Source organism: Dendrobates tinctorius, unplaced genomic scaffold (genome assembly GCF_039654945.1).
Source record: "Dendrobates tinctorius isolate UK_male_01 unplaced genomic scaffold, ASM3965494v1 ptg000168l, whole genome shotgun sequence".
NCBI lineage: Eukaryota > Metazoa > Chordata > Amphibia > Anura > Dendrobatidae > Dendrobates > Dendrobates tinctorius.
Window position 1 is genome coordinate 3,775,148 of NW_027361835.1, and position 144,179 is coordinate 3,919,326.

The window sequence follows — 144,179 nt, forward strand, 5'->3', positions numbered from 1 at the left end:
TGCGAAATCCGGAGTCTCCTGACAAACAATTTCTTTTGTACAGGACTCGCATAGTTTTTTTCTCCCTTGATACCGGTAGGGGTTAAGTGCAAGTGGGACATTCCCTGTTCTTTTTAGCCTTCTTCTTTCCCTAATAAGGGAGAGGGATTGCATTACAAGGGTGACATTCACGAAGATCACTTACCCCAAAAAAAGGCGCGTGGCTGCAGGTACCGGTTCGGGAGACGGAGTCAGGTCCTGTATAGGCTGAGCTCCTGGTGGCGTTTTGCTCCTCGCTGCTGACGTGCTACGCCGCGTGGAGTGACTGCTGGAACGGCACTCTGTGTTTCGTTCCTTTTGTCGGTGGTGGTGTTGGTGGTGCTGCTGCTGTTTCAGCTGCTGCCTCTGCTCCTGTTGCTGGTCGCTATCCTCCATTATTAGGATCGCTTCCAGCCAGGAGTTTTTGCACCTCACCTTTTTTAAACTTAGCGCCGCGTGACGTCACCGCTCCCCCTGCACGCGCTGGTCAGGAAGCGCGCTCCTGCGCATGCGCCCGGTTCCGGGACCCGGAAGTCGCTGGTCTACTTCCGGGGCAGCGGCCATCTTGGTACTCTCCGTACCATGGCGCTGCCCATGCTCCACCGGGTCCCGCTGAGCCCCAATCTCCTTTCCGGAGCGGCGACTCCGGCGTCTCTCCCCCCCGCTCACCCGGCAGCCCGCATCGGCCCCGGCGGTGGCGGCTTCGGGCACCGCACCTGCCGCGACAGGGGCCTCCCCGCTGCCGATAGCCGGACAGGACGGCCCCGGATGCACAGGTACCATCCTGTGGGTCCCTCCGTCAGGGACAGGAACCCAAATGAAGGCGGAGGAGAGGTACCGCCCTTTTTCTGTAGGTTCCTGTCCCTGAAGGGCGGATCCCCTCTCTCTGTGGTGCTGTCATGGGTGAGAGAGAAATACGCCTGGTGCAAGTGACCCCATAGAGAATCATTTGTCCGTGTCTAATGCGTGCTTTTAGCGCCTCTCACTCAGCAGTATTCCTCACCAGTGTGACCCTGGCCTAACACTAATCTCAGCCCTAACCCTAATGGGAAAATGGAAATAAATACTTTTTTTTATTTTATTAGTTTTCCCTAACTAAGGGGGTGATAACGGGGGGTTTGATTTACTATTTATGGCGGTTTTTATGTTTGGCGGCTGTCATACGCTAAAAGACGCTTTTTATTGTAAAAATAGTTTTTGCATCACCACATATTGTGAGCTATAATTTTTCCGTATTTTGACCCACCGAGTCATGTGAGGTCTTATTCTTTGCGGGACGAGTTGACGTTTTTATTGGTACCATTTTCGGGCACGTGACATTTTTTGATCGCTTTTTATTCTGATTTTTGGGACGCAGAATGAACAAAAACCAGCATTTCAAGAATTTCTTTTGGGGGGTGCGTTTACACCGTTCCGCCTGCGGTAAAATTGATAAAGCGGTTTTATTCTTCGGGTCAGTACGGTTACAGCGATACCTCATTTAGGTCTTTTTTTTACGTTTTGTCGTTTTTTTGCAATGAAAACAATTTTATATAAAAAATAATTATTTTTGCATCGCTTTATTCTGCGAGCTATAACTTTTTTATTTTTTTGCAAATGATGCTGTATGGCGGCTCGTTTTTTGCGGGACAAGATGACGTTTTCAGCGGTACCATGGATATTTATATGCATCTTTTTGATCGCGCGTTATTGCACTTTTTGTTCGGTGGTATGATAAATTATTTTTTGCTTCGATTTTTATTTTTTAAGGGGTTCGCTAAAGGGGTTAACTAATGGAACAGTTTTATAGGGCGGGTCGCTACGGACGCGGCGATACCAAATATGTGTACTTTTATTGTTTTTTTTATTTTCAAACAGTGAATTTATTGGGGAATATTTTTGGGTTTTTTTTACTAATTTATTTAGCGATTTTTTAAAAAATTATTTTTACACTTTTTTTTTTTTTTTAGTTGGTCCCAGGTGGGACATCACTGTCCTGTGACAGATCGCTGATCTGTCACATCACAGATTACGGTGACAGGTCAGCGATCTGTCACAGGCAGTTCTGCAGACTTCCTCATTGCAGGCAGCGAGGAAGTCAGCTCCCTACAGGCCACCGTCGCCATCTTGGATCCGGGGGCCTGTAGGGAAGGAGTCCTCCGCAGCAGCACTGCACATTGCGCTGCTGTGGGGGGCTCAGGGAAGCACGGAGGGAGCCCCCTCCCTGCCGATGCTTCCCTTTAACCCCCGGTACACCGCGATCGTGTTTGATCGCGGTGTACAAGGGGTTAACGTGTCGGGCACATTGTGCCGGGTGTCAGCTGTGATAATCAACTGACACCCGGCCGCGATCAGCGGCGCTCACCACGTGGGCGCCGTTGATCTCATTAGACGTACTATCCCGTCCTTGGGAATTAAGTCCCAGGGCACATGGACGGGATAGTACGTCTAATGGCAGGAAGGGGTTAAGCCGATTAACAATGGAGAGGTGTCAATAAGACACCGATCCATTATTAACCCTATACTAAGAAAGGGTTAAAAACAACACACAGACATTAAAAAGTCATTTAATTAAATAAATACACCAAGTTTTTGTCAAATTTTTATTAGTCTGGTAATCCCAAAAAAGACATGACCTGAAAAAAAAAAAACCCCCCATAAAAACTCACCAATATCCTTACCTCTCTGCCGTTCAGTCATGTCCCACACTGCAATCCATCAGAAGGGGTTAAATAGTTTACAATGAGGACCGGTGCTAATGCGACCAGCCTCACTGTAAACTGCTACTAAATGAATTGATTCAGCTCTGCGCAGTCTCAATGGCTGCCTGTAGATGATCTAATTACCGTGGGAAAGTTTATGACTTTTTTCCCACGGTCATTAGTTCATTCACAGATCAGCCGGGGACTCCCCGCAGTCTCAGTGATGTCAGCAGGAGTCCCCCGGCTGATCTGTGAATGAACTAATGACCTTGGGAGCCCACGCATTTTTTTACAACGAATTTACCCCTTAAATTAACACCTACACCTCCCAAATTTTGCACACAAACCCTCATCTAATTATTAGTCAGGGACATATAAAAAAACATGAAATGAAATGGTTTACTGAATGTGACCATGTGTCATTTCATGTCGGGGAATGATTTCATAGAAGCTGGCAGTTTAATTAGCGGCTATTCTGCTATGAAGAACTCTGAGAAATATAAATATATATGTTTGTCACAATGACATGTATGTGTATATATGTGTGTGTATTCTATGTGTCTATATCTATTCTTTTGTTTCTTTATTAAACCTGTCAGTGTGAGTTTACTGTATAGCGCACTGAATTGCCGGCTTTTCTAAGACACCGGGTGCGTATTTCTCGCAGGTCACATGTGTGGTCCGTGTGTAATCCGTATTTTTAGCGCACCCATAGACTTGCATTGGCGTATTACGGGCACGGACCGTAGAATACGCCCGAGAAATATACGGCTGTTGGGAGCTGCCCCATAGAGAATCATTGGTCCGTGTGTAAAGCGTGCTTTTTACGCCTCTCACTCAGCCGTATTCCTCTCTAGAGTGACCCCGGCCTTACGGTCCCTGTCAGGACAGCGGTCACAGTGCTGGAGCCACAGGTCGGTGTGGGTCACTCACTTTCCGAATGCTGCCGGGACCCTTTCTTCAAGTCTTTAGGATAAAGTGTATGTTGGTGACTAGAGCTGGAGTCTCGGCCTCACCTGCTTGTTCAGTGTCTGCAGACGTTATGGAAAGTGTCATCTCCGGCGCAGAAGAATCATCTGATCTAATAGAAAGTGAGTGTCTCCGTGAGTGGTTTCTACTAATATCTGAACAGCTAACATAAGAAAAAAATTCAAAAAAACTTACATATGACAGGTAGACTCACCAAACCCTGACTGAGGCACTAGCAGGATGCAGCAGGCCTCCACTGATAAAGGCTGGGGCCGCACAGGTGCAACCCACTGATGAAGACCGCCAGTAACCCAACAAAGAAGGGGCCGGCTGACTAGTGGGAAAAAGCACACAGATGAGGCTTGTGTAGGACATCAGACACACAGTGCGGTGCAAAGTGTCTGAGCAGCCTATGATGCGGGCGTGCATCATTTTTGCAGGATGCAGCTGGGCCTCTTTATGTTGGCTTGGTTTTTTCTGTGTGATGCATGTATATAGTGCAGAGCAGCCCGCCTGCTAATACTATGGGTGTGATCAATAAGCTGCTCAGACACTTTGCACCGCACTGTGTGACTGATGTCCTACACAAGCCTTATCTGCGTGCATTTTTCCCACTAGGCAGCCGGCTCCTCTTTTTCCTTTGGATACTGGCGGTCTTCATCAGTGGGTTGCACCTGTGCGGCCCCAGCCTTTATCAGTGGAGGCCTGCTGCATCCTGCTAGTGCATTACTCAGGGTTTGGCGAGTCTACCTTTCATATATAAGTTTTTTTTCTACTAATATCCTTCAGAAATACAAGTGCAGCTCTGAATCAATCGCACAATTCCAATGTGAATGCAAAACTAGCAAAATTTTATTAGGACAGTGAGAAATGTTAGATTTGGCCAATACATAGAAACGGTGAATAAAACAGCACTGTTGTCCGGCAGAGGAGAAAGGACGCTGAGGACAGACAATAAATACAATGTACAGTCTATACACAATGGTGGTCACACAGAGCCACGCGCCAATCCCAGGAGCACCGCGGCAGGGGGCCGACGCGCCAATCCCAGGAGCACCGCGGCAGGGGGCCGACGCGCCAATCCCAGGAGCACCGCGTCAGGGGGCCGCCGCGCCAATCCCAGGAACACTGCAGCAGGGGGCCGACGCGCCAATCCCAGGAGGATTGCAGCAGGGGGCCAACGCGCCAATCCCAGGAGCACCGCGTCAATCCCAGGAGCACCGCGGCAGGGGGCCGACGCGCCAATCCCAGGAGCACCGCGGCAGGGGGCCGATGCGCCATCTCAGTGCGCCACACACTATTTCAGATGAATCTCTTGTTCAGATATTGCGCTGTCTACAGAAAAATTCTGCTAATCTGGAGTCGTCCAGACATTCAGGGCTTAAAACCGCAAGACAATCTGTAATCACCGAGGATCAGACAGCGCCAAACGTAAAAGGATGAGAAATCCAGAATCTGTAGCTATGATCAGGTGCTCTGACACACTGCTCCAAATCCCCTGCACAGAGGAAGGCAGGAGAGGTGAGTGTCTGGGGGCCACGTCAGGTGCTATGGGATAGAAGACGTTCACATCTGTGCGGAGGACATGCAGCTACATACAACCAGAGACATCGGTCTGCCGGTGTTGGACGAGACCCCTGCAGAACGCCTCCTACGGCCTCCTACCCTGCAGCCTCCCACCTCCCGCGGCCTCCTACCCTGCAGCCTCCCACCCCCCGCGGCCTCCTACCCTGCAGCCTCCCACCCCCCGCGGCCTCCTACCCTGCAGCCTCCCACCTCCAGCGGCCTCCTACCCTGCAGCCTCCCACCTCCAGCGGCCTCCTACCCTGCAGCCTCCCACCTCCAGCGGCCTCCTACCCTGCAGCCTCCCACCTCCAGCGGCCTCCTACCCTGCAGCCTCCCACCTCCAGCGGCCTCCTACCTGCAGCCTGGTGCGACACGCACAATGTCCTAAAATAGGCCTCATTCTGCAGGTCTCAGGTCGAGGGACCACGGACCGGGGTCTTCCAGATATTCACTTAAGACATTCATGAACTAACAGCTTCCACACTCATACTGTACATACAACGGGGGAGGACACAAACTGTACATACGGCGGGGTGATGGCGCTCCCCTGCTTTGGACACTCACACTGTACATACGGCGGGGGGGGGGGTGGTGACAGCGCTTCCCTGCGTAGGACACTCGTACTGTACATACGGCGGAGGGTGACGGCGCTCCCCTGCGTAGGACACTCGTACTGTACATACGGCGGGGGGTGACGGCACTCCCCTGCGTAGGACACTCGTACTATACATACGGCGTGGGATGACACTCGTACATACGGCGGGGGGTGACGGCGCTCCCCTGCGTAGGACACTCGTACTGTACATACGGCGGGGGGTGACGGCACTCCCCTGCGTAGGACACTCGTACTATACATACGGCGTGGGATGACACTCGTACATACGGCGGGGGGTGACGGCGCTCCCCTGCGTAGGACACTCGTACTGTACATACGGCGGGGGGTGACGGCACTCCCCTGCGTAGGACACTCGTACTATACATACGGCGTGGGATGACACTCGTACATACGGCGGGGGGTGACGGCGCTCCCCTGCGTAGGACACTCGTACTGTACATACGGCGGGGGGTGATGGCGCTCCCCTGAGTAGGACACTTGTACTGTACATACGGCGGGGGGTGACGGCGCTCCCCTGCGTAGGACACTCATACTGTACATATGGCGGGGGGTGACGGCGCTCCCCTGCGTAGGACACTCGTACTATACATACGGCGTGGGATGACACTCGTACATACGGCGGGGGGTGACGGCGCTCCCCTGGGTAGGACACTCGTACTGTACATACGGCGTGGGATGACACTCGTACTGTACATACGGTGGGGGATGATGGCGCTCCCCTGCGTAGGACACTTGTACATACGGCGGGGGACGACGTCGCTCCCCTGCGTAGGACACTCGTACTATACATACGGCGTGGGATGACACTCGTACATACGGCGGGGGGTGACGGCGCTCCCCTGGGTAGGACACTCGTACTGTACATACGGCGGGGAATGACGGCGCTCTCCTGCGTAGGACACTCGTACGGCGGGGGATGATGGCGCTCCGCTGCGTAGGACACTCATATTGTACATACGGCGGGGATGACACTCGCACTGTACATACGGCTAGGGGTGACGGCGCTCCCCTGCTTAGGACACTCGTATTGTCCATACGGCGGGGTGTGACGGCGCTCCCATGGATAGGACACTCGTACTATACATACGGCGGGGGATGACACTCGCACTGTACATACGGCTAGGGGTGACGGCGCTCCCCTGTGCAGGACAATGGGTGAGGGCTGACCAGAAGACACGCAGTCGTAATAAAATAGACATCTCTGTAGAAGGAAAACTTTGGAAAAATCTAGAACTTTGGTTGAACGATCTCAGGGCTGCTGGGAACTTGTGCTCATTGGATAAGGATTGGTATAAATCTCGTGCTCGTTTTGTGCAGCTGGAGCAGTTCTCACATTAACCCTTCAGCAGCAGTCTGACATCAGCGCGAGACGTCCCTCCGGTGCAGCCACATAGCGGGGATAAGGCAGGATCTGCTCACTAGGTGGCGCTCATACGGCGCTCGTGGCTGGCGAGTGGTCGTGGAATGTAGAAGTGGTGCGGTTAGTGGATTACGGCGGGCCCGGCGCTGCTGCCGCTCAGTAATAGTGGTCATGGCAGCTTCCAGGCAGTGCATTCTGTGAAATGTTCATGAAGAAGTCTTGGTCCGATGCCGGCTCAGCAGTAAGGCACCTCGGTCAGCTTGTACCAACTCACCGTCTCCTGCTTCAAGTTGAAGTCTTTTAGCGCAAGCGTCAGGCCCCCAAGGAAGAAGTTCTCCCGCAAAGACTCGGCGCTGAGGACACTGAGCTGGAGGTCTCTCTGCCGCAACGTCTCCTTACTGTACCCGCTGTACACCAGCTGTGGAGGCAACAACAGCAATCAGATATCAGCTCTGAGCTCACACACAGCTGCAGTGTAAAGCATGGAGGTGCCACATGCAGGGAAGGCTGGCAGCTCCTGCCTGAGGCACAACACAAGGGAATATAGAAATCTAGACAAATACAACAATAAGTGTGTGCACTCACGGCCAAAATTACCGCAATCACAGAATGACGTCCCCACAACCAGCAGCCAGAGACGCGGGCGGCAGGGTCAGAGACGCGGGCGGCAGGGTCAGAGACGCGGGCGGCAGGGTCAGAGACGCGGGCGGCAGGGTCAGAGACACTCACCATCTCATTGAAGGTCGGGTTGCAGGTTTTCCGGGCAGTTTTGGTTTTGCGTTTGGATGTTTTGTGGGGATCTGGCAGCAGATAGGTTTTCACATACGGATTTGGGTCGGTGCTGTCCTCCGTCACCTGCAATGAGAAGCGATCTATAGTGATCAGTTATCTGGAGGGCGACAGCCATCGCACGCTAGTTCAGCGCTCACCAGGTCCTTTATGTGCATCACCATAATGAAGAGGGTCCCATTTCGGTAAGAGATTGATAGTTTCACTTCTCCCTCAATCCTTCCAGTTCCCGGACTGAGGGGGGGTTCACCTGGGGAGAGAGAAGGTCGGATTGTTATAAAGTGCATGCGACACACGAGGGCGTCAGACATGGGACCATCGTACCAGCGTCCTTCAAGGCCACATCACAGCCATCGATCTTCTCATCACGAGGCAGCGGGTGGAAGAACGTATACACCAGGTCACACTGAGAAATCAACAAGAACAAGTCAGAAGAGACGAGACAGAGACCCCAAAATCTCAGGACTTCTTACAAGGAGCAGAAACATCAGGATCCCTGCAGAAGGCAAAGATGCTGGCGCGGTGTGCCCACCAGAGGACGTGCAAAAGGACAGGGTTGAGTGCCACTGCTTTCTGCCCCACTGAGTATAGGGTACAATACACCCCCCAAACAATACACAGTGTACTAAACCCACCCCATCCCAAACAGCTCAGGGTAAAACAACTCAACCCCCAGACGGCACAGGGTAAAATCCCCCCCCAGACAGCACGGGATACAATCCCCCCCATGCGGCACGGAATACAATACGGACCTCGGACACATCAGCGGCGCTGTTCAGCAGGCTCTGCACGTAGCTGTGTAACTCCACTTTCCTCTTCGCGGCGACGTCTTTTATGTGAGTTCTTCCCAGGACGACTTTACTTGGAAAACTAGGAGGAAAGGAAATAACTGGGGATTCCTGGGGAAAGACGCCGACTATCACACCCATCATCAGCTCCGCACACAGCACTGTCCTCACTCACCCCGGTAACTTCCAGAGAGGAAACAAGATGCTGAGCTTATTGTGCAGCTCCTGGAACTCATCGAAGGTGCGGAAGATGAAGGACGAGTCCTCCTGCGTCTCACGCGTCACTCTCACCACGTAGATCTGCGGAGACAGTCAGTGAGAGGCGGGCGGCGAGAGCGCGGGGAAAGGGCGGCGAGAGCGGGGGGAAAGGGCGGGGGGAAAGGGCGGCGAGAGCGGGGGGAAAGGGCGGCGAGAGCGGGGGGAAAGGGCGGCGAGAGCGGGGGGAAAGGGCGGCGAGAGCGGGGGAAACGGGCGGCGAGAGCGGGGGAAACGGGCGGCGAGAGCGGGGGAAACGGGCGGCGAGAGCGGGGGAAACGGGCGGCGAGAGCGGGGGAAACGGGCGGCGAGAAACGGGCGGCGAGAGCGGGGGAAACGGGCGGCGAGAGCGGGGGAAACGGGCGGCGAGAGCGGGGGAAACGGGTGGCGAGAGCGTGGGGAAAAGGGCAGGGAGAGAGGGGAAAGGGCAGAGAACGTGGGGGAAAAGGGCGGCGAGAGCGGGGGAAAAGGGCGGCGAGAGCGGGGGAAAAGGGCGGCGAGAGCGGGGGAAAAGGGCGGCGAGAGCGGGGGAAAAGGGCGGCGAGAGCGGGGGAAAAGGACGGCGAGAGCGGGGGAAAAGGACGGCGAGAGCGGGGGAAAAGGACGGCGAGAGCGGGGGAAAAGGACGGCGAGAGCGGGGGAAAAGGACGGCGAGAGCGGGGGAAAAGGACGGCGAGAGCTGGGGAAAAGGACGGCGAGAGCTGGGGAAAAGGGCGGCGAGAGCGGGGGGAAAAGGGCGGCGAGAGCGGGGGAAAAGGGCAGAGAGCATGGGGAAAGGGCGGAGAGAGCGGGGGAAAAGGCGGCGAGAGCAGGGTCGCTAATGACAAACCCACGTAATACTTATCCGGATTGTACCGCTTGTGGTACGTGAAGATCGAGGCTTCTCTGATGCGACCATCTTGTTTTTGAGAGTACGTCTTCGGGGAGAAGGACAGAAGCGCCTCGTCGTTTGCTGGGAGCCCAGAAAATCGTTGTGCCAGATTGTGGATGAAGAAATTGAACTTTGTAGCAACGCTGCCCAGACTGGACTCAATTAACCTGGAGAAAGCAGCGGCGGCACCATGAGGATGAGGAGCAGCCGCTACGTCACCTCGAGGACAGAGGAAGGCTGCTCACCTGGTGAAGAAGATGGTGGCCTCGGCGTCCGTGGCCTGTGGCTGCAGAGCATCCTGCACGTATTTCACATCATGAAGGCCCGTGAGTTCCGGCAGCCCGGAAGGAATCATCTGATCATGGAAGACACGGCATTAGCTGCAGCAGACGATCACAGGATCGCAGATTATTTTACCTATTAACTACTTACTGCCTGTAGTATACAAGGGCGTGTCAAAAATTACCCACACTGTCATTTCAGAACCAAACGTCACTTTCCACAATCTCCCGGCTTTTACAAACACTTTCACCATCAAGCTTTCATACTCCCTCATTAAAATATCTTCAGTTGAGCTGAGAGTCATGAATGCTCCGCTGCCTACCTACACCTCACCGGATCTGCTGGATTCACCGCCACAGCTACGCTGCCTACACCCCAACCGGTTCTGCTGGATTCACCGACACGGCTCCGCTGCCTACACCCCTCACCGGTTCTGCTGGATTCACCGCCACAGCTACGCTGCCTACACCTCACCGGCTCTGCTGGATTCACCGTCACGGCTCCGCTGCCTACACCCCAACCGGTTCTGCAGGATTCACCGCCAAGGCTCCGCTGCCTATACCCCTCACCGATTCTGCTGGATTCACCGCCACAGCTACGCTGCACACACCTCACCGGCTCTGCTGGATTCACCGCCACGGCTCCGCTGCCTACACCCCTCACCGGTTCTGCTGGATTCACCGCCACAGCTACGCTGCCTACACCTCACCGGTTCTGCTGGATTCACCGCCACAGCTTCGCTGCCTACACCTCACCGGATCTGCTGGATTCACAGCCCCGGCTCCGCTGCCTACACCCATCACCGGTTCTGCTGGATTCACCGCCACAGCTACGCTGCCTACACCTCACCGGCTCTGCTGGATTCACCGCAACGGCTCCGCTGCTTACACCCCAACCGGTTCTGCTGGATTCACCGCCACGGTTCCGCTGCCTACATCTCACCAGCTCTGCTGGATTCATTGCAACGGCTCCTCTGCCTACACCTCACCGGCTCTGCTGGATTCCCCGCCATGGCTCCGCTGCCTACCTACACCTCACCGGCTCTGCTGGATTCACCGCCACAGCTCTACCTCTTTGTCACTGGTGGAGTTTTGCTTAAGGCCATGGCTAATTTGCCAAGATCTGCCTTCACTGGCCTGTCCAGAAGCAGAGCACGTGCAGCTCCAGCTCACGCCCATCAGGAAGCAGAGCACGTGCAGCTCCAGCCTGTCCAGAAGCAGAGCACGTGCAGCACCAGCCTGTCCAGAAGCAGAGCACGTGCAGCTCCAGCCTGTCCAGAAGCAGAGCACGTGCAGCTCCAGCCTGTCCAGAAGCAGAGCACGTGCAGCTCCAGCCTGTCCAGAAGCAGAGCATGTGAAGCTCCAGCCTGTCCAGAAGCAGAGCACGTGCAGCTCCAGCCTGTCCAGAAGCAGAGCACGTGCAGCTCCAGCCTGTCCAGAAGCAGAGCACGTGCAGCTCCAGCCTGTCCAGAAGCAGAGCACGTGCAGCTCCAGCTCACGCCTGTCCAGAAGCAGAGCACGTGCAGCTCCAGCTCACGCCTGTCCAGTAGCAGAGCACGTACACCTCCAGCTCACGTCTCTCCAGAAGCAGAGCACGTACACCTCCAGCTCACGCCTCTCCAGAAGCAGAGCACGTGCACCTCCAGCTCACGCTTCTCCAGAAGCAGAGCACGTGCACCTCCAGCTCACGCCTGTCCAGAAGCAGAGCACGTGCACCTCCAGCTCACGCTTCTCCAGAAGCAGAGCACGTGCACCTCCAGCTCACGCCTGTCCAGAAGCAGAGCACGTGCACCTCCAGCTCACGTCTGTCCTCGTGCAGCTCCAGCTCACGTCTGTCCAGAAGCAGAGCACGTGCACCTCAAGCTCACGTCTGTCCAGAAGCAGAGCACATGCACCTCCAGCTGAAGCCTGTCCAGAAGCAGAGCACTTGCCCCTCCAGCTCACGTCTGTCCAGAAGCAGAGCACGTGCAGCTCCAGCTCACGTCTGTCCAGATGCAGAGCACGTGCAGCTCCAGCTCACGTCTGTCCAGAAGCAGAGCACGTGCAGCTCCAGCTCACGTCTGTCCAGAAGCAGAGCACGTGCAGCTCCAGCTCACATCTGTCCAGAAGCAGAGCACGTGCAGCTCCAGCTCACGTCTGTCCAGAAGCAGAGCACGTGCAGCTCCAGCTCACGTCTGTCCAGAAGCAGAGCACGTGCAGCTCCAGCTCACGTCTGTCCAGAAGCAGAGCACGTGCAGCTCCAGCTCACGTCTGTCCAGAAGCAGAGCACGTGCAGCTCCAGCTCACGCCTGTCCAGAAGCAGAGCACGTGCAGCTCCAGCTCACGCCTGTCCAGAAGCAGAGCACGTGCAGCTCCAGCCTGTCCAGAAGCAGAGCACGTGCAGCTCCAGCCTGTCCAGAAGCAGAGCATGTGCAGCTCCAGCCTGTCCACAAGCAGAGCATGTGCAGCTCCAGCCTGTCCAGAAGCAGAGCACGTGCAGCTCCAGCCTGTCCAGAAGCAGAGCACGTGCAGCTCCAGCCTGTCCAGAAGCAGAGCACGTGCAGCTCCAGCCTGTCCAGAAGCAGAGCACGTGCAGCTCCAGCCTGTCCAGAAGCAGAGCACGTGCAGCTCCAGCCTGTCCAGAAGCAGAGCACGTGCAGCTCCAGCTCACGCCTGTCCAGAAGCAGAGCACGTGCAGCTCCAGCTCACGCCTCTCCAGTAGCAGAGCACGTACACCTCCAGCTCACGTCTCTCCAGAAGCAGAGCACGTACACCTCCAGCTCACGCCTCTCCAGAAGCAGAGCACGTGCACCTCCAGCTCACGCTTCTCCAGAAGCAGAGCACGTGCACCTCCAGCTCACGCCTGTCCAGAAGCAGAGCACGTGCAGCTCCAGCCTGTCCAGAAGCAGAGCACGTGCAGCTCCAGCCTGTCCAGAAGCAGAGCATGTGCAGCTCCAGCCTGTCCAGAAGCAGAGCATGTGCAGCTCCAGCCTGTCCAGAAGCAGAGCACGTGCAGCTCCAGCTCACGCCTCTCCAGTAGCAGAGCACGTACACCTCCAGCTCACGTCTCTCCAGAAGCAGAGCACGTACACCTCCAGCTCACGCCTCTCCAGAAGCAGAGCACGTGCACCTCCAGCTCACGCTTCTCCAGAAGCAGAGCACGTGCACCTCCAGCTCACGCCTGTCCAGAAGCAGAGCACGTGCAGCTCCAGCCTGTCCAGAAGCAGAGCACGTGCAGCTCCAGCCTGTCCAGAAGCAGAGCATGTGCAGCTCCAGCCTGTCCAGAAGCAGAGCATGTGCAGCTCCAGCCTGTCCAGAAGCAGAGCACGTGCAGCTCCAGCCTGTCCAGAAGCAGAGCACGTGCAGCTCCAGCCTGTCCAGAAGCAGAGCACGTGCAGCTCCAGCCTGTCCAGAAGCAGAGCACGTGCAGCTCCAGCTCACGCCTGTCCAGAAGCAGAGCACGTGCAGCTCCAGCTCACGCCTGTCCAGTAGCAGAGCACGTACACCTCCAGCTCACGTCTCTCCAGAAGCAGAGCACGTACACCTCCAGCTCACGCCTCTCCAGAAGCAGAGCACGTGCACCTCCAGCTCACGCTTCTCCAGAAGCAGAGCACGTGCACCTCCAGCTCACGCCTGTCCAGAAGCAGAGCACGTGCACCTCCAGCTCACGCTTCTCCAGAAGCAGAGCACGTGCACCTCCAGCTCACGCCTGTCCAGAAGCAGAGCACGTGCACCTCCAGCTCACGTCTGTCCTCGTGCAGCTCCAGCTCACGTCTGTCCAGAAGCAGAGCACGTGCACCTCAAGCTCACGTCTGTCCAGAAGCAGAGCACATGCACCTCCAGCTGAAGCCTGTCCAGAAGCAGAGCACTTGCCCCTCCAGCTCACGTCTGTCCAGAAGCAGAGCACGTGCAGCTCCAGCTCACGTCTGTCCAGAAGCAGAGCACGTGCAGCTCCAGCTCACGTCTGTCCAGAAGCAGAGCACGTGCAGCTCCAGCTCACGTCTGTCCAGAAGCAGAGCACGTGCAGCTCCAGCTCACATCTGTCCAGAAGCAGAGCACGTGCAGCTCCAGCTCACGTCTGTCCAGAAGCAGAGCACGTGCAGCTCCAGCTCACGTCTGTCCAGAAGCAGAGCACGTGCAGCTCCAGCTCACGTCTGTCCAGAAGCAGAGCACGTGCAGCTCCAGCTCACGTCTGTCCAGAAGCAGAGCACGTGCAGCTCCAGCTCACGTCTGTCCAGAAGCAGAGCACGTGCAGCTCCAGCTCACGCCTGTCCAGAAGCAGAGCACGTGCAGCTCCAGCCTGTCCAGAAGCAGAGCACGTGCAGCTCCAGCCTGTCCAGAAGCAGAGCATGTGCAGCTCCAGCCTGTCCAGAAGCAGAGCACGTGCAGCTCCAGCTCACGCCTGTCCAGAAGCAGAGCACGTGCAGCTCCAGCCTGTCCAGAAGCAGAGCACGTGCAGCTCCAGCCTGTCCAGAAGCAGAGCATGTGCAGCTCCAGCCTGTCCAGAAGCAGAGCATGTGCAGCTCCAGCCTGTCCAGAAGCAGAGCACGTGCAGCTCCAGCCTGTCCAGAAGCAGAGCACGTGCAGCTCCAGCCTGTCCAGAAGCAGAGCACGTGCAGCTCCAGCCTGTCCAGAAGCAGAGCACGTGCAGCTCCAGCTCACGCCTGTCCAGAAGCAGAGCACGTGCACCTCCAGCTCACGCCTGTCCAGTAGCAGAGCACGTACACCTCCAGCTCACGCCTCTCCAGAAGCAGAGCACGTGCACCTCCAGCTCACGCCTCTCCAGAAGCAGAGCACGTGCACCTCCAGCTCACGCCTGCCCAGAAGCAGAGCACGTGCAGCTCCAGCTCACGCCTGCCCAGAAGCAGAGCACGTGCACCTCCAGCTCACGTCTGTCCAGAAGCAGAGCACGTGCACCTCCAGCTCACGCCTGTCCAGTAGCAGAGCACGTACACCTCCAGCTCACGCCTCTCCAGAAGCAGAGCACATGCACCTCCAGCTCACGCCTCTCCAGAAGCAGAGCACGTGCACCTCCAGCTCATGCCTGCCCAGAAGCAGAGCACGTGCAGCTCCAGCTCACGCCTGCCCAGAAACAGAGCACGTGCAGCTCCAGCTCACGTCTGTCCAGAAGCAGAGCACGTGCAGCTCCAGCTCACGTCTGTCCAGAAGCAGAGCACGTGCACCTCCAGCTCACGTCTGTCCAGAAGCAGAGCACGTGCACCTCCAGCTCACGTCAGTCCAGAAGCAGAGCACGTGTAGCTCCAGCTCACGTCTGTCCAGAAGCAGAGCACGTGCAGCTCCAGCTCACGTCTGTCCAGAAGCAGAGCACGTGCAGCTCCAGCTCACGTCTGTTCAGAAGCAGAGCACGTGCACCTCCAGCTCACGTCTGTCCAGAAGCAGAGCACTTGCCCGACAGCTCACGCCTGTCCAGAAGCAGAGCACGTGCTGCTCCAGCTCACGCCTGTCCAGAAGCAGAGCACGTCTGTCCAGAAGCCGAGCAAGTGCACCTCCAGCTCACGTCTGTCCAGAAGCAGAGAGCACGTGCACCTCCAGCTCACGTCTGTCCAGAAGCAGAGAGCACGTGCACCTCCAGCTCACGTCTGTCCAGAAGCAGAGCAATTGCCCCTCCAGCTCACGTCTGTCCAGAAGCAGAGCACGTGCAGCTCCAGCTCACATCTGTCCAGAAGGGCACGTGCAGCTCCAGCTCACGTCTGTCCAGAAGCAGGGCACGTGCAGCTCCAGCTCACGTCTGTCCAGAAGCAGGGCAAGTGCAGCTCCAGCTCACGTCTGTCCAGAAGCAGGGCAAGTGCAGCTCCAGCTCACGTCTGTCCAGAAGCAGGGCAAGTGCAGCTCCAGCTCACGTCTGTCCAGAAGCAGGGCACGTGCAGCTCCAGCTCTCGTCTGTCCAGAAGCAGGGCACGTGCAGCTCCAGCTCACGTCTGTCCAGAAGCAGAGCACGTGCAGCTCCAGCTCACGTCTGTCCAGAAGCAGAGCACGTGCACCTAAAGCTCACGTCTGTCCAGAAGCAAACCACGTGCACCTCCAGCTCACATCTGTCCAGAAGCAGAGCACTTGCCCCTCCAGCTTACGTCTGTCCAGAAGCAGAGCATGTGCAGCTCCAGCTCACGTCTGTCTAGAAGCGGAGCACGTGCACCTCCAGCTCACACCTGTCCAGAAGCGAAGCACGTGCACCTCACATCTGTCCAGAAGCAGAGCACATGCACCTCCAGCTCATGTCTATCCAGAAGCAGAGCACGTGCACCTCCAGCTCACGTCTGTGCAGAAGCAGAGCACGTGCACCTCCAGCTCACGTCTGTGCAGAAGAGCACGTGCACCTCCAGCTCACGTCTGTGCAGAAGAGCACGTGCACCTCCAGCTCACGTCTGTGCAGAAGCAGAGCACGTGGAGCTCCAGCTCACGTCTGTGCAGAAGCAGAGCACGTGCACTTCCAGCTCACGTCTGTCCAGAAGCAGAGCACGCGCAGCTTCAGCTCACGTCTGTCCAGAAGTAGAGCAAGTGCAGCTCCAGCTCACGCGTCCAGAAGCAGAGCACATGCAACTCCAGCTCACGTCTGTCAAGAAGCAGAGCACGTGCAGCTCCAGCTCACGTCTGTCCAGAAGCAGAGCACGTGCAGCTCCAGCTCACGTCTGTTCAGAAGCAGAGCACGTGCACCTCCAGCTCACGTCTGTCCAGAAGCAGAGCACTTGCCCGACAGCTCACGCCTGTCCAGAAGCAGAGCACATGCTGCTCCAGCTCATCTCTGTCCAGAAGCAGAGCACGTCTGTCCAGAAGCCGAGCAAGTGCACCTCCAGCTCACGTCTGTCCAGAAGCAGAGCACGTGCACCTCCAGCTCACGTCTGTCCAGAAGCAGAGCAAGTGCCCCTCCAGCTCACGTCTGTCCAGAAGCAGAGCAATTGCCCCTCCAGCTCACGTCTGTCCAGAAGCAGGGCACGTGCAGCTCCAGCTCACGTCTATCCAGAAGAAGAGCACGTGCACCTAAAGCTCACGTCTGTCCAGAAGCAAAGCACGTGCACCTCCAGCTCACATCTGTCCAGAAGCAGAGCACTTGCCCCTCCAGCTTACGTCTGTCCAGAAGCAGAGCATGTGCAGCTCCAGCTCACGTCTGTCTAGAAGCGGAGCACGTGCACCTCCAGCTCACACCTGTCCAGAAGCAAAGCACGTGCACCTCACATCTGTCCAGAAGCAGAGCACATGCACCTCCAGCTCACGTCTATCCAGAAGCAGAGCACGTGAACCTCCAGCTCACGTCTGTGCAGAAGCAGAGCACGTGCAGCTCCAGCTCACGTTTGTGCAGAAGAGCACGTGCACCTCCAGCTCACGTCTGTGCAGAAGCAGAGCACGTGCACTTCCAGCTCACGTCTATGCAGAAGCAGAGCACGTGCAGCTCCAGCTCACGTCTGTGCAGAAGCAGAGCACGTGCACCTCCAGCTCACGTCTGTCCAGAAGCAGAGCACGTGCACCTCCAGCTCACGTCTGTCCAGAAGCAGAGCACTTGCCCATCCAGCTCACGCCTGTCCAGAAGCAGAGCACGGTGCACCTCGAGCTCACGTCTCTCCTGAAGTAGAGCACGTGCACTTCCAGCTCACGTCTGTCCAGAAGCAGAGCACGTGCACCTCCAGCTCACGTCTGTCCAGAAGCAGAGCACGTGCAGCTCCAGCTCACGTCTGTCCAGAAGCAGAGCACGTGCACCTCCAGCTCACGTCTGTCCAGAAGCAGAGCACGTGCTGCTCCAGCTCATGTCTGTCCAGAAGCAGAGCACGTCTGTCCAGAAGCCGAGCAAGTGCACCTCCAGCTCACGTCTGTCCAGAAGCAGAGCACGTGCACCTCCAGCTCACGTCTGTCCAGAAGCAGGGCAATTGCCCCTCCAGCTCACGTCTGTCCAGAAGCAGGGCACGTGCAGCTCCAGCTCACGTCTGTCCAGAAGCAGAGCACGTGCACCTAAAGCTCACGTCTGTCCAGAAGCAAAGCACGTGCACCTCCAGCTCACATCTGTCCAGAAGCAGAGCATGTGCAGTTCCAGCTTACGTCTGTCTAGAAGCAGAGCACGTGCAGCTCCAACTCATCCGTCAGTTTCATCATGGCTGACCCATCTGTCTGGGAGACGTGGAAATGGATGGAGAGAGGACGCAGCCTCAGCGCACTGTGCAATGTCTGGAGAAACATAGCCCAAGGAATCGCTGCTCTGTGAGAGGAGTGGGGCCATGGCGGCATCTGGCTCCACAGTCACAGCCGCAGGGAGACCACCACCGTGCAGCCACAAGTCATCCTACTACAACCAAAACGTGGAAAATGTTTGACTCAGCCTCGAAGAATAAGTGTAATGAAGACAACACATTGATGGCATACGGAGGCCTAGATCTAATAGACAGTGATTATCCCATAATGATGGGGAAGCTCAGGAGGAAACTCGCTGAGAGACCTCTGCCCCATCACCGTTAGGGGCCGGGTGAGACCCTCACCAGTGACAGCAGGTTCAGGAACAGGTTGGTGCGTTTCCGGAGTAGATTGTACGCCTGGCAGCACAGGTCCACAAAGAGCTGGAAGCGGCTGGTGGGCTTCTCCCCTCCATTAATGACATACGCCATGTCTGATGTCAGCACAAAGGGGGCTCGGTCCCTGCAAGAAGACAAGCTGGTGAATGCTTCATGGGTAACATTCGTACCCCCCATGTTCAGCCTCATTCACATTGCTGATAATGATGGAGCAGACCCCGCGGTCGCCAGCTACAGATTCGACACTTATGCATCCATCCACAATACCTCTTAAAGGTCCCGAACATCTGAGCGTGTCCCAGAAACTTCCCGAAGTCGATGTGAAACATGTGTCCGCTGCTGCGCAGCATGATGTTGTCGTTGTGTCGGTCACAGATCCCCAGGACGTAGGTGGCCACACAGCAGCCGGCGCAAGAGTAGATGAAGTTCTCCGAGGCCTGAAAGAGACGCAATGTTACAAGAGGCCGTCCTCCGCATCCACGCGAGCAGGTGTACCTCCTGTCCGCCATTACTTTCTCATACTCCTCCTCCGAGGGGTTATATTTCCGCAGCCACTCAGCTAAAGGCTTGTCCTTAAAGGACCCTGTCAGACCATACTCCACTTGGATCTTCCGCAACGTCTCAGACGACAAGACCAACTCCACCAAACCTGGAGAAGAAAGGGCAGACAGAGAAGTGAGAGACAAGGGATCACGTCCCAATGACATACAGCGGGGTATAATCCCCCCGTCACAGGATATAATCCCCCGCCACATACAGTGCAGGGTATAATCCACCCCGTCACAGGGTATAATCCCCCCGTCACACACAGCGCAGGGTATAATCCACCCCGTCACAGGGTATAATCCCCCCGTCACACACAGCACAGGGTATAACCCCCCCCGGTCACATACAGCGCAGGTTATAATCGCCCCGTCACACACGGCACAGGGTATAATCCCCCCCGTCACATACAGCGCAGGGTATAATCGCCCCGTCACACACAGCACAGGGTATAATCCCCCCCCGCCACATACAGCGCAGGGTATAATCGCCCCGTCACACAAGGCACAGGGTATAATCCCCCCGTCACACACAGCACAGGGTATAATCCCCCCCGCCACATACAGCGCAGGGTATAATCGCCCCGTCACACACGGCACAGGGTATAATCCCCCCGTCACAGGGTATAATCCCCCATCACAAGATATAATCCCCTTGTCACATACAGCACAGGGTATAATCCCCCCGTCACAGGGTATAATCCCCCATCACAGGATATAATCCCCGTCACATACAGCGCAGGGTATAATCCCCCCGTCACAGGGTATAATCCGTCACACACGGCACAGGGTATAATCCCCCTCATCACATACAACCCAGGGTGTAATCCCCACGTCACAGGGTATAATCCCCCCGTCACACACGGCACAGGGTATAATCCCCCCGTCACATGCAGCGCAGGGTATAATCCCCCCCCCCCGTCACATACAGCGCAGGGTATAATCCCCCCCGTCACATACAGCGCAGGGTATAATCCCCCCGTCAAATACAGCGCAGGGTATAATCCCCCCCAGTCACATACAGCGCAGGGTATAATCCCCCCGTCACAGGGTATAATCCCCCCCGTCATACACGGCACAGGGTATAACCCCCCCCCCCCGTCACACACAGCGCAGGGTATAATCCCCCCGTCACAGGGTATAATCCCCCCGCCACACACGGCGCAGGGTATAATCCCCCCCGTCACATACAGCGCAGGGTATAATCCCCCCCGTCAGAGGGTATAATCCCCCCGTCCCACACAGCACAGGATATAATCCCCCCGTCCCACACGGCACAGGGTATAATCCTCCCGTCACACACGGCACAGGGTATAATCTCCCCGTCACACACGGCACAGGGTATAATCCCCCGTCACATACAGCGCAGGGTGCAACCCCCCGTCACAGGGTATAATCTCCCGTCACACATGGCACAGGGTATAATCCCCCCATCACACACGGCACAGGGTATAATCCCCCCGCCACACACAGTACAGGATATAATCTCCTCCGTCACAGGGCATAATCCCCCCCCGTCCCAGGGTATAATCCTCCCGTCACACACGGCACAGGGTATAATCCCCCGATCACACACGGCACAGGGTATAATCCCCCCGTCACATACAGCGCAGGGTGCAATCCCCCAGTCACAGGGTATAATCCCCCGTCACACATGGCACAGGGTATAATTCCCCCCGTCACACACGGAACAGGGTATAATCCCACCGTCACATGCAGCGCAGGGTATAATCCCCCCCTCTGTCACATACAGCGCAGGGTATAATCCCCCCCCCCTGTCACATACAGCGCAGGGTATAATCCCCCCCCCTGTCACATACAGCGCAGGGTATAATCCCCCTGTCATATACAGTGTAGGGTATAATCCCCCCGTCACATACAGCGCAGGGTATAATCCCCCCGTCACAGGGTATAATCCCCCCGTCACATACAGTTGTGGCCAAAAGTATTGACACCCCTGCAATTCTGTCAGATAATACTCAGTTATTCCTGAAAATGATTGCAAACACAAATTCTTTGGTATTATTATCTTCATTTAATTTGTCTTAAATGAAAAAACACAAAAGAGAATGAAGCAAAAAGCAAAACATTGATCATTTCACACAAAACTCCAAAAATGGGCCAGACAAAAGTATTGCCCCCCTCAGCCTAACACTTGGTTGCACAACCTTTAGCCAAAATAACTGCGACCCACCGCTTCCGGTAACCATCAATGAGTTTCTTACAATGCTCTGCTGGAATTTTAGACCATTCTTCTTTGGCAAACTGCTCCAGGCCCCTGATATTTGAAGGGTGCCTTCTCCAAACTGCCATTTTTAGATCTCTCCACAGGTGTTCTATGGGATTCAGGTCTGGACTCATTGCTGGCCACCTTAGAAGTCTCCAGTGCTTTCTCTCAAACCATTTTCTATTGCTTTTTGAAGTGTGTTTTGGGTCATTGTCCTGCTGGAAGACCCATGACCTCTGAGGGAGACCCAGCTTTCTCACACTGGGCCCTACATTATGCTGCAAAATTTGTTGGTAGTCTTCAGACTTCATAATGCCATGCACACGGTCAAGCAGTCCAGTGCCAGAGGCAGCAAAGCAACCCCAAAACATCAGGGAACCTCCGCCATGTTTGACTGTAGGGACCGTGTTCTTTTCTTTGAATGCCTCATTTTTTCTCCTGTAAACTCTATGTTGATGCCTTTGCCCAAAAAGCTCTACTTTTGTCTCATCTGACCAGAGAACATTCTTCCAAAACGTTTTAGGCTTTTTCAGGTAAGTTTTGGCAAACTCCAGCCTGGCTTTTTTATGTCTCGGGGTAAGAAGTGGAGTCTTCCTGGGTCTCCTACCATACAGTCCCTTTTCATTCAGACGCCGACGGATAGTACGGGTTGACACTGTTGTACCCTCGGACTGCAGGGCAGCTTGAACTTGTTTGGATGTTAGTCGAGGTTTTTTATCCAACATCCGCACAATCTTGCGTTGAAATCTCTTGTCAATTTTTCTTTTCCGTCCACATCTAGGGAGGTTAGCCACAGTGCCATGGGCTTTACACTTCTTGATGACACTGCGCACGGTAGACACAGAACATTCAGGTCTTTGGAGATGGACTTGGAGCCTTGAGATTGCTCATGCTTCCTCACAATTTGGTTTCTCAAGTCCTCAGACAGTTCTTTGGTCTTCTTTCTTTTCTCCATGCTCAATGTGGTGCACACAAGGACACAGGACAGAGGTTGAGTCAACTTTAATCCATGTCAGCTGGCTGCAAGTGTGATTTAGTTATTGCCAACACCTGATAGGTGCCACAGGTAAGTTACAGGTGCTGATAATTACACAAATTAGAGAAGCATCACATGATTTTTCCAACAGTGCCAATACTTTTGTCCACCCTCTTTATGTTTGGTGTGGAATTATATCCAATTTGGCTTTAGGACAATTCTTTTTGTGTTTTTTCAATTAAGACAAATTAAATGAAAATAATAATACCAAAGAATTTGTGTTTGTAATCATTTTCAGGAAGAAACTGAGTATTATCTGACAGAATTGCTGGGGTGTCAATACTTTTGGCCACAACTGAAAAGCGCAGGGTGCAATCCCCCCGTCACAGGGTATAATCCCCCCATCACACATGCAGCGCAGGGTATAATCCCCCGTCATATACTGCACAGGGTATAATCCCCCCCCCCCAACACATACAGCGCAGGGTATAATCCCCCCCGACACATACAGCGCCGGGTATAATCCCCCCCGTCACAGGGTATAATCCACTCGTCACACACAGCACAGGGTGTAACCCCCCCGTCACACATGGCACAGGGTATAATCGCCCCGTCACATACAGCGCAGGGTGCAATCCCCCCGTCACACACGGCACAGGGTATAATCCCTCCACCACACACGGCACAGGGTATAACCCCTCCCCCGTCACATACAGCGCAGGGTATAATCCCGTCACATACTGCGCAGGGTATAATCCCCCCCGTCACAGGGTATAATCCCCCCGTCACACACGGCACAGAGTATAACCCCCCCGTCACAGACAGCGCAGGGTATAATCCCCCCGTCACAGACAGCGCAGGGTATAATCCCCCCGTCACAGACAGCGCAGGGTATAATCCCCCCATCACAGGGTATAATTCCCCCATCACACACGGCACAGGGTATAATCCCCCCCGTCACATACAGCGTAGGGTATAATCCCCCATCACATACGGCGCAGGGTATAATCCCCCCGTCACATACAGCACAGGGTATAATCCCCCCATTACACACGGCACAGGGTACAATTCCCCCGTCACATACAGGGCAGGGTGTGCATATATTACCTCTGTCAGTGCCAGTGGACAGACACTTGAAGATGACCATTCTCATGTCCAGGCCGTCCTGCAGCCACAGCTTGTCCATAATCTTGATCATCTGCAGAGCGAGCATGTCCTGACGCAGGTCCTCGCCCACCTGAGATACAGGATACAGCAAGAATTCGGCCCCGAAGAAGAGTGATCTACACATATGTATGAGACGTTACCTTAAACATGGAGTGGATCTCTTCTCCAATGGGATCCGCATTCACCATCACCACTTTAAGGGGAACAGCGTTAGAATTGAAGAAAGAGCAAATCTGCAGAGGACGAGTACGAACGGGTCACATACAGGCGGCATGATGGAGTACAAAGAGGTTAGCCTGCTGATCCTCCTCATATATAAACAGGACAGCCTGCTGATCCTCCTCATATATAAACAGGACAGCCTGCTGCTCCTCCTCATATATAAACAGGACAGCCTGCTGCTCCTCCTCATATATACACACAGGACAGCCTGCTGATCCTCCTCATATATAAACAGGACAGCCTGCTGATCCTCCTCATATATAAACAGGACAGCCTGCCGCTCCTCCTCATGTATACACACAGGTCAGCCTGCCGCTCCTCCTCATATATACACACAGGACAGCCTGCTGATCCTCCTCATATATAAACAGGACAGCCTGCTGATCCTCCTCATATATAAACAGGACAGCCTGCCGATCCTCCTCATATATACACACAGGTCAGCCTGCTGCTCCTCCTCATATATACACACAGGTCAGCCTGCCGCTCCTCCTCATATATACACACAGGACAGCCTGCTGCTCCTCCTCATATATACACACAGGACAGCCTGCTGCTCCTCCTCATATATACACACAGGACAGCCTGCTGCTCCTCCTCATATATACACACAGGACAGCCTGCCGCTCCTCCTCATATATACACACAGGACAGCCTGCTGTTCCTCCTCATATATACACACAGGACAGCCTGCTGTTCCTCCTCATATATACACACAGGACAGCCTGCTGCTCCTCCTCATATATACACACAGGTCAGCCTGCTGCTCCTCCTCATATATACACACAGGTCAGCCTGCTGCTCCTCCTCATATATACACACAGGACAGCCTGCTGCTCCTCCTCATATATACACACAGGACAGCCTGCTGCTCCTCCTCATATATACACACAGGACAGCCTGCTCCTCCTCATATATACACACAGGTCAGCCTGCTGCTCCTCCTCATATATACACACAGGTCAGCCTGCTGCTCCTCCTCATATACACACACAGGACAGCCTGCTGCTCCTCCTCATATATACACACAGGTCAGCCTGCTGCTCCTCCTCATATATACACACAGGACAGCCTGCTGCTCCTCCTCATATATACACACAGGACAGCCTGCTGCTCCTCCTCATATATACACACAGGACAGCCTGCTGCTCCTCCTCATATATACACAGGACAGCCTGCTGCTCCTCCTCATATATACACACAGGTCAGCCTGCTGCTCCTCCTCATATACACACACAGGACAGCCTGCTGCTCCTCCTCATATATACACACAGGTCAGCCTGCTGCTCCTCCTCATATATACACACAGGACAGCCTGCTGCTCCTCCTCATATATACACACAGGACAGCCTGCTGCTCCTCCTCATATATACACACAGGACAGCCTGCTGCTCCTCCTCATATATACACAGGACAGCCTGCTGCTCCTCCTCATATATACACACAGGACAGCCTGCTGCTCCTCCTCATATATACACACAGGTCAGCCTGCTGCTCCTCCTCATATATACACACAGGACAGCCTGCTGCTCCTCCTCATATATACACACAGGACAGCCTGCTGCTCCTCCTCATATATACACACAGGTCAGCCTGCTGCTCCTCCTCATATATACACACAGGACAGCCTGCTGCTCCTCCTCATATATACACAGGACAGCCTGCTGCTCCTCCTCATATATACACACAGGTCAGCCTGCTGCTCCTCCTCATATATACACACAGGACAGCCTGCTGCTCCTCCTCATATATACACACAGGTCAGCCTGCTGCTCCTCCTCATATATACACACAGGACAGCCTGCTGCTCCTCCTCATATATACACACAGGACAGCCTGCTGCTCCTCCTCATATATACACACAGGTCAGCCTGCTGCTCCTCCTCATATATACACACAGGACAGCCTGCTGCTCCTCCTCATATATACACAGGACAGCCTGCTGCTCCTCCTCATATATACACACAGGTCAGCCTGCTGCTCCTCCTCATATATACACACAGGACAGCCTGCTGCTCCTCCTCATATATACACACAGGTCAGCCTGCTGCTCCTCCTCATATATACACACAGGACAGCCTGCTGCTCCTCCTCATACAGCTCTGGCAAACATTATGAGCCCACTGCGGTGTTTTATATGAATCCGCTTCTCTCCATGTCTGACAGCCATTCCATTCCAGTGTCAGCTGAATTCCAACCAGAGTCCACCTCATTCCACTTATTGTGCTTCTGATTAGGTGATCACCTGAACAAAATCTTATCTATCGAAGGAAAGTATAAAAACCCTGCTGTGGTGTTCACAATCCTCCTGCAATAGGACAAGCTGGATGGCAAAACAAGTGCTGGGAATATCCCAAAAGTAATAGGAATGAAAAAATAACTTTTAACCATGCCAAAAGAGCTGAAAAGTCTTGAGTGAGGAAAGAAGGGCTCAATTCTGGCTTTACTAGCAGAGGGATACAGTGAGCGTCATGTTGCCTCCATCACTAAAATTTCTAAGACGGTAGTCCATTACAACAAGGTCAAGCAGCAGATATTGAGGACAATAAAGCTACAGCCCGGCAGAGGGTGAAAACGACTCTCCACTGACCGGGATGACAGTCATCTTATTCCAATGTCACTCAGCAACCGCAGGATGACATCAGGTGACCTACAAAAGGAATGGCAAATGGCAGCTGGGGTGAAGTGCACGGCAAGAACAGTTCGCAACAGGCTCCTAGAGGTAGGGCTCAAGCCATGTAAAGCTAGAAAAAAGCCTTTCATCAATGAGAAGTAAAGGAGAGCCAGGCTGAAGTCTGCCAAAGACCATAAGGATTGGACCCTGGAGGACTGGAGTAAGGTAATCTTCCGTGATGAGTCTAATTTTCAGCTTTGCCCAACACCTGGTAGTGTAATGGTTAGACGGAGACCTGGAGAGGCGTACAAGCCACAGTGTCTTGCACCCACTGTGAAATTTGGTGGAGGATCGGTGATGATCTGGGGATGCTTCAGCAAGGCTGGAATTGGGCAGGTTAATCCTTGTGAAGGACGTATGAATCAAGCCGCATACAAGGTTATCCTGGAAAAACAGCTGATTCCTTCTGCTCAGGCAATGTTCCCCAACTCTGAGGACAATGCGCCATGCCACACAGCTAGGTCACTCAATGGGTGGATGAAGGACCACCACATCAAATCCCTGTCATGGCCAGCCCAATCTCCAGACCCGAACCCCACTGAGAACCTCTGGAATGTAATCAGGAGGAAGATGGAGAGTCACAAGCCATCAGACAAAGAAGAACTCCTTATATATGTGTACCAGGAGCGGCATAAGGTCACCCAGAAGCCGTGTGAGAGACTGGAGGAAAGCAGCCAAGACGCAGGAAAGCTGGGATTAACAATCATGGGGATTCCACAGAATATTGATCTCTGAACTCTTCCTGAGGTAAAACATTGGTATTGTTGTTCCTAAATGATTATGGACTTGCTTTCTTAGCATTATTTGAGGTCTACAAGCACTCTGCATTTTTTTGTTATTTTGACCATTTCTCATTTTCTGAAAGTAAACATAAAATTTATTGCTTGGAGATTCGGAGACATGTGGTCAGCAGTTTATAGAATAAAAGAGCAATTTACATTTTACTCAAAAATATAAAGAGAACAATCAGACAAACTGAACATTGTGCAGTGGTCTATTAATTTTTTGTCAGAGCTGTATGTACAAACAGGTTAGCCTGCTGCATCCCATGCTCCGCTCTGCACCCCCCGCTTACCTTCACATTTAGCCCTTTGGACTCCATGCTGGGGTTTAGCGGCAGGCGGATCTTGTTCTTCCGGAACAGCAGCTGCACTCGCTCCATCCCTTCCTGAAGGACGACCTGTAAACCACAGATTGCACCACACATTGGCACCGGTACACTGCCGGGGGTCAGGGCAGCGCCCACTGTAGACTTCCCATGCGACTGCAATCATGGCTTCCACCTCCGAGTGGTGAGAGCACTTACAGTGGGTACGGAAAGTATTCAGACCCCTTTAAATTTTTCACTCTTTTTTTCAATGCAGCCATTTGGTAATTTCTAGAAAAGTTCATTTTTCCTCATTAATGTACACTCTGCACCCCATCTTGACTGAAAAAATTTGAAAGGTAGAAATGTTTGCAAATTTATTAAAAAATAAAAACTGGAAAAAAAAAAAAAAAAAAAAAAAAAATCACATGGTCATAAGTATTCAGCCCCTTTGCTCAGTATTGAGTAGACGCACCTTCTGAGCCATGAGTCTTCTTGGGAATGATGCACCAAGTTTCTCACCCCTGGATTTGGGAATCCTCTGCCATTCTTCCTTGCAGATCCTCTCCAGTTCCGTCAGGTTGGATGGTGAACGTTGGTGGACAGCCATTTTCAGGTCTCTCCAGAGATGCTCCATTGGGCTTAGGTCAGGGCTCTAGCTGGGCCAGTCAGGAATGGTCACAGAGTTGTCCTGAAGCCACTCCTTTGTTATTTTAGCTGTGTGCTTAGGGTCTTTGTCTTGTTGGAAGGTGAACCTTCGGCCAAGTCTGACATCCAGAGCACTCTGGAAGAGGTTTTCATCCAGGATATCTCTGTACTTGGCCGCATTCATGTTTCCTTCAATGACAACCAATTGTCCTGTCCCTGCAGCTGAAAAACACCCCATAGCATGATGCTGCCACCACCATGTTTCACTGTTGGGATTGTATTGGGCAGGTGATGAGCACTGCCTGGTTTTCTCCACACATACTACTTAGAATTATCGCCAAAAAGTTCTATCTTCCTCTCATCAGACCAGAGAATCTTATATCTCATAGTCTGGGAGTCCTTCATGTGTTTTTTAACAAACTCTATGCAGGCTTTCATATGTCTGGCACTGAAGAGAGGCTTCCTTCGAGCCACTCTGCCATAAAGGCCCAACTGGTGGAGGGCTGCAGTGATAGATGACTTTATGGAACTTTCTCCCATCTCCCTACTGCATCTGTGGAGCTCAGCCACAGTGATCTTGGCGTTCTTCCTCTCTCACCAAGGCTCTTCTCCCACGATTGCTCAGTGTGGCTGGATGGACAGGTCTAGGAAGACTTCTGTTTGGTCCCAAACTTCTTCCATGTAAGGATTGTGGAGGCCACTGTGCTCTTAGGAACCTTGAGTACTGCAGAAATTCTTTTGTAACCTTGGCCAGATCTGTGCCTTGCCACAATTCTGTCTCTCAGCTCCTTGGTCAGTTCCTTTGACCTCATGATTCTCATTTGGTCTGACATGCACTGTGAGCTGTGAGGTCTTATATAGACAGGTGTTCGCCTTTACAAATCAAGTCCTATCAGTGTAATTACACACAGCTGGACTCCCAACGAAGGAGTAAAACCATCTCAAGGAGGATCACAAGGAAATGGACAGCATGTGACTTACATAGGAGTGTCTGAGCAAAGGGTCTGAACTCTTATGACCATGGGATATTTCAGTTTTTCTTTTTTTAAAAATTTGCAAACATTTGTTTTTTTTCAGTCAAGATGGGGAGCAGAGTGCACATTAATGAGAGAAAAAATGAACTTTTTTGAACTTAACAAATGGCTGCAATGAAACAAAGTGTGAAAAATTTAAAGGGGTCTGAATACTTTCTGCAACCACTGTATATTTAACTGCTGAGCATCCCGACTGGCTTCAATGGTTACAGGTTCACCAAGTAGTACACAGGGAGTATGGCCAGAGATGGTTAAGGTCACCACATTACCACTGAGCTCCTGGCATGTCACACGCCATTGTTGCTCAGAGTGAGGCGGATGATGGACATTGCAGAAGCCACATGGCGCTGCCACCACAGTGCTCACCTGTCGCCCTGAACCATTGGCTTCTTTGACTTTTTCTGCCACAACGCCCAGCAGCTGAGTGAGTCTGGTCTGTTTCTCCAGCTCCTGCCGTAAACCTTTACCCACAATGGAGAGGAGGGCGCCGAGAATGTGCTCATAGCGGGGCCCGAAGTGCGGATCATTTAGAGCATCCTTCAATAACCTGCAAAGACAGTCACACTGACATCCAGTGCCATCAAGTGGCAGGGCTCTGCCCAGAGGCCGGGCATCAAACATCGGGACCCCCACCCCCACACATTGGGGCCTTTTCCCCAGGACATCAGGGACCCAGCACCTCAGGACTTCCAGGATCCCACATCCCTACGACATTAGGGGCTCCCCCTCTCACCATCAGGGCAATTCCCAGGACATCAGGGCCCCAACACCCCAGGAGTAAAGATGAGCAAACGTGTTCGGAAAAGGTTCGCCAGTCTCAAATTTGTGATGAACATAGCACATTCAGATTCGTGTTTGCTTTTCTGAGCATTTTTACTCAAAGTTGGCAAAATCTGGTCACAGCTCGATAAACCATCGCACTTCCAATAATGATTTTGTGATTACTTTGGCTAGGATAGTGGTGCTGTATGATGAGCGGGGTGGTACGGGGGGAACGGTTTGATGAAGAGAGGGGGTGTGGAGAGGTCAGAGAAGCATCTGAAGAGATTACAGGAGCAGTGTTTTTTTTTTTCATTTAACTTTATGTACATTGATTCCGACAACCAATCAGGGCACAGAAACCAGAACGTCATGACACTAGGTCTTCTGTGATTGGCTACCGAACTCACATGTCCCTGGCCATATAGAAAGCGGACATCTTGTTTTGCTGGCGCTATTGTCTCAGTGTCACAGTGCAGATGTCACTCCTGCGCTAGTGCTGCTGCTGAAAGTGAACTTATCCTGTGTGAAATCGATCTTCCAGCATCAAAGTAGATTGTGCAATACCTGTGTGGCCGTCTCCGGAGGCCCCATTAGCTACTCCAAATCGTTTGGGCTAAAACTTTGCTTCAGAGACGAATCAGAAGGACGGATTTCCACTTAATCAGCGTTAGGTATAACAGTGTTGTTCAGGCACACTATCTAAGAACATAAATAGTGATTGTTTATCTAGTGACAGGTGACTGACAGCTGTGGGCCTAAGGTTATGAAACAGCAGGTACAAGAGGGGAAGGGTACATAGAACATGAGTGGGAAAAGCGAGGTCATGGTGGAAGGGGGAATAGGCTTGGTGTTCGACGTGTACGTGGGTGAGGTGTTAATGTGAATGAAAGCTCTATGGAACAAACACCGTCTCGTCCTATCCAAAGACCACTGACAACATCTGTTACTGACTATCTACAGGACTGTTTCTTTGGCAGCCGCGCAGCAGTACGCCATGTAGATGAGGCTCAGAAATAGCATGTGCGACAATGGATGGCGATCGCTGCATCCAGTGGCCTCTCCTCTTCCTCCACCTTGATATCACACACACTAAAATCCTCAGCGGAGGCAACCCAATCACCCTTGTTACAGTAATTTGACAACTACATGCATGAACCGGCACATGCATGATCAACATCTCACTGCGCTAAAATGCAGACTAGCAGGCCTCGTCAACCACTGACCGTCCCATCAACTCCATCTGCTGCTTCTTCCTCCTCCGTCACCATGCCAAGTGTTATCACAGAGGTCTCCGGCCGCAAAAACTACAATTGTTTACTCAAATTCGGGGAAAAGTGAGAGCTGAAGTGGACATGACTGCTGCTTTTGTGTCATCTAGCACAACACATCTTTCTCAATCCAGCCTAACATCTCCCCCTGCATCTTAGTCACGGTCCAGCAGTTTGTCTTGTTCTCCGCCCTCTCTCAGCACTGCAGCCAGCCCTCGGTCCTGCAGTTGTGGTCACCTAAAAGATTATTTCCTCCTACATATGGCAAAGCTAAGAGCTTGAACTCCACCATCTCCAATCTGTTAGCCACGGAAATGCTGCCTTTCCACCATGTGGATACAGACAGTTTCTGAAAGTTGATGGCCGTCCCATTCCCCCAGTACCAGTTGCCCTGTCGCCATTATTTCTTTAAAAAACCTGTGCCTGTGCTACACCAGCATGTCACCAACAACATCACCCATTCCCTTAAAAAATATATGTCTGCCAGGGTGCATTTCTCAACTGAAGTATGTCCTTTTGCATTGCATGGACCAACGCAGTATAGACATGGCGTATATCATGCTTGGGGAGTGGGCGTAGGTGAAGGACTTCTGCATGGTTTTGAAATGGCTACTAAGATGGTTAACGCTGACGCTGTCGTAATCAGCATCACTATTCCGGTCATCTACATGTTGGAGCACACTTTGAATAGTCTGCGTGAGGAGGTGATGGTCCCAGAGGAACAGAAAAGTATGCAGAAGAGATAACAATATCTCAAATTTCCAGAATGTCGAACAGGCAAGAGCCATGGGAGAATGGCTAACAGCAATCGAGGGGGGCTCATGGTACCAGACAAACTGTTAGTGAAGGTGCAGGAGTCAAGGAACAAATTGAGGATGAGGTGATGGACGCGCTACATGTCCGTGGTTGGCGGGAGGAGACGGAGAAATCAATCTTGAGTGTTACCCCGCCACCAACACAGCATTGACTTGAACCTCATGGAAGTGACCGAGAGCACCTTCTTGCTGCACTATCTTCAAAACGATGCCCGTATTCTTAGGGTTAGAAATAGTGCTGACTACTGGGTTGCCACTCTTAGATCCACGGTACAAGAGTAAATTTAGCAATAGGCTTCCCCCTGGAAAGGGATGCGTGCATGCTGTAGTATCGAAGTATGCTTGTAGTCAATCTCAAGAGTGGCTTTCCCCAAGATAGGATTGAGGCACACAGTGTGCAACCCAGTTCTAGAGGTGCAACCCCAGGAACGGCAAGGCGTCATCGCCAAAACGTTAGCAGCAGCATTATGAGTGGTCTAAGCAATTTCTGTGAGTTAACACATTTTTCAGACCAGTCCGTGCCCCTGCAGAACAAAGTAAAAGTCTGACACGTTGTTTACGACTGGAGAGGATCGTGCAGGAGTATCTGAAGCTCAATATCAACAAGCTCGACTTTCACGCCTTGGAGGTTTTTTGTCATGCCCAGCAGCCAGAGTTCTCTCAGAACGTGTCTTCAGCGCTGCTGGTCATGTCCTGATTGATAAGCTTATCCAGCTGTCCCCTCAAAGTGTAGACCGCCTTTCCTCAAAATGAATAAATCATGGATCTCCGACGACTCTTGCACCTCAGTCGCATACTGGGCAGACTAGGCAATGGTGTCATTTTTAGCGTCATGGATTGATCTCATGCTATTGCAGTCTGACATCTTTGTGGTGTCTTCTGTACCTGCTGTTGCTACTGCTGCTGATGTTACAAACAATTTTTTGAAATGTGGAGACTCTAAGTTGGGTCTCCATCTGGTGGGTTGCCTGTGGTGGAAGGTCTGTCAGAGGCTTAGTATACTGTTTCTACTCTGGCAATTGATGCCACTTTAGTGATGTGTGACAATTATTTTTTTAAATGAGGAGACGCCAAGTTGGGTCTCCATCTGGTGGGTTGCCCGTGTAAGTAGCGCTCCCAGACACTTAGGCCTGCACTTACTAATTCAACTATCTGTGTGACTATTCTACATTTTTCTACCAATATTACTGTACGAAACTAATGTTTGTGCAATCTGAGTGTGGCTGGAATAAAAAGAAAAATTGGAGGTGTTGCATGAGGTCTCCCAGCTAAGACGGCTTACACCGCTCCCTTAACCACCAAGTCCTTATTAAAACTTAAATTCCAAGCTGTAAATACTGGGCCAGACCCTGATACCTCATGCATGGCCCATGGCTGACTGCTGCTGTGCCATTTGCAAATTTCTACTGTGGGTAAATTAATGCCACTTTTCATGGTGTCTGCCCCTAATTTTAACTGTTTGGGAAGCTTTGTCATCTCTTAAGTTGTTGTCTATGTGTTTGGTTTTGCCTCCCATTTAATCCAATAGGGTTTGGATACGTTCTTCGAAACGTTCAGTCAACTGTTCGGTGAATGGCGGTCCGTTTGGCGAATCCGAACCTTGAAAGGTTCGTTCATCTCTACCCAGAACATCAGGTCCCCAACACCTCAGGGAATCAGGGCTTCCACATCCCCCGACATCAGGGGCTCCCCCCAGGGAAAGGAGATCAGCACCTCTCCCTCCGTAGATCAGGGCCCCCAGGAAATAAGTGCCCCCCCAGAGATGTCACTGATGCTTCTCATGTTGTCTGGTACAGACATTGTTGCTAGGCATCAGGACGGTTACTTGGAATCAGCCGGCAGCAGGATGTGGTACCCCCCTGATACCACTCGCGTGTCAGTACTGGGCTCACTGCTGTGGTTCATCAGCAGATAATCACTGAGGACCAGTTGTCTCCTGCCAGGTCATCCTCCGTATTCATCAACTCTGTCTAATCCAAGCACTGATTGGCAGCTTTTTGCCTATGAACAGCGTACACAGCTGTCAATATGTAGCGTGCACAGCGGGCTGAGGGGGACGGCGGCCTACTATGCAGAGCGGCCAATGAGGGAACACCATGCACAGTGAGCAGGGCATCGTGCACAGGAAAGTCTACAGACAGGACGGCCGGGGAGGACGCAGAAGAGTCTACAGACAGGATTGGCTGGGGAGGTTAGAGGGAGAGAATACAGAACGGACGGACGGTCAGAGAAGATGCAGAAGAGTCTATAGCCAGGACAGCCGAGGAGGATGCAGCAGAGAACACAAAACGGACGGTCAGAGAGGACACAGGAAAGAATACAGTTAGAATGGCCGAAGAGAACACAGGTGAGAATACAGACAGGACAGCCGGGGAGGATACAGGAGAGAATACAGACAGGATTGGCTGGGGAGGCTAGAGGGAGAGAATACAGACAGGACGGCCAAGGAGAACGTAAGAGAGTCCACAGACAGGACAGCCGGGGAGGACGCAGGAGAGTCTACAGACAGGATTGGCTGGTTAGGCTAGAGGGAGAGAATACAGAACGGACGGACGGTCAGAGAAGATGCAGGAGAGTCTACAGACAGGACACCCGAAGCAGGATGCAGCAGAGAACACAAAACAGACGGCCAGAGAGGACATAGGAAAGAATACAGTTAGAACGGCCGAAGAGGACACAGGTGAGAATACAGACAGGACGGCCGGGGAAGATACAGGAGAGAATACAGACATGATGGCCAAGGAGGACAAAGGAGAGCATACAGAACGGACCGAGAGATGCAGGAGAGAATAAAGACAGGATGAAGTAGAGAATACATACAGAACAGCCAGAGACGACGCCGGAGGAGAGTCTACAGACAGGACGGCCGGGTGGACGCAGGAGATTCTACAGACACTACGGCTGAAGAGAACGCAACAGAGAAAATGACAGGATGGTCGGGGAGGACGCAGGGAAGAATACAGAATGGACAGCCAGAGAGGACGCACAAAAGAATACAGACAGGACGGTCAGGGAGGACAGAGGAGAGAATACAGGAAGGACGGCCGGGGAGGATGTAGAAGAAAATAGGACGGTCGAGGAGGATGCAGGAGAGAATACAGACAAAACAGCCGGAGAGGACGCAAGAGGGTCTACAGACAGGATGGTCAGAGAAGACGCAGGAGAGAATACAGACAGGATGGCCAGGGAGGACGCAGGAAAGAATACAGACAGGATTGCCAGGGAGGACGCAGGAGAGAATACAGACAGGATGGCCAGGGAGGACGCAGGAGAGAATACAGACAGGATGGCCAGGGAGGACGCAGGAGAGAATACAGACAGGATGGTCAGAGAAGATGCAGGAGAGAATACAGACAGGATGGCCAGGGAGGACGCAGGGGAGAATACAGACAGGATGGCCAGGGAGGACGCAGGAGAGAATACAGACAGGATGGCCAGGGAGGACGCAGGAGAGAATACAGACAGGATGGCCAGGGAGGATGCAGGAGAGAATACAGACAGGATGGTCAGAGAAGATGCAGGAGAGAATACAGATAGGATGGCCAGGAAGGACGCAGGAGAGAATACAGACAAGATGGCCAGGCAGGACGCAGGAGAGAATACAGGAAGGACGGCCGGGGAGGATGTAGAAGAAATTAGGACGGTCGAGGAGGATGCAGGAGAGAATACAGACAAAACAGCCGGAGAGGACGCAAGAGGGTCTACAGACAGGATGGTCAGAGAAGACGCAGGAGAGAATACAGACAGGATGGCCAGGGAGGACGCAGGAAAGAATACAGACAGGATTGCCAGGGAGGACGCAGGAGAGAATACAGACAGGATGGCCAGGGAGGACGCAGGAGAGAATACAGACAGGATGGCCAGGGAGGACGCAGGAGAGAATACAGACAGGATGGTCAGAGAAGATGCAGGAGAGAATACAGACAGGATGGCCAGGGAGGACGCAGGAGAGAATACAGACAGGATGGTCAGGGAGGACGCAGGAGAGAATACAGACAGGATGGTCAGGGAGGACGCAGGAGAGAATACAGACAGGATGGCCAGGCAGGACGCAGGAATACAGACAGGATGGCCAGGGAGGACGCAGGAGAGAATACAGACAGGATGGTCAGAGAAGACGCAGGAGAGAATACAGACAGGATGGCCAGGGAGGACGCAGTAGAGAATACAGACAGGATTGCCAGGGAGGACGCAGGAGAGAATACAGACAGGATTGCCAGGGAGGACGCAGGAGAGAATACAGACAGGATGGCCAGGGAGGACGCAGGAGAGAATACAGACAGGATGGCCAGGGAGGACGCAGGAGAGAATACAGACAGGATGGCCAGGGAGGACGCAGGAGAGAATACAGACAGGATGGCCAGGGAGGACGCAGGAGAGAATACAGACAGGATGGCCAGGGAGGACGCAGGAGAGAATACAGACAGGATGGCCAGGGAGGACGCAGGAGAGAATACAGGCAGGATGGCCAGGGAGGACGCAGGAGAGAATACAGGCAGGATGGCCAGGGAGGACGCAGGAGAGAATACAGACAGGACTGCCGGGATAGATTCTGCTGCGTCCTCCCCAGCCCACCTGTCTCTAGACTTCCCTGCCCAGGAACTGGACTATATACTGTTTATGTCCCCGCACAGTCAGACTCAGCACAGGACACAGCGTGGCATATTACACCAGTATTTCAGCACATGGACATCTAATATATAAAGCTCAAGTGTGTGTATGTATGTCTGTCTGTCTGTCTGGGATTGGCATCCGCACCTTTCGCAGCTACAGCCACAAAATTTGGCACGTCTGGACCCCGAGAGCATCCTAAGCTATGTTGTGAGGCAAAATTTTAACCCCGCGCGTTCCAATTCACCAATTTAGCCCCTATCTACATAATGGGGAAAAAGTGTGTACATCAAGCCCCGCCCCATTATGATGTCATAATGGTTGCCATGGCGACACTGACGTCATCATAGGTTGCAAGCTCCGCCGCTCATTATGATGTCATAATGGTTGACTATGGGATGGAGGATGTGTGATGGGTATATGGGCACGGGACTATGGGATGGCGAATATGTATGATGGGTATATTGGCACTGGACTATGGGATGGTGAATATGTATTATGGGTATATGGGCATGGGACTATGGGATGGAGAATATGTATGACGGGTATATGGGCATGGGACTATGGGATGGAGGATGTGTGATGGGTATATGGGCACGGGACTATGGGATGGAGGATATGTATGATGGGTATATGGGAATGGGACTATGGGATAGAGAATATGTATGACGGGTATATGGGCACGGGCCTATGGGATGGAGGATGTGTGATGGGTATATGGGCATGGGACTATGGGCTGGAGGATATGTATGATGGGTATATGGGCATGGGACTATTGGATGGAGGATATGTATGATGGGTATATGGGCACGGGCCTATGGGATGGTGGATATGTATGATGGGTATATGGCCACGGGCCTATGGGATGGAGGATGTGTGATGGGTATATGGGCATGGGACGGAGGATATGTATGATGGGTATATGGGCATGGGACTATGGGATGGAGGATATGTATGATGGGTATATGGGCACGGGACTATGGGATGGAGGATATGTATGATGGGTATATGGGCACGGGCCTATGGGATCGTGGATATGTATGATGGGTATATGGGCATGGGACTATGGGATGGAGGATAATTATAATTTGTTATAACTAACCACAGTTAGTTACTATGCCCGGGCAGCGCCGGGCTCTTCAGCTAGTTATATATATTTTTAGCATCCAATTATGACACTTGGTTTGTGGGAAAACACTTTAAATCCGGACTCGGCAGCAACATTAAAAGTGTGTGCATACGTTCCGGAAGTGGCAGCGCTTTGGATGCAGCACATGTTCCCAAGTTCTGTTCACTGAACCAGGCATATTCACCACATCCAATACATTCTGTGGGTGAAATTTCTCTTGCGGGAGTCTCTGGACGGATAGTGGGCATCGGATTTCTTGAAATCCCATAGACTATGCTGTAACATCTGGCCGCTGCGGGTTGAATGCTGCACAAGTACGCAACGTCCAACCAGCAGTGTTTACAGATCGTGTGCACCTACCAATAAAGCAAATCTCCTACAATGACAAACAGTAAAGAGGAAGCTGAAAGCTCACCAGTACAAATGATGAGCCACGCGGACGTTACCCAAAGCGCGGCGCAGCAGGAAGCGCACCAGATCACTGTCCAGGTGGATCTCAAACTTAATGGCCTGAAAGAGAAGGAGAAAGTCATGAGGGTGCACGGTGAAAGCAAAGCGTGAGGCAGCAGGACGATGAGACCTGCCCTGGGGAGTGGGAGAAAGGACGAGGAGACCTGCCCTGGGGAGTAGGAGGAGGGACGAGGAGACCTGCCCTGGGGAGTAGGAGGAGGGACGAGGAGACCTGCCTTGGGGAGTGTGAGAAAGGACGAGGAGACCTGCCTTGGGAAGGGGAGGAAAGACAAGGAGACCTGCCTTGGGAAGGGGGAGGAAAGACGAGGAGACCGGCCTTGGGAAGGGGGAGGAAAGACGAGGAGACCTGCCTTGGGAAGGGGGAGGAAAGACGAGGAGACCTGCCTTGGGAAGGGGGAGGAAAGACGAGGAGACCTGCTTTGGGAAGGGAGAGGAAAGACGAGGAGACCTGCTTTGGGAAGGGGGAGGAAAGACGAGGAGACCTGCGTTGGGAAGGGGAAGGAAGGACGAGGAGACCTGCCTTGGGAAGGGGGAGGATGGACGAGGAGACCTGCCTTGGGGAGTAGGAGGAGGGACGAGGAGACCTGCCTTGGGGAGTGTGAGAAAGGACGAGGAGACCTGGCTTGGGAAGGGGAGGAAAGACAAGGAGACCTGCCTTGGGAAGGGGGAGGAAAGACGAGGCGACCTGCCTTGGGAAGGGGGAGGAAAGACGAGGAGACCTGCCTTGGGAAGGGGGAGGAAAGACGAGGAGACCTGCCTTGGGAAGGGGAAGGAAGGACGAGGAGACCTGCCTTGGGAAGGGGAAGGAAGGACGAGGAGACCTGCCTTGGGAAGGGGGAGGATGGACGAGGAGACCTGCCTTGGGAAGGGGGAGGAAATACAAGGAGAGCTGCCTTGGTAAGGCAGAGGAAAGAGGAGGAGGAGACCTGCACTGGGGAGAAAGAAGGAGGAGAAGACCTGCCCAGGGGTGGGGGAGAAAGGAGGAGTCATGCCTTGGGGAGGAAGGAGAAGGAGGAGACCTGCCCAGTGGGAAGGGGGTGGAGAAAGAGAGGAGACCTGCCCAGTGGGAAGGGGGGTGGAGAAAGAGAGGAGACCTGTTCTGTGAAGGACGGGTGGAGGAGGAAGCTGTCCTACTAGGTGTGGAGGGGGGTAGTGGTAGCCCTGCTGCTGCCAGCGCCAAAGTCCACATCCTCCCAATGGTTCCGCTGGAGTCAAAACCCACTCACTCACCTGATAGGAGACGCCTCAATTATGTCTCCAGGATCCACGAGGAATCATGTTACTGACCTGAACAAACTGTGGAAGAAGATCTACCAGCTCGTCATCACTCATCCCGTCCTGGATCCATCCTAACGCTGCTGAGCGGACCACCTGATCAGTGAACCTGAGGAGTCCCAACCAAAGTAACAGCATCTGCCCACACCATCTATACTGTACAACATCACTGCTGACAACCTGCCTGTATACATGTGAGAGGTTATCAGCCCCATCCCTGGTGATGAAATCACTGATGAGACCACACCCCTTATACTCCAGCCCCGCCCCGGTGATGACATCACTGATATAATGATGAGACCACACCCCTTATACTCCAGCTCCACCCCGGTGATGACATCACTGATATAATGACACCACACCCCTTATACTCCAGCCCCGCCCCCGGTGATGACATCACTGCTATAATGATGAGACCACACCCCTTATACTCCAGCCCCGCCCGGAGATGACATCACTGATAATGATGAGACCACACCCCTTATACTCCAGCACTGCCCCCGGTGTCATCACCACTGCTATAATGATGAAACCACACCCCTTATCCTCCAGCCCTGCCCCTGGTGAGGACATCACTGATATGAGACCACACCCCTTATACTCCAGCCCCGCCCCCTCATCTATCACGGCTGACAACTCATCTGTGTATCCAGTGTGAGCTGTTGTCAGCCGCGGCCCCGGTGAGGACATCCCTAGCATATGACGCACATGCAGTTCTCACCTGGAGCTCAGTAGTTCGAGTGCACACAGCGGGGTTAGTGGGGGCCAGGAGTGGATCAGTGCATAGATGTCCGCTAGATAGGCTACATCCCACTTTGGGGCGCTGGCCAGGATCTTTGGCAGGCAGTCCTTGTGGAGGTGGCAGTACGCGCGCTTCTCCCACACAAAAGCCTTATCTTCCTGTGACATCCTGCAAGGACATAAGCAGAAGTATTCAGTGAAGCGCAGCAGGACACTGGCATACCGCGACAAACACATGCCGCGACACCTGCCAATAGAAGTGGTCGCCCCATGAACTCGCTGGTACATTACTGAGGCCTCCTACCCGGCCGGTGACTCTCTGGTGATGAGGGCCAGCAGGCGGCTCTTGGACTCCTTCTCCAGGGTTTCCATGCTCATCGGAGCACAGCTTCCAGACGGGTCCGGAGATTTGTACACAACATCAAACGTCGGCGATGGGAAGTCAACCTGAAGTGTGAGGCAGAGGGTGAGCAGCACCAGTGACTGAGTGTGATAAGAAAAACTGTGAAATCCCTAAACACATCTCTGGAGAGGGTTTATATCACCCTCACATTGATCATATGGGATTAATTATAACTGGGGAAGCAAGAAAGAGCTGACACGTCAACCTCCACTGAAGTAGGGGCCACCTGTCACAAACAGGTTATTACAGCAGGAGATCTCCTGAGAACCAGCCACTAAGTCTAGGATTCATATACTCAGAGGTGGAGAAGTACAGCAGCTTCCTCTGTTCAAAAAGGAATCTTAGACACTCTGGAGTTAATGGTCAATGATAAATATTGGGGTTTGTATCAAAACTGAAAATTATGGGATATATAATTTCTGCGTCGCAGTGAAGGAAGGAACATACCACATTTACTCACATCATTGTAAGGCCATGCTAACCTCTCCAACTTAATAACGGGTGCGATGGATGGCGCTATCCTTGCCTTGTTTCATCTCTATGTAAAGGTAAAATTGCTACAGGAAACCTGACGACGATATCTCCCACCTGAGACCTCCAGAGGCGAAGATATCCTGAAAGTTGAGGATCTCAAAATTTACTAAAACCCTAGCATGTCCTACAACCAGCCCCCCACGAGCTCACCAAGGGGATGTATATGGGCAAAACCTTGCTCTAATAAAAATCAGATGTTGGGCGTCGGCCATTTGTCAGTTCTGGCAAACATAAAGGGCTTCTCTCCGCTAAGCTCTGAGATATTTCCGCCACATCAGGTTTAGTACTTTTTCCATTTGCTACCCCTTTTATGTAATTGTATATATAGTATTGCTTTATTCCCTCCCATTTTGAATCATAAATGTATATCTTTTTTTTTTTTTTTTAATAAACATTGCCTGTTATTTAGCCATTGACACCCACTCATGTCCACTATTACCAGGGTCTCCTCATGAACTGGTACAACCATCGTTACCATCAGAAGATATACCATGATCCCCGGTCCTGGACCCCGTACCGTCTAATACATACCTGATGTCAGGAGGAGCGCTGTATGTCATGTCCCTGCAGGCCCCTACCCCATGATCATGATACTAATGAACAAGACCATTCATGACCCCCCAACGGCAGACCCTGTACCTGACACGTGGAAGATTCCCCCTGTATCAGATATGATGAGGCCCCCGTACCTGCAGCACAAGTTTCTGCATCTGTGAGGCTTTTCTGCCCAGACTGGCGGTGGTCGTTGTGCCAGCAAAGAAGGTTGTCCACAGGTTGAGCAGCCTGGTCCCAGTTGTCAGTCTCCTGGAAGAGAAGCGTGAGACAATGGTATGAGCGGCCATAACAATAGGCAAGAAGAGATGGCGGCACAGAAGCGGGAGCGACATGCAAACAGCGCCCGTGCCAGCAACGCCTGAGCCAGCGACAACCGGCCCAGCGACGCTCGGGCCCACAGACAGAAACATATATACTGTATACACAGCAAAGAGCACATATAAAGGGACACTCCGACTGTAAGCCAACAGCTCCGTCCTATGTACAGCAGCAAGTGCAAGACACCCCAGTAGAAACTGCCCCCCCAGTGTATACAGCCCCCGTCACCAGTACTAACTTGTCCTCTAGCGTATACAGCCATAATCCACTGATCAGCCATGTTGTGGCCGGCAGCCATAATCCACTGATCAGCCATGTTGTGGCCGGCAGCCATAATCCACTGATCAGCCATGTTGTGGCCGGCAGCCATAATCCACTGATCAGCCATGTTGTGGCCGGCAGCCATAATCCACTGATCAGCCATGTTGTGGCCGGCAGCCATAATCCACTGATCAGCCATGTTGTGGCTGGCAGCCATAATCCACTGATCAGCCATGTAACGGGGTCTTCCAAGCTGGGGTACCTCTTTCAGTACCACCCCGTGTTTTCGGAGGTCCACTCTGCGTTGGCTGGAGTCTGAATGAAGGACGCTGGCTGGAATTCCTCTGAGTGCATGGGCGCATATAAAAGATCACTGCTTCTCCATGTATTTCCAGTCTGACACACTTTACTCACAGGACACAGAATATATCACACAGATACAGAGGGCCGGCCAATAGACAAGCATCAGGCCAGACATGCATTACAAAAGCAGCAGGTGGCCGGAGCCTGCGTATGTTTACTGTGGGAATTACAAAGGTAGGGGGAGGGCGGACACTGCTGATACATTAGGGACATGCATCTCACATGGAACCTATTATACCTACATATAACTGCACAACATATTCTGGGTGCTGAGTGGTTCTGTAACACGTAACACGGCTCCCCTTTTCAGCGACGTGATCGGCATACACAGTCTGATCCTCAACGGATCGGTTTGGGGATGACCGAAGTTTATGGGGTTGGTACAAGTTCTGTTTGTCGACTTAGTCCATCGGCGTTACCGTTTTGTTTGCCGGGTCTGTAGTGGATGGTGAAGTCCAGAGGTTGTAGGGCTAAACTCCACCGCAGCAATCTGGCGTTGTCTCCGGAGACCCGATTAAGCCAGACTAGGGGATTATGGTCCGTTAGGAGGGAAAACTGTCGTCCATACAAATATGGTTGCAACTTCTTGAGTGCCCATACTACCGCCAGCACTCCTTCTCGATGGCCGCATAGCTTACTTCACGGTGCAGTAGTTTCCGACTCAGGTAAGCTACCGGGTGTTCTTGGCCGTCCGGCCCGACTTGGCTCAGTACTGCCCCCAATCCAAACATAGAAGCGTCTGTATGAACAAGGAAACGTGTAGTTGGATCGGGTGCGGCCAATACAGGGGTATTGGTGAGGGCGTCCTTTAGTTGGCGGAAGGCATCCTCACACTCTGAGGTCCAGGTTACCTGGCGGGGTTGGTTCTTACTGGTCAAATCAGTGAGGGGCTTGGCTACGCTGCTGTAATTGGGAACGAATTTCCTGTAATACCCCGCTGTCCCTAGAAACGCCATGACCTGGGTTTTAGTGCGTGGGATGGGCCATTTGGCTATGGCCTCAATCTTGGCTGATTCTGGTCGCTGTTTCCCACTTCCCACCAAATGCCCTAAATACTGAACCTCTGCTTTGCCCACGTGACACTTGTTTGGGTTCAGGGTGATTCCGGCCTGGTGGATCCTGTCCAATACTGTTTCTAGGTGATTTAGATGCTCTTCCCATGTCGCACTGTAGATGGCGATGTCGTCCAGGTAGGCACAAGCATAGTCCTGGAGACCATCCAGAAGCCGGTCAGCCAGCCTTTGGAAGGTCGCCGAGGCATTCTTTATCCCGAATGGCATAACTCGAAACGGGAATAAGCCGAACGGGGTGACAAATGCCGACTTGGGAATAGCGTCAGGACTAAGGGCAATCTGCCAGTAGCCTTTGCATAGATCGATGGTGGTCAAATACTTTGCTCCCGCCAGCCGGTCTAACAACTCATCCACACGCGGCATGGGATATGCATCCGTCACCGTTTTCTCATTGAGCTTACGATAGTCTACACAAAACCGTGTAGTCCCATCCTCCTTGGGCACTAACACTACGGGGGATGCCCAGGGACTGACTCTTCAATGACCCCTAAACGCAACATCTCTTGTATCTCTTGTCGCATCCCCTCTCATACAGACTCAGGGACGCAGAAGGGGTTTTGTCGCAGGGGGGTCTGATCCTGGGTCTCAACCTTGTGGTGTGCCTGGCGAGTGTACCCCGGTCTCTCTGAAAACATCCTCTGTCGCAGCCTCAACAACGCCTCCGCCTGCTGTCTCTCCCGGGGGCCTAGGTCTTCACTCAAGTGTACCTGGTCCCATGTTTTAGACTGAGTCCTTTCCCCTAAGACATCTGGCAAGGGAAGTCCGGCTAAATCCTCTGCTTCAGGTGCACAGATGGCCACTACCTCTTCAGGGCACTCCCGGTAGGGCTTCAGCATATTCACGTGGAACATGCGGAAAACCCTAGGGTCGTCACAATTGGCGACATTATAGGTTGTGTCGGCTATTTTCCCCACAACCTGGTAGGGCCCCTGCCACGCAGCTTGAAACTTATTCTGCTTAGTGGGCTCTAACACCAGGACCTTCTGTCCTATTTCCAAAGTGCGCTCTCTGGCCCTCCGATCGTACCATATGCGCTGGCGCCGCTGGGTCGCCTGCATGTTCTCACGTACAGCCTGAGTCAGCTCCTATAGGCGGTCTCAGAATTCCAGCACATAGGGTACAATAGGTACCCCTTCTATGAGGCCCTCCCCCTCCCAGTGTTCCAGCACTAAGTCTAGGGGTCCCCTTACCCGTCTCCCATATACCAGCTCGAACGGGGAGAACCCCGTGGATTCTTGGGGCACCTCCCGATAGGCAAACAGGAGGTGTGGCAAGAATTTCTCCCAGTCCCTGTAGGTCCTGGTAAAAGTCCCAATGAGCTGTTTTAATGTCCCGTTAAAGCGTTCACACAACCCATTGGTTTGCGGGTGGTACGGGGCGCTTCTAATGAACTTTACGCCGCACAGCTTCCACAGTTGGTTGGTCACCTCTGCTGTAAACTGGGTACCCTGGTCCGAGATAATCTCCCGGGGAAATCCAACCCGTGAGAAAACCTGGAGCAGGGCGGCCGCCACCGTCTCTGCCAGTATGTTAGGTGACGCAACCACCTCTGGATACCGTGTGGCATAATCTACCACTGTCAATGTATACTTTTTCCCCGGACGGACTGGGTTTGGCTAACGGCCCTATCAAATCGACCGCTACTCGGCTAAATGGTTCCTCCACAATGGGGAGGGGGCGTAATTTGGCCTTGCATCGATCCCCCCTCTTGCCAATGCGCTGACAACTGTCACAGGTCTGGCAGTACTGACGAACATCATAGGTTACCCCCGGCCAAAAGAAGTTTTGTGTCAGTCGATGCCTGGTGCGACTGACTCCGAAGTGCCCGGCTAAGGGTATGTCATGAGAGATTCGCAGTAGCTCCTGCCTATACTTCTTGGGAACTACCAGCTGTTGTTTTATAGTGGGGCTCGTCCCTATGTGGTGCTGCTCTGTGATCCGGTAGAGGAGTCCCTGCTTCCATACAAACTGTTCCCCTTCTAGTACCCATCTCCCCTCCTGTGCCTTCCCACAATATCCCTCCAATGAAGGATCCTCAAGTATCTCCCTCTTAAATTCATCTGGGGTGGCCCAAGAAATGTGTCTGGCTATGGGACTACGTGCAGGGCTGGGATGTTTTACCTGGGCCTCCTCTGAGTGTGATTCCGCCTCCACAGCTCGAGCTTCTCTCCGGGTGGTCACAGGATAGGTCTCAGCCAGAGGGGCCACCGAGAATGCAGACAACATGGGCCCCAAGTCATTTCCCAGCAAGACGTCTGCAGGCAAATCCTCCATCAAGCCGACCTCAACAAGGCCATCCCCGGCTCCCCAGTTCAGGTGAATCCTGGCAGTGGGTAGTCGATGTATAGCTCCCCCTGCTACACGGACTGCCACTGTCCAGTCCGTCTTCTCTTGGTCCCGGACGAGATGAGGCTTCACAAGGGTCAAAGTTGCCCCGGAATCTCTTAGTCCCTGCATACGTTTCCCATTAACCCACACGACCTGTCGATGCTGTTGTCGATTATCTGCCCAGGCTGCCTGCACGGGGTCTACTTCATGCAGCACTTCCTCCATCTCTTCCACCCCTTGGTTAATCGTAGCCCCCAATGCCGGGTCAGCTTCGCCTTGGTAGCAGTGTACAGCAGCCCGGCTGAAGGTAGCTGTTCCCGCCTTTGGCCACTGGGTATGCTGAGTCCGGTTGGGGCATTGTCTTTGCAGGTGGCCCAGCTGATGGCAGGTGTGGCATCGCGCCCCAGGGGGACTGTGGTAGGCCGGGTTTCTAGCTGATCCCCCTACAATCTTTGGTGGTTTGGGGCCCTCCAGGTCCATGGGTGGGCCCCTAGTGACCACCTTTGATCCGGAGAACTGCGGCCTCCTGGCATCGATGTTCATCGGCCAGACGAGCGGCTTCCTCAAGAGTCGTTGGCCGCCTGTCCCGAAGCCATTCCTGCGTCTCGGGGGTTAGTCCATTAAAGAATCGTTCTAACAAGAAGAGCTGGAGGACGTCCACCTTAGTGGTTGCTTGGCTCCCTTGTACCCACTGTAGCAGTGACCGCTGTAATTTACAGGCCCATTCAGCGTGGGTATCGGTTACGCGTTTTATAAGTCCGTGGAACTTTTGGCGGTAGGCCTCTGGTGTCAGCGCATACCGGGCTAGGATCACTTCTTTGATCCGCTCATAGTCCATACAGTCCTCATCAGGTACCGTGCGATAGGCGTCCGCTGCCCGGCCTGTCAGCTTGCTGGCCAGAATCTGAACCCGTTCCTCCGGCTTTACTTGATGAAGGGCACACTGCCGCTCAAAGTCCTGCAGAAAGCCATCAGTGTCTTCCTCTGCCTCCCCCAACTGTCGGAAGGCATTGTAAAGTGCTGCGGAATATGTTGGCGCTATATAAATAAAAATTATTATTATTAATTATTATTATTATTATTGTACTGGATCATTTTGTGGCTTACTGTTGAAGGTACCTGGTCGAAGGCCAGAGCTCCCCCTGCTCGCTGACTCTCCTCTCTCCGCTCTGCCATCTCCATCTTGGCCAGCTCCACTTTGGTCCGCTCTGCCATCTCCATCTTGGCTAGCTCTATCCTGGTCCGCTCGGTCATCTTTTCCTTCACATCAGTATGCACATCAGCCATCACCTCTCGTATGATCTCTACTGCAGGGTTTGGGCCATAGAACGCCAGTCTGTTCTTTACCTCCCTCTGGAATTCGGTCTCCTCCACATTCACATTGGGGGGCGCTGCACTGTCGTGTTCCATGATGGCTGCTATCAAATCCGCTTTTGTTTTGTTGCTGGCGATCAACCCTCGGGCTTCCACCAGGTCTTTTAATGTAGTCCTCTTTAACGTCTGGTAATTATTTTCCATTCATTCCTTTCCTCCTGTAGAAGGGGTATCAAATCCCACCGCTGCCACCAGTGTAACGGGGTCTTCCAAGCTGGGGTACCTCTTTCAGTACCACCCTGTGTTTCCGGAGGTCCGCTCTGCGTTGGCTGGAGTCTGAATGAATGACGCTGGCTGGAATTCCTTGGTTACATGGGCGCATATAAAAGATCACTGCTTCTCCATGTATTTCCAGTCTGACAACACTTTACTCACAGGACACAGAATATGTCACACAGATACAGAGGGCCAGCCAATAGACAAGCGTCAGACCAGACATGCATTACAAAAGCAGCAGGTGGCCGGAGCCTGCGTATGTTTACTGTGGGAATTACAAAGGTAGGGGGAGGGCGGACACTGCTGATACATTAGGGACATGCATCTCACATAGAACCTATTATACATACATATAACTGCACAACATATTCTGGGTGCTGAGTGGTTCTGTAACAAGCCATGTTGTGGCCGGCAGCCGACAGACTCTAGCCAACTAACTTTCTAGGAGAGTGAATTCTCTCCCCAGAATAGAGGTATAAATGACCCCAGTGCCATGAGTGTGGAAGAAGTTCGGGGAGACTAAGGGGCAGCCGCCCTGCGAGGGTTAATAAGTGGCATTCTGTGGTAGTGAGTACAGATATATAGCATGAAGAGTTACATGATAATAACACTAGAGGAACATGGAGATTTATGGTTTGTAATGTCGTGTGGGGAAATGTTCATTACTGTGGTCTCATTGCATCAGTGCAGGATTTGTTCTAAAATACACAGTATGAGTCGTCATGTATGCGCCCCAGTATGAGGCATCATGTATGCACCCCTTACCACACTGTGCTTTCTTTGTCTAAAACATTTATAAAAAGCCCTGATACTTATGTTCATCGCCAGGTCACACCATGGTCACACCACGGCCAGTCCACACCATGATCACACCACGGCCAGGCCACACCATGGCAACTCCATGGCCAGGCCACACCACGGCCAGTCCACACCATGATCACGCCACACCATGGCAACTCCACGGCCAGGCCACACCATGGTAACACAATGGCCAGTCCACACCATGGTCACAGAATTGCCAGTCCACACCATTATCACACCACGGCCAGGCCACACCATGGCAACTCCACGGCCAGGCCACACCACGATCACACCACGGCCAGGCCACACCACGGTCACACCACGGCCAGGCCACACCACGGTCACACCACGGCCAGGCCACACCACGGTCACACCACGGCCAGGCCACACCACGGTCACACCACGGCCAGGCCACACCACGGTCACACCACGGCCAGGCCACACCACGGGCAACTCCACGGCCAGGCCACACCACGGGCAACTCCACGGCCAGGCCACACCACGGGCAACTCCACGGCCAGGCCACACCACGGGCAACTCCACGGCCAGGCCACACCACGGGCAACTCCACGGCCAGGCCACACCACGGGCAACTCCACGGCCAGGCCACACCACGGGCAACTCCACGGCCAGGCCACACCACGGGCAACTCCACGGCCAGGCCACACCACGGGCAACTCCACGGCCAGGCCACACCACGGGCAACTCCACGGCCAGGCCACACCACGGGCAACTCCACGGCCAGTCCACACCACGGGCAACTCCACGGCCAGTCCACACCATGGCAACTCCACGGCCAGTCCACACCATGGCAACTCCACGGCCAGTCCACACCATGGCAACTCCACGGCCAGTCCACACCATGGCAACTCCACGGCCAGTCCACACCATGGCAACTCCACGGCCAGTCCACACCATGGCAACTCCACGGCCAGTCCACACCATGGCAACTCCACGGCCAGTCCACACCATGGCAACGCCACGGCCAGTCCACACCATGGCAACTCCACGGCCAGTCCACACCATGGCAACTCCACGGCCAGTCCACACCATGGCAACTCCACGGCCAGTCCACACCATGGCAACTCCACGGCCAGTCCACACCATGGCAACTCCACGGCCAGTCCACACCATGGCAACTCCACGGCCAGTCCACACCATGGCAACTCCACGGCCAGTCCACACCATGGCAACTCCACGGCCAGTCCACACCATGGCAACTCCACGGCCAGTCCACACCATGGCAACTCCACGGCCAGTCCACACCATGGCAACTCCACGGCCAGTCCACACCATGGCAACTCCACGGCCAGTCCACACCATGGCAACTCCACGGCCAGTCCACACCATGGCAACTCCACGGCCAGTCCAACCATGGCAACTCCACGGCCAGTCCAACCTTGGCAACTCCACGGCCAGGCCACACCATGGTCACACCACGGCCAGGCCACACCATGGTCACACCATGGCCAGGCCACACCATGGTCACACAACGGCCAGTCCACACCATGGTCACACCCCGGCCAGTCCACACCATGGCAAATCTATGGCCAGTCCACACCATGGCAACTCCACGGCCACACAATGGCCAGTCCACGCCACAGCCACTTATCCCAGAGTTACCCAGCTTGTCTGGACTCCTGCAAGGGTCCGTATGCTTTGTCTCACTGACTTCTAAGTAATGTTCTGTTGAGTATCTCTGAATAAACTTCAGCCTCAACTTGCAAAGGAGAATTGTCTCCAATGTCTTCTCGCCTCTTCCAGCTCTCAGTGAAAACTTTATTAGCTTTCCCCAGTGCTCTGTTGATGAGGGGGGCGCTCATAGCTGTGAGGACAAGTTTAGGGGGCGCTCACCTTTTAAAGTTGAAAAGTGGTAGAGAGGCCTGCCCCAGTAGCTCCGGACTCTTTCTCTGCTTATTGGTGTCTGGGGAGCCCCCACTGTTAGGATTTAATATGCCGAACATCTTCAGATGCAGGATCGTCTCCAGAGGAAGCTGCGCCATCGCTACCGGAAAGATGATCCTGCAAGATCAAGAGCAACAGTGAGTACAGCACCGGAGTGCCGGCAGGTAATACACCACACCGCAAATACTGGCACCAGAGAGCGGACGGTAATCCATCACACAGCGAGTACCGGCAGGTAATACACCACACCGCAAATACTGGCACCAGAGAGCGGACGGTAATCCATCACACAGCGAGTACCGGCAGGTAATACATCACACCGCAAATACTGGCATCAGAGAGCGGACGGTAATCCATCACACAGCGAGTACCGGCAGGTAATACACCACACCGCAAATACTGGCACCAGAGAGCGGACGGTAATCCATCACACAGCGAGTACCGGCAGGTAATACATCACACCGCAAATACTGGCACCAGAGAGCGGACGGTAATCCATCACACAGCGAGTACCGGCAGGTAATACACCACACCGCAAATACTGGCACCAGAGAGCGGACGGTAATCCATCACACAGCGAGTACCGGCAGGTAATACATCACACCGCAAATACTGGCATCAGAGAGCGGACGGTAATCCATCACACAGCGAGTACCGCCAGGTAATACACCACACCGCAAATACTGGCACCAGAGAGCGGACGGTAATCCATCACACAGCGAGTACCGGCAGGTAATACATCACACCGCAAATACTGGCACCAGAGAGCGGACGGTAATCCATCACACAGCGAGTACCGGCAGGTAATACATCACACCGCGAATACTGGCACCAGAGAGCGGACGGTAATCCATCACACAGCGAGTACCGGCAGGTAATACATCACACCGCGAATACTGGCACCAGAGAGCGGATGGAAATCCATCACACCGCAAATACTGGCATCAGAGAGCGGACGATAATCCATCATACAGCGAGTACCGGCAGGTAATACATCACACCGCGAATACTGGCACCAGAGAGCGGACGGTAATCCATCACACAGCGAGTGCCGGCAGGTAATACATCACACCGCGAATACTGGCATCAGAGAGCGGACGATAATCCATCATACAGCGAGTACCGGCAGGTAATACATCACACCGCGAATACTGGCACCAGAGAGCGGATGGTAATCCATCACACCGCGAGTACCGGCAGGTAATACACCACACAGCGAATACTGGCACCAAAGAGCGGATGGTAATCCATCACACCGCGAGTACCGGCAGGTAATACATCACACCGTGAATACTGGCACCAGAGAGCGGACGGTAATCCATCACACAGCGAGTACCGGCAGGTAATACACCACACCGCGAATACTGGCATCAGAGAGTGGATGGTAATCCATCACACAGCGAGTACCGGCAGGTAATACACCACACAGCGAATACTGGCACCAAAGAGCGGATGGTAATCCATCACACAGCGAGTACCGGCAGGTAATACATCACACCGTGAATACTGGCACCAGAGAGCGGACGGTAATCCATCACACCGCGAGTACCGGCAGGTAATACATCACACCGTGAATACTGGCACCAGAGAGCGGACGGTAATCCATCACACAGCGAGTACCGGCAGGTAATACACCACACCGCGAATACTGGCATCAGAGAGCGGATGGTAATCCATCACACAGCGAGTACCGGCAGGTAATACACCACACCGCAAATACTGGCACCAGAGAGCGGATGGTAATCCATCACACAGCGAGTGCCGGCAGGTAATACACCACACCGCAAATACTGGCACCAGAGAGCGGACGGTAATCCATCACACAGCGAGTACCGGCAGGTAATACACCACACCGCAAATACTGGCACCAGAGAGCGGACGGTAATCCATCACACAGCGAGTACCGGCAGGTAATACATCACACCGCAAATACTGGCATCAGAGAGCGGACGGTAATCCATCACACAGCGAGTACCGGCAGGTAATACACCACACCGCAAATACTGGCACCAGAGAGCGGACGGTAATCCATCACACAGCGAGTACCGGCAGGTAATACATCACACCGCAAATACTGGCACCAGAGAGCGGACGGTAATCCATCACACAGCGAGTACCGGCAGGTAATACACCACACCGCAAATACTGGCACCAGAGAGCGGACGGTAATCCATCACACAGCGAGTACCGGCAGGTAATACATCACACCGCAAATACTGGCATCAGAGAGCGGACGGTAATCCATCACACAGCGAGTACCGCCAGGTAATACACCACACCGCAAATACTGGCACCAGAGAGCGGACGGTAATCCATCACACAGCGAGTACCGGCAGGTAATACATCACACCGCAAATACTGGCACCAGAGAGCGGACGGTAATCCATCACACAGCGAGTACCGGCAGGTAATACATCACACCGCGAATACTGGCACCAGAGAGCGGACGGTAATCCATCACACAGCGAGTACCGGCAGGTAATACATCACACCGCGAATACTGGCACCAGAGAGCGGATGGAAATCCATCACACCGCAAATACTGGCATCAGAGAGCGGACGATAATCCATCATACAGCGAGTACCGGCAGGTAATACATCACACCGCGAATACTGGCACCAGAGAGCGGACGGTAATCCATCACACAGCGAGTGCCGGCAGGTAATACATCACACCGCGAATACTGGCATCAGAGAGCGGACGATAATCCATCATACAGCGAGTACCGGCAGGTAATACATCACACCGCGAATACTGGCACCAGAGAGCGGATGGTAATCCATCACACCGCGAGTACCGGCAGGTAATACACCACACAGCGAATACTGGCACCAAAGAGCGGATGGTAATCCATCACACCGCGAGTACCGGCAGGTAATACATCACACCGTGAATACTGGCACCAGAGAGCGGACGGTAATCCATCACACAGCGAGTACCGGCAGGTAATACACCACACCGCGAATACTGGCATCAGAGAGTGGATGGTAATCCATCACACAGCGAGTACCGGCAGGTAATACACCACACAGCGAATACTGGCACCAAAGAGCGGATGGTAATCCATCACACAGCGAGTACCGGCAGGTAATACATCACACCGTGAATACTGGCACCAGAGAGCGGACGGTAATCCATCACACCGCGAGTACCGGCAGGTAATACATCACACCGTGAATACTGGCACCAGAGAGCGGACGGTAATCCATCACACAGCGAGTACCGGCAGGTAATACACCACACCGCGAATACTGGCATCAGAGAGCGGATGGTAATCCATCACACAGCGAGTACCGGCAGGTAATACACCACACCGCAAATACTGGCACCAGAGAGCGGACGGTAATCCATCACACAGCGAGTGCCGGCAGGTAATACACCACACCGCAAATACTGGCACCAGAGAGCGGATGGTAATCTATCACACAGCGAGTACCGGCAGGTAATACACCACACCGCAAATACTGGCACCAGAGAGCGGATGGTAATCCATCACACAGCGAGTGCCGGCAGGTAATACACCACACCGCAAAAACTGGCACCAGAGAGCGGACGGTAATCCATCACACAGCGAGTACCGGCAGGTAATACACCACACCGCAAATACTGGCACCAGAGAGCGGACGGTAATCCATCACACAGCGAGTGCCGGCAGGTAATACACCACACCGCAAAAACTGGCACCAGAGAGCGGATGGTAATCCATCACACAGCGAGTGCCGGCAGGTAATACACCACACTGCAAATACTGGCACCAGAGAGCGGATGGTAATCCATCACACAGCGAGTACCGGCAGGTAATCCATCACACCGCAAATGCTCTGTCCTATAGCTCCTAAATCTTGTCCGTGGGGCAGTGCTGGCTGCTCTGTTGTTGCACATTACTGTGTGGCCAATTCTCCGCCTTTTCTGTGAATGGGCATATATTATTATGCCTTCACCCATTGGTGATACTAGAATTCTCGCATCGGTCTTCCCACTACTATGCTGCCTTCTCACATGGTGTGTGGGTTTTGTAGGTGCTTTCATCACACTGCCTTAACACATGGAGTTTAGTTTTTGCAGGTGCCAAAACAGTGACGATAGGATATACACATTGTGATTTGTATTTATTGTAATACTTGAATTTAGGTCTGTGGGGAAAGAAGCCATGTTTTCTTTTGGCCATTGGCTGTAAATGACTTTGATGGTGTTGTGTTTTCTGCAGATGTTGCTAATAAATATTTATACCTTTGTGAAATGTCTGATCTTTTTGGGTGATCGCCGGCTCAGCACGCCTCTTTTCTTTTGTTGATCGCAGTTATGCACATGCCATCGGCAGAGCCCCGGCTTTTTATAACTATTTCTGACGGCACCCTCCACTTGCTTTTTGGTACTTACAGCTCGTCCCACTTCACCAGGTAGAAGAAGCTCTTGTAGGTTCCCACCTTCTTCGACTGGACGGGTTTAAACAAATCTCTCCCATTATACAGCAGCGAGCAGACGAGATAATACTTCTCCAAACTGAAAGAGAAGAGAAAGACATGGAGGCGTGAGTAATATACAACACCAGGGGCCACGGGCACAGCGTAAGCTGCCGGCAGGGCCCTCACACAGCCACTGACAGGGCCACGGGCACAGCGTAAGCTGCCAGCAGGGTCCTCACACAGCCACTGACAGGGCCACGGGCACAGCGTAAGCTGCCGGCAGGGTCCTCACACAACCACTGACAGGGGCCACGGGCACAGCATAAGCTGCCGGCAGGGTCCTCACACAACCACTGACAGGGGCCACGGGAACAGCCTAAGCTGCCGGCAGGGTCCTCACACAGCCACTGACAGGGGCCACGGGCACAGCGTAAGCTGCCGGCAGGGCCATCACACAGCCACTGACAGGGGCCACGGGAACAGCGTAAGCTGCTAGCAGGGTCCTCACACAGCCACTGACAGGGGCCACGGGAGCAGCCTAAGCTGCCGGCAGTGTCCTCACACAGCCACTGACAGGGGCCACGGGCACAGCGTAAGCTGCCAGCAGGGCCCTCACACAGCCACTGACAGGGCCACGGGCACAGCGTAAGCTGCCGGCAGGGTCCTCACACAGCCACTGACAGGGCCACGGGCACAGCGTAAGCTGCCGGCAGGGCCCTCACACAGCCACTGACAGGGGCCACGGGAGCAGCCTAAGCTGCCGGCAGTGTCCTCACACAGCCACTGACAGGGGCCACGGGCACAGCGTAAGCTGCCAGCAGGGCCCTCACACAGCCACTGACAGGGCCACGGGCACAGCGTAAGCTGCCGGCAGGGTCCTCACACAGCCACTGACAGGGCCACGGGCACAGCGTAAGCTGCCGGCAGGGTCCTCACACAGCCACTGACAGGGCCACGGGCACAGCGTAAGCTGCCGGCAGTGTCCTCACACAGCCACTGACAGGGGCCACGGGCACAGCATAAGCTGCCGGCAGGGTCCTCACACAACCATTGACAGGGGCCACTGTTGTGAGCTCATTTTCGGGTTTGCCTCTGGCTTCTGGTGAGGGTTATGGAGCTGGCTGTGCTGACAGAGGAGTAGTGAGTTCTCTATCTGGACTCCCTCTGTTGGTCAAGGCAGGTAATGAAGCTGATCTAAATGGTAGAGAACGGCCACCTGAGGAAGAGGACTGTGATTGGACATCAGGAATTTCTGATTGGATTTAAGGCAGCCGACTCCCTAGTTTCTTGCTGGTGATTTCTCCTGACTGTGGCTTCTGGTTTCCAGTTTGGTTCCTGCCTTCTTAAAGCTAAGTTTTCTCTGCTATTGTTCATGAGTTTTCGTCTGGTTTACTTAGTTTTTGTGTTCAGCCAGCCCTGGCTGGGGCTGGGCTGAATCCCCATTTTGTCTCTGATCAGTTGATCTCTTTTGCTCTGTCTTCAAAATATACCTGAGTGCTGATATAGGGATTTGAAGTCTAGCGACCTCAGGGCCTTTTTCTATCAGACGTGTTGGACATTTTTTGGCAGGGTTTTTTGCGTGATTGCAGACAGCAGCTTTTCTTTCCTGTCCTTTCTAGTTAGTGAGGGCCCCATCGTTTGCTCAGCCTATCTTTCTATCTGTGTTTGTGTTTTCATCTTGTTTCACCGTCAATACATGTTGGGGGCTGTCTATTGCTTTGGGGTCTGCTCTGGGGCAGTTTAGATTTTCCCTTACTTTCTTTAGGCTTATTTAGTTCTCCGGCCGTGGCGAGGCGTCTAGGACCACCGTAGGCACGCTCAACGGCTACTGCTAGTTGTGTGTATAGGATCAGGGGTCTGCAATCCGCTAGTTACCAACCTCTCCGGTTTTCTGGGCTTAGCTTGCTTTTTCCTCTTCGGTGACTCATTCATAACAGGCCACGGGCACAGCATAAGCTGCTGGCAGAGTCCTCACACAGCCACTGACAGGGGCCACGGGCACAGCGTAAGCTTCCGGCAGGGCCCTCACACAGCCACTGACAGGGGCCACGGGCACAACGTACGCTGCCGGCAGCGTCCTCACACAGCCACTGACAGGGGCCACGGGCACAGCGTAAGCTGCCGGCAGTGTCCTCACACAGCCACTGACAGGGGCCACGGGCACAGCGCAAGCTGCCGGCAGTGTCCTCACACAGCCACTGACAGGGGCCACGGGCACAGCGTAAGCTGCCGGCAGTGTCCTCACACAGCCACTGACAGGGGCCATGGGCACAGCGTATGCTGCCGGCAGTGTCCTCACACAGCCACTGACAGGGGCAACGTATCTTCTGTGCTTGTGGGGGCTTCTATATGGGATGGAGACAGCAGATGCCATCACAGAGCTCAAGAAATGTAAGTGATGCAGGAGACCACGTTCTGGAGATACCGGTCCACGGTGGTCATAACTACAGGCAGACAATGTCACAGGCACAATATGTATGGCACTTCCCGTAGTCATTCAGTAACAGAGGAGACACGAGACATCGGCCCGAGCAGAGGAGACCACCATCAGCGGTGACCATGTGTCCCCCTCCACAGAGCAGACATCGGGGGGAGAAGGGCTGGGCTGCGGGATGCCTATATGCTCGATTCTCTGGCTTTTCAAGGCCAAGTTCACACAAGTTTTTTATAAAAAATAAATTAAAAAAAAAATCATTTGCATCCAGAAAACGCAGATGATTCTCCTCTGTCTGGTCATCGGTGCACAATATTAATAATTGACAGGACCATGAACAGTCTCCCATGTTACAGAATTCTCCGCAGACTAAATGACAAGGATGAGACCGTCTGCAGGGTCTGATCACACACTGTCTGCATGGTCTGACCACACCCGGGTCCGGTCTGCTCTGGAAAATTGGCCTGTACGGCCCGGTTCTTCTTCATGGACCGCGCTGATGTGAACCTACCATACAGGGGAGATAAAGCACCAGCGAGGCCTGAGGGGACAGAGACGTTAGTCAGCGGCTGCTCTCCGCACTCAAATAACACGCCCTTGGGGTGTGGAGTCCGGATGTGGAGTCGAGCAGACGCAGCTTTGGTTCTCTCCTGGCCCTGACCACTAACAGTGGCTACAAGCACACACTAAAAGGTGTCAAAGCTGTGAACGTGACCTTGGCTACTCAGGAGGAGACACCGGCATGGGTAAGGTGAGAAAGTGGGAAGCCGCGCCTGCCGGGAATATGTGGCCACAACACAGACTGCAACTCTGCTCCACCAGTCCTGGCAGGGAGCAGTCATGGCCAATAGTGTGGGCACCTTTGAAATTGTTCCGCAAAATGAAGTATTTCTCCCAGTAAATTAGTGCAGTTACACACGTTTTGTTATACACGTTTATACAAAAAAGAGAGCAAATTGGACATAATTTCACAGTAAAACCCAAAAATGGACAGGACAAAATTGTTGGCACCTTTCTAAAATTGTTGGTAACATCTTTGTTTCCAGCGTGTGATGCTCGTTCACACTCACCTGCGGCAGAAGTTGCCTCAGTCTTTACATTGTGTCTGTGTGTGACACACAGAGCATGGAGAACAGAAAGAAGAGACGAGAACTGTCTGAGGACCAGAGAACCAAAATTGCTGAACAATATCAACAATCTCCAGGTTACAAGTCCATCTCCAGAGATCGTGATGTTCCTTTGTCCATGGTGTACAACATAATCAGGAAGTTTACAACCTGTAGCACTGTAGCTAATCTCCCAGGATGTGGATTGTAACGGGGTCTTCCTATCTCAGGTACCTCTTTCAATACCACCCTGTGTTTCCGGAGGTCCACTCTGCTTTGGCTGGAGTCTGAATGAAGGACGCTGGCTGGAATTCCTTGGTTACATGGGGGCATATAAAAGATCACGGCTTCTCCACGTATTTACAGTCTGACAACACTTTATTCACAGGACACAGAATATATCACACAGATAGAGGGCAGGCCAATAGAAAAGCGGCAGGCCAGACATGCATTACAATAGCTGCAGGTGGCCGGAGCCTGCCGATGTTTACTGTGGGAATTACAAAGGTGGGGGGAGGGGGGCAGCTGGGCACAGCCTGTGGGGGCTGATGCATTATGGACAAGCATCTCCCATGGAACCTATTATACATACATATAACTGCACAACATATTCTGGGTGCTGAGTGGTTCCGTAACACGGCTCCCCTTTTCAGCGACGCGATCGGCATACAGTCTGATCCTTAACGGATCAGTTTGTGGATGACCGAAGTTTATGGGGTTAGTACAAGTTCCGTTTGTCGACTTAGTCCATCGGCGTTACCGTTTTATTTGCCGGGTCTGTAGTGGATGGTGAAGTCCGTTAGGAGGGAAAACTGTCGTCCATACAAATATGGTTGCAACTTTTTGAGTGCCCATACTACCGCCAGGCACGCCTTCTGGATAGCCGCATAGTTTACTTCATGGGGCAGTAGTTTCCGACTCAGGTAAGCTGCCAGGTGTTCTTGGCCGTCCGGCCCGACTTGGCTCAGCACTGCCCCCAATCCAAACATAGAAGTGTCTGTGTGAACCAGGAAACGTTTAGTTGGATCGGGTGCGGCCAATACAGGGGTATTGGTGAGAGCGTCCTTTAGTTGGCGGAAGGCTTCCTCACACTCTGGGGTCCAGGTTACCTGGTGGGCTTGGTTCTTATGGGTCAGATCAGTGAGGGGCTTGGCTACGCTGCTGTAATTGGGAACGAATTTCCTGTAATACCCCGCTGCCCCTAGAAACGCCATGACCTGGGTTTTAGTGGGTTGGCCATTTGGCTACGGCCTCAATCTTGGCTGGTTCTGGTCGCTGTTTCCCACTTCCCACCCAATGCACTAAATACTGAACCTCTGCTTTGCCCACGTGACACTTGTTTGGGTTCAGGGTGATTCCGGCCTGGTGGATCCTGTCCAGTACTATCTCTAGGTGATTTAGATGCTCTTCCCATGTCGCACTGTAGATGGCGATGTCGTCCAGGTAGGCACAAGCATAGTCCTGGAGACCATCCAGAAGCCGGTCAGCCAGCCTTGGGAAGGTCGCCGGAGCATTCTTCATCCCGAATGGCATAACTCGAAACTGGAATAAGCCGAATGGGGTGACAAATGCCGACTTGGGAATAGCATCAGGACTAAGGGCAATCTGCCAGTAGCCTTTGCATAGATCGATGGTGATCAAATACTTTGCCCCCGCCAGCCGGTCTAACAACTCATCCACACGCGGCATGGGGTATGCATCCGTCACTGTTTTCTCATTGAGCTTACGATAGTCTACACAAAACCGTGTAGTCCCATCCTTCTTGGGCACTAACACTACGGGGGATGCCCAGGGACTGATTCTTAAATGACCCCTAAACGCAACATCTCTTGTATCTCATCGCATCCCCTCTCGTACAGACTCAGGGACGCGGAAGGCGTTTTGTCACAGGGGGGGTCTGATCCTGGGTCTCAACCTTGTGTTGTGCCAGGCGAGTGTACCCTGGTCTCCGGAAAACATCCTCTGTCGCTGCCTCAACAACTCCTCCGCCTGCTGTCTCTCCCGGGGGCCTAGGTCTTCACCCAAGTGTACCTGGTCCCATGTTTTAGTCTGAGTCCTTTCCCTTAAGACATCCGGCAAGGGAAGTCCGGCTAAATCCTCTACTTCAGGTGCACAGATGGCCACTACCTCTTCAGGGCGCTACCGGTAGGGCTTCAGCATATTCACGTGGAACATGCGGATAACCCTGGGGTCGTCACAATCGGCGACATTATAGGTTGTGTCGGCTATTTTCCCCACTACCTGGAAGGTCCCCTGCCATGCAGCTTGGAACTTGTTCTGCTTAGTGGGCTCTAACACCAGGACCTTCTGTCCTATTTCCAACGTGCGCTCTCTGGCCCTCCGATCGTACTATACGCACTGGCGCCGCTGGGTCGCCTGCATATTCTCACGTACAGCCTGGGTCAGCTCCTGTAGGTGGTCCCGGAATTCCAGCACATAGGGTACAATAGGTACCCCTTCTATGAGGCCCTCCCCTTCCCAGTGTTCTAGCACTAAGTCTAGGGGTCCCCTTACCCGTCTCCCGTATACCAGCTCGAACGGGGGGACCCCGTGGATTCTTGGGGCACCTCCCGATAGGCAAACAGGAGGTGTGGCAAGAATTTCTCCCAGTCCCTGTAGGTCCTGGTAAAAGTCCCAATGAGCTGTTTTAATGTCCCGTTAAAGCGTTCACACAACCCATTGGTTTGCGGGTGGTATGGGGCGCTTCTAATGGACTTTACGCCGCACAGCTTCCACAGTTGGTTGGTCACCTCTGCTGTAAACTGGGTACCCTGGTCCGAGATAATCTCCCGGGGAAATCCAACCCTTGAGAAAACCTGGAGCAGGGAGGCCGCCACCGTCTCTGCCAGTATGTTAGGTAATGCAACCGCCTCTGGATACCGTGTGGCATAATCTACCACTGTCAAAATATACCTTTTCCCTGACGGACTGGGTTTGGCTATCGGCCCTATCAGATCGACCGCTACTCGGCTAAATGGTTCCTCCACAATGGGGAGGGGGCGTAATTTGGCCTTGCATCGATCCCCCCTCTTGCCAATGCGCTGGCAACTGTCACAGGTCTGGCAGTACTGACGAACATCATAGGTTACCCCCGGCCAAAAGAAGTTTTGTGTCAGACGATGCCTGGTGCGACTGACGCCGAAGTGCCGGGCCAAGGGTATATCATGAGAGATTCGCAGTAACTCCTGCCTATACTTCTTGGGAACTACCAGCTGTCGTTTTATAGTGGAGCGCGTCCCTGTGTGGTGCTGCTCTGTGATCCGGTAGAGGAGTCCCTGCTTCCATACAAACTGTTCCCCTTCTAGTACCCATCTCCCCTCCTGTGCCTTCCCACAATATCCCGCCAATGAAGGATCCTCAAGTAACTCCCTCTTAAATTCATCTGGGGTGGCCCAAAAAATGTGTCTGGCTATGGGAATACGTGTAGGGCTGGGATGTCTTACCTGGGCCTCCTCTGAGTGCGATTCCGCCTCCGCAGCTCGAGCTTGTCTCCTGGTGGTCACAGGTTATGTCTCAGCCAGAGGGGCAACCGAGAATGCAGACAATATGGGCCCCAAGTCGTTTCCCAGCAAGACGTCTGCAGGCAAATCCTCCATCAAGCCGACCTCAACAAGGCCATCCCCGACTCCCCAGTTCAGGTGAATCCTGGCAGTGGGCAGTCAATGTATAGCTCCCCCTGCTACACGGACTGCCACTGTTCGGTCCGTCTTCTCTTGATCCCGGATGAGATGAGGCTTCACAAGGGTCAAAGTTGCCCCGGAATCTCTTAGTCCCTGCATACGTTTCCCATAAACCCACACGACCTGTCGATGCTGTTGTCGATTATCTTCCCGGGCTGCCTGCACGGGGTCTACTTCATGCAGCACTTCCTCCATCTCTTCCACCCCTTGGTTAGTCGTAGCCCCCAATGCCGGGTCAGCTTCGCCTTGGTAGCAGTGTACAGCAGCCCGGCTGAAGGTAGCTGTTCCCGCCTTTGGCCACTGGGTATGCTGAGTCCGGTTGGGACATTGTCTTTGCATGTGGCCCAGCTGACGGCAGGTGTGGCATCGCTCCCCAGGGGGACTGTGGTAGGACCGGTTTCTAGCTGGTCCCCCTACAATCTTCGGTGGTTTGGGGCCCTCCAGGTCCATGGGCGGGCCCCTAGTAACCATCTTGATCCGGACAACAGAGGCCTCCTGGCATCGTGATGTTCATCGGCCAGACCAGCGGCTTCCTCAAGAGTCGTTGGCCGCCTGTCCCGAAGCCATTCCTGTGTCTCGGGGTTTAGTCCATTAAAGAATCGTTGTAACAAGAAGAGCTGGAGGACGTCCTCCTTAGTGGTTGCTTGGCTCCCTTGTACCCACTGTAGCAGTGACCGCCGTAATTTACAGGCCCATTCAGCGTGGGTATCGGTTACGCGTTTTATAAGTCCACGGAACTTTTGGAGGTATGCCTCTGGTGTCAGCGCATACCGGGCCAAGATCACTTCTTTGATCCGCTCATAGTCCATACAGTCCTCATCAGGTACCGTGCGATAGGCGTCCGCTGCCCGGCCTGTCAGCTTGCTGGCCAGAATCTGAACCCGTTCCTCCGGCTTCACTTGATGAAGGGCACACTGCCGCTCAAAGTCCTGCAGAAAGCCATCAATGTCTTCCTCTGCCTCCCCCAACTGTCAGAAGGCATTATACTGGATCTTTTTGTGGCTTACGGTTGAAGCTACCTGGTCGAAGGCCAGAGCTCCCCCTGCTTGCTGACTCTCCTCTCTCCGCTCTGCCATCTCCATCTCGGCTAGCTCTATCCTGATCCGCTTGGCCATCTTTTCCTTCAGATCAGTACGCACATCAGCCATCACCTCTCGTATGATCTCTACTGCAGGGTTCGGGCCATAGAACGCCAGTCTGTTCTTTACCTCCCTCTGGAATTCAGTCTCCTCCACGTTCACATTGGGGGGGTGCTGCACTGTCTTGTTCCATGATGGCTGCTATCAAACCCGCTTTTGTTTTGTTGCTGGCGATCAACCCTCGGGCTTCCACCAGATCTTTTAATGTAGTCCTCTTTAACTTCTGGTAGTTGTTTTCCATTCACTCCTTTCCTCCTGTAGAAGGGGTATCATATCCCGCTGGCTGCCACCAGTGTAACGGGGTCTTCCTACCTCGGGTACCTCTTTCAGTACCACCCCGTGTTTCCGGAGGTCCACTCTGCTTTGGCTGGAGTCTGAATGAAGGACGCTGGCTGGAATTCCTTGGTTACATGGGCGCATATAAAAGATCACGGCTTCTCCATGTATTTCCAGTCTGACAACACTTTACTCACAGGACACAGAATATATCACACAGAAACAGAGGACAGGCCAATAGAAAAGCGGCAGGCCAGACATGCATTACAAAAGCCGCAGGTGGCCGGAGCCTGCCGATGTTTACTGTGGGAATTACAAAGGTGGCGGGGGCGGCAGCTGGGCGCAGCCTGTGGGCTGATGCATTAGGGACATGCATCTCCCATGGAACCTATTATACATATATAACTGCACAACATATTCTGAGTGCTGAGTGGTTCTGTAACACGTAACATCTCCCCGTACAGAGCAGCCCGTATACACTGATATACGGCAGACCTCTCTCCATACAGAGCAGCCCGTATACACTGATATACAGCAGATCTCTCCCCATACAGAGCAGCCCGTATACACTGATATACAGCAGATCTCTCCTCATACAGAGCAGCCCGTATACACTGATATACAGCAGATCTCTCCCCATACAGAGCAGCCCATATACACTGATATACAGCAGATCTCTCCCAGTACAGAGCAGCCCGTATACACTGATATACAGCAGATCTCTCCCCATACAGAGCAGCCCGTATACACGGATATATGGCAGATCTCTCCCCATACAGAGCAGCCCGTATACACTGATATACAGCAGATCTCTCCCCATACAGAGCAGCCCGTATACACGGATATATGGCAGATCTCTCCCCATACAGAGCAGCCCGTATACACGGATATATGGCAGATCTCTCCCCATACAGAGCAGCCCGTATACACTGATATACAGCAGATCTCTCCCCATACAGAGCAGCCCGTATACACTGATATACAGCAGACCTCTCCCCATACAGAGCAGCCCGTATACACTGATATACAGCAGATCTCTCCTCATACAGAGCAGCCCGTATATACTGAAATACAGCAGATCTCTCCTCGTACAGAGCAGCCCGTATACACTGATATACAGCAGATCTCTCCCCATACAGAGCAGCCCGTATACACTGATATACAGCAGATCTCTCCCCATACAGAGCAGCCCGTATACACTGATATACAGCAGATCTCTCCCCATACAGAGCAGCCCGTATACACGGATATATGGCAGATCTCTCCCCATACAGAGCAGCCCGTATACACTGATATACAGCAGACCTCTCCCCATACAGAGCAGCCCGTATACACTGATATACAGCAGATCTCTCCTCATACAGAGCAGCCCGTATATACTGAAATACAGCAGATCTCTCCTCGTACAGAGCAGCCCATATACACTGATATACAGCAGATCTCTCCCCATACAGAGCAGCCCGTATACACTGATATACAGCAGATCTCTCCTCATACAGAGCAGCCCGTATACACTGATATACAGCAGATCTCTCCCCATACAGAGCAGCCCATATACACTGATATACAGATCTCTCCCAGTACAGAGCAGCCCGTATACACTGATATACAGCAGATCTCTCCCCATACAGAGCAGCCCGTATACACGGATATATGGCAGATCTCTCCCCATACAGAGCAGCCCGTATACACTGATATACAGCAGATCTCTCCCCATACAGAGCAGCCCGTATACACTGATATACAGCAGACCTCTCCCCATACAGAGCAGCCCGTATACACTGATATACAGCAGATCTCTCCTCATACAGAGCAGCCCGTATATACTGAAATACAGCAGATCTCTCCTCGTACAGAGCAGCCCGTATACACTGATATACAGCAGATCTCTCCCCATACAGAGCAGCCCGTATACACGGATATAAGGCAGACCTCTCCCCATACAGAGCAGCCCGTATACACTGATATACAGCAGACCTCTCCCCATACAGAGCAGCCCGTATACACTGATATACAGCAGATCTCTCCTCGTACAGAGCAGCCCGTATACACTGATATATGGCAGATCTCTCCCCGTACAGAGCAGCCCGTATACACTGATATACAGATCTCTCCCCATACAGAGCAGCCCGTATACACTGATATACAGCAGATCTCTCCCCATACAGAGCAGCCCGTATACACTGATATACAGATCTCTCCCCATACAAAGCAGCCCGTATACACTGATCTACAGATCTCTCCTCAGAGCAGCTCATATACACTGATATATGGCAGATCTCTCCCTGTACAGCAGCCCGTATACACTGATATACAGCAGATCTCTCCCCGTACAGAGCAGCCCGTATACACTGATATACAGCAGATCTCTCCCCATACAGAGCAGCCCGTATACACTGATATATGGCAGATCTCTCCTCGTACAGAGCAGCCCGTATACACTGATATACAGCAGACCTCTCCCCATACAAAGCAGCCCGTATACACTGATCTACAGATCTCTCCTCATACAGAGCAGCTCATATACACTGATATATGGCAGATCTCTCCCTGTACAGCAGCCCGTATACACTGATATACAGCAGATCTCTCCCCGTACAGAGCAGCCCGTATACACTGATATACAGCAGATCTCTCCCCATACAGAGCAGCCCGTATACACTGATATATGGCAGATCTCTCCCTGTACAGAGCAGCCCGTATACACTGATATGCAGCAGACCTCTCCCCGTACAGAGCAGCCCGTATACACTGATATACAGCAGATCTCTCCCCATACAGAGCAGCCCGTATACACGGATATATGGCAGATCTCTCCCCATACAGAGCAGCCCGTATACACTGATATACAGCAGATCTCTCCCCATACAGAGCAGCCCGTATACACTGATATACAGCAGACCTCTCCCCATACAGAGCAGCCCGTATACACTGATATACAGCAGATCTCTCCTCATACAGAGCAGCCCGTATATACTGAAATACAGCAGATCTCTCCTCGTACAGAGCAGCCCGTATACACCGATATACAGCAGATCTCTCCCCGTACAGAGCAGCCCGTATACACTGATATACAGCAGATCTCTCCCCATACAGAGCAGCCCGTATACACTGATATACAGCAGATCTCTCCCCATACAGAGCAGCCCGTATACACGGATATATGGCAGATCTCTCCCCATACAGAGCAGCCCGTATACACTGATATACAGCAGACCTCTCCCCATACAGAGCAGCCCGTATACACTGATATACAGCAGATCTCTCCTCATACAGAGCAGCCCGTATATACTGAAATACAGCAGATCTCTCCTCGTACAGAGCAGCCCATATACACTGATATACAGCAGATCTCTCCCCATACAGAGCAGCCCGTATACACTGATATACAGCAGATCTCTCCTCATACAGAGCAGCCCGTATACACTGATATACAGCAGATCTCTCCCCATACAGAGCAGCCCATATACACTGATATACAGATCTCTCCCAGTACAGAGCAGCCCGTATACACTGATATACAGCAGATCTCTCCCCATACAGAGCAGCCCGTATACACGGATATATGGCAGATCTCTCCCCATACAGAGCAGCCCGTATACACTGATATACAGCAGATCTCTCCCCATACAGAGCAGCCCGTATACACTGATATACAGCAGACCTCTCCCCATACAGAGCAGCCCGTATACACTGATATACAGCAGATCTCTCCTCATACAGAGCAGCCCGTATATACTGAAATACAGCAGATCTCTCCTCGTACAGAGCAGCCCGTATACACTGATATACAGCAGATCTCTCCCCATACAGAGCAGCCCGTATACACGGATATAAGGCAGACCTCTCCCCATACAGAGCAGCCCGTATACACTGATATACAGCAGACCTCTCCCCATACAGAGCAGCCCGTATACACTGATATACAGCAGATCTCTCCTCGTACAGAGCAGCCCGTATACACTGATATATGGCAGATCTCTCCCCGTACAGAGCAGCCCGTATACACTGATATACAGATCTCTCCCCATACAGAGCAGCCCGTATACACTGATATACAGCAGACCTCTCCCCATACAAAGCAGCCCGTATACACTGATCTACAGATCTCTCCTCAGAGCAGCTCATATACACTGATATATGGCAGATCTCTCCCTGTACAGCAGCCCGTATACACTGATATACAGCAGATCTCTCCCCGTACAGAGCAGCCCGTATACACTGATATACAGCAGATCTCTCCCCATACAGAGCAGCCCGTATACACTGATATATGGCAGATCTCTCCTCGTACAGAGCAGCCCGTATACACTGATATACAGCAGACCTCTCCCCATACAAAGCAGCCCGTATACACTGATCTACAGATCTCTCCTCATACAGAGCAGCTCATATACACTGATATATGGCAGATCTCTCCCCGTACAGAGCAGCCCGTATACACTGATATACAGCAGATCTCTCCCCAAACAGAGCAGCCCGTATACACTGATATATGGCAGATCTCTCCCTGTACAGAGCAGCCCGTATACACTGATATGCAGCAGACCTCTCCCCGTACAGAGCAGCCCGTATACACTGATATACAGCAGATCTCTCCCCATACAGAGCAGCCCGTATACACTGATATACAGCAGATCTATCCCCGTACAGAGTATGTGTATTGTAGGTTATCTTCTGCTTAGGAAACAATAGCCAAAGTTCCACTAGCTGTTGACACAAGCCTAAATTAGATTATGGTCCAGGTACATCACAAGACATTGCAAAGTATTGGGGGAAGGAGACATGGTTAATTTACAGCAAATACAACCAGAGGAAAGTTAAGGCCCCGTCACACTAAGCGACTTACCAGCGATCCCGACACCGATATGAAGGTGTCAGGATCGCTAGTAAGTCGCTATGTGATCGCTGGTGAGCTGTCACACAGACAGCTTCACCAGCGATCAGCACAGCGATGCCGAGCGCCCGGCATCGCTTGCCATCGCTGTAAAAAATAGAATCAAAATAAAAAATATAGTTATTCTCACCTTCCGACATCGCGTTCAGCCATTCTGCCTCTCTCCACGCTCCGGTCCCAGTGATCCTTTGCACGAATGACCGCGAGACGTCACGGTCTCGAGAGATAAAGTCTTGCGGTCATTTGTGCAAAGGATCACTGGGACCGGAGCGTGGAGAGAGGCAGGATGGCTGAACGCGACGTCGGAAGGTGAGAATAACTATATTTTTAATTTTTTTTATTATTTTTTACACCTGATCGCTGGTCTCCCGCTGTCACACACAGCGATGCGTGCTGGCCAGCGGGAGACCAGCGACCAAAGAAATGTCCAGAGGTTTCTTCCAGCGATCAGCGATACCGGCAGGGGGGCCGCTCGCTGATCGCTGTCACACACAGCGATCTCGCTTGTGAGATCGCTGTTACGTCAAAAAAGTTGTGACTCAGCAGCGATCTCGCTACCGAGATCGCTTAGTGAGACGGGGCCTTTAAATGACATATTATACAAAATACAGGACAGGGCAAAACTACAAATGATGACAGCATCACTATCAGAACCTTTGCTCAATGCTACCTGCAGATTTAACTTGTGAAATGCTGGAATGACACAGGACAGTCGCCTCACCTGGACACCCAGCCTGTGGGGATACCATGTGCTGCAAGTATAGTGAACTGGAGATGGTCGGCTGAGGTCCGAGCTTCTTGCAGGGGTCTGTCGCCGGTGGGCTCTTGAGCAGGGATGCAGGAGGTGAAATGCAGCTGCAGCAGCGCATGGACAGCAGTCGTTAACTGGCTGAGACTCTCTTGTAGAGGACCGTCCCCTCCTGCAGCAGCTGCAGCAGAAATATAGGAGACATTACCACTCACCGCACAAGTGGAACCACGGCCAGTGCGGCATACTCACCATCTGAGGCCACGTGGTGATTTCCAGCACCAGGACTGCAGGGTCCCTAGAACATACAGCAGGGTCAGAAGACATTTCCCGATGTAACGTCCATGCCAGACACACAAGGACGGAGCCTCTTACCTCCACACTGCGGCTGCGCGGCAGGTTCACGGCTCTGCGCAGCTTCTTCACACACTCGGTAATGGCCGGCGTCTCCACACTGTCTACCGTCCGGCACAAGCTCCTCACCACTTTGATGACCTGGTCGGCAGCTCGGTATGGATTACTCTGGTGCAGTGTAAAACATGAGACACTCACGATTATGGACAATGTCCCGAGCAAATCAACTCCATCTCCCTGAGCCACAACACACGAGGCCAACTGAGGCCAAAGATAGCCCTTCCTCAACGTTCAGCATTCTCCATATGCCTGCACAAATTTAACCTAAAATCCCTTCAGATTTTCATACAAGTCCTAAAAATAAGGAACTAGTGCAAAGAAATTAGTCATTAATATTGCACTCGTTTTAAAGTGAGCAAAATGATCCAATATCAGATTTCTTTGAGTAGCCAAAGCATGTGAACCTTTAGCAATGGATAATGTGAAGGTGACGTTGGACCCCGATGTTAACAACCAATGGGATGACAGTCGGGTGCAAGGAGACATGTTCTAGATTCTAATCAGTACCATAACCAGAACAAAGGACACTTCTTAGGACCTGAGAAAGAGCTATGGATGCTCTTCAGGATGGGGGAGGTTCAAAACCACGTCTAGAGATAGAAATATCATCTCTCTAGGATCTAGACTCCACTAATCCATAGTCCGACAAATTGTGCAAAAATGGAGGGCAGTCAGGACCATTTTTACCCTCCCCAGAAGCAAGCAACGAGAAAAGCTCACACCAAGAAAAAGGCACACAATACTCCATAAGGTCACAAAGGAACCCAAGGTCACCTCTACGCAACCAAAGGCCTCTTCACATGAGCAAATGCTAATGATCAGGACACAGAACATTGGAGGGAATGACAGGTTTACAATTAGAAAACCCGTCTACAGTTTGGTAAAGATCACGTGGAACAGCTGGAAGACTACTAGAATAAGGCTTTGTTGATGCATGGGATCAAAAGAGACATTTCTTGTTAACACTTTTGTTTAATATTTGGGCCTATTTTAGTGTATCTGGACAAGGGAGGCCGCCATCATTGGTAGAACAATGAATTCTGAAGGAAAAGGTCCAGACATCTGTCCGTAAGCTGAATCTCAGGAGAATGAGGGACCTGGAACAAGAAAGCAGCCAAAAGCCACACGTCCTTCTACAAAACAACGGTCAGAGAAGAATAAAGCTGTGGAGCGGCCGAGTCTCAGTCCTGACCGTAATCCTATAGAGATGTTATGGAAGGACGTGAAGAGCGGAGAAAACCACCAACATCACAGGTGAAGCGGGTTTGTAGGGAGGAACGGGCTAAAATGTCCATCCGATGTGCAGGAGTAATCAGGGATTACCGGAGACCTTCAGATGGAGTCACTGCTGCCCGAGAGCTCACACCAGGTGCCGAGAGCGCGGGGTCACATACTTTTACCATTCACACACGTGATACTGGAATATTTTACTCATTTTAACAATTATCACGTCTCAGTTTTTTGACTAGTATTTAATTTACTTCTTTATCCACTATTAGTACTTCCGAAAATTTGATGCAGTTTCAGGTCAAAATTTCTGAAGAAATCTGGAAAATTCTGAAGGATTCACAAACACTGAAGATCTGTATGAGCAGTCAGAGCAGATCCCTGTGACGTCACCAAGATGTGACAGATCCATTCCTGCACTTAAAACTATATTGAGACATGTCATCCCTGCAGCGCCCCCAGCAGGACAGGAGAGTGAGCAGAAAGAGGGTGATGTCCGGCAGGCCACATCAGGGCGCATACAGACAGGCCTAAAAACACTTGTTTCCTAGTTATCAGCCACTCAACAGGACACAAAACGACCTAACAAATAAAAAGCCTCAGTCTCAGCAGCACATTCTCCTGGATAACCAGCATGCGCTGCCGAGAATATCCTGTGTGCACAGATTACAGTAACCATCACTTTCTGCACGAGACAGCAGTCGGCTCCTCTATACAAGCGCTGAAACCACTGTCCATCAGCTACAGTGCCGTGCAAAGTATTCGCCCCCCTGGAACTTTTCAACCTTTTCCCACATATCATGCTTCAAACATAAAGATACCAAATGTAAATTTTTGGTGAAGAATCAACAACCAGTGGGACACAATTGTTTAGTTGACCAAAATTTTTTGGTTATTTTAAATTTTTGTGGAAATTAAAAAACTGAAAAGTGGGGCGTGCAATATTATTCGGCCCCTGTAACTTAATGCTTTGGTGCACCACCTTTTGCTGCGATTACAGATTCTCGATTGGATTCAGGTCTGGACTGTGACTTGGCCATTTTAACACCTGGATACGGTTATTTGTGAACCATTCCATTGTAGATTTTGCTTTATGTTTGGGATCATTGTCTTGTTGGAAGACAAATCTCTGTCCCAGTCTCAGGTCTTTTGCAGACGCCAACAGGTTTTCTTCAATACTGGTCCTGTATTTGGCTCCATCCATCTTCCCATCAATTTTAACCATCTTCCCTGTCCCTGCTGAAGAAAAGCAGGCCCAAACCATGATGCTGCCACCACCATGTTTGACAGTGGGGATGGTGTGTTCAGGGTGATGAGCTGTGTTGCCAAAAAGTTTGATTTTGGTTTCATCTGACCAGAGCACCTTCTTCCACGTTTGGTGTGTCTCTCAGGTGGCTTCTTGCAAACTTTAAACGACACTTTTTATGGATATCTTTGAGAAATGGCTTTCTTCTTGCCACTCTTCCATAAAGGCCAGATTTGTGCAGTGTACGAATGATTGTTGTCATATGGACAGACTGTCCCACCTCAGCTGTAGATCTCTGCAGTTCATCCAGAGTGATCATGGGCCTCCTGGCTGCATCTCTGATCAGTCTTCTCCTTGTTTGAGATGAAAGTGTAGAGGGACAGCCGGGTCTTGGTAGATTTGCAGTGGTAAGATATTCCTTCCATTTCAATATGATCACTTGCACAGTGCTCCTTGGGATGTTTAAAGTTTTGAAAATCATTTTGTATCCAAATCCGGCTTTAAACTTCTCCACAAGAGTATCACGGACCTGCCTGTTGTGTTCCTTGGTCTTCATGATGCTCTCTGTGCATCACTTAGAACCCTGAGACTATCACAGAGCAGGTGCATTTATACGGAGACTTGATTACACACAGGTGGATTGTATTTATCATCATTAGTCTTTTGGGACAACATTGGATCATTCAGAGATCCACAATGAACTTCTGGAGTGAGTTTGCTGCACTGAAAGTAAAGGGGCCGAATAATATTGCACGCCCCACTTTACAGTTTTTGAATTTCCACAAAAATTTAAAAGTAAACAATAAATTTCGTTCAACTTCACAATTGTGTCCCACTTGTTCACCAAAAATTAACATTTGGTATCTTTATGTTTGAAGCATGATATGTGGAAAAAGGTTGAAAAGTTCCAGGGAGCCGAATACTTTCGCAAGGCACTGTACACGTGGCCGATCGGTGGTCATTTAACAGAGACGATTGGCCAGCACAAGTGCAGCGTAGTGTCAGGTCCTGGGCAGCGGTTATCTGACTTGCCCGGACAGTCGCTGGTACCGTCACCCTTTTCTCCTAGTCTTGCCCTATTCCCAGGATTTCTAGGGTCTTTTCTTCTGAAGACACAGGAACAAGCCACAGCCCTAGCATTGTGACACAGCGGTGGGCAAACTTCGGGACCAGAGACAACCAAGGGCACAGTATCTGAGCACAGGAAGCATCCACGTGACACCAAGGAACAGCGATTCCCACGCACCTCGTTTTTAAGGCACATAGTGACTTGATTGTGGAAAGAGTCCAGTAACTCCTCAATGTTCTGCCTGCAGAAAACAATAAGGGATCCAGTAAATGTCATTACAAGTATATATAACGGCCCTCCGCCTCTCCACTATCCACAGGGGCGGCCCTCCACCTCTCCACCATACGGGGGGGTGGCCCTCCACCTCTCCACTTTACAGGGGGGGGGCGGCCCTCCACCTCTCCACTTTACAGGGGGGGGCGGCCCTCCACCTCTCCACTTTACAGGGGGGGGCGGCCCTCCACCTCTCCACTTTACAGGGGGGGGCGGCCCTCCACCTCTCCACTTTACAGGGGGGGGCGGCCCTCCACCTCTCCACTTTACAGGGGGGGGCGGCCCTCCACCTCTCCACTTTACAGGGGGGGCGGCCCTCCACCTCTCCACTTTACAGGGGGGGCGGCCCTCCACCTCTCCACTTTACAGGGGGGGCGGCCCTCCACCTCTCCACTTTACAGGGGGGGTGGCCCTCCACCTCTCCACTTTACAGGGGGAGGCGGCCCTCCACCTCTCCACTATACGGGGGGGGCGGCCCTCCACCTCTCCACTATACAGGGGGGCGGCCCTCCACCTCTCCACTATACGGGGGGGCGGCCCTCCACCTCTCCACTATACGGGGGGGGGCGGCCCTCCACTATACGGGGGGGGGGCGGCCCTCCACTATACGGGGGGGGGGGGCGGCCCTCCACTATACGGGGGGGGGGGGCGGCCCTCCACCTCTCCACTATACGGGGGGGGGGGGCGGCCCTCCACCTCTCCACTATACGGGGGGACAGCCCTCCACCTCTCCACTATACAAGGGGGCGGCCCTCCACCTCTCCACTATTCGGGGGGGGGCCCTCCACCTCTCCACGGGGGCGGCCCTCCACCTCTCCACTATACAAGGGGGCGGCCCTCCACCTCTCCACTATACGGGGGGGCGGCTCTCCACGGGGGCGGCCCTCCACCTCTCCACCATACGGGAGGGCGGCCCTCCACCTCTCCACCATACGGGGGGGCGGCCCTTCACCTCTCCACTTTACAGGGGGGGGGGCGGCCCTCCACCTCTCCACTTTACAGGGGGACGGCCCTCCACCTCTCCACTATACAAGGGGGCGGCCCTCCACCTCTCCACTATACAAGGGGGCGGCCCTCCACCTCTCCACTATACAAGGGGGCGGCCCTCCACCTCTCCACTATACAAGGGGGCGGCCCTCCACCTCTCCACTATACAAGGGGGCGGCCCTCCACTATACAGGGGGGCGGCACTCCACCTCTCCTCTACACAGGGGGCGGCCCTCCACCTTTCCTTTATAACATACTCCCCATTACATGACAGTAAGGTTAAAATAATATAACTTATCATAAAAGCTGCAGTTTTACGCCAATTAGTTGGTTCAGAAATGAGTACACCCCCAATCAGTAACTCCTCCACCTAGTATTCTGTGTGACCACCATGATGTGTTAGGAGGCATCGAGACTTCTAGGCCTGGAGGTTGGATGGAGAGTGGTGACAACTTGTCTCCTCAGAAGCAGTCAATTCCACAAACATTTCTCTCAGTCTCATGCCTCCCGAGTCCCAGGAACTCCATATTTCTCCCCCTGGGCCCCGGCACATTGTAGGCGGCGTTTTTGTGTCTGGGCTTTGCAAGTGGTTCCTCTGTGGACACCCCCCATGCTACGGCTCCTCTGCACTGTGTGCCAGATTGTTTCCTCCTATTCAGCTTTCTTCTTCTTTAGATAACTTACATGAGGATTTTCTTCTCTTCGCACCAGAAGACGCTTCTGTTTCGGTGGTGACTTCCGTGGCTGTTAGACATTCTGAGATGGGGCAGCTCCATCATTCTTACATTTTCTATCACTTTTGCTCCGGCATCTGTCTGATGAGTGAAGCTTTGCTGATAGTCTTGTAGCCTTCATCTTTCTCGGGTCCTGTGGCATTTCTCTTCCATGTGGTACCATTGCCGACAGCATATAACGGGCAGGAGTTTTCTGTGTTCAGTATGGCCCTCTTATCGTGGCCTGACTGCGGGACACCGATGCAATTAAGGATTAGACTGATCTGTGGGTGGATTCAGGTTCCTTAGGACTTTGTAGTCTAAACTTTAGCTTTCTCATAAGATTTTCATTAGGGTGTACTCATTTCTGCAACATTGTCTTGAATGAATTTGTTGGGCAATTTCCATTTTTGAGTCTAAAATAACAAATAAGCAGAGCAGAGCCGTGGTGTAATGAATGGTCATTGAAAAGACATGCAGAGCCGAGTTAATCCTTCATGAATTTAGATAAGTGGTGTGGAAGTTTTATTGCGGTAAAAATCAGAGATTACCCCGCATCACTGACCCTAGAGCAGATCTCTGAGGGTGACATAAGACCTTGTGACAGGGGTCGTCCTGTGCGGAGGGGATATTCCCGGATCCTTGTTTCTCTGATGTAAGTCCTGGAGAACAGAAGTAGACGGGTCACATTGTCCATAGTCATGTGACCACGACACTGGCTTAAAGTTACTGATGACATTTCCTGTGTGTTTTAGGCAAAAAAAAAAAAAATCTATATTTTCATCTTTTACATTTTAAAAATTACAAAAAGGAAAATGGACCAATGCAAAGTTTAAGCATCCTAAATAATTAGTACCTAGTAGTGGCCCCTTTTGAAGGTATCACAGATTGAAAACCCTTTTTGTAGCCAGACAAGCGTTCACAATCTTGTTAGAGGGATTTATCTCCATTCTTCCTTGGAGAATTCCTCCTGTTCTGTGAGATTCCTGGGTCGTCTCGCTTCCTCTGCCATTTTGAGATCTCGCCACAGATTGTCAATGATGTTGAGATCAGGGGACTGTGAGGGCCATTGTAAGACCTTCAGCTTGCGCCTTCTGAGGTCGTCTATTGTGGATTGTGTCATGTGTTAATGTCACGGATGTGTCAGAGGCTGCAGTCAGTCGCACTGCATCTAGCTGCAGAAGGTCTCAGCGGTTGGCCTTGCAGACTCCTTCCTAGTTCTTCTGACTTTGGGACCCAGTGGTAACCTCCCCCGGCCCTAATTGACACACCAGGATCGGTGTGTTTAAAGGCTCCCAGCGGTGATATTTCCATTTCCCACTGTTAAGGCTTGGGGCTACAGTAGTTGTCATTCTTCCTCTTTGGTGTTTGGAGGCCGTCTGTTTTTCTCTCAGAGTCCACACAAGCTAAGTGTTCCCCTTGTTTGTCTATCCTGTTTGTCTTTAGTTATAGCGGGGATTGACCAGTGCTCAACCCATCCTTCTCTAAGCAAGGCTTACTGCTAGGGTCAGGAAGGGTTTAGGTATCCTGCTTTGTGATCGGTGCAGAACCTATATAGGGACGCTTAGGGCAAACAGGGTGATGTTAGATCTGCCTAGGGGACCCCCGCTTCCCTAGTGTTGGGCTCCCTTCCCCTCATCCTTTTGTGCTTTCCAAAACTATGCGTAACAGTTTAGGATCATTACCCATTTGTAGAAGCCATACTCTCTTCACCTTCTCTTTTTTTTTTTTTTACAGATGGTGTTACGTTTTCATCAAGAATTTGCTGAAATTTCATTGGATCCATTCTTTCCTCTACCTGTGAAATGTTCCCGATGCCATTGGCTGCAACACATCCCCAAAACATGATTGATCCACCCTCATGTTTAATGGTAGGCGAGATGTTCTTTTCCTGAAATTCTGTCCCCTTTTTTCTCCACACATACCTCTGATCATTGTTGCCACAGAGTTTTATTTTAACGCCATCGATCCACAGGACTTGTTTCTAAAATGCATCAGGCTTGTTTAGATGTTGCCTTGCATACTTCTGACCATGACTTTTATGATGAGGACGCAGAAGACACTTTTTCTTGATGATTCTTCCATGAATGCCATATTTTGTGCAGGTGTCTCTGAACAGTGAAACAATGTACCACAACTCCAGAGTTTGCTGAGACCACAACTCCAGAGTTTGCTGAGTCTTTCTTAAGGTCTTTCACAGTCAAGCAGGGTCTGATTTGGCTCACTAGCAATCCTAAGAGCAGATCTCACTGACATTTTGCTTGGTCTTCCAGACCTTATCTTGACCTCCACTGTTCCTGGTAACTGCCATTTCTTAATTCTATTTCGAACTGAGGAAAGGGCAATGTGAAAACGCTTTGCTCTCTTCTTGTATCCTTCTCTTGCTTTGTGGCCTCCACCATTCTCAGAGTGCTCGGCAGCTGCTTAGAAGATCCCATGGCTGCTGTATTTGGCACAAGGTTAGGGGAAGCTCGGTTTTTATAAAGCTGGGAAATTTACATCACTCGGCCTTTCCTAATGATAATCGTGATCAACCATAACCCTAACAGGCTAATTAAGGACTGAAACCCAGGTCAAAGTTATCTGAACACATACATCTCCAAGGGTGCCCAAACTTTTGCATGGGACGATTTTACTTTTCATAATTTTTGAAATGTAAAAGAAAGATGTATATCTTTGTACCGTATTAGCCAATAGATGGAAACACATTCAGAACTGAAAGTCCTCAGTGATTGATACCTTTTAACGGCGGAACTGATGTAAAAGATACAATTTTTTATTTTTTGCCTAAAACACAAAACAGAAGTGTGTCATCTTTAATTTAGGCCTTTTGGAGAGGATTTAATCTATAACTTCCTTAACTTTTCACAATAACAGTAATTTTGACCAGGGGTGCCCAAAATTTCATTTGCCACTGTACATTTGTCTAGACAGGGTGTTACACCAGGCCTAATGAAGACTGTGGCCAGAAGACGGTCCGATATCTACAGGACTCTGCATGGCTCCTCCAGCTGACAGCCACAAATGGAGATGGAGGAGGAGGATAAGGACATACCGTGTAACTGGCACTTTGAATGGCCTGTCCAGCAGGGCCAAGTGTCCGACCAGGTCAATGGGCGTCTCGTCATCTGCAGCCTAGAGGCAAGAGACCGCAGAAAACACATTATATAGGAGGCATTCTATAATATATATATATATATATATATTCCCATACACTGGTGGGGTCGTCACTGCAGGACCCTCTCGTGACGGCAGACACCTCTCATGACACTATATGAGAGCGGCGGTCGCAGTAACGTGACCATGGAATTGTTCCACAGTCACCAGCCTGACCAAGGGGTTACTCAGACACCGACAGGCACTATGCTGCCACCGGGTTCATGACAGCGGAGTGCGGACCCCTCTCTGTGCCCTCCTGCCTGATGGCGTCTCCAAGACCCCATTCATGATATATTGTGACCTGCAGAGAGGAGGCGTCGCACACACAACACATCTGCTCCATGAATCACAGCGTTCTGCAGACTGAGGAAGGGGCAGCCAGAAATAAAGCAAGCTCATATCCCAGGAGGACGCGCGTCCCTGCACAGCTCCCCTCCCCCAATGTCAGACTGCACCAGAGGTCAGACGTAATCTCAGGTAACCCCTGACCTGAGGTATATAACCCCAGAGAGAGGATCATCAGCCTCATCCTCCTCCTATAACCCCAGAGAAAGGATCATCAGCCTCATCCTCCTCCTATAACCCCAGAGAGAGGATCATCAGCCTCATCCTCCTCCTATAACCCCAGAGAAAGGATCATCAGCCTCATCCTCCTCCCATGACCCCAGAGAGGATCATCAGCCTCATCTTCCTCCTATAACCCCAGAGAGAGGATCATCAGCCTCATCCTCCTCCTATAACCCCAGAGAGAGGATCATCAGCCTCATCCTCCTCCTATAACCCCAGAGAGAGGATCATCAGCCTCATCTTCCTCCCATAACCCCAGAGAGAATCATCAGCCTCATCTTCCTCCCATAACCCCAGAGAAAGGATCATCAGCCTCATCCTCCTCCTATAGCCCCAGAGAGAGAAAGGATCATCAGCCTCATCTTCCTCCCATAACCCCAGAGAGGATCATCATCCTCATCCTCCTCCTATAACCCCAGAGAAAGGATCATCAGCCTCATCCTCCTCCTATAACCCCAGAGAGAGGATCATCAGCCTCATCCTCCTCCTATAACCCCAGAGAGAGGGGATCATCATCCTCATCCTCCTTCTATAACCCCAGAGAGAGAGGATCATCAGCCTCATCCTCCTCCTATAGCCCCAGAGAGAGAGGATCATCATCCTCATCCTCCTTCTATAACCCCAGAGAGAGAGGATCATCAGCCTCATCCTCCTCCTATAGCCCCAGAGAGAGAAAGGATCATCAGCCTCATCTTCCTCCCATAACCCCAGAGAGAGAGGATCATCAGCCTCATCCTCCTCCTATAACCCCAGAGAGAGAGAGAGGATCATCAGCCTCATGCTCCTCCTATAACCCCAGAGAGAGGATCATCAGCCTCATGCTCCTCCTATAACCCCAGAGAGAGGATCATCAGCCTCATCCTCCTCCTTATAACCCCAGAGAGAGGATCATCAGCCTCATCCACCTTCTATAGCCCCAGAGAGAGGATCATCAGCCTCATCCTCCTCCTATAACCCCAGAGAGAGGATCATCAGCCTCACCCTCCTCCTATAACCCCAGATAGAGGATCATCAGCCTCATCCTCCTCCTATAACCCCAGAGAGAGAGGATCATCAGCCTCATCCTCCTCCTATAACTCCAGAGAGAGGATCATCAGCCTCATCCTCCTCCTATAACCCCAGAGAGAGGATCATCAGTCTCATCCTCCTCCTATAACCCCAGAGAGAGGGGATCATCAGCCTCATCCTCCTCCTATAACCCCAGAGAGAGAGAGGATCATCAGCCTCATCCTCCTCCTATAACCCCAGAGAGAGAGGATCATCAGCCTCATGCTCCTCCTATAACCCCAGAGAGAGAGGATCATCAGCCTCATCCTCCTCCTATAACCCCAGAGAGAGAGGATCATCAGCCTCATCCTCCTCCTATAACCCCAGAGAGAGGATCATCAGTATCATCCTCCTCCTATAACCCCAGAAAGAGGATCATCAGCCTCATCCTCCTCCTATAACCCCAGAGAGAGAGGATCATCAGCCTCATCCTCCTCCTATAACCCCAGAGAGAGAGGATCATCAGCCTCATCCTCCTCCTATAACCCCAGAGAGAGGATCATCAGTCTCATCCTCCTCCTATAACCCCAGAGAGAGGATCATCAGCCTCATCCTCCTCCTATAACCCCAGAGAGAGAGGATCATCAGTCTCATCCTCCTCCTATAACGAGAGAGAGAGAGAGAGAGAGAGAGAGGGAGAGAGAGGGAGAGGGAGAGGGAGAGGGAGAGGGAGAGGGAGAGGGAGAGGGAGAGGGAGAGGGAGAGGGAGAGAGAGAGAGGGGATCATCAGCCTCATCCTCCTCCTATAACCCCAGAGAGAGGGGATCAGCCTCATCCTCCTCCTATAACCCCAGAGAAGATCATCAGCCTCATCAGCCTCATCCTCCTCCTATAACCCCAGAGAGGATCATCAGCCTCATCCTCCTCATCTCCCTGCAATCTTCTCTTGGCACAAGGTGGAGGCTGAGAGCTGGCATAACACAGCAGCTTCCAGCCGAGGACGGAAATGAGAAATATTTGATCAGCGCCCAGCGATGGCGCTGCGCCAACCCTGAGCGCTCGTGTCACAGCAGAGCCCAACAACAGCCATACTCACGGTGCGCGCCAGCGCTCGGCACACGGTCCGGCGACACAGCAGCTGCAGCCTGATCTCCGTGTCCCACTTGCGGCACATCTGTATATACTCGTGGCTGCCCAGGCAATGCTCACTGCGGGGATAAAGGAGGACACACTAGACAGCCCCGTATACGTACGCTGCGTCCCGTCTCACATCAGAGTGTGACCCACACCCCCGACTATAATACAAGGCAATATGGGGGCACAGCGAGGAAACAAGGGCATGCTTTCAGTCATTCCATGATGTACTTTGTTTTATGGAGGGACAACCCCTATAAGACATTATTACTGACACACAGGTGATTCCAGAGAAGGGGGGGGGTCACTTACTTCTGAAGCACTTCTTCATGGCCGCACACCTTCAGGAGATAACTCTCAATGTCCACCTGGCTCAGGTCATCGTGGACCCAGCACAACGCCTGCATGATGATCAGCTCCACCGGTGAGCTCACTGCAAGAGAGCAGACGAGACGGCGAGGCGTCAGGGCTGAGAGTCAAACATGGAGGCGAGCGAGGTACACAGGGCCAACACCAGCACAAGGCACTGCGAAACGTCAGTACTGACCATCAAAAAATGAGGGGCAGAGCCAGCGGGACAACACCACGAGGCGTCAGGGCTGAGCGCCAAACATGGGGGCGAGCCAGAGGCGCAGCGGGGTGACCAGGAGTACAGAGGGCCCACACCAGCGCACGACGCTGTGAGAAGTGAGGGCTGAGGGCCAAACACAGGGGAGAGCCAGAGTGTGCCGCCAGCACGGGACCAGAAGACAAATGACCAGGAACTGACCACATAAAATCCACCACGATTTTGCTGTAGAAGCATGGAGAATGGCCGTTCTCACCGGTGTGGAGGACAGGTCTGCTATCACATTAGCGGTGTAATCACCCTGCGGCGGCTGCATAATGCTCAGCTCAATGGTGTGCTGCACACTGTACTCACCGTCACAGGTGAAGGTCACCGGCTGCTGGGAGCCCTGGATCTCTATAGACACCTTCACACTGGAGTTCTCAGCACTCAGGAGCCGCTGTGTCATCACCGGGCTCAGCACAAAGCCGGGATTACCAACCAGATCGTCCCCGAGGAAAAGGGAGCGCAGCCTGAGAGAGGAGAAAGCGGAGGACAAAGCCGGGATTATCAACCAGATCGTCCCCAAGGAAACGCGAGCGCAGCCTGAGAGAGGAGAAAGCGGAGGACAAAGCCGGGATTACCAACCAGATCGTCCCCGAGGAAACGTGAGCGCAGCCTGAGACGGGAGAAAGCGGAGGACAAAGCCCGGATTACCAACCAGATCGTCCCCGAGGAAATGCGAGAGCAGCCTGAGAGAGGAGAAAGCGGAGGACAAAGCCGGGATTATCAACCAGATCGTCCCCGAGGAAACGCGAGCGCAGCCTGAGACGGGAGAAAGCGGAGGACAAAGCCGGGATTATCAACCAGATCGTCCCCGAGGAAACGCGAGCGCAGCCTGACGGGAGAAAGCGGAGGACAAAGCCGGGATTACCAACCAGATCGTCTCAGAGGAAACGCGAGCGCAGCCTGAGAGAGGAGAAAGCGGAGGACAAAGCCGGGATTACCAACCAGATCGTCCCCGAGGAAACGTGAGCGCAGCCTGAGACGGGAGAAAGCGGAGGACAAAGCCCGGATTACCAACCAGATCGTCCCCGAGGAAATGCGAGCGCAGCCTGAGAGAGGAGAAAGCGGAGGACAAAGCCGGGATTATCAACCAGATCATCCCCGAGGAAACGCGAGCGCAGCCTGAGACGGGAGAAAGCGGAGGACAAAGCCGGGATTATCAACCAGATCGTCCCCGAGGAAACGCGAGCGCAGCCTGACGGGAGAAAGCGGAGGACAAAGCCGGGATTACCAACCAGATCGTCTCAGAGGAAACGCGAGCGCAGCCTGAGAGAGGAGAAAGCGGAGGACAAAGCCGGGATTACCAACCAGATCGCCCCTGAGGAAACGCGAGCGCAGCCTGAGAGAGGAGAAAGCGGAGGACAAAGCCGGGATTACCAACCAGATCGTCCCCAAGGAAAAGGGAGCGCAGCCTGAGACGGGAGAAAGCGGAGGACAAAGCCGGGATTATCAACCAGATCGTCCCCGAGGAAACGCGAGCGCAGCCTGACGGGAGAAAGCGGATGACAAAGCCAGGATTACCAACCAGATCGTATCCGAGGAAACGCGAGCGCAGCCTGAGAGAGGAGAAAGCGGAGGACAAAGCCGGGATTACCAACCAGATCGCCCCAGAGGAAACGCGAGCGCAGCCTGAGAGAGGAGAAAGCGGAGGACAAAACCGGGATTACCAACCAGATCGTCCCCAAAGAAAAGGGAGCGCAGCCTGAGAGAGGAGAAAGCGGAGGACAAAGCCGGGATTATCAACCAGATCGTCCCCGAGGAAATGCGAGCACAGCATGAGAGAGGAGAAAGCGGAGGACAAAGCCGGGATTACCAACCAGATTGTCCCCGAGGAAACGCGAGCGCACCTGAGAGAGGAGAAAACGGAGGACAAAGCCGGGATTACCAACCAAATCGTCCCCGAGGAAACGCGAGCGCAGCCTGAGAGAGGAGAAAGCGGAGGACAAAGCCGGGATTATCAACCAGATCGTCCCCGAGGAAACTCGAGCGCAGCCTGAGAGAGGAGAAAGCGGAGGACAAAGCCGGGATTACCAACCAGATCGTCCCCGAGGAAACGCGAGCGCAGCCTGAGACGGGAGAAAGCGGAGGACAAACCCGGGATTATCAACCAGATCGTCCCCGAGGAAACGCGAGCGCAGCCTGAGAGAGGAGAAAGCAGAGGACAAAGCCGGGATTACCAACCAGATCGCCCGAGGAAGCGCAAGCGCAGCCTGAGAGAGGAGAAGGCGGAGGACAAAGCCGGGATTACCAACCAGATCGTCCCCGAGGAAACGCGAGCGCAGCCTGAGAGAGGAGAAAGCAGAGGACAAAGCCGGGATTATCAACCAGATCGTCCGAGGAAACGTGAGCGCAGCCTGAGAGAGGAGAAAGCAGAGGACAAAGCCGGGATTACCAACCAGATCGCCCGAGGAAGCGCGAGCGCAGCCTGAGAGAGGAGAAGGCGGAGGACAAAGCCGGGATTACCAACCAGATCGCCCCTGAGGAAATGCGAGCGCAGCCTGAGACAGGAGAAAGCGGAGGACAAAGCCGGGATTACCAACCAGATCGTCCCCAAGGAAACGCAAGCGCAGCCTGAGACGGGAGAAAGCGGAGGACAAAGCTGGGATTACCAACCAGATCGTCCCCGAGTAAAGGAGAGCGCAGCCTGAGAGAGGAGAAAGCGGAGGACAAAACCGGGATTACCAACCAGATCGTCTCCGAGGAAACGCGAGCAAAGCCTGAGAGAGGAGAAAGCGGAGGGCTGCAGACATACACATCACATACACCCTCCTCCCCGGTATATACGCAGACATACTACATACATTATCTATATCGTATATACTCACGTATAAGCCGAGATTTTCAGCCCATTTTTTAGGCTGAATTCCCCCTCTCGGCTTATACACCAGGGGGTCGACGGGGGAGAAGGAGCGGTCAGATCATACTCACCCTCCCTGGCATGTCTCTGCAGCCCCCTGCTTCTCCCACGATCTCCCTTCCTTCCTTCAGCGGTCACATGGTACCGCTCACTAAAGTCATGAATATGCTCATATTTATGACTTTAATGAGCTGCACCACGTGACCGCTGAAGGAAGGAGCCTGAGACCGTGGGAGAAGCAGGGGGGCTGAAGAGACCGCGCCAGGAGGAGGTAAGTATATGTGATATTCACCTGTCCCCGGTCCACCGATGCGCGCTGCTCTGTCCTCCGCGTCCTCTGGCTGTGATGTTCAGGCAGCAGCGGGCGCAGTGACGTAATTAGTGCGCGCCGCGCCCTCTGCTACCTGAACGTCACTGACAGAGGTCCTTGAACACAAAGCGGCAGCGGTGGAACGGGGACAGGTGACTATCTGAGGTGCCGGGGCCGAGCCAGCGGTGACACCGTCACCTGGCCCCCATAGGGTGCCGGTGTCAGCACCTGCTCAGGACACCGGCACCTGGCCCCCAGCGACGAGAGAGGAGTATGCCTTTTTTCTTCTAATTGCAGCAGCAACATATGGGGCAAAATCTATGGAGCATTTTATGGGGCAGCATATGGGGCCTATTCTATGAAGCATTTTATGGGGCAGCATATGGGGCATAATTTATGGAGCATCTTATGGGGCACAATCTATGGAGCATTTTATGGGGCAGCATATGGGTCCTATTCTATGGAGCATTTTATGGGCCAGAATATGGGGGCATAAACTATGGAGCACCTTATGGGACCATAACCTTTATGGGGCAGCATATGGGGAATTGTTGTGAACTCATTTTCTGGTTTACCTCTGGCTTCTGGTGAGGGTGGTGGAGCTGGATGTGTTGACAGAGGAGTCGTGAGTTCTCCATCCGGGCTCCCTCTAGTGGTGACAGTAGGTAAAGAAGCTGATCTAAATGGCAGAGACTTGCCACGTGAGGAGGAGGTCTGTGAGTGGACATCAAGAGTCTCTGACTGGATTTAAGACAGCCGACTCCCTAATTTTGTGCTGATGATTTTTTTCTGCCCTGAGGTTCTGGTTTCCAGTTCTGTTCCTGCCTTCTCAAGCTAAGTGTGCTCTGCTATTTTTTCACATGAGATTTGGTCTGGTTTACTCAGTTTTTGTGGTCAGCCAGCCCCTGCTGGGGCTGTGCTGAATTTCCATTCTTATGTTTCTGTTTATGCCAGTTTGCTTTTTGTCCCTGATCAGATTGGTCTCTCTTTTTGCTCTGTCTTCAGAATATACCAGAGTGCTGAAATAGGGAATTGAAGTCTAGCGACTTCAGGGTTTTTGTTATCAGAAAGTGTTGGACATTTTTTGGCAGGGTTTTGTGCGTGATTGCAGACAGCATCTTTCCTTTCCTGTCCTTTCTAGTTAGTTGGGCCCCATCGTTTGCTCAGCCTATTCTTCTATCTGTGTTTGTGTTTTCATCTTGTCTCACCGACAATACATGTTTGGCGGCTGTCTATTGCTTTGGGGTCTGCTCTGGGGCAGTTTAGATTTCCCCTTTTCTTGCTTTAGGCTTATTTAGTTCTCCGGCTGTGACGAGGCGTCTAGGATCATCATAGGTACGCTCCACGGCTACTGCTAGTTGTGTGGATAGGATCAGGGGTCTGCAATCCGCTTAGTTACCAACCTCTCTGGTTTTCTGTGGCTTAGCTTGTTTTTCCTCCTCGGTGACTCATTCATAACAGGGCATAAACTATGGAGCATCTTATGGGGCCATTATAAACCTTTGTGCAGCATTATATGGGGCATATCTTGTATGGCGCCTCTTATGGGGCCCATCATGAACTGTATGGAGCATTATATGGGGTGAATTTTGTATGGAGCATCTTATGGAGCCATCATGAACTGTATGGAGCATTATATGGGGCTCCTGATTCAATATGGATATTCAAAAACATTTAACCTATTGATGTCTCAATTTTACTTTTATTGGTATCTATTTTTATTTTTTGAAATTCACCAGCTGCTGCATTTTCTACCCTAGGCTTATACACGAGTCAATAAGTTTTCCCAGTTTTTTTTTGCAAAATTAGGGGCCTCGGCTTATACTCGGGTCGGCTTATACACAAGTATATACACGGTATAGACAGAGAGAGTTATTGTTATTGTGAACCGTAAAAAAGTAAGCAAGTTAAAGATGAAGTGATTTTAAAAAGAAAAAAAAAAACAAATTACAAGTGACATTTCCTTTGTATTTTAGGCAATATATATATATATTCATCTTTTACATTTTAAAAATTACAAAAAAGGAAAAGAGGGATGATGCAGAAGTTTTGGCACCCTTGTAGATTTGCGCGCTGAGATAACTTTGACCTGGGTTTCAGTCCTTAATTAGCCTGTTAGGACTATGGCTTGCTCACTATCATCATTAGGAAAGGCCAGATGATGCAAGTTTCTCAGCTTTATAAAAATCCAGCCTCCCCTAACATTGTGCCAAAATACAGCAGCCATGGGTTCTTCTAAGCAGCTGCCAAGCACTCTGAGAATGAGAATGGTGGAGGCCACAAAGCAGGAGAAGGATATAAGAAGAGAGCAAAGTGTTTTCACATTGCCCTTTCCTCAGCTCAAAATGTAATTAAGAAATGGCAGTTACCAGGAACAGTGGAGGTCAAGATAAGGTCTGGAAGACCAAGCAAAATGTCAGTGAGAGCTGCTCTTAGGATTGGTAGAGACGCAAATCAGAAGCTCTGCTTGAATGTGAAAGACCTTCAGAAAGATTCATCAAACTCTGGAGTTGTGGTACATTGTTTCACTGTTCAGAGACACCTGCACATATATGGCCTTCATGGAAGAGTCATCAGAAAAAAAACCTCTCCTGCCTCCTCACCATAAAATTCAGTGTCAGAAGTATGCTAAAGAACATTGAACAAGGCTGATGAATTTGGAAACAAGTCCTGTGGACCAATGAGGATAAAACAGATCTCTGTGGCCACAATGATCAGAGGTATGTGTGAAGAAAAAAAAACACAGAATTTCAGGAAAAGAACATCTCGCCTACCATTAACCCCCTCACGACAGGGCCATTTCTGTTTGTTGATCACCTTCTTGCCACTTGGTCGTGTGAGGGCTTGTTTTTTTTGCGGGACAAGTTATACTTTTAAACCACACCATTGATTTTACCACATAAAGTACCGGAAAACAAGGAAAAAATCCAAATGCAGGGAAAATGCAAAAAAAAGTGAAATCCCACAGAAGTTTTGGGTTGTTTTTGTTACCACGTTTACACTGACCTGCCATCATGATTCTCCAGGTCAGCACAAGTTTGCAGATACCAAACAAATTTAGGCTCCTTTTTTTATTTAAGTGGTGAAAAAAAATCCAAAAGTTTGTTTTAAAAAATAAATAATGTCGTCAGTTTCCAGGACCGTAGCGTCTCCATTTTTCGTGATCTGGGCTTGGGTGAAGGCTTATCTTTTGTGTGTGCGGGGCTGCTGTTTTTATTGATACGATGTTGGTGCAGATACGATCCTTTGATCGCTCGTTATTGCATTTTAATGCAATGTTGCAGAGACTAAAAAACGCAATTCTGGAGTTTTGATTTTTTTCTCGCTATGCCGTTTACCGATCGGATTAATTCTTTTTTTAAATTGATAGATCATGCGATTCTGATGGCGGCAATACCAAATATGTGTATGTTTGATTTTTTATTGTTATTGCTTTATTTTGAATGGGGCCAATGAGAGGCGATTCAAACATTTATTTTTACTGTCTTCAGTAGTCTCCTCATGGGAAGCCAGGAGCTGCGATCATCCGATCGCTTGTGCTACACATATGGCGCTAGCACTGCTCTGTGTAGCAGAAATGATCACCTACTATGAATGCCGGCCACCGGGTGGCGCTCACAGCTGTCAGGCTACGACATCTAGAGGGGTCTCCTGCAGACCTCGAGTTGTCATGCCAACCCATCGATGACCTGCGGTCATGTGACACAGGCGCCGATGGGCGGGGTTTCTGAAGCACTTCCGGAGCGAGCAGGTTAAATGCCGCTGTCACAGATTGACAATCATGGATCGATCACGCTTCGGGTTGAGTTGCAGCCAATGGTGAAGATTTCACAGGACGAGCAAAGAATGGATCTGATGAATTTCAACAAATTCTTGATGCAAACAAAAGCTGAAGGTGAAGAGAGGAAGAGGAAGAGGACGACTTCTACAAATGGTGAATGATCCTAAACACACGTTACAATCCACAATAATCAACCTCAAAAAGGAGCAGCAAGCTGAAGGTTGTACAATGGCCCTCACGGTCCCCTGATCTGATCATCATTGACAATCTGTTGTGAGATCTCAAAATAGCAGAGGAAGCGAGACGACCCAGGAATCTCACAGAACGGGAGGATTTCTCCAAGGAAGGACGGATGAAAATCTCAGAAAAATTGAAAGAATCTGGTCTGGATACAAAAAGTGTTCACAAGCTTTGATATTTGCAAAAGGGGATGGTACCAGGTACTAACCATGTAGGGTGCCCAAACTTTTGCATCCGCCTATTTTCTTTTTGTAATTTTTAAAATGCAAAAGATAAAAAAAAAAACAAAAACACAGTAATTCTGTCCATGGGTGCATACATTTTTACATGCCACTCGCACACAGATCGCTCCCCGATATCAGACTTTGCATCTGATGAGACACTTCTGGAGATTTGCTCCGCTCACCTATCTACTTCTTTACAGAAGGCGGCAACTTCTTCATCCTGCACCTCCAAGCCCCGCAAGAAAGCGCTTCCAGGAGGGGTCCGCGAGCTGCTGCCACTGTCATTCTAGGAGAAGAAGAGTCACATCACCGGAACACAAGGCTGAAGACGGCATTAACACCGGCCCATAAGATGCCACATGCTGACGGTCACGAGCCAACGGCCACGATAATTGTGCAATGTGAATAAGATGAATGATTGCACAACGTGTCCCGATCCCAGAGCCCCCACACGAGACACAGGGAAGAGCTCAGCTCCCCCAACCCCAGAGCCCCAACCCCCACATAGGGAAAAGCTCAGCTTCCCAGAGCCCCACACGACACAGAGGGAAGAGCTCTGCTCCCCCAACCCCAGAGCCCTGCACAACACACAGGGAAGAGCTCTGCTCCCCCAACCCCAGAGCACTGCACAACACACAGGGAAGAGTTCCACTCCCCCCAACCCCAGAGCCCCCACATGAGACAAGGAAGAGCTCTGCTCCCCCAACCCCAGAGCCCCGCACGACACACAGGGAAGAGCTCAGCTCCCCAGAGCCCCACACGACACAGAGAGAAGAGCTCTGCTCCTCCAACCCCAGAGCCCCGCACAACACACAGGGAAGAGCTCTGCTCCCCCAACCCCAGAGAGCTGCACAACACACAGGGAAGAGTTCCACTCCCCCAACCCGAGCCCCACATAACACACAGGGAAGAGCTCTGCTCCTCCAACCCCAGAGAGCTGCACAACACACAGGGAAGAGTTCCACTCCCCCAACCCCAGAGCCCCGCACGACACACAGGGAAGAGCTCCGCTCCCCCAACCCCAGAGCCCCGCACGACACACAGGGAAGAGCTCCGCTCCCCCAACCCCAGAGCCCCACACGACACACAGGGAAGAGTTCCACTTCCCCCAACCCCAGAGCCCCGCACGACACACAGGGAAGAGCTCCGCTCCCACAACCCCAGAGCCCCGCACGACACACAGGGAAGAGCTCCGCTTCCCCAATCCCAGAGCCCCGCATGACACATAGGGAAGAGCTCCGCTTCCCCAACCCCAGAGCCCCGCATGACACACAGGGAAGAGCTCCGCTCCCACAACCCCAGAGCCCCGCACGACACACAGGGAAGAGCTACGCTTCCCCAACCTCAGAGCCCCGCACGACACACAGGGAAGAGCTCCGCTTCCCCAACCCCAGAGCCCTGCATGACACACAAAGAGCTCAGCTCCCCAGAGCCTCACACGACATACAGGGAAGAGCTTCGCTCCCCCGACCACCACACAAAAAAAGAGCTCCGATCTCCGACCCCAAAGCCCCACACAACACAAGGAAGAGCTCCTCTCCCCCGAGCCCCACACGACACAGAGGGAAGAGCTCTGCTCCTCCAACCCCAGAGCCCCGCACAACACACAGGGAAGAGCTCTGCTCCCCCAACCCCAGAGAGCTGCACAACACACAGGGAAGAGTTCCACTCCCCCAACCCCAGAGCCCCACATAACACACAGGGAAGAGCTCCACTTCCCCCAACCCCAGAGCCCCGCACGACACACAGGGAAGAGCTCTGCTCCTCCAACCCCAGAGAGCTGCACAACACACAGGGAAGAGTTCCACTCCCCCAACCCCAGAGCCCCGCACGACACACAGGGAAGAGCTCCACTCCCCCAACCCCAGAGCCCCGCACGACACACAGGGAAGAGCTCCGCTCCCCCAACCCCAGAGCCCCCCACGACACACAGGGAAGAGTTCCACTTCCCCCAACCCCAGAGCCCCGCACGACACACAGGGAAGAGCTCCGCTCCCATAACCCCAGAGCCCCGCACGACACACAGGGAAGAGCTCCGCTTCCCCAACCCCAGAGCCCCGCATGACACATAGGGAAGAGCTCCGCTTCCCCAACCCCAGATCCCCGCATGACACATAGGGAAGAGCTCCGCTTCCCCAACCCCAGAGCCCCGCATGACACACAGGGAAGAGCTCCGCTCCCCCAACCCCAGAGCCCCACACGACACACAGGGAAGAGTTCCACTTTCCCCAACCCCAGAGCCCCGCATGACACACAGGGAAGAGCTACGCTCCCACAACCCCAGAGCCCCGCACGACACACAGGGAAGAGCTCCGCTTCCCCAACCCCAGAGCCCTGCATGACACACAAAGAGCTCAGCTCCCCAGAGCCTCACACGACATACAGGGAAGAGCTTCGCTCCCCCGACCACCACATAAAAAAAGAGCTCCAATCTCCGACCCCAAAGCCCCACACAACACAAGGAAGAGCTCCTCTCCCCCGAGCCCCACACGACACACAATGAAGATCTCTGCTCATCTGATCATAAAAAGGACAAGGAGGAAATCTGCCATTACACTCACATCTGTGCTCTGACTCTTGGATAGCTGGCTGTGTGCTGACCGCAGGTTTAATGAGTGGCTCCTAGAGACTGTGGCCCCTGATGGTGACTTGCCCCCTACTTTCCTCTCACAGTAGGTGGATTTCACAGGCTTCTCCTCAAGTAACACAGCGTCCCAGGGATCCCCTGCCACACTGGGAGTTGCCTTGCCATCCAGACCGGCAGCAAGCTCCACCGTATCTACCTTGGGTTTACTAAGTGGATCCAGGTCCAACCAATCAAATTTGCTAATGTCATTGTCTTTGTCTGTTCCCTCCACCGGGAATGCAGGGGTTTCGGACTGTGGTCTCTGGGTTTCATGATTGGACTTATCATTTCTTAAGAATTCTGATGTCCTCGCTATTTTATCAAGTAACCTTGCCATGTCAAGAGGAACAACAGAGGGATATGCTGGCCGGATCGCTCTCATAGGGAAGGATGGATGTGCTGGCATGGGGAAAGAGACGTACGGGGCATGGGCTGGGAGACTGAGATACACCGGCTCCCTGCATCGCACCGAAGGGTGGAAGCCATTCTGAAAGGGATCTGAGTGTTTTGGGTAGGATGCAGCATAGGCTGACTGCGAGGAGCAAGGCACTGGTGCCGGGAGCCGGGACGGCCACGGACTGCGCTGAAATGATGGGTTGGTAAAACATTGCGCTGACACCACTGGATTTAACACGTGCGTTTGAGGTATGGCCGGGGGCTTTGGGACCACATCAAAACTGTCATCTAGAAGGAACTTCTCTAACTCAGCGAGTGGAAGTTTCTCTAAATCGATGTTCTGCAATGACTTCTCAGCCCTAGATTTCATATCCACTTCTGGAAAATCCATGAGATCATGATCTGGTACGGTGGCACCTGGAGATTTGTGGTGTGGTCTCATGATGGTGCTGCCCTGAGCTCCTGGCTGTCTCTTCTCTCTCCGCAGCTTGTCTAATGCTTCCGCTTCCATCTGTAAGGCCTCCTCTTTCCCCACATCTCTCGCTCCTGAGGTGAGTGTAGACGGGGACACGTTTTGTCTGAAGCCATTGCTGCTGGAGATCTGGGCCATGCTGTGCCCGAGGGGCCTCTAGTGGGGTCAGGTCCTTGCGAGGATCTTCTAGTGGTCCCTCACATCTGAGAACTGGAGAAAGAAGAGAAACAATCATTACAGATATAAGAGCGACCATTGTGCACCGCAAATCATCCCAGCACAGGAAATCTTAGGGTAAAACCTGAGCTGATCAGAAGAGACCCCCCAGACCCAACGCCGTCACCTGGGATCCTGTGTCATCCGCTTATCAGCCACATTCTTAGGCTACTGTCACACATCAGTTTTTTGCCGTCAGGCAGGATCCGGCTATTTTTAGAAAAAACGGATCCGGCATAAGTTTTGGAGAACTGTAGAAACGGATCCGTTTTTCTGCTGGATCCGTCTAGCAGGTTATATCTGTTTCCTGGGGGCTGGCCAATTGGATCTGAGCATGCGCAGACTTAAAAAAACGGATCCGGTGGCTGGATCCGTCTTTTTCTGGATCCGGCGCATTCCAGCGCCCATAGACTTTCATTGTAGCAAAAAGCCGGAAGCGTCGGATCCGGCGCTTCCGGCTTTTTCGCCGGAGACAAAAAACGTTACAGTAGCCGTTTTTTCCAGACGCCGGAATGAGACAAGTAGCCGGATCCGGCAAAAAACGGATGAGACGCAATGCCATCCGGCGCGATCCGGCGCTAATGCAAGTCAATGGGGAAAAACTGGAGCCGGCATTGCATTTTGCCGGATCCGGTTTTACAAAAAAAAGCCGGATCGCGCCTGATGGCAAAAAACTGATGTGTGAAAGAGGCCTTAGCGTTCGTGCCGCTCGACAATCCCGCAGAGTTACTCATAACGATGCATTGTGACGTCCTGCTATTCCTCCTCAACAACTATTGACAAATGGGAGGCACCAGATCGAACACCCTGTACAATCAGAGAAGATCGCACCACAAAATGCTAGGACAGGGAAATGGGGACACTCAGCCACCAATCTATGCCTGCACGTCCAAGAGGAACAAGCAAGTGCAGACTGACGACTTGCTACAGGCGAATGCAAAGCATTTAGGATGAGGAATCAGGAGAGGTGACAGGGCCTCTGGAGACGAGGACACCATGGAGGAGGCCCTGCTGTAAACAGCCCTGAACATAGTCATCAGGCACACGTGTCGTCTGTCGGGACCGCCCAGGCGCTGCCGTTACCATGTCCGAAACCAAGCAGACGAACACAGCAAATGTACACACACCGCGAGCCCAGAGCGGGGCCGGCAACCAGGATCAGCGGCTCCCCCGAGAAATCACAACCCAACTAACATTCCAATTCATGAGTACCAGCGGCCACGATAAGGCGACAGTCGCTGAAAGGACTTGCCTGGTGTGAATCATCAGACTAAAGTCTACATCTCTATGGGAAGGTAGGATTCCGCTGTAATTAAAGATGTCACCGCACCTGCCCCACCACGTCCACCGCACCTGCCCAACCTCCAGCCACCGCACCAGGCCCACCACCAGCCACTGCACCTGCCCCACCGCACCTGCTCCACCTCCAGCCACCGCACCTGCCCTACAACGTCCACCGTACCAGCCCCACCTTCACCACCAGCCACCGCACCAGCCCCACCTCCACCACACCTGCCCCATCTCCAACACCAGCCACCGCACCTGCCCCACCTCCACCACCAGCCACCACACCTGCCCCATCTCCACCAGCCATCACACCTGTTAGGTGTTACAGAACCACTCAGCACCCAGAATATGTTGTGCAGTTATATGTATGTATAATAGGTTCCATGGGAGATGCATGTCCCTAATTCATCAGCCCACAGGCTGCGCCCAGCCGCCCCCCCACCTTTGTAATTCCCACAGTAAATATCTGCAGGCTCCGGCCACCTGAGGGTATTTTTGTAATGTATGTCTGGCCTGCCGCTTTTCTATTGGCCTGCCTTCTGTATCTGTGTGATATATTCTGTGTCCTGTGAGTAAAGTGTTGTGTCAGACTGGAAATACGTGAAGAAGCAGTGATCTTTTATATGCGCCCATGTAACCAAGGAATTCCAGCCAGCGTCATTCATTCAGACTCCAGCCAACGCAGAGCGGACCTCCGAAAACACGGGGTGGTACTGAAAGAGGTACCCAAGATAGGAAGACCCCGTTACAGCACCTGTCCCACCTCCACCACCACCCACCGCACCTGCCCCACCTCCACCAGTCACCACACCAGCCACACCTCCACCAACAGCCACCGCACCTGCCCCACCTCCACCACCAGCCTCCGCTGCCCGGAGAGTATCCCTGCATACATACACAAGAGGCTGATATCAGTCACAGATGGTGTAATGTCTGGAGGTTATATCAGTACTGGAGCGTTATAAGAGGGGCTGATATCTGTCACATATGGTGTAATGTCTGGGGGTTATATCAGTACTGGAGCGTTATAAGAGGGGCTGATATCAGTCACATAAGGTGTAATGTCTGGAGGTTATATCAGTACTGGAGCGTTATAAGAGGGACTGATATCAGTCACATAAGGTGTAATGTCTGGAGGTTATATCAGTACTTGAGCGTTATAAGAGAGGCTGTTATCAGTCACATATGGTGTAATGTCTGGGGGTTATATCAGTACTGGAGCGTTATAAGAGGGCTGATATCAGTCACATATGATGTAATGTCTGGGGGTCATATCAGTACTGGAGCATTATAAGAGAGGCTGATATCAGTCACATATGGTGTAATGTCTGGGGGTTATATCAGTACTGGAGCGTTATAAGAGGGACTGATATCTGTCACATATGGTGTAATGTCTGGGGGTTATATCAGTACTGGAGCGTTATAAGAGGGACTGATATCAGTCACATAAGGTGTAATGTCTGGAGGTTATATCAGTACTTGAGCGTTATAAGAGAGGCTGATATCAGTCACATATGATGTAATGTCTGGGGGTTATATCAGTACTGGAGCGTTATAAGAGGGGCTGATATCAGTCACATATGATGTAATGTCTGGGGGTCATATCAGTACTGGAGCATTATAAGAGAGGCTGATATCAGTCACATATGATGTAATGTCTGGAGGTTATATCAGTACTTGGGCGTTATAAGAGAGGCTGATATCAGTCACATATGGTGTAATGTCTGGAGGTTATATCAGTACTGGAGCGTTATAAGAGAGGCTGATATCAGTCACATATGGTGTAATGTCTGGAGGTTATATCAGTACTGGAGCCTTATAAGAGGGGATGATATCAGTCACATATGGTGTAATGTCTGGAGGTTATATCAGTACTGGAGCGTTATAAGAGGGGCTGATATCAGTCACATATGGTGTAATGTCTGGAGGTTATATCAGTACTGGAGCATTATAAGAGAGGCTGATATCAGTCACATATGATGTAATGTCTGGAGGTTATATCAGTACTGGAGCCTTATAAGAGGGGATGATATCAGTCACATATGGTGTAATGTCTGGGGGTTATATCAGTACTGGAGCGTTATAAGAGGGGCTGATATCAGTCACATATGGTGTAATGTCTGGAGGTTATATCAGTACTGGAGCGTTATAAGAGGGGCTGATATCAGTCACATATGGTGTAATGTCTGGAGGTTATATCAGTACTGGAGCGTTATAAGAGAGGCTGATATCAGTCACATATGGTGTAATGTCTGGAGGTTATATCAGTACTGGAGCGTTATAAGAGGGGCTGATATCAGTCACATATGGTGTAATGTCTGGAGGTTATATCAGTACTGGAGCGTTATAAGAGGGGCTGATATCAGTCACATATGATGTAATGTCTGGAGGTTATATCAGTACTGGAGCGTTATAAGAGAGGCTGATATCAGTCACATATGGTGTAATGTCTGGAGGTTATATCCGTACTGGAACGTTATAAGAGAGGCTGATATCAGTCACATATGGTGTAATGTCTGGAGGTTATATCAGTACTGGAGCGTTATAAGAGGGGCTGATATCAGTCACATATGGTGTAATGTCTGGAGGTTATATCCGTACTGGAGCGTTATAAGAGAGGCTGATATCAGTCATATATGGTGTAATGTCTGGAGGTTATATCAGTACTGGAGCGTTATAAGAGAGGCTGATATCAGTCACATATGATGTAATGTCTGGAGGTTATATCAGTACTTGAGCGTTATAAGAGAGGCTGTTATCAGTCACATATGGTGTAATGTCTGGGGGTCATATCAGTACTGGAGCATTATAAGAGAGGCTGATATCAGTCACATATGATGTAATGTCTGGAGGTTATATCAGTACTGGAGCGTTATAAGAGAGGCTGATATCAGTCACAGATGGTGTAATGTCTGGAGGTTATATCAGTACTGGAGCGTTATAAGAGAGGCTGATATCAGTCACATATGGTGTAATGTCTGGAGGTTATATCAGTACTGGAGCGTTATAAGAGGGACTGATATCAGTCACATAAGGTGTAATGTCTGGAGGTTATATCAGTACTGGAGCGTTATAAGAGGGGCTGATATCAGTCACATATGGTGTAATGTCTGGGGGTTATATCAGTACTGGAGCGTTATAAGAGGGACTGATATCAGTCACATAAGGTGTAATGTCTGGAGGTTATATCAGTACTTGAGCGTTATAAGAGAGGCTGATATCAGTCACATATGGTGTAATGTCTGGGGGTTATATCAGTACTGGAGCGTTATAAGAGGGACTGATATCAGTCACATAAGGTGTAATGTCTGGAGGTTATATCAGTACTGGAGCGTTATAAGAGGGACTGATATCAGTCACATAAGGTGTAATGTCTGGAGGTTATATCAGTACTGGAGCGTTATAAGAGGGGCTGATATCAGTCACATATGGTGTAATGTCTGGGGGTTATATCAGTACTTGAGCGTTATAAGAGGGGCTGATATCAGTCACATATGGTGTAATGTCTGGAGGTTATATCAGTACTTGAGCGTTATAAGAGGGACTGATATCAGTCACATAAGGTGTAATGTCTGGAGGTTATATCAGTACTGGAGCGTTATAAGAGGGACTGATATCAGTCACATAAGGTGTAATGTCTGGAGGTTATATCAGTACTGGAGCGTTATAAGAGGGGCTGATATCAGTCACATATGGTGTAATGTCTGGGGGTTATATCAGTACTGGAGCGTTATAAGAGGGACTGATATCAGTCACATAAGGTGTAATGTCTGGAGGTTATATCAGTACTGGAGCGTTATAGGAGGGGCTGATATCACTCACATATGGTGTAATGTCTGGAGGTTATATCAGTACTTGAGCGTTATAAGAGAGGCTGATATCAGTCACATATGATGTAATGTCTGGAGGTTATATCAGTACTTGAGCGTTATAAGAGGGGCTGATATCAGTTACATATGGTGTAATGTCTGGAGGTTATATCAGTACTGGAGCCTTATAAGAGGGGCTGATATCAGTCACATATGATGTAATGTCTGGAGGTTATATCAGTACTGGAGCGTTATAAGAGGGGCTGATATCAGTCACATATGGTGTAATGTCTGGGGGTCATATCAGTACTGGAGCATTATAAGAGAGGCTGATATCAGTCACATATGGTGTAATGTCTGGAGGTTATATCAGTACTGGAGCGTTATAAGAGAGGCTGATATCAGTCACATATTGTGTAATGTCTGGAGGTTATATCAGTACTGGAGCGTTATAAGAGGGGCTGATATCAGTCACATATGGTGTAATGTCTGGGGGTTATATCAGTACTGGAGCGTTATAAGAGGGGCTGATATCAGTCACATATGATGTAATGTCTGGAGGTTATATCCGTACTGGAGCGTTATAAGAGAGGCTGATATCAGTCACATATCGTGTAATGTCTGGAGGTTATATCAGTACTTGAGCGGTATAAGAGAGGCTGATATCAGTCACATATGGTGTAATGTCTGGGGGTTATATCAGCACTGGAGCATTATAAGAGAGGCTGATATCAGTCACATATGGTGTAATGTCTGGAGGTTATATCAGTACTTGAGCGGTATAAGAGGGGCTGATATCAGTCACATATGGTGTAATGTCTGGAGGTTATATCAGCACTGGAGCATTATAAGAGGGGCTGATATCAGTCACATATGGTGTAATGTCTGGAGGTTATATCAGTATTGGAGCGTTATAAGAGGGGCTGATATCAGTCACATATGGTGTAATGTCTGGAGGTTATATCAGCACTGGAGCATTATAAGAGGGGCTGATATCAGTCACATATGGTGTAATGTCTGGGGGTTATATCAGTACTGGAGCGTTATAAGAGGGGCTGATATCAGTCACATATGGTGTAATGTCTGGGGGTTATGTCAGTACTGGAGCGTTATAAGAGGGGCTGATATCAGTCACATATGGTGTAATGTCTGGGGGTTATATCAGTACTGGAGCGTTATAAGAGGGGCTGATATCAGTCACATATGGTGTAATGTCTGGGGGTTATATCAGTACTGGAGCGTTATAAGAGGAGCTGATATCAGTCACATATGGTGTAATGTCTGGGGGTCATATCAGTACTGGAGCGTTATAAGAGGGGCTGATATCAGTCACATATGGTGTAATGTCTGGGGGTCATATCAGTACTGGAGCGTTATAAGAGGGGCTGATATCAGTCACATATGGTGTAATGTCTGGGGGTCATAACAGTACTGGAGCGTTATAAGAGGGGCTGATATCAGTCACATATGGTGTAATGTCTGGGGGTTATATCAGTACTGGAGCGTTATAAGAGGGGATGATATCAGTCACATATGGTGTAATGTCTGGGGGTTATATCAGTACTGGAGCGTTATAAGAGGGGATGATATCAGTCACATATGGTGTAATGTCTGGGGGTTATATCAGTACTGGAGCGTTATAAGAGGGGATGATATCAGTCACATATGGTGTAATGTCTGGGGGTTATATCAGTACTGGAGCGTTATAAGAGAGGCTGGTATCAGTCACATATGATGTAATGTCTGGAGGTTATATCAGTACTGGAGCGTTATAAGAGGGGCTGATATCAGTCACATATGGTGTAATGTCTGGGGGTCATATCAGTACTGGAGCGTTATAAGAGGGGCTGATATCAGTCACATATGGTGTAATGTCTGGGGGTTATATCAGTACTGGAGCGTTATAAGAGGGGCTGATATCAGTCACATATGGTGTAATGTCTGGGGGTTATATCAGTACTGGAGCGTTGTAAGAGGGGCTGATATCAGCCACATATGATGTAATGTCTGGGGGTTATATCAGTACTGGAGCATTATAAGAGGGGCTGATATCAGTCACATATGGTGTAATGTCTGGAGGTTATATCTGTACTGGAGCGTTATAAGAGGGGCTGATATCAGTCACATATGATGTAATGTCTGGAGGTTATATCAGTACTGGAGCGTTATAAGAGAGGCTGATATCAGTCACATATGGTGTAATGTCTGGAGGTTATATCAGTACTGGAGCGTTATAAGAGGGGCTGATATCAGTCACATATGGTGTAATGTCTGGAGGTTATATCAGTACTGGAGCATTATAAGAGGGGCTGATATCAGTCACATATGATGTAATGTTTGGAGGTTATATCAGTACTGGAGCGTTATAAGAGGGGCTGATATCAGCCACATATGGTGTAATGTCTGGAGGTTATATCAGTACTGAAGCATTATAAGAGGGGCTGATATCAGTCACATATGGTGTAATGTCTGGAGGTTATATCAGTACTGGAGCGTTATAAGAGGGGCTGATATCAGCCATATATGGTGTAATGTCTGGAGGTTATATCAGTACTGGAGCGTTATAAGAGGGGCTGATATCAGTCACATATGGTGTATTGTCTGGGGGTTATATCAGTACTGGAGTGTTATAAGAGGGGCTGATATCAGTCACATATGGTGTAATGTCTGGAGGTTATATCAGTACTGGAACATTATAAGAGAGGCTGATATCAGTCACATATGGTGTAATGTCTGGAGGTTATATCAGTACTGGAGCGTTATAAGAGGGGCTGATATCAGTCACATATGGTGTAATGTCTGGAGGTTATATCAGTACTGGAGCGTTATAAGAGGGGCTGATATCAGTCACATATGGTGTAATGTCTGGGGGTTATATCAGTACTGGAGCGTTATAAGAGGGGCTGATATCAGTCACATATGGTGTATTGTCTGGGGGTTATATCAGTACTGGAGTGTTATAAGAGGGGCTGATATCAGTCACATATGGTGTAATGTCTGGAGGTTATATCAGTACTGGAGCGTTATAAGAGGGGCTGATATCAGTCACATATGGTGTAATGTCTGGAGGTTATATCAGTACTGGAACATTATAAGAGAGGCTGATATCAGTCACATATGGTGTAATGTCTGGAGGTTATATCAGTACTGGAGCGTTATAAGAGGGGCTGATATCAGTCACATATGGTGTAATGTCTGGAGGTTATATCAGTACTGGAGCGTTATAAGAGGGGCTGATATCAGTCACATATAGTGTAATGTCTGGGGGTTATATCAGTACTGGAGCGTTATAAGAGGGGCTGATATCAGTCACATATGGTGTAATGTCTGGGGGTTATATTAGGAGGTCTCCTCCTCACATACCGATCAGTGTCCTCCTCCTCCTCACATACCGATCACTGACCCCCTTCTCCTCCTCCTCAAATACCGGCCAGGTTCCCTCCTCCTCACACACCAGTCAGTGTCCCGCTCCTCCTCCTCGCACACCGGGCAGTGTCCCCCTCCTCCTCCTCACACACCGGTCAGGTTCTCTCCTCCTCACACACAGGTCAGTGTCCCCCCCCCTCCTCCTCCTCACACACCGGTCAGTGTCCCCCCCCCTCCTGCTCCTCACACACCGGTCAGTGTCCCCCTCCTCACACACCGGTCAGTGTCCCCCCCCTCCTCCTCCTCACACACCGGTCAGTGTCCCCCCCCCTCCTCCTCCCCACACACCGGTCAGTGTCCCCCCCCTCCTCCTCCTCACACACCGGTCAGTGTCCCCCCCCCTCCTCCTCCCCACACACCGGTCAGTGTCCCCCCCCCTCCTCCTCCCCACACACCGGTCAGTGTCCCCCCCCCTCCTCCTCCCCACACACCGGTCAGTGTCCCCCCCCCTCCTCCTCCCCACACACCGGTCAGTGTCCCCCCCCCTCCTCCTCCCCACACACCGGTCAGTGTCCCCCCCCCTCCTCCTCCCCACACACCGGTCAGTGTCCCCCTCCTCCTCCTCACACACCGGTCAGGTTCTCTCCTCCTCACACACAGGTCAGTGTCCCCCCCCCTCCTCCTCCCCACACACCGGTCAGTGTCTCCCCCCCTCCTGCTCCTCACACACCGGTCAGTGTCCCCCTCCTCACACACCGGTCAGTGTCCCCTCCCCTCCTCCTCCTCACACACCGGTCAGTGTCCCCTCCCCTCCTCCTCCTCACACACCGGTCAGTGTCCCCCCCTCCTCCTCCCCACACACCGGTCAGTGTCCCCCTCCTCACACACCGGTCAGTGTCCCCCCCCTCCTCCTCCTCACACACCGGTCAGTGTCCCCCCCCCCTCCTCCTCCCCACACACCGGTCAGTGTCCCCCCCCCCTCCTCCTCCCCACACACCGGTCAGTGTCCCCCCCCCCTCCTCCTCCCCACACACCGGTCAGTGTCCCCCCCCCTCCTCCTCCCCACACACCGGTCAGTGTCCCCCCCCCTCCTCCTCCTCACACACCGGTCAGTGTCCCCCCCCCTCCTCCTCCCCACACACCGGTCAGTGTCCCCCCCCCTCCTCCTCCCCACACACCGGTCAGTGTCCCCTCCTCCTCCTCCCCACACACCGGTCAGTGTCCCCCTCCTCCTCCTCCCCACACACCGGTCAGTGTCCCCCTCCTCCTCCTCCCCACACACCGGTCAGTGTCCCCCCCCCCCTCCTCCTCCCCACACACCGGTCAGTGTCCCCTCCTCCTCCTCCCCACACACCGGTCAGTGTCCCCTCCTCCTCCTCCCCACACACCGGTCAGTGTCCCCTCCTCCTCCTCCCCACACACCGGTCAGTGTCCCCCTCCTCCTCCTCCCCACACACCGGTCAGTGTCCCCCTCCTCCTCCTCCCCACACACCGGTCAGTGTCCCCCCCCCCCTCCTCCTCCCCACACACCGGTCAGTGTCCCCTCCTCCTCCTCCCCACACACCGGTCAGTGTCCCCTCCTCCTCCTCCCCACACACCGGTCAGTGTCCCCCTCCTCCTCCTCCCCACACACCGGTCAGTGTCCCCCTCCTCCTCCTCCCCACACACCGGTCAGTGTCCCCCTCCTCCTCCTCCCCACACACCGGTCAGTGTCCCCTCCTCCTCCTCCTCACACACCGGTCAGTGTCCCCCTCCTCCTCCTCCCCACACACCGGTCAGTGTCCCCCCCCCTCCTCCTCCCCACACACCGGTCAGTGTCCCCCTCCTCCTCACACACCGGTCAGTGTCTCCTCCGGGCCCGATTTCTCCGTTTTTCTTGTGCGTCTTCCTCGCTCCCGTCAAGCTGCAAATAACGTGCGCGTCCCTGACAGACCGCACCGCGCATGCGCCGCTAATTGCTAAACCATTCACGGCCGCCACCAACTGGAAGAAAAGAGCAGTGCAACGTGTGCATCCAACATTGTACATAACTACCAATATCCACCCCATTATATATCACCCTCAATATCCACCCCATTATATATCGCCCTCAATATCCACCCCATTATATATCACCCTCAATATCCACCCCATTATATATCGCCCTCAATATCCACCCCATTATATATCACCCTCAATATCCACCCCATTATATATCACCCTCAATATCCACCCCATTATATATCACTCCCAATATCCACCCCATTATATATCACCCTCAATATCCACCCCATTATATATCGCTCTCAATATCCATCCCATTATATATCACTCCCAATATCCACCCCATTATATATCACTCCCAATATCCACCCCATTATATATCGCTCTCAATATCCACCCCATTATATATCACCCTCAATATCCTCTCCATTATATATCACTCCCAATATCCACCCCATTATATATCACTCCCAATATCCACCCCATTATATATCACCCTCAATATCCACCCCATTATATATCACCCTCAATATCCACCCCATTATATATCACCCTCAATATCCACCCCATTATATATCGCCCTCGATATCCACCCCATTATATATCACCCTCAATATCCACCCCATTATATATCACCCTCAATATCCACCCCATTATATATCACCCTCAATATCCACCCCATTATATATCACCCTCAATATCCACCCCATTATATATCACCCTCAATATCCACCCCATTATATATCACCCTCAATATCCACCCCATTATATATCGCCCTCAATATCCACCCCATTATATATCACCCTCAATATCCACCCCATTATATATCACCCTCAATATCCACCCCATTATATATCACCCTCAATATCCACCCCATTATATATCACCCTCAATATCCACCCCATTATATATCACCCTCAATATCCACCCCATTATATATCACCCTCAATATCCACCCCATTATATATCACCCTCAATATCCACCCCATTATATATCACTCCCAATATCCACCCCATTATATATCACCCTCAATATCCACCCCATTATATATCGCTCTCAATATCCATCCCATTATATATCACTCCCAATATCCACCCCATTATATATCACTCCCAATATCCACCCCATTATATATCGCTCTCAATATCCACCCCATTATATATCACCCTCAATATCCTCTCCATTATATATCACTCCCAATATCCACCCCATTATATATCACTCCCAATATCCACCCCATTATATATCACCCTCAATATCCACCCCATTATATATCACCCTCAATATCCACCCCATTATATATCACCCTCAATATCCACCCCATTATATATCGCCCTCGATATCCACCCCATTATATATCACCCTCAATATCCACCCCATTATATATCACCCTCAATATCCACCCCATTATATATCACCCTCAATATCCACCCCATTATATATCACCCTCAATATCCACCCCATTATATATCACCCTCAATATCCACCCCATTATATATCACCCTCAATATCCACCCCATTATATATCGCCCTCAATATCCACCCCATTATATATCACCCTCAATATCCACCCCATTATATATCACCCTCAATATCCACCCCATTATATATCACCCTCAATATCCACCCCATTATATATCACCCTCAATATCCACCCCATTATATATCACCCTCAATATCCACCCCATTATATATCACCCTCAATATCCACCCCATTATATATCACCCTCAATATCCACCCCATTATATATCACTCCCAATATCCACCCCATTATATATCACCCTCAATATCCACCCCATTATATATCGCTCTCAATATCCATCCCATTATATATCACTCCCAATATCCACCCCATTATATATCACTCCCAATATCCACCCCATTATATATCGCTCTCAATATCCACCCCATTATATATCACCCTCAATATCCTCTCCATTATATATCACTCCCAATATCCACCCCATTATATATCACTCCCAATATCCACCCCATCATATATCACCCTCAATATCCACCCCATTATATATCACCCTCAATATCCACCCCATTATAAATCACCCTCAATATCCACCCCATTATATATCACCCTCAATATCCACCCCATTATATATCACCCTCAATATCCTCTCCATTATATATCACTCCCAATATCCACCCCATTATATATCACTCCCAATATCCACCCCATCATATATCACCCTCAATATCCACCCCATTATATATCACCCTCAATATCCACCCCATTATAAATCACCCTCAATATCCACCCCATTATATATCACCCTCAATATCCACCCCATTATATATCACCCTCAATATCCACCCCATTATATATCACTCCCAATATCCACCCCATTATATATCACTCCCAATATCCACCCCATTATATATCGCTCCCAATATCCACCCCATTATATAATACTCCCAATATCCACCCCATTATATATCACTCCCAATATCCACCCCATTATATATCGCTCTCAATATCCACCCCATTATATATCACCCTCAATATCCTCTCCATTATATATCACTCCCAATATCCACCCCATTATATATCACTCCCAATATCCACCCCATTATATATCACCCTCAATATCCACCCTATTATATATCACTCCCAATATCCACCCCATTATATATCACCCTCAATATCCACCCCATTATATATCACTCCCAATATCCACCCCATTATATATCACCCTCAATATCCACCCCATTATATATCGGAATATCGCTCCCAATATCCACCCCATTATATATCACTCCCAATATCCACCCCATTATATATCACTCCCAATATCCACCCCATTATCTATCACCCTCAATATCCACCCCATTATATATCGCCCTCAATATCCACCCCATTATATATCACCCTCAATATCCACCCCATTATATATCACCCTCAATATCCACCCCATTATATATCACCCTCAATATCCACCCCATTATATATCACCCTCAATATCCACCCCATTATATATCACCCTCAATATCCACCCCATTATATATCACCCTCAATATCCACCCCATTATATATCACCCTCAATATCCACCCCATTATATATCGCTCCCAATATCCACCCCATTATATATCACCCTCAATATCCACCCCATTATATATCACCCTCAATATCCACCCCATTATATATCACCCTCAATATCCACCCCATTATATATCACCCTCAATATCCACCCCATTATATATCACCCTCAATATCCACCCCATTATATATCACTCCCAATATCCACCCCATTATATATCACCCTCAATATCCACCCCATTATATATCGCTCTCAATATCCATCCCATTATATATCACTCCCAATATCCACCCCATTATATATCACTCCCAATATCCACCCCATTATATATCGCTCTCAATATCCACCCCATTATATATCACCCTCAATATCCTCTCCATTATATATCACTCCCAATATCCACCCCATTATATATCACTCCCAATATCCACCCCATTATATATCACCCTCAATATCCACCCCATTATATATCACCCTCAATATCCACCCCATTATATATCACCCTCAATATCCACCCCATTATATATCACCCTCAATATCCACCCCATTATATATCACCCTCAATATCCACCCCATTATATATCACTCCCAATATCCACCCCATTATATATCACTCCCAATATCCACCCCATTATATATCGCTCCCAATATCCACCCCATTATATATCACTCCCAATATCCACCCCATTATATATCACTCCCAATATCCACCCCATTATATATCGCTCTCAATATCCACCCCATTATATATCACCCTCAATATCCTCTCCATTATATATCACTCCCAATATCCACCCCATTATATATCACTCCCAATATCCACCCCATTATATATCACCCTCAATATCCACCCTATTATATATCACTCCCAATATCCACCCCATTATATATCACCCTCAATATCCACCCCATTATATATCACTCCCAATATCCACCCCATTATATATCACCCTCAATATCCACCCCATTATATATCGGAATATCGCTCCCAATATCCACCCCATTATATATCACTCCCAATATCCACCCCATTATATATCACTCCCAATATCCACCCCATTATCTATCACCCTCAATATCCACCCCATTATATATCGCCCTCAATATCCACCCCATTATATATCACCCTCAATATCCACCCCATTATATATCACCCTCAATATCCACCCCATTATATATCACCCTCAATATCCACCCCATTATATATCACCCTCAATATCCACCCCATTATATATCACCCTCAATATCCACCCCATTATATATCACCCTCAATATCCACCCCATTATATATCACTCCCAATATCCACCCCATTATATATCACCCTCAATATCCACCCCATTATATATCACTCCCATTATCCACCCCATTATATATCGCTCCCAATATCCACCCCATTATATATCACTCCCAATATCCACCGCATTATATATCACTCCCAATATCCACCCCATTATATATCGCTCCCAATATCCACCCCATTATATATCACCCTCAATATCCTCTCCATTATATATCACTCCCAATATCCACCCCATTATATATCACTCCCAATATCCACCCCATTATATATCACCCTCAATATCCACCCTATTATATATCACTCCCAATATCCACCCCATTATATATCACCCTCAATATCCACCCCATTATATATCACTCCCAATATCCACCCCATTATATATCACCCTCAATATCCACCCCATTATATATCGGAATATCGCTCCCAATATCCACCCCATTATATATCACTCCCAATATCCACCCCATTATATATCACTCCCAATATCCACCTCATTATCTATCACTCCCAATATCCACCCCATTATATATCGCTCCCAATATCCACCCCATTATATATCACTCCCAATATCCACCCCATTATATATCACTCCCAATATCCACCCCATTATATATCGCTCCCAATATCCACCCCATTATATATCACCCTCAATATCCTCTCCATTATATATCACTCCCAATATCCACCCCATTATATATCACTCCCAATATCCACCCCATTATATATCGCTCCCAATATCCACCCCATTATATATCGCTCCCAATATCCACCCCATTATATATCACCCTCAATATCCTCTGCATTATATATCACTCCCAATATTCACCCCATTATATATCACTCCCAATATCCACCCCATTATATATCGCTCCCAATATCCACCCCATTATATACCACCCTCAATATCCTCTCCATTATATATCACTCCCAATATCCACCCCATTATATATCACTCCCAATATCCACCCCATTATATATCACCCTCAATATCCACCCTATTATATATCACTCCTAATATCCACCCCATTATATATCACTCCCAATATCCACCCCATTATATATCGCTCCCAATATCCACCCCATATATCACCCTCAATATCCTCTCCATTATATATCACTCCCAATATCCACCCCATTATATATCACTCCCAATATCCACCCCATTATATATCGCTCCCAATATCCACCCCATTACATATCACTCCCAATATTCACCCCATTATATATCACTCCCAATATCCACCCCATTATATATCGCTCCCAATATCCACCCCATTAAATATCACCCTCAATATCCTCTCCATTATATATCACTCCCAATATCCACCCCATTATATATCGCTCCCAATATCCACCCCATTATATATCGCTCCCAATATCCACTCCATTATACAGTATATCGTTCCCAATATCCACTCCATTATATATCTCTCCCAATATCCACCCCATTATATATCGCTCCCAATATCTACCCCATTATATATCGCTTCCAATATCCACCCCATTATAAATCGCTCCCAATATCCACCCCATTATATATCGCTCCTAATTTCCATCCCATTATATATCGCTCCCAATATCCACCCCATTATATATCGCTCCCAATATCCACTCCATTATATATCGCTCCCAATATCCACCCCATTACATATCACTCCCAATATCCACCCCATTATATATCGCTTCCAATATCCACCCCATTATATATCGCTTCCAATATCCACCCCATTATAAATCGCTCCCAATATCCACCCCATTATATATCGCTCCTAATTTCCATCCCATTATATATCGCTCCCAATATCCACCCCATTATATATCGCTCCCAATATCCACTCCATTATATATCACTCCCAATATCCACCCCATTATATATCGCTCCCAATTTCCACCCCATTATATATCACTCCCAATATCCACTCCATTATATATCGCTCCCAATATCCACTCCATTATATATCGCTCCCAATATCCACCCCATTATATATCACTCCCAATATCCACCCCATTATATATCGCTTCCAATATCCACCCCATTATATATCGCTCCCAATATCCACCCCATTATATATCGCTCCTAATTTCCATCCCATTATATATCACTCCCAATATCCACCCCATTATATATCGCTCCCAATATCCACCCATTATATATCGCTCCCAATATCCACTCCATTATATATCGCTCCCAATATCCACCCCATTATATATCGCTCCCAATATCCACCCCATTATATATCGCTTCCAATATCCACCCCATTATATATCGCTCCCAATATCCACCCCATTTTATATCGCTCCTAATTTCCATCCCATTATATATCACTCCCAATATCCACCCCATTATATATCGCTCCCAATATCCACCCATTATATATCGCTCCCAATATCCACTCCATTATATATCGCTCCCAATATCCACCCCATTATATATCGCTCCCAATATCCACCCCATTATATATCGCTCCCAATATCCACCCCATTATATATCGCTCCCAATATCCACCCCATTATATATCACTCCCAATATCCACTCCATTATATATCGCTCCCAATATCCACTCCATTATATATCGCTCCCAATATCCACCCCATTATATATCACTCCCAATATCCACCCCATTATATATCGCTTCCAATATCCACCCCATTATATATCGCTCCCAATATCCACCCCATTATATATCGCTTCTAATTTCCATCCCATTATATATCACTCCCAATATCCACCCCATTATATATCGCTCCCAATATCCACCCCATTATATATCGCTCCCAATATCCACCCCATTATATATCGCTTCCAATATCCACCCCATTATATATCGCTCCCAATATCCACCCCATTATATATCGCTCCTAATTTCCATCCCATTATATATCACTCCCAATATCCACCCCATTATATATCGCTCCCAATATCCACCCATTATATATCGCTCCCAATATCCACCCCATTATATATCGCTCCCAATATCCACCCCATTATATATCGCTCCCAATATCCACCCCATTATATATCGCTCCCAATATCCACCCCATTATATATCGCTCCCAATATCCACTCCATTATATATCGCTCCCAATATCCACTCCATTATATATCGCTCCCAATATCCACCCCATTATATATCGCTCCCAATATCCACCCCATTATATATCGCTTCCAATATCCACCCCATTATATCGCTCCCAATATCCACCCCATTATATATCGCTTCTAATATCCACCCCATTATATATCGCTTCCAATATCCACCCCATTATATATCGCTTCCAATATCCACCCCATTATATATCGCTTCCAATATCCACCCCATTATAAATCGCTCCCAATATCCACCCCATTACATATCGCTCCCAATATCCACCCCATTATATATCGCTCCCAATATCCACCCCATTATATATCGCTCCCAATATCCACCCCATTATATATAGCTCCCAATATCCACCCAATTATATATCACTCCCAATATCCACCCCATTATATATCGCTCCCAATATCCACCCCATTATATATCACTCCCAATATCCACTCCATTATATATTGCTCCCAATATCCACTCCATTATATATCGCTCCCAATATCCACCCAATTATATATCACTCCCAATATCCACCCCATTATATATCGCTTCCAATATCCACCCCATTATACATCACTCCCAATATCCACCTAATCATATACCACTCCCAATATTCACCCCATTATATATTGCTCCCAATATTCGCCCCATTATATATCGCTCCTGTAACAATCAATCAATCAATCAATCAAATTTATTATCGCCAAGTACATATTACATATATACAAGGAATTCTTTGTGGCAAAGAGGCAACATAATATATAACAACAGATACAACAAGTAACATCTAACAAGACAGATACAGTATATAGTCTACACATGACGATTTAATTGTTGAACAGAGAGTGGATAGAAGCTGTTCATATGGCGGTTGGTGCTGCATTTGGGGACTCTGAAGTGACGTCCTGAAGGGAGTAGTTGGAATGAGGAGTGTCCCGGGTGAGAGGAATCGGATGAAATTTTCAATGCGTGGGATCGAATACTCTTATCATAAAGATCCTGGATTTTAGGCAGGGGGGAGCCTATAATTCTCTCTGCTGTTCTGAAAGTCCTTTGTAAGCGGAGTTTGTCATGCGCAGTGGCTCCCCCATACCAGACTATCAGAGAGGAACAAATCGCAGATCTGATGACAGCATTAAAGAATAAGATCAGCAGATTCTTAGACAAACCATATCTTTTCAGCTGACGCAGGAAGAACATCCTCTGTTGTGCTTTTCTTATAACAGCATCCACGTTTTTCCCCCATTTAAGATCATGAGAGATGATAACACCAAGGAATTTGGTCTCTGTGACCCTAAGAACCACTTCGTCATGGATGTAGATTGGAAGTATCTCATGTTGATCTTTCCTAAAATCCACAACCATCTCAGCAGTTTTTTTAGTGTTGAGTACAAGATTATTGGCTTTACACCAGTCACATATTCTTTCCACCTCACTCCGATACAAGTCTTCAGCATTTCCCCTGATGAGACCAATCAGTGTCATATCATCGGCAAATTTCAAGCTTTTTACTGAGTCTGCTGAAGAGATGCAATCATTCGTATATAGAGAAAACAGTAACGGGGACAAAACACACCCCTGAGGTGCCCCGATGTTTGTGACCAAGGTGTCCGAAGTGAATGGTCCAACTTTTACACTCTGTATCCTGGCTGTCAGGAAGCTATAAATCCACAAGCATAAGTTGAGAGGGACTCCAAGAGCTACCATTTTCTTATGAAGTAAATTCGGATCAATGGTATTGAACGCTGAGCTAAAGTCCATGAAAAGAATCCGGACATATGAGTGCCGTTCATCTGTATGATCCAAAATGTACTTCAGTGCCAGATTGACAGTGTCGTTTGCCGAACGATTCTCCTTATAGGCAAACTGAAGCGGGTCCCATAGCTTCTGCGTGAATTTTATCAGGTGGGACATCATAATTCTTTCGAAGACTTTCATAGCTACAGATGTGAGTGCTACTGGTCTATAGTCGTTCAACTCAGAGGATCCCACTTTCTTGGGGACAGGGATAATTGTGGAATTTTTTCAATACTGAGGTACAACGCACTCTTTCAGTAACGGGGTCTACCCAACCTGGGGTACCTCTTTCAGTACCACCCCGTGTTTTTGGAGGTCCGCTCTACGTTGGCTGGAGTCTGAATGAATGACGCTGGCTGGAAATCCTTGGTTACATGGGCGCATATAAAAGATCACTGCTTCTCCATGTATTTCCAGTCTGACAACACTTTACTCACAGGACACAGAATATATCACACAGATACAGAGGGCCGGCCAATAGAAAAGCGGCAGGTCAGACATACATTACAAAAGCCGCAGGTGGCCGGAGCCTGCCGATGTTTACTGTGGGAATTACAAAGGTGGGGGAGGGCGTACACTGCTGATGCATTAGGGACATGCATCTCACATGGAACCTATTATACATACATATAACTGCACAACATATTCTGGGTGCTGAGTGGTTCTGTAACACGTAACACGGCTCCCCTTTTCAGCGACACGATCGGCATACACAGTCTGATCCTCAACAGATCGGTTTGGGGATGACCGAAGTTTATGGGGTTGGTACAAGTTCCGTTTGTCGACTCAGTCCATCGGCGTTACCGTTTTGTTTGCCGGGTCTGTGGTGGATGGTGAAGTCCAGAGGTTGTAGGGCTAAACTCCACCGCAGCAATCTGGCGTTGTCTCCGGAGACCCGATTAAGCCAGACTAGGGGATTATGGTCCGTTAGGAGGGAAAACTGTCGTCCATACAAATATGGTTGCAACTTCTTGAGTGCCCATACTACCGCCAGGCACTCCTTCTCGATGGCCGCATAGCTTACTTCATGGGGCAGTAGTTTCCGACTCAGGTAAGCTACCGGGTGTTCTTGGCCGTCCGGCCCGACTTGGCTCAATACTGCCCCCAATCCAAACATAGAAGCGTCTGTGTGAACAAGGAAACGTCTAGTTGGATCGGGTGCGGCCAATACAGGGGTATTAGTGAGGGCGTTTTTTAGTTGGCGGAAGGCTTCCTCACACTCTGAGGTCCAGGTTACCTGGCGGGGTTGGTTCTTACGGGTCAGATCAGTGAGGGGCTTGGCTACGCTGCTGTAATTGGGAACGAATTTCCTGTAATACCCCGTTGTCCCTAGAAACGCCATGACCTGGGTTTTAGCGCGTGGGATGGGCCATTTGGCTATGGCCTCAATCTTGGCTGGTTCTGGTCGCTGTTTCCCACTTCCCACCCAATGCCCTAAATACTGAACCTCTGCTTTGCCCACGTGACACTTGTTTGGGTTCAGGGTGATTCCGGCCTGGTGGATCCTGTCCAATACTATCTCTAGGTGATTTAGATGCTCTTCCCATGTCGCACTGTAGATGGCGATGTCGTCCAGGTAGGCACAAGCATAGTCCTGGAGACCATCCAGAAGCCGGTCAGCCAGCCTTTGGAAGGTCGCCGGGGCATTCTTCATCCCGAATGGCATAACTCGAAACTGGAATAAGCCGAACGGGGTGACTAATGCCGACTTGGGAATAGCGTCAGGACTAAGGGGAATCTGCCAGTAGCCTTTGCATAGATCGATGGTTGTCAAATATTTTGCCCCCGCCAGCCGGTCTAACAACTCATCCACACGCGGCATGGCATATGCACTTGTCACTGTTTTCTCATTGAGCTTACGATAGTCTACACAAAACCGTGTAGTCCCATCCTTCTTGGGCACTAACACTACGGGGGATGCCCAGGGACTATCTGACTCTTCAATGACCCCTAAACGCAGCATCTCTTGTATCTCTTGTCGCATCCCCTCTCGTACAGACTCAGGGACGTGGAAGGGGTTTTGTCGCAGGGGGTCTGATCCTGGGTCTCAACCTTGTGTTGTGCCAGGCGAGTGTACCCCGGTCTCTCTGAAAACATCCTCTGTCGCAGCCTCAACAACGCCTCCGCCTGCTGTCTCTCCCGGGGGCCTAGGTCTTCATCCAAGTGTACCTGGTCCCATGTTTTAGACTGAGTCCTTTCCCCTAAGACATCCGGCAAGGGAAGTCCGGCTAAATCCTCTGCTTCAGGTGCACAGATGGCCACTACCTCTTCAGGGCGCTCCCGGTAGGGCTTCAGCATATTCACGTGGAACATGCGGATAACCCTGGGGTCGTTACAATCGGCGACATTATAGGTTGTGTCGGCTATTTTCCCCACTACCTGCCATGCAGCTTGAAACTTATTCTGCTTAGTGGGCTCTAACACCAGGACCTTCTGTCCTATTTCCAAAGTGCGCTCTCTGGCCCTCCGATCGTACCATATGCGCTGGCGCCGCTGGGTCGCCTGCATGTTCTCACGTACAGCCTGAGTCAGCTCCTGTAGGTGGTCTCGGAATTCCAGCACATAGGGTACAATAGGTACCCCTTCTATGAGGCCCTCCCCTTCCCAGTGTTCCAGCACTAAGTCTAGGGGTCCCCTTACCCGTCTCCCGTATACCAGCTCAAACGGGGAGAACCCCGTGGATTCTTGGGGCACCTCCCGATAGGCAAACAGGAGGTGTGGCAAGAATTTCTCCCAGTCCCTGTAGGTCCTGGTAAAAGTCACAATGAGCTGTTTTAATGTCCCGTTAAAGCGTTCACACAACCCATTGGTTTGCGGGTGGTACGGGGTGCTTCTAATGGACTTTACGCCGCACAGCTTCCACAGTTGGTTGGTCACCTCTGCTGTAAACTGGGTACCCTGGTCCGAGATAATCTCCCGGGGAAATCCAACCCGTGAGAAAACCTGGAGCAGGGCGGCCGTCATCGTCTCTGCCAGTATGTTAGGTAACGTAACCGCCTCTGGATACCGTGTGGCATAATCTACCACGGTCAATATATACTTTTTCCCGGACGGACTGGGTTTGGCTAACGGCCCTATCAGATCGACCGCTACTCGGCTTAATGGTTCCTCCACAATGGGGAGGGGGCGTAATTTGGCCTTGCATCGATCCCCCCTCTTGCCAATGCGATGACAACTGTCACAGGTCTGGCAGTACTGACGAACATCATAGGTTACCCCCGGCCAAAAGAAGTTTTGTGTCAGACGATGCCTGGTGCGACTGACGCCGAAGTGCCCGGCCAAGGGTATATCATGAGAGATTCGCAGTAGTTCCTGCCTATACTTCTTGGGAACTACCAGCTGTTGTTTTATAGTGGGGCTCGTCCCTGTGTGGTGCTGCTCTGTGATCCGGTAGAGGAGTCCCTGCTTCCATACAAACTGTTTCCCTTCCAGTACCCCTCTCCCCTCCTGTGCCTTCCCACGATATCCCTCTAATGAAGGATCCTCAAGTAACTCCCTCTTAAATTCATCTGGGGTGGCCCAAGAAATGTGTCTGGCTATGGGAATACGTGCAGGGCTGGGATGTCTTACCTGGGCCTCCTCTGAGTGTGATTCTGCCTCCGCAGCTCGAGCTTGTCTCCGGGTGGTCACAGGATATGTCTCAGCCAGAGGGGCCACCAAGAATGCAGACAACATGGGCCCCAGGTCATTTCCCAGCAAGACGTCTGCAGGCTAATCCTCCATCACGCCGACCTCAACAAGGCCATCCCCGACTCCCCAGTTCAGGTGAATCCTGGCAGTGGGTAGTCGATGTATAGCTCCCCCTGCTACACGGACTGCCACTGTCCGGTCCGTCTTCTCTTAGTTCCTGACGAGATGAGGCTTCACAAGGGTCAAAGTTGCCCCGGAATCTCTTAGTCCCTGCATACGTTTCCCATTAACCCACACGACCTGTCGATGCTGTTGTCGATTATCTGCCCGGGCTGCCTGCACGGGGTCTACTTCATGCAGCACTTCCTCCATCTCTTCCTCCCCTTGGTTAGTCGTAGCCCCCAATGCCGGGTCAGCTTCGCCTTGGTAGCAGTGTACAGTAGCCCGGCTGAAGGTAGCTGTTCCCGCCTTTGGCCACTGGGTATGCTGAGTCCGGTTGGGACATTGTCTTTGCAGGTGGCCCAGCTGACGACAGGTGTGGCATCGCGCCCCAGGGGGACTGTGGTACGCCGGGTTTCTAGCTGGTCCCCCTACAATCTTCGGTGGTTTGGGGCCCTCCAGGTCCATGAGCGGGCCCCTAGTGACCATCTTTGATCCGGACAACTGCGGCCTCCTGGCATCATGATGTTCATCGGCCAGAAGAGCGGCTTCCTCAAGAGTCGTTGGCCGCCTGTCCCGAAGTCATTCCTGTGTCTCGGGGTTAAGTCCATTAAAAAATTGTTCTAACAGGAAGAGCTGGAGGACGTCCTCCTTAGTGGTTGCTTGGCTCCCTTGTACCCACTGTAGCAGTGACCGCCGTAATTTACAGGCCCATTCAGCGTGGGTATCGGTTACGCGTTTTATAAGTCCGCGGAACCTTTGGCGGTAGGCCTCTGGTGTCAGCGCATACCGGGCCAAGATCACTTCTTTGATCCGCTCATAGTCCATACAGTCCTCATCAGGTACCGTGCGATAGGCGTCCGCTGCCCGGCCTGTCAGCTTGCTGGCCAGAATCTGAACCCGTTCCTCCGGCTTTACTTGATGATGGGCACACTGCCGCTCAAAGTCCTGCAGAAAGCCATCAATGTCTTCCTCTGCCTCCCCCAACTGTCGGAAGGCATTATACTGGATCTTTTTGTGGCTTACTGTTGAAGGTACCTGGTCGAAGGCCAGAGCTCTCCCTGCTCACTGACTCTCTCCGCTCTGCCCTCTCCATCTTGGCCAGCTCCACTTTGGTCCGCTCTGCCATCTCCAACTTGGCTAGCTCTAGCCTGATCCGCTTGGCCATCTTTTCCTTCAGATCAGTATGCACATCAGCCATCACCTCTCGTATGATCTCTACTGCAGGGTTCTGGCCATAGAACGCCAGTCTGTTCTTTACCTCCCTCTGGAATTCAGTCTCCTCCACGTTCACATTGGGGGGCGCTGCACTGTCGTGTTCCAAGATGGCTGCTATCAAACCCGCTTTTGTTTTGTTGCTGGCGATCAACCCTCGGGCTTCCACCAGATCTTTTAATGTAGTCCTCTTTAACTTCTGGTAGTTGTTTTCCATTCATTCCTTTCCTCCTGTAGAAGGGGTATCATATCCCGCTGTCTGCCACCAGTGTAACGGGGTCTATCAAGCTGGGGTACCTCTTTCAGTACCACCCCGTATTTTCGGGGGTCCACTCTGCGTTGGCTGGAGTCTGAATGAAAGACGCTGGCTGGAATTCCTTGGTTACATGGGCGCATATAAAAGATCACTGCTTCTCCACGTATTTCCAGTCTGACAACACTTTACTCACAGGACACAGAATATATCACACAGATACAGAGGGCAGGCCAATAGAAAAGCGGCAGGCCAGACATACATTACAAAAGCCGCAGGTGCGATGTTTACTGTGGGAATTACAAAGGTGGGGGGAGGGCGGACAAAAGGAGAATATCGTGTCCCCTCTGCCCAGGGATGCAGCCTGTGGGCTGATGCATTAGGGACATGCATCTCTCATGGAACCTATTATACATACATATAACTGCACAACATATTCTGGGTGCTGAGTGGTTCTGTAACACGTAACAGCTCCCAATATCCACCCCATTATATACAGTTGGTGTGGTGGGGATACAGGTGTATATAGGGGTGTTGGGGGATGCAAGTGTAAATAGGGGTGGTATATATGGGGTGGTGGGGTACAGGTCTATATAGGGGTGGTGGGGTACAGGTCTATATAGAGGTGGTGGGGTACAGGTCTATATAGAGGTGGTGGGGTACAGGTATATATAGAGGTGGTGGGGTACAGGTCTATATAGAGGTGGTGGGGTACAGGTATATATAGGGGTGGTGGGGGTACAGGTGTATATAGGGGTACAGGTGTATATTGGGATACAGGTGTATATAGGGGGAACAGGTGTATAAAGGGGTACAGGTGTATATAGGGGTACAGGTGAATATAGGGGGTACAGGTGTATAAAGGGGTACAGGTGGATATAGGGGTGGAGGGATACAGGTCTATATAGGGGTGGTGGGGGTACATGTGTATATAGGGGGGTACAGGTGTATATAGGGGTACAGGTGTTTAAAGGGGTACAGGTGTATATAGTGGGTACAGGTGTATATTGGGGGTACAGGTGTATATAGGGGTACAGGTGTATAAAGGGATATAGGTGTATAAATGGGTACAGGTGTATATAGGGGTACAGGTGAATATAGGGGGTACAGGTGTATATAGGGGTACAGGTGTATAAAGGGGTACAGGTGGATATAGGGGTGGAGGGATACAGGTCTATATAGGGGTGGTGGGGGTACAGGTGTATATAGTGGGTACAGGTGTATGTAGGGGTACAGGTGTATATAGGGGGTACACGTGTGTATATAGGGGGTGCAGGTGTATATAGGGGTACAGGTGTATATAGAGGTACAGGTGTATATAGGGGTACATGTGTATATAGAGGTACAGGTGTATATAGGGGTAGCAGTGTATATAAGGGTACAGGTGTATATAGGGGTACAGGTGTATATAGGGGGTACAGGTGTATATAGGGAGTGCAGGTGTATATAGGGGTACAGTTGTATATAGGGGTACAGGTGTATAGAGGGGTACAGCTGTATAAAGGGGTACAGCTGTATATAGGGGGGTGCAGCTGTATATAGGGGTACAGGTGTATATAGGGGGTGCAGGTGTACATAGGGGGTACAGGTGTATATAGGGGGGTACAGGTGTATATAGGGGGGTACAGGTGTATATAGGGGTGCAGGTGTATATATAGGGGTACAGGTGTATATAGGGGTACAGGTGTATAGAGGGGTACAGCTGTATATAGGGGGGTGTAGCTGTATATGGGGTACAGGTGTATATAGGGGGTGCAGGTGTATATAGGGGTACAGGTGTATATAGGGGTACAGGTGTATATAGGGGTACAGCTGTATATAGGGGGGTGTAGGTGTATATAGGGGTACAGCTGTATATAGGGGGTACAGCTGTATATAGGGGGTGCAGGAGTATATAGGGGGTACAGGTGTATATAGGGGTGCAGGTGTATATAGGGGGTGCAGGTGTATATAGGGGGTACAGGTATATATAGGGGTACATGTGTATATAGAGGTACAGGTGTATATAGGGGGTGCAGGTGTATATAGGGGTACAGTTGTATATAGGGGTACTGGTGTATAGAGGGGTACAGCTATATAAAGGGGTACAGCTGTATATAGGGGGGTGCAGCTGTATATAGGGGTACAGGTGTATATAGGGGTGCAGGTGTATATAGGGGTACAGGTGTATATAGGGGTACAGGTGTATATAGGGGTACAGGTGTATATAGGGGTACAGCTGTATATAGGGGGTGTAGGTGTATATAGCGGTACAGCTGTATATAGGGGGTACAGCTGTATATAGGGGGGTGCAGGTGTATATAGGGGGTACAGGTGTATATAGGGGTGCAGGTGTATATAGGGGGTGCAGGTGTATATAGGGGGTACAGGTATATATAGGGGTACAGGTGTATATAGAGGTACAGGTGTATATAGGGGGTGCAGGTGTATATAGGGTGCAGGTGTATATAGGGGTACAGGTGTATATAGGGGTACAGGTGTATAGAGGGGTACAGCTGTATATAGGGGGGTGTAGCTGTATATGGGGTACAGGTGTATATAGGGGGTGCAGGTGTATATAGGGGTACAGGTGTATATAGGGGTACAGGTGTATATAGGGGTACAGGTGTATATAGGGGGGTGCAGGTGTATATAGGGGGTGCAGGTGTATATAGGGGGTACAGGTATATATAGGGGTACAGGTGTATATAGAGGTACAGGTGTATATAGGGGGTGCAGGTGTATATAGGGGGTGCAGGTGTATATAGGGTGCAGGTGTATATAGGGGTACAGGTGTATAGAGGGGTACAGCTGTATATAGGGGGGTGTAGCTGTATATGGGGTACAGCTGTATATAGGGGGTGCAGGTGTATATAGGGGGGTACAGCTGTATATAGGGGTACAGCTGTATATAGGGGTACAGGTGTATATAGGGGTACAGCTGTATATAGGGGTACAGGTGTATATAGGGGTGCAGGTGTATATAGGGGTTACAGCTGTATATAGGGGGGTGCAGGTGTATATAGGGGTGCAGGTGTATATAGGGGGTACAGCTGTATATAGGGGGGTACAGCTGTATATAGGGGTACAGCTGTATATAGGGGGGTGCAGGTGTATATAGGGGTACAGCTGTATATAGGGGGTGCAGCTGTATATAGGGGTACAGCTGTATATAGGGGTGCAGGTGTATATAGGGGTGCAGGTGTATATAGGGGGTACAGCTGTATATAGGGGGGTACAGCTGTATATAGGGGGTGCAGGTGTATATAGGGGTACAGCTGTATATAGGGGGTGCAGGTGTATATAGGGGTACAGCTGTATATAGGGGGTGCAGCTGTATATAGGGGTACAGGTGTATATAGGGGTGCAGGTGTATATAGGGGGTACAGCTGTATATAGGGGTACCGCTGTATATAGGGGGTGCAGCTGTATATAGGGGGTACAGCTGTATATAGGGGGTGCATGTGTATATAGGGGTACAGCTGTATATAGGGGTACAGGTGTATATAGGGGGTGCAGGTGTATATAGGGGTGCAGGTGTATATAGGGGTACAGCTGTATATAGGGGTGCAGGTGTATATAGGGGTGCAGCTGTATATAGGGGGTGCAGGTGTATATAGGGGGTACAGGTGTATATAGGGGTGCAGGTGTATATAGGGGTGCAGGTGTATATAGGGGTGCAGGTGTATATAGGGGTGCAGGTGTATATAGGGGGGTACAGCTGTATATAGGGGTACCGCTGTATATAGGGGGGTGCAGCTGTATATAGGGGGTACAGCTGTATATAGGGGGTGCAGGTGTATATAGGGGTACAGCTGTATATAGGGGTACAGGTGTATATAGGGGGTGCAGGTGTATATAGGGGTGCAGGTGTATATAGGGGTACAGCTGTATATAGGGGTGCAGGTGTATATAGGGGTGCAGCTGTATATAGGGGGTGCAGGTGTATATAGGGGTACAGCTGTATATAGGGGTACAGGTGTATATAGGGGTACAGGTGTATATAGGGGGTGCAGGTGTATATAGGGGTACAGCTGTATATAGGGGGGGTGCAGGTGTATATAGGGGTACAGGTGTATATAGGGGTACAGCTGTATATAGGGGTACAGCTGTATATAGGGGGTGCAGCTGTATATAGGGGTACAGGTGTATATGGGGGTACAGCTGTATATAGGGGTACAGCTGTATATAGGGGGTGCAGGTGTATATAGGGGTACAGCTGTATATAGGGGGTGCAGCTGTATATAGGGGTACAGCTGTATATAGGGGTACAGCTGTATATAGGGAGTGCAGGTGTATATAGGGGTGCAGGTGTATATAGGGGTTCAGCTGTATATAGGGGTACAGCTGTATATAGGGAGTGCAGGTGTATATAGGGGTGCAGGTGTATATAGGGGTTTAGCTGTATATAGGGGTACAGCTGTATATAGGGGGTGCAGGTGTATATAGGGGTGCAGGTGTATATAGGGGTTCAGCTGTATATAGGGGTACAGCTGTATATAGGGGGTGCAGGTGTATATAGGGGGTGCAGGTGTATATAGGGGTACAGCTGTATATAGGGGGTGCAGGTGTATATAGGGGTGCAGGTGTATATAGGGGTACAGCTGTATATAGGGGTACAGCTGTATATAGGGAGTGCAGGTGTATATAGGGGTGCAGGTGTATATAGGGGTACAGCTGTATATAGGGGTACAGCTGTATATAGGGGGTGCAGGTGTATATAGGGGTGCAGGTGTATATAGGGGTACAGCTGTATATAGGGGTACAGCTGTATATAGGGGGTGCAGGTGTATATAGGGGTGCAGGTGTATATAGGGGTACAGCTGTATATAGGGGTACAGCTGTATATAGGGGGTGCAGGTGTATATAGGGGTGCAGGTGTATATAGGGGTACAGCTGTATATAGGGGTACATCTGTATATAGGGAGTGCAGGTGTATATAGGGGTGCAGGTGTATATAGGGGTTCAGCTGTGTATAGGGGTACAGCTGTATATAGGGAGTGCAGGTGTATATAGGGGGTGTAGGTGTATATAGGGGTTCAGCTGTGTATAGGGGTACAGCTGTATATAGGGGGTGCAGGTGTATATAGGGGGTGCAGGTGTATATAGGGGTACAGCTGTATATAGGGGTACAGCTGTATATAGGGAGTGCAGGTGTATATAGGGGTGCAGGTGTATATAGGGGTACAGCTGTATATAGGGGTACAGCTGTATATAGGGAGTGCAGGTGTATATAGGGGTGCAGGTGTATATAGGGGTTCAGCTGTATATAGGGGTACAGCTGTATATAGGGGGTGCAGGTGTATATAGGGGGTGCAGGTGTATATAGGGGTACAGCTGTATATAGGGGGTGCAGCTGTATATAGGGGTACAGGTGTATATAGGGGTACAGCTGTATATAGGGGTACAGGTGTATATAGGGGTACAGCTATATATAGGGGGTGCAGCTGTATATAGGGGTACAGGTGTATATAGGGGTACAGCTGTATATAGGGGTACAGGTGTATATAGGGGTACAGGTGTATATAGGGGGTGCAGGTGTATATAGGGGTACAGCTGTATATAGGGGGTGCAGGTGTATATAGGGGGTACAGGTGTATATAGGGGTACAGCTGTATATAGGGGTACAGCTGTATATAGGGGGTGCAGCTGTATATAGGGGTACAGCTGTATATAGGGGTACATGCTTTCTGGTCAGTCAGGCCGTGCCGTCTTGTTGCTAGGTAACAGGGAGGACACGACCGCAGGTTGCTACTTAGCTCAGGTCTCAGGAATATTTGGCTCCGCCTACATTATTCGTCCAATTAAAATTTTCCCCGGCTCATGATCATCAGTAGCCGGAACCAATGAGTAGAGAGGAGGCGGGGCTTATTCCCTCGGAAACAATCTTCGTTCAGTCTCGGTGGGCGTGTCACAACCGGGATGTGGGCGGGGCGTAATCCTTCTAGTTCGGAATCTGAAGACACGAAATGGAGCCCGGAGCCGGGAGGAGGCGGCAGGTGAGGCCGAGGGGAGAGGAGGAGGCGGCAGGTGAGGCCGAGGGGAGAGGAGGAGGAGGCTGCAGGTGAGGCCGAGGGGAGAGGAGGAGGCTGCAGGTGAGGCCGAGGGGAGAGGAGGAGGAGGCTGCAGGTGAGGCCGAGGGGAGAGGAGGAGGCTGCAGGTGAGGCCGAGGGGAGAGGAGGAGGAGGAGGCAGGTGAGGCCGAGGGGAGAGGAGGAGGCTGCAGGTGAGGCCGAGGGGAGAGGAGGAGGCGGCAGGTGAGGCCGAGGGGAGAGGAGGAGGCGGCAGGTAAGGCCGAGGGGAGAGGAGGAGGCGGCAGGTGAGGCCGAGGGGAGAGGAGGAGGCGGCAGGTGAGGCCGAGGGGAGAGGAGGAGGCGGCAGGTGAGGCCGAGGGGAGAGGAGGAGGCGGCAGGTGAGGCCGAGGGGAGAGGAGGAGGCGGCAGGTGAGGCCGAGGGGAGAGGAGGAGGCGGCAGGTGAGGCCGAGGGGAGAGGAGGAGGAGGCGGCAGGTGAGGCCGAGGGGAGAGGAGGAGGCGGCAGGTGAGGCCGAGGGGAGAGGAGGAGGAGGCGGCAGGTGAGGCCGAGGGGAGAGGAGGAGGAGGAGGCAGGTGAGGCCGAGGGGAGAGGAGGAGGAGGAGGCAGGTGAGGCCGAGGGGAGAGGAGGCTGCAGGTGAGGCCGAGGGGAGAGGAGGAGGAGGCTGCAGGTGAGGCCGAGGGGAGAGGAGGAGGAGGCGGCAGGTGAGGCCGAGGGGAGAGGAGGAGGAGGCGGCAGGTGAGGCCGAGGGGAGAGGAGGAGGAGGCGGCAGGTGAGGCCGAGGGGAGAGGAGGAGGAGGCGGCAGGTGAGGCCGAGGGGAGAGGAGGAGGAGGCGGCAGGTGAGGCCGAGGGGAGAGGAGGAGGAGGCGGCAGGTGAGGCCGAGGGGAGAGGAGGAGGAGGCGGCAGGTGAGGCCGAGGGGAGAGGAGGAGGAGGCTGCAGGTGAGGCCGAGGGGGGAGGAGGAGGAGGCTGCAGGTGAGGCCGAGGGGGGAGGAGGAGGAGGAGGCAGGTGAGGCCGAGGGGAGAGGAGGAGGCGGCAGGTGAGGCCGAGGGGAGAGGAGGAGGAGGCGGCAGGTGAGGCCGAGGGGAGAGGAGGAGGAGGCGGCAGGTGAGGCCGAGGGGAGAGGAGGAGGAGGCTGCAGGTGAGGCCGAGGGGAGAGGAGGAGGAGGCTGCAGGTGAGGCCGAGGGGAGAGGAGGAGGAGGCTGCAGGTGAGGCCGAGGGGAGAGGAGGAGGAGGCTGCAGGTGAGGCCGAGGGGAGAGGAGGAGGAGGCTGCAGGTGAGGCCGAGGGGAGAGGAGGAGGAGGCTGCAGGTGAGGCCGAGGGGGGAGGAGGAGGCGGCAGGTGAGGCCGAGGGGAGAGGAGGAGGCGGAGGCTGCAGGTGAGGCCGAGGGGAGAGGAGGAGGAGGAGGCTGCAGGTGAGGCCGAGGGGAGAGGAGGAGGCGGCGGCAGGTGAGGCCGAGGGGAGAGGAGGAGGCGGCGGCAGGTGAGGCCATGGTTTGAGTCGGGGGCAGGGGGTGAGGGCGCTGCGGTGTGAAACGGGAACAGCTCATCGGGAACCTGGCGGTGCTGAGCGTCAGCCCATACACAGTGCCAAGTGTATGTAATGTAGTGAGATATGGATGACGGGCAGTAACTTAGCATCTGTTGTACGCTGCAGCTGTCACACAGGTCATGACCTATGTTATCCTGAGAACACACAAAGTGGAAACATTTCGCACCTTCTGGTGCCTGTGAGGAGAGACGCCAATTGCAGCCTGACTCTATTTACTATGAGAAAGAAGAAGTTATACAAACAGCGTTCAGAGAACAATAATGTAGTCATTGGTAGAGTCGTCATTGTCCAGTCACAAACCAGCAATTAGAATATTAACATGGGAGGCCGGCCCAGAAATCTGATCTCCAGGTTAACTCTAACCCCCCAGGACTGAATACCAGGCTGCTAGGTTAAGATATTTCTGTAAATTTCTCACTTTTATTTTATAACTGTTTTTGCATATTTGTATGTCACTTTTTATTTCCATTTTTATATCCTTTTTATTGGAAGCGCTGCACCTTTTCTATTAAAGCTTAAAACTTTAATAAGTCTGAGCCTTGTTGCTGTAAAGACTCCATAGCCTTAGAGCGTGCGCTCCCGATGATTGGCGGACAGTAGTAGTATCTCTGGGACTCATTGCCTGTGTATTCGGTGAGTGGTGGCAGCGTGTATGAGCGGGGTGTGTGGTCTGTGTCAGGGTGTGATTTATGCTCCCACTGCAGCATAGGACAGAGGGTGAATGCTGGACTGAGTGACAGGAGATAGATTAACCCTTGCAGGTGCAACTCAAGTCACGTGCTGAGAAGCGGGTACGTGACAATTGGTGGCAGCGGTGGGATAGAATTTATTTCTATTAGCGCATTAGTGCATGGTGTAAGCAATTACTCCCTGTACTAAAGAAATGGTCTTTATGTGAGGAGTGCACAGCTCTACAAGGTTCAGCTCAGTGCTTATTTGGACATACTTGGAAACAGTTTCCCTTCCCCGTTTTTCTTTCTATCTTTTATTTGACAAGGCTGTTCATCAATATGGCAGCCCTGTACAAGAATCAGAGCAGAGAGAGGCTCTGACCGACCTCTGTGAGCAGAGAGGAATAGAGACGGCCGACAAATCCAAGGAACTGCTGATACGCGCCTTGGCCGAGCAGGACATAGAGCAAAGTGCTGAAGCACCTAGCCAAGAATAGAGAGCACCTCAGAGAAACCCAGCAGTGCCAGCTCTTGTACCGGAGATACCTGCTGGAGGTGCCAGTAATGCCAGTGCTGAGGAGCCCTTGGACTCGACTTTACAAATGGACTTACAACAAGTAACCCCAATCTGCGCCTATAGCTTACTCTACAGGCGAAGAGAGAGGCTGCAGAACACCTTATAATCAGGGAGGAAATGGTTGAGGAGGTAAAAGTGGCTGGAACCCTAGGAGGTAGCGACCATGCTATTTTTAGAATTAAAAATTAGAGGCGGAAGACCTGTGAAGACTCAGACGTCAAGGTTAGATTTCAGAAAGGCAGATTTTAATGGACTCAGAAAGAGAATTGGAGGGATCCAATGGCTGGATATCCTTAAAGACAAAAATGTCCAGGAAGGATGGGAAATCTTGAAAAATGAAATTCTCAAAGCACATTTGTTAACAATTCCGAAAAGAGGGAAGAATAGGAAGCATTTAAGGAAACCAGGATGGATGAACACAGAACTTAAGCACATGCTTTTGGAAGAAAAAAATGTTTATCAAATGGAAAGAGGGAGGCATATCTAAAGAAGAATATAATGCTGTCTAGAGAACCTGCAGGGCACAAATCAGATTATCTAAAGCTGACAATGAATTGAGGCTTGCAAGAGTTGTCAAACGCAATAAAGGATTTTGGGGATATGTCAAAAGTAAAAGAAAAGTCAAAGATGCTATAGGATTTTTACAGGATGAAAATGATGAAACGGTAAGACAGGATGTTCATAAGGCCAAACTTTTAAATTCCTATTTTGCATCTGTTTTCTCTCAGAAAGGAAATGTAACATCAACTGTTCTTCACTGTCCTATTAAGGGAATAGAAGAATCCAGGATATCTATAAACAGAAAGATAGTGAGGACGCACTTAGCTAACCTAAATGATTTCAAGTCTCCAGGTCCAGATGAATTACACCCCAGAGTACTGAAGGAGATAGCAGAAGAAATTTTTGAACCCCTCTCCATAATCTTTGAAAATTCTTGGAGAAGTCCCAGAAGACTGGAGAAGAGCAAATGTTGTTCCTATCTTCAAAAAGGGGAAGAAGGTGGACCCAGGGAACTATAGGCCGGTGAGTCTGACCTCTATACCAGGAAAGATCTTTGAACAAATTATTAAACAACATGTATGTCAGTACCTGGATAAGAATGAAGTGATTAAACAGAGTCAGCATAGGTTTGTAACTAATAAGTCATGTCAGACTAACTTAATTTCCTTCTATGACAGAATCACTGATTGGGTGGATCAGGGAAATGCTGTAGATATAGTATATCTTGACTTCAGCAAAGCATTTAACAAAGTATCTCATACCATCCTTATTGAAAAAATGACTAAGTATGGAATGGACAAGGCAACTGTTAGGTGGATTCATAACTGGCTTAGTGATCTGACCCAAAGAGTGGTCGTAAATGGCTGCACATCCAGTTGGAAGAATGTCTCAAGTGGGGTATGTTAGTGTGGGTGGTCGGGAGCCGGAATCTCCAGGAGTGGACCCTCTGGACCGTGGCACTGAGGGGCCCCGGGCGAGCTGCCAGGTGGTACCGACCCCTATACAGGGACCGTTTGGAGCAGGTCCAGGGGTTCAAGTACAACAGTAGCCGGTACCGAGAGGGGTGGCTCAGAATGGACTGCAGTAGGAGTGCGGGACTGAAGCCTAGACTGTAAGGCAGGAATATGGAGAGATGGCTGGAGCGGAACACAGGAGACAGGACTGTAGGAGTATGGATAACTGGATGGAGCAGGAACACCTGTAGGCAGGACTGGAGTAGGATGGAACAGGAACGCTGGTGCAGGACTGTAGTAGGATGGAACAGGACTGGAGTAGGATACCACAGGAACAGGGCTGGAGTAGGAAGGAACAGGAACGCTGGAACAGGACCGGAGTATAATGGAACTGGAGAACAGGACTGCGAGGCTGCTGCAGGAAACACCGCGGATGGAACCGAGAGGCTGCAGAGAGCACTGGAGGAAGCAGGGCCCAGTGTGCAAGGTAACACAACGATCAGGCGCCTCCCTCAGGGGGAAGCGGCCTGATATGGCCCTGTCTGGTCTGCCATTGGTCCGAAGGTGCTTCCGGGTCAGGGCACAGCCGGGGCACAAGAAGCAGATGGGAGGCGCGGCCTATGGCGCATGCGCATTGCATACAGGGATGGCGTCGGCCGCGAGCCTGTCAGAGGTGACCGCATGGCCGCCGGGCGGGGAGAGGCTGCGGCGTGGGAGCGGAGACCGGCTGCGGCGTGGGAGCGGAGGCCAGGTGAGGATGACGGAGCGGTGTAACAGTACCCCCTCCCCTAAGCCGCCCTCCCCGGAGACTAGCAAGAAATCTCTTGAGGATACGGGGAGCATTGATATTCTCCCGGGGCTCCCAGGATCTCTCCTCAGGACCAAAGCCCTTTCAATCAACAAGAAAGAATGTCCTACCTCTAACCCTCTTCATAGCGAGAATGTCCTGCACTTCAAAGACATCATCGGCACTCACCAGCTGAGGACCAGGATCAGGCAAGGAATGGAAGCAATTCAGCACCACAGGCTTCAGGAGGGAGACGTGGAAGGTGTTCGGGACCCGGAGCGAAGCAGGCAACCTCAGTTTGTAGGCGACTTCGTTGATACGACCAAGAATTTCAAACGGACCGATGTAGCGAGGTCCCAACTTGTCGGAGGGCAGTTTCAACCGGATGAATTTGGAGGAGAGCCAGACTTTGTCCCCAACACGATACGGTGGAGGATCCAATCTCCTTTTGTCGGCATAATTCTTCATCTGATCAGCGGACCTCTTGAGTGATGTATTGGTCTCGACCCAAATCTTGAAAAATTCAGAGGACAAGGCGTTGGCCGCGGGTACCTCGGAGGCAGGGGTTATCGGAAGGGGAACACCAGGATGTCTGCCAAAAACAAAGAAGAACGGAGACTTGGCCGAGGACTCGCCAGCATGGTTGTTATAAGCGAACTCTGCCTAGGGGAGTAAGTCGACCCAATCGTTCTGGTGGGCGTTGGAGAAATGACGTAGGTACCCCGTCAACGTCTGGTTGGTACGCTCTACCTGTCCGTTGCACTGTGGATGGTAGGCCGAGGAGAAGTCGAGAGAAACGTTCATGAGCTTACAAAGTGATCGCCAGAACTTGGAGGTAAACTGAACCCCTTGGTCAGACACAATGCGTTGAGGTAGTCCATGCAGTCTGAAGATTTGGTGAATGAAAACTTTGGCCAGCTCCTGCGCCGAGGGAAGACTGGGCAGGGGGACGAAGTGGGCCATCTTGGAAAAACGATCCACCACCAAAATTACTGTGCAGCCTGAATAGCGGGGTAGGTCGGTGATGAAATCCATGACGATGTTTTCCCAAGGAACCGCAGGGACGGGCAATGGAAGCAACAAGCCGGACGGAGGTCTTCGTGGCCCTTTGTTTTTAGCACAGGATGGACAAGAAGCCACAGTCGAGTACATCTTGGCGAAGCGTGGGCTACCAGTAGTGACGCGTGATGAGGTCAAGGGTCTTCTTAGTTCTCGCATGGCTGGCCAGTTTGGAGAAGTGCCCCCATAGAAGGACCTTTTTGCTTGAGGCTCTCAGGCACAAGCGTCTTGCCTGGAGGAGGAGTAAGCCAGTTCACTAGAGCCACTGTGATGATCCTAGAGGGATCAATGATATGCGAAGGTTCCTCAGTGGTTTCATGTGGCTGGAATACCCTGGACAGGGCGTCGGCTTTGGTATTCTTGTTGCCAGGACGGAAACAGAGCTCGAAGTCAAATCGGGCAAAAAATAAGGACCATCTGGCCTGACGAGGGTTGAGTCTCTGGGCAGACTGGAGATAGGCCATATTCTTGTGATCCGAGAAGATGACAAAGGGATGGACAGCTCCCTCCAGGAGGTGATGGCCAGGAGTTCCCGGTCGCCGATCGAGTAGTTACACTCGGATGGAGAAAAGGCCTTCGAGAAGAAGCCACAAGGATGCAGGCGACCGGAGGCGGTTCTCTGGGACAATACTGCCCCGGCACCTGTCGAGGAAGCGTCCACCTCGAGTACAAAAGGTCGATTGCTCTCAGGGCGATGCAGGACCGGAGCCGTGGAGAATGCCCGTTTTAGGGTCAGAAAGGCCTCTTCTGCCTCAGGAGTCCAATCTTTGGGGGTAGTCCCTTTACGGGTGAGAGCAGAGATAGGTCTTGTGATCGCGGAGAAGTGGGAGACAAATTGCTGGTAATAATTGGTGAATCCAAGAAATCGTTGTATCGCCTTTACTCCAACGGGGCGAGGCCATTTGAGAATGGCAGACAACTTCTCGGGGTCCATCCTTAGACCAGCGTCGGAGATAATGTATCCCAGAAACGGCAGAGAGGTCTGTTCGAAGAGACATTTCTCGATCTTTGCATACAGGCTGTTCTCCCGAAGACGCTGTAGCACCAGGCGGACACTCATTCTGTGAGACGAGAGGTCCGGCGAGAAGACGAGGATGTCGTCTAAGTACACAACCACACAGGAGTACAAGAGACCCCGGAAGATCTCATTGACGAATTCTTGAAACACCGCAGGAGCATTGCAGAGACCAAAGGGCATGACCAGGTACTCGTAATGGCCGTCTCGAGTGTTGAAAGCGGTCTTCCACTCGTCACCTGCACGGATACGGACCAGATTATAGGCTCCTCTAATGTTCAGCATGGAGCAGACCCGAGCCCCTCTGAGACGGTCAAACCGCTCCGGAATGAGTGGAAGAGGGTACCTGTTCTTGATGGTAATCTCATTCAAGCCCCTATAGTCAATGCACGGCCGTAGAGTTCCGTCCTTTTTGACGAAGAAGAACCCGGCTCCCGCGGGCGAAGAGGCTTTCCGTATAAAACCTCTGGCGAGATTCTCTCGGACGTACTCGGACATAGCGGTGGTCTCTGCGGGAGACAGGGAGTAGATTTTGCCCCTTGGAGGGGTTGAACCGGGAACAAGTTCGATTGGGCAGTCAAACGGCCGGTGTGGAGGAAGGACCTCCGCTTCCTTCTTATCAAAAACATCGGCGTAGGAGTTGTAGGCTGGAGGAAGACCCGGAAGGTCTGAAGGCGACGGAGGAGCGGCCGCCAGGTGGACAGGAGTCAGACAGCAAGCTTGGCACGGGTGCCCTCAGCGGAGTATCTCCCCAGAAGACCAGTCGAGAACAGGCTGATGAGTCCTTAACCATGGAAGACTGAGTAGAATGGCGTGAGAGAGCTTAGGCAAAACGTAAAAGGCTATCTTCTCTCGGTATAAGGCTCCGACTTGCAACTTCACTTCTTCAGTGACCAAGGGGACCGTCGCCTGTAGCGGTTTGCCATCCAGTGCGGCAATCTGGATAGGGTTAGATAGAGTAACCACGGGAATTTGGTATTTGTCCACCTCTTCAGTTCAAATGAAGTTACCTGCCGAGCCTGAATCGACGTAGGCCATCTCGGAACCACGTCTCTCCCCTGAAACCAAAAGCACAGAAATCATAAGAGGTTGAGAGGGATCATCATCACCTAGGGAGGCCTCTCTTACCTGACCTAGGTGGAGAAGTTTCCCTGTCTCTGAGGACTGGTGCGTACATAGTGTGACGAATCACCGCAATAGAGGCACAGACCTTGTGCCCGCCTCTCTCTCTGACGCAACTCGGCCAACTTTAGGCGATTTATCTGCATGGATTCAACCGAGGAGGGAGAAGAGGACCCGGCCGAACGGGGACTGGCAGAACGGGTGAAAAGGGGAACTGACCTGGTGGACCTGCTGACTCCCGAGCGCGCTCGTGGAAGCGTATGTCAATGCGGGTAGCCAGCGAGATAAGGTCCTCTAAGGTGGACGGGGTATCTCGACCTGCGAGTTCATCTTTTATTCTGCCTGAAAGACCGCGCCAGAATGCCCCTACCAAAGCCGCGTTATTCCAGCCGAGCTCGAAGGAGAGAGTGCGAATAGCGTACTGTTCGACCGTGAGAGAACCCTGATGTAAGTTAAAGAGTGACTCAGTGAGAGAGGCTAACCGGCCCGGCTCATCGAAGACTCTGCGAAAAGTATCCAGGAAAACCGGGAGACTCGAGACTATAGGGTCGTCACGTTCCCAGAGGGGATCCAACCAAGACAGGCCCCCCCCCCCTACAGATAGGACATGATGATGGCCACCTTGGCCCGGTCAGAGAGATATTGCTGCGGCAGCCATTCAAAGTGGAGGCTACACTGATTTAAGAACCCCCCCCCTACAGAGCTTGGGATCCCCGGTGAAGCGAGGAGGGGTGTCGGGAGAGCTGTAGACGCGCGGGGAGGAGTCGGGGCTGCAGTGGCAGCCTGGAGGGCCGACAAGCGACTGTCAAAGGAGGCCATGTAAGTCAAAATGTGGGCTTGAGTATCTTGTTGCTGACCCAGCTCCTGTTGGAGACTGGCCAGCTGAGTGGCATTTCCAGGATCGGCCACCTGCAGGGCCGACAAACAGGTGTCCATAGACTTCATGACCGACATTATGCGTCCCTGATTCTCCCGCAGGAAGAGCAACTCTTTCTGGGTAGCAGCCATAGTACCGGCGGAGTCCATGGCCTGATCGTACTGTTAGCGTGGGTGGTCGGGAGCCGGAATCTCCACGAGTGGACCCTCTGGACCGTGGCACCGAGGGGTCCCGGGCGAGCTGCCAGGTGGAACCGACCCCTATACATGGACTGTTAGGAGCAGGCCCAGGGGTTCAAGTACCACGTTAGCCGGTACCGAAAGGGGCGGCTCAGAATGGACTGGAGTAGGAGTGCGGGACTGAAGCGTAGACTGTAAGGCTGGAATATGGAGAGATGACTGGCGTGGAACACAGGAGACAGGACTGAAGTAGGACTGTAGGAGTATGGATAACTGGATGGAGCAGGAACACCTGGAGGCAGGACTGGAGTAGGATGGAACAGGAACGCTGGTGCAGGACTGGAGTAGGATGGAACAGGAACACAGGTGCAGGACTGGAGTAGGATGGAACAGGAACGCAGGAACAGGACTGGAGTAGGATGGAACAGGAACGCAGGAACAGGACTGGAGTAGGATGGAACAGGAATGCAGGAACAGGACTGGAGTAGGATGGAACAGGAACGCAGGAACAGGACTAGAGTAGGATGGAATGGAACACTGGAGCAGGACCGGAGTATAATGGAACTGGAACACAGGAACAGGACTGCGAGGCTGCTGCAGGAAAACACCGCGGACGGAACCGAGAGGCTGCAGAGAGCACAGGAGGAAGCAGGGCCCAGTGTGCAAGGTAACACAACGATCAGGCGCCTCCCTCAGGGGGAAGCGGCGTGATATGGCCCCGTCTGGTCTGCCATTGGTCCGAAGGTGCTTCCGGGTCAGGGCACAGCCGGGGCACAAGAAGCAGAAGTGAGCCCGTCAGAGGTGGCCACCGGGTGGGGAGAAGCTGTGGCGTGAGAGCGGAGGCCGGGAGAGTATGACGTAGCGGTGTAACAGGGTACCACAGGGCTCTGTCCTGGGCCCTGTATTGTTCAATATCTTAGGGCAGCACGGTGGCTCAGTGGTTAGCGCTGCAGCCTTGCAGCGCTGGGGTCCTGGGTTCGAATCCCACCAAGGACAACATCTGCAAGGAGTTTGTATGTTCTCCCCGTGTTTGCGTGGGTTTCCTCCGGGCACTCCGGTTTCCTCCCACACTCCAAAGACATACTGATAGGGAATTTAGATTGTGAGCCCCATCGGGGACAGTGATGAAATGTGTGCAAACTGTAAAGCGCTGCGGAATATGTTAGCGCTATATAAAAATAAAGATTATTATTATTATTATTATTATATCTTTATCAACGATTTAGATGGAAGGAATTGAGGGTAAACTGATTAAATTTGCTCATGACACAAAGCTAGGAGGGATAGCTAATACTAGAGAAGAGAGAGAGGATTCAAAAAGATATAAATAAACTGGAGCAGTGGGCAGCAACTAATAGAATGTTTTTGTTTTTTTTAAGAGGTAAAAATGCAAAGTACTACATCTGGGCAATAAAAATGAAAAAAGCTTCTACAGAATGGGCGGAATAGGGCTAAGCCACAGCACATGTGAAAAAGACTTGGGTATACTAATAGATCACAGACTGAATATGAGTCAACAGTGTGATGCAGCAGCAAAAAAGGCAAATGCAATTCTAGGATGTATTAACAGAAGCATACAGTCTAGATCACGTGAAGTCATTATTTCCCTCTACTCCTCTTTGGTCAGACCTCATCTGGAATATTGTGTCCAGTTTTGGGCACCACATTTTAAAAAAGACATCAACAAACTGGAGCAAGTTCAGAAAAGAGCGACCAGAATGGTGACCGGTCTGCAAACCATGTCCTATGAGGAAAGGTTGCAGGATTTGGGAATGTTTAGCTTGCAAAAGAGAAGACTGAAAGGAGACTTAATAGCTGCTACAAATATCTAAAGGGCTGTCACATTGTAGAAGGATCATCTTTATTCTCATTTGCACAAGGAAAGACTAGAAGCAATGGGATGAAACTGAATGGGAGGAGACACAGATTACATACATAGTATCATAGTTTTGAAGGCTGAAGGAAGACCTTATGTCCATCTAGTTCAGCCTATTTTTAGTGCAGCTGTTCTGCATTGTTGATCCTGGGGAAGGCAAAAAACCCACAGAGTAGAAGCCAATTTTCTCCATAGGGAAAAAAATTCCTTCCCCTAAGCTGGGTCAACCATCTACCTATAATATTCTGTTATTCGTAGCCTTCTATCCTGTTACTCACAAGAAAAGCCTCCATTCCTTTCTTACATTCATTCAGTGAGTTGGCCATCACCACTTCCTCAGGAAGAGAATTCCAGAGCCTCACTGCTCTTACCGTGAAGAACGCTCTTCTATGCTGGTGCAGAAATTGTCTCTCCTCCAGACGAAGAGAATGCCCCCTTGTTCTTGTCACCGTCCTTGGTACAAACAGTTCATTGGAGAGATCTCTGTGTTGCCCTCTGATATACTTGTACATATATATTAGGTCTCCCCTAAGTCTTCTCTTTTCTAGAGTAAATAGACCTAATTTTCATAACCTTTCTGGGTATTGTAGTGAACCAACTCCATTTATCATTTTAGTAGCCGCCTTTGAACCCTTTCAAGTTCAGTAATGTCTTTCTTGAGCACCGGCGTCCAAAATTACACACAATCCTCCAAGTGTGGTCTGACGAGTGATTTGTACAGAGGGAGAATTCTGTTTTCATCTCGGGTCCCCAGACCTCTTCTAATGCATCCCATGACCCTATTTGCTTTGGTGGCAGCTGCCTGACACTGGGCACTCCAATTGAGCTTCTTATTGACGAAGATGCCTAAGTCTTTTTCCATGTCTGATTTCCCCAGCAGTTTCCCATTTAGTAAGTAATTGTAGCATATGTTTCTCCTTCCCATGTGCATAACCTTACAGTTATCTGTGTTAAACCTCATTTGCCATTTTTCAGCCCAATTCTCCAATTTACTCAAATCTGTCTGTAGTTGTAAACTGTCCTCCTTTGTGTTAACTACCTTACATAGTTTTGTATCATCTGCAAATACTGATATTTTACTATGTAAGCCATCCACTAGATCATTAATAAATATATTACATAGTAGGGGGCCCAATACAGAGCCCTGTGGTCCCCACTAGTAACCCTGGCCCAATCTGAGGATGCCCCATTAATAACCACTCTTCGTTTTCTATCACTAAGCCAGCTACCTACCCATCTACACACATTTTCCCCTAGCCCAAGCTTTCTCCTCTTACTTACCAATCTGTTATGTGGGATAGTGTCACATGCTTTAGAGAAGTCGAGATAAATGACATCCAATGATTCTCCTGGGTCCATTTGAGAGCTTACATCCTCATAGAAGCTGATCAGGTTAGTCTGACAGGAGCGATCCTTCATAAATCCATGTTGATATGGAGTTAAACATTTATTAACATTGAGATATTCCATAATGGTATCCCTTAGAAACCCTTCAAAAATGTTACCCACAACAGATGTTAAGCTTACCGGCCTATAGTTTCCAGGTTCCCTTTTACACCCCTTTTTGAATATTGGTACCACATTTGCTTGCCGCCAATCAAAAGGAACAGACCCTGTTTCTATAGAGTCTTTAAATATAAGGAATAGAGGCTTGTCTATCACATTACTTAACTCCCTTAATACCCGAGGGTGAATGCCATCAGGGCCTGGTGATTTGTCCATTTTAATCTTACTAAGGCGGTTCTGCACTTCTTCCTGGGTTAGACAGGTAATACTTTATGGGGAGTTTACATTATCACTCTGCATTTCCCCTGACAAATCCTTTTCCTGTGTGAACACTGTTGAGAAAAAAGTATTTAAAACATTTGCTTTTCCCACATCGCTCTCTATGATTTCACCCTCATTGTTCTTTAAAGGGCCGACACCATCAATTTGAATCTTTTTACTGTTTATATCATTAAAGAATAGTTTGGGGTTTGTTTTACTTTCCTTAGCAATGAGTCTCTCAGTTTCCACTTTTGCTAAATGTATTTGTTTTTTACACATTTTATTTTTTTCTCTAACTTTTTAATGCTTCTTCATTGCCTTCTTGTTTTAGCTTCCTAAATGCCTTGTTCTTGTTCTTTATTGCCCTTTTTACATCCTTATTTAGCCACATTGGTGCTCTCCTGTTCCTAGCCCTTTTATTTCTGTACGGTATGGCTAGCTCGCAGTGGGGGTGTAAAACTGATTTAAATATTTCCCATTTATTTTCTGTGCTCCTATTTTTGAGGACATTGTCCCAATCAGTTCGGTGAAGGTCCTCTCTAAGCTGATCAGACTTTGCTTTCCTGAAATTCAGCGTTTTCGTAGCCCCCTTCCAGGGCACCTTACTGAAGGATAAGTGGGATTGTGTTATATTGTGGTCACTGTTCCCTCGGTGCCATCGACTCGGACTTCTGTTATTCTATCTGGCCTGTGGCTTTACATTAACCCCAGAAGGGCTGTCCCTCTAGTTGGGCCCTGCACAAGTGGGGACAGAGAATTATCCTTGGTCACTGACAGAAATTGGTTTCCTTTCTGAGATCTGCAGGTTTCAGTTCCCCAGTCTATGTCGGGGTAGGTGAAGTCCCCCATAATAATCACCTCATTGGGATTTGCTGCTTTGTCTCTTTGTTTCAATAATACATTCTCAGTGGTTTCTGTTATATTTGGTGGCTTATAACAAACCCCTATGAGGATTTTATTACTTTTCCCTCCTTGTATCTCCACCCATAGAGACTCCACCTCTTCATTTCCCTCTTGTATATCTTCTTTATATATAGACAGACTCCACCTCTTTCCTTTTTTTACGATCCCGCCTAAACAAATCATATCCTTGCAAGTTAGCCGCCCAGTCATAGCTGTCGTCTAACCATGTCTCAGTTATTCCTACTAGGTCGTATTTTTCCTCATACATTACCAACTCCAGATCTTCACTCTTATTGGTCAGGCTCCTTGCGTTGGTCAGCATGCAGGAAAGAAGTCTTGCTTCCTTTTTCTTAGCTTCCTTCTGAGTGCCCTGTCTTGGGTCCTCTTTACCACATCTTGTATCCTTGATTAGTTTGTCCTTCTGCTGCATGTTCTTGTCGGCTGTTTTTCCTCCCATCCCCTCTTCTAGTGTAAAGCCCTCCTGATGAGTGTGGCAAGTCTTCTGGCGAATGTGTGTTTCCCAGGTTTTGTGAGGTGTATCCCGTCTCTTGCGAGAAGTCCATCGTAGAGGTAATTCACGCCATGGTCCAAGAATCCAAATCCTTGCTGCCTGCACCACCGTCGTAGCCAGTTGTTCACCTCTAGTATCCTATTCCATCTTCTGATGCCATGGCCATCGACTGGGAGGATTGATGAGAAAACAACCTGTACATTCCGTACCTTTATTTTCTTCCCCAGAATTTCAAAGTCTTCTCAGATAGATGGTAGGTCATTTCTTGCCGTGTCGTTTGTGCCTACATGTATCAGTAGGAAAGGGTAGTCGTCCTGGATTTGAGGATAGTTGGTATCCTGTTGGCCACATCCTTGATTTTTGCTCCTGGGAGGCAGCATACTTCTCGTGCGGTTATGTCCGGCCTGCAGAGAGTTGCCTCCGTGCCTCTTAGTAGTGAGTCGCCCACAACTACCACTCTTCTTTTTTTTCCGGACGCACTGCTTGTTGCTCGTGAGTGTTTGAGTGTCATTTGTTTCCGCTTTTGTTGACAGAGTAACTTTTGTTGATAGTGTGTCTTCTCTTGTAGATACGGTATCATCCTGAGCTGGGCCATTTTCGTTCTCCAGCATGAGGGCTTCATATTGGTTGCTAAGCTGTGTGGGTGGTGATGACCACTTGATCCGTCTGCTTCTTTTCATCACATGGCTCCACTTTTCAGCCTCTGTATGTGCTCTGAAGCTTTTCTCACTTTCCGTATCCTGAATGGTTGCTTCTGCTTCATCCTTTTCCTCTAAGAGGGCAACAAGTTTGCACTTCTGACAGGTAAAGTTGAGTTTTTGGGCCGGAAGATCCGTAAACATGTAGCATGTGTTGCAGGTGACCATGTGGATTTTCTTCTCTTCCATATTGCTATTGCAGTCTATGATGGGTGGAAACTCAAACAGCGAGACCCGGTAAGTCCCAGCGATCGATCAGCTTAAGGCGACTATTCTCCTCTTCCCAGAATGCACTGGAAATATGCAGATGAGCTTCCTGCTTCTCCAATCCCTGATTAGATATTAGAAAAAAACTTTGACAGTGAGGGCGATCAATGAGTGGAACAGGCTGCCACGAGAGGTGGTGAGTTCTCCTTTAATAGAAGTCTTCAAACAGAGGCTGTACAGACATCTGACTGGGATGATTTAGCGAATCCTGCTTTGAGCAGGGTGTTGGAACAGATGACCCAGGAGGTCCCTTCCAGCTCTACGGTTCTATGATTCTAGGACTGGGCCGAGAGAAAAGCTGCAGAACGCTGGGAGTAGAGAACTTTCAAGCTTCAGATGGCTCGAACAGAAAGGGGTAACAGTCCGCAGCTGACCCCTATCCAGGACATAAGTCCAAGGAAAGCACGTCTGGAAAACTTCCCTGTGATGGAGAAGGATACGGACTTAGATACTTTCCTTCGGGGGTTTGAAAAAACCTGCAGGCATTACCATCTACCCAGTGAGCAGTGGGCGCAGTATCTAACCCCAGGGTTGAGAGGCAAAGCCCTGGAAGTTTTTCTGGCCTTCCACCAGAGCTAGATGGGGAACTATGAGGCCATAAAAGAGGCCCTGATCAGGAAATACAACCTAACTGGAGAAAGTTCCAGAATCTACAATGTGGATCAACGGACAGCTATGCGGATGTCATGAGCACCTTGAGGACCACGTTACACCAATGGATCAGGGGACTTTTTGTTAACAGTTTTGAGGACTTAACGGATCTTATGGTCAAGGATCAATTTCTTTATATGTGCCCCACGGATGTACGACAATTTGTGTGTGATCGAGAGCCGCAAACTGCGGATCAGGCTGCAAAGATTGCTGACTGCTTTGTGGCTAACAGGATGCCTGAGGTGCGAAAGCCATCAGGATTCAGCTGGAAGGGAGGTAACACAAACGGGGACCCTTCTCCCTCTGCCGGCCGATCACCAGTGCTGTCCAAGCTCACCTCCTATGGGGTCCCGGGAATAGACTTTCTCTAGACGATACACGCCGATGCTTCTCCTGCAGCAAAGTGGGACATGTGAGCGCAGTCTGCCCTGATAGGGACAAACGCCCACCTACAACCACAAAGCCGTCTGGGCCCCCACCGTCTGTCCTCTTTGTGGCCCGACTCTGATGTGAGGGCCAATGAGAACTGTCACTGTTGGCAATAAAGTCACCATTGGCCTCAGAGACACTGGGGCAGAGGTGACTCTGGTGCGTCCAGCAATGGTAACCCCTGCTGATATCATACCAGGAAAGACTATGTCTATAACTTGGATTGGGGGTGTCAGCCCTGCCCTGCCCATGGCGCGTGTGTACCTGGACTGGGGAGCAGTGAAAGGACTGAGAGAGGTGGGAGTATCAGAGGCTATTCCCACCAACGTGCTGCTAGGCACAGACTTGGGGAGGATGGTGTCCCACTATATCCCTCCCTTACAAGTAAATGCTACAGAGAAGGTGAGAGAAAGCAACCCACCTGAGATCCCGTGCTAAGAGGGAAAATGCACAGGAATGTACGTATGTGGCCGCTGTGACCGGAGTCAGGCTGCAGCTCAGACAAAACCCCAGAGATTAGAGGATGAGGCTCAGACAGAACTGCCTGAACCGGAGGGCCACACTGTGGCCCGGAGCCTCCTCACATGGCAGACGCACCGAGGCCCCTGATAACCGACACTGAAGACTCAGCTTCAGACCAGGGCCTGCCAGTCACACTAGGCCGGGGCTGCAGACTGACCGTCAGAGCTTCCAGGAGGCCCTGCAGGCAGATGTCAGTCTGGAGAAGCTCCGATGCCTTGCAGATCAACCCCCCACTGCTTCTCACAAACAGAGAATATCCTGGGACCTGGGCAGACTGTATAAAGAGACTCTCCCCACTGATACTACAGAACCTCGGGGCTGTGAAAAGCGGCTGGTCGTTCATTATCCATTTATGGAACAATTATTGAGGATTGCTCATGAAATTCCTCTGGCTGGACACCTTGGAATACAAAAGACTAAGGCTAAGTGCACACGCTGCGTTTTTTGCTGCGGATCTGCAGCAGTTCTGCAGACAGTGTAAAGTAGCATGTAAGTCTATGGGATTTACAATCCGCTGTGCACATGCTGCAGATTTTTAACTGCGGAAAAGCTGCGATTTTGAATCCGCAGAAAGAAATGACATGTCACTTCTTTTCTAAAGAATCTGCTGCGGTTTACCATCTCCTCCATTGTAGAGGTGATAAACCGCAGGCCAATCCGCAGGTCATTTTACCTGCGGTTTTACCTGCGTTCCGCAGATAAAAATCCGCAGAGCAAGCCGCAGCGTGTGCACATAGCCTAAATCTCGCCTGACACATAACTGTTGTCTGTGTACAGAGAGGTAACCCAGGCGTCTACAGGATTCTCACCCTTTGAACTGGTTTATGGGAGGAGGGTCAGGGGGCCACTTGACTTGATTAACAACTGTTGGGAGGGTGACCCCAAAACTACAGGCGTATCGGTGGTTGAATATGTACTCCGACTCAGAGAAAGAATGCAAAAACTGAGCAACCTGGCCCATGAGAACGTGACCCAAGCCCAAATCATCCAGAAGGTCTGGTACACCGTTATGCCAGACTGAGGGCCTACGAGGAGGGGCAGAAGGTCTGGTACCACCATTATGCCAGACTGAGGGCCTACGAGGAGGGGCAGAAGGTCTGGTACCACCATTATGTCAGACTGAGGGCCTACGAGGAGGGGCAGAAGGTCTGGTACCACCATTATGCCAGACTGAGGGCCTACGGGGAGGGGCAGAAGGTCTGGTACCACCATTATGTCAGACTGAGGGCCTACGAGGAGGGGCAGAAGGTCTGGTACCACCGTTATGCCAGACTGAGGGCCTACGAGGAGGGGCAGAAGGTCTGGTACCACGTAGCTGTAGCCTCTATACAGGCCACTCACTGACTCCAGGACTGTAGACACCTGTGATGGTAATTAGTGGACACACCGCGACGTAACCTGTCCCTTCTGTCACATTATTTTCAGGGGAACCATCATTTCTGTCCAGGCCGATTTCATGAGCTTTATTTTTATAAATTCTGTAGAAGCATGGCTGAGGAGCAATGTCTGACTTTCATTTGTTCATTTTCATAGATTTCTGATTTATTATTACTTTTGTCAGATTCAAGTTATTTCTGTGACCATTGGGGATTTTTCTGTCTTTAAACGAGGGGCGCCAACAATTTTGACCGTGTGTATATGTATGGATGTATGACCATCAGTAACTTGGCATATGTTGTAGGCTGCAGCTCTTCACACAGGTCATGACCTATGTTATCCTGAGAAAGACAGTCTTCCTGGTCTCAACCCCAGAGGGATTTCCTGAGAACACACAAAGTGGAAACATTTCGCACCTTCTGGTGCCTGTGAGGAGAGACGCCAATTGCAGCCTGACACTATTTACTATGAGAAAGAAAAGTTTTATACAAACAGCGTTCAGAGAACAATAATGTAGTCATTGATAGAGTCGCCATGGTCCAGTCACAAACCAGCAATTAGAATATTAACATGAGAGGCCGGCCCAGAAATCTGATCTCCAGGCTAAACCTATAAATTAGGCCTTTACACATAGAAAGCTGTGCACAGACTGAGGGCAGCCAAGCTGGTGTGAGCCATTCCTTATCCCCCACCCTCAGGGAGCAGGACACCAGGCTGCAAGGTTTAGATATTCCTGTAAGTTTTCTCCCTTTTATTTTATCACTGTTTTTGCATATTTGTATGTCACTTTTTATTTCCATATTTTTTATATCTTTTTATTGTAAGCACTGCACCTTTTATATTAAAGCTTAGAACTTTAACCCCTTTACCCCCAAGGGTGGTTTGCACGTTAATGACCGGGCAAATTTTTACAATTCTGACCACTGTCCCTCTATGAGGTAATAACTCTGGAGCTTCCATGGATCCCGGTGACTCTGACACTGTTTTCTCGTGACATATTGTCCTTCATGTTAGTGGTAAAATTTCATTCATATAACTTGCGTTTATTTGTGAAAAAAACGGAAATTTGGCAAAAATTTTGAAAATGTTACCATTTTCCAAATTTGAATTTTTATGCCCTTAAATCACAGAGATACGGCACACAAATAACCTAATAAATAAAATTTCCCACATGTTTACTTTACATCAGCACAATTTGGGAACCAAAATATTTTTTGTTAGGAAGTTATAAGGGTTAAAAGTTGACCAGCGATTTCTCATTTTTACACCATTTTATTTTTAGGGACCACATCACATTTGAAGCCACTTTGAGGGGTCTATATGATAGAAAATACCCAAAAGTGACACCATTCTAAAAACTGCACCCCTCAAGGTGCTCAAAGCCACATTAAAGAAGTTTATTAACCCTTTAGGTGCTTCACAGGAATTTTTTGAATATTTAAAAAAAATGAACATCTAACTTTTTTTCACAAAAAAAATACTTCAGGTTCAATTTTTTTTTTATTTTACCAAGGGTAGAACCATTGTTTTGGTGCATGGCAGAGCTCAGAAGGGAAGGAGCGCCGTTTGACTTTTTCAATGCAAAATTGGCTGGAATTCAGATCGGACGCCATGTCACGTTTGGAGAGCCCCTGATGTACCTAAACAATGGAAACCCCCCACAAGTGACCCCATTTTGGAAGCTAGACCCCCCAAGGAACTTATCTAGATATGTGGTGAGAACTTTGAACCCACAAGGGCTTCACAGAAGTTTATAACGTACAGCGGTACAATTAAAAAATCATATTTTTTCCACAAAAATGGTCTTTTCACCCCCAATTTTTATTTTCCCAAGAGTAACAGGACCCTAAAAGTTATTGTGCAATTTGTCCTGAGTACCCTGATACCCCACATGTGGGGGTAAACCACAATTTGGGCGCATGGCAGAGCTCGGAAGGGAAGCAGCGCCATTTGACGTTTTTGGCTGGAATTGAGATCTGACACCATGTCGCATTTGGAGAGCCCCTGATGTACCTAAACAGTGGAAACCCCCCACAAATGACACCATTTTGAAAACTAGACCCCCTTAGGAACTTATCTAGATGTGTGGTGAGCACTTTGAACCCCCAAGGGCTTCACAGAAGTTTATAATGCCTGGGCATGAAAATAAAAAAATCATATTTTTTCCACAAACATGATCAATTAGTCCCCAATTTTTTTATTTTCCCAAGGGTAACAGGAGAAATTGGACCGCAAAAGTTGTTGTGCAATTTGTCCTGAGTAGG

At 50.9% G+C, this 144,179-nt stretch overlaps 1 protein-coding gene across 1 annotated transcript; it reads right to left on the reverse strand.

Annotated features, from left to right (window-relative positions):
- Positions 1 to 4,498: 4,498 nt before the first annotated feature.
- Positions 4,499 to 103,121, reverse strand: PIK3C2A (phosphatidylinositol-4-phosphate 3-kinase catalytic subunit type 2 alpha). Its single transcript, XM_073550766.1, has 33 exons — positions 102,964 to 103,121; positions 91,516 to 92,658; positions 89,137 to 89,240; positions 81,852 to 82,009; positions 81,242 to 81,362; positions 80,892 to 81,003; positions 78,138 to 78,217; positions 73,287 to 73,350; positions 69,529 to 69,675; positions 69,406 to 69,451; positions 69,127 to 69,334; positions 54,848 to 54,970; positions 50,416 to 50,583; positions 41,962 to 42,076; positions 40,640 to 40,782; positions 40,316 to 40,504; positions 39,607 to 39,703; positions 38,264 to 38,358; positions 29,630 to 29,810; positions 27,570 to 27,674; positions 23,739 to 23,831; positions 23,539 to 23,668; positions 19,199 to 19,335; positions 18,954 to 19,123; positions 18,654 to 18,810; positions 10,159 to 10,268; positions 9,876 to 10,080; positions 8,963 to 9,087; positions 8,752 to 8,869; positions 8,324 to 8,405; positions 8,140 to 8,249; positions 7,940 to 8,065; positions 4,499 to 7,628 (listed from the first exon to the last, which is right to left on the reverse strand). Exons 2-33 carry the CDS (start codon positions 92,584 to 92,586, stop codon positions 7,446 to 7,448), a joined length of 5,073 nt encoding a protein of 1,690 aa, XP_073406867.1. The 5' UTR covers positions 92,587 to 92,658; positions 102,964 to 103,121; the 3' UTR covers positions 4,499 to 7,445.
- Positions 103,122 to 144,179: the final 41,058 nt, after the last annotated feature.

Bases quoted from the DNA above. Each gene is read 5' to 3' on its own strand.
- PIK3C2A (XM_073550766.1), bottom strand. From the start codon at position 92,586: ATGGCCCAGATCTCCAGCAGCAATGGCTTCAGACAAAACGTGTCCCCG. The intron at 39,704-40,315 runs GTGAGAACTGCA...GGGACTCCTCAG, and splicing joins CTCGAACTACTGAGCTCCAG to GTTCACTGATCAGGTGGTCC. The intron at 23,832-27,569 runs GTAAGCGGGGGG...CGTCCTCTGCAG, and splicing joins CCAAAGGGCTAAATGTGAAG to ATTTGCTCTTTCTTCAATTC.